The sequence below is a fragment of the Salvia miltiorrhiza genome, chromosome 1 (genome assembly GCF_028751815.1).
Source record: "Salvia miltiorrhiza cultivar Shanhuang (shh) chromosome 1, IMPLAD_Smil_shh, whole genome shotgun sequence".
NCBI lineage: Eukaryota > Viridiplantae > Streptophyta > Magnoliopsida > Lamiales > Lamiaceae > Salvia > Salvia miltiorrhiza.
Genome location: NC_080387.1, coordinates 52,486,653 through 52,628,128, shown reverse-complemented (window position 1 = coordinate 52,628,128; position 141,476 = coordinate 52,486,653). Strand labels below are relative to the sequence as shown.

At 35.0% G+C, this 141,476-nt stretch overlaps 10 protein-coding genes and 1 non-coding gene across 31 annotated transcripts; 6 read left to right on the top strand and 5 right to left on the bottom strand.

Annotated features, from left to right (window-relative positions):
* The first annotated feature begins 18,684 nt into the window (after positions 1 to 18,684).
* On the top strand, positions 18,685 to 21,712 carry LOC130992323 (trihelix transcription factor DF1-like). The gene is made up of 2 exons (XM_057916915.1): positions 18,685 to 19,225; positions 19,772 to 21,712. Exons 1-2 carry the CDS (start codon positions 18,954 to 18,956, stop codon positions 21,246 to 21,248), a joined length of 1,749 nt encoding a protein of 582 aa, XP_057772898.1. The 5' UTR covers positions 18,685 to 18,953; the 3' UTR covers positions 21,249 to 21,712.
* A 23,397-nt stretch (positions 21,713 to 45,109) lies between these two features.
* On the top strand, positions 45,110 to 48,977 carry LOC130992991 (WAT1-related protein At1g43650-like). Of its 2 annotated transcripts, XM_057917713.1 has the most exons (7): positions 45,110 to 45,479; positions 45,616 to 45,681; positions 45,774 to 45,890; positions 46,008 to 46,254; positions 47,058 to 47,216; positions 47,433 to 47,584; positions 48,775 to 48,977. In XM_057917713.1, the coding sequence occupies exons 1-7, from the start codon at positions 45,277 to 45,279 to the stop codon at positions 48,890 to 48,892; spliced, it is 1,062 nt and encodes a 353-aa protein (XP_057773696.1). In that variant the 5' UTR covers positions 45,110 to 45,276; the 3' UTR covers positions 48,893 to 48,977. The 2 variants fall into 2 exon arrangements, with proteins under 2 accessions (XP_057773696.1, XP_057773703.1); XM_057917720.1 differs by lacking the exon at positions 47,058 to 47,216 and having other exon boundaries at positions 45,169 to 45,479.
* An 11,571-nt stretch (positions 48,978 to 60,548) lies between these two features.
* Positions 60,549 to 66,102, top strand: LOC130992411 (uncharacterized). Of its 8 annotated transcripts, none has more exons than XM_057917067.1 (8): positions 60,549 to 60,825; positions 61,719 to 61,829; positions 62,539 to 62,624; positions 63,161 to 63,624; positions 63,694 to 64,120; positions 64,872 to 65,090; positions 65,314 to 65,438; positions 65,678 to 66,102. In XM_057917067.1, the coding sequence occupies exons 2-8, from the start codon at positions 61,806 to 61,808 to the stop codon at positions 65,878 to 65,880; spliced, it is 1,548 nt and encodes a 515-aa protein (XP_057773050.1). In that variant the 5' UTR covers positions 60,549 to 60,825; positions 61,719 to 61,805; the 3' UTR covers positions 65,881 to 66,102. The 8 variants fall into 8 exon arrangements, with proteins under 8 accessions (XP_057773050.1, XP_057773068.1, XP_057773034.1 ...); XM_057917085.1 differs by having other exon boundaries at positions 60,673 to 60,825; positions 65,317 to 65,438; XM_057917051.1 differs by having other exon boundaries at positions 60,760 to 60,906.
* A 15,015-nt stretch (positions 66,103 to 81,117) lies between these two features.
* On the bottom strand, positions 81,118 to 81,834 carry LOC130993237 (protein MKS1-like). The gene has a single exon (XM_057918059.1). It carries the CDS (start codon positions 81,764 to 81,766, stop codon positions 81,233 to 81,235), a length of 534 nt encoding a protein of 177 aa, XP_057774042.1. The 5' UTR covers positions 81,767 to 81,834; the 3' UTR covers positions 81,118 to 81,232.
* Positions 81,835 to 87,854: 6,020 nt separating this feature from the next.
* Positions 87,855 to 88,913, top strand: LOC130993128 (dof zinc finger protein DOF3.1-like). The gene has a single exon (XM_057917897.1). It carries the CDS (start codon positions 87,956 to 87,958, stop codon positions 88,628 to 88,630), a length of 675 nt encoding a protein of 224 aa, XP_057773880.1. The 5' UTR covers positions 87,855 to 87,955; the 3' UTR covers positions 88,631 to 88,913.
* Positions 88,914 to 95,906: 6,993 nt separating this feature from the next.
* On the bottom strand, positions 95,907 to 96,865 carry LOC131009855 (uncharacterized). Its single transcript, XM_057937262.1, has 3 exons — positions 96,503 to 96,865; positions 96,327 to 96,407; positions 95,907 to 96,266 (listed from the first exon to the last, which is right to left on the bottom strand). Exons 1-3 carry the CDS (start codon positions 96,863 to 96,865, stop codon positions 95,907 to 95,909), a joined length of 804 nt encoding a protein of 267 aa, XP_057793245.1.
* Positions 96,866 to 103,478: 6,613 nt separating this feature from the next.
* LOC130992847 (uncharacterized protein C57A10.07) lies at positions 103,479 to 106,717 on the top strand. 2 transcript variants are annotated; one of them, XM_057917607.1, is made up of 4 exons: positions 103,482 to 104,620; positions 105,852 to 105,976; positions 106,214 to 106,511; positions 106,638 to 106,717. In XM_057917607.1, exons 1-4 carry the CDS (start codon positions 104,014 to 104,016, stop codon positions 106,712 to 106,714), a joined length of 1,107 nt encoding a protein of 368 aa, XP_057773590.1. In that variant the 5' UTR covers positions 103,482 to 104,013; the 3' UTR covers positions 106,715 to 106,717. The 2 variants fall into 2 exon arrangements, with proteins under 2 accessions (XP_057773598.1, XP_057773590.1); XM_057917615.1 differs by having other exon boundaries at positions 103,479 to 104,620; positions 106,214 to 106,717.
* Positions 106,718 to 108,447: 1,730 nt separating this feature from the next.
* Positions 108,448 to 108,538, bottom strand: LOC131007402 (small nucleolar RNA Z221/R21b). The gene has a single exon (XR_009096104.1). It is a non-coding gene; the product is annotated as a small nucleolar RNA Z221/R21b (small nucleolar RNA).
* Positions 108,539 to 111,808: 3,270 nt separating this feature from the next.
* Positions 111,809 to 115,888, bottom strand: LOC130992490 (protein LAZ1 homolog 1). 11 transcript variants are annotated; one of them, XM_057917214.1, is made up of 10 exons: positions 115,481 to 115,888; positions 115,094 to 115,169; positions 114,712 to 114,993; positions 114,505 to 114,561; positions 113,839 to 113,947; positions 113,532 to 113,716; positions 113,363 to 113,451; positions 113,009 to 113,264; positions 112,619 to 112,864; positions 111,809 to 112,492 (listed from the first exon to the last, which is right to left on the bottom strand). In XM_057917214.1, exons 3-10 carry the CDS (start codon positions 114,925 to 114,927, stop codon positions 112,199 to 112,201), a joined length of 1,452 nt encoding a protein of 483 aa, XP_057773197.1. In that variant the 5' UTR covers positions 114,928 to 114,993; positions 115,094 to 115,169; positions 115,481 to 115,888; the 3' UTR covers positions 111,809 to 112,198. The 11 variants fall into 11 exon arrangements, with proteins under 11 accessions (XP_057773197.1, XP_057773173.1, XP_057773165.1 ...); XM_057917190.1 differs by having other exon boundaries at positions 114,712 to 114,996; positions 115,084 to 115,888; XM_057917182.1 differs by having other exon boundaries at positions 114,712 to 114,996; positions 115,094 to 115,888.
* A 5,578-nt stretch (positions 115,889 to 121,466) lies between these two features.
* Positions 121,467 to 123,060, top strand: LOC130993108 (uncharacterized). The gene is made up of 3 exons (XM_057917857.1): positions 121,467 to 121,861; positions 121,935 to 122,124; positions 122,448 to 123,060. The coding sequence occupies exons 1-3, from the start codon at positions 121,703 to 121,705 to the stop codon at positions 122,888 to 122,890; spliced, it is 792 nt and encodes a 263-aa protein (XP_057773840.1). The 5' UTR covers positions 121,467 to 121,702; the 3' UTR covers positions 122,891 to 123,060.
* Positions 123,061 to 133,266: 10,206 nt separating this feature from the next.
* On the bottom strand, positions 133,267 to 138,569 carry LOC130992298 (vacuolar protein sorting-associated protein 45 homolog). Of its 2 annotated transcripts, XM_057916877.1 has the most exons (13): positions 138,214 to 138,569; positions 137,571 to 137,772; positions 137,291 to 137,370; positions 136,840 to 137,067; positions 136,520 to 136,645; positions 136,352 to 136,432; positions 136,115 to 136,256; positions 135,812 to 135,990; positions 134,963 to 135,118; positions 134,394 to 134,501; positions 134,191 to 134,312; positions 133,715 to 133,846; positions 133,267 to 133,640 (listed from the first exon to the last, which is right to left on the bottom strand). In XM_057916877.1, exons 1-13 carry the CDS (start codon positions 138,301 to 138,303, stop codon positions 133,580 to 133,582), a joined length of 1,707 nt encoding a protein of 568 aa, XP_057772860.1. In that variant the 5' UTR covers positions 138,304 to 138,569; the 3' UTR covers positions 133,267 to 133,579. The 2 variants fall into 2 exon arrangements, with proteins under 2 accessions (XP_057772860.1, XP_057772853.1); XM_057916870.1 differs by having other exon boundaries at positions 133,267 to 133,846; positions 138,214 to 138,549.
* Between the last annotated feature and the right edge of the window lie 2,907 nt (positions 138,570 to 141,476).

Sequence of the window (141,476 nt, the reverse complement as noted above, 5' to 3'; positions counted from 1 at the left end):
CTTTTAAAATGAAATGGAAAAAACGACTTCGTTTCGTACCATATTCTATCGTGTTTATCCCTAATTCTAGGTTATTAGCGTGAATTTCAAACACGATAGGAGTGAATTTTAAATTTCAGATTGGATTTTTTTAATGATATGGCATGAAACGACGTTGTTTTTGCCATTGTATTTTTAAAAAATAGAATATAAATTATATTGTGCCATCCAGCGAGCCACATCACTTTTTGGTGATCGAAAAATAAATACGGGATATATTTGATAAAAACCTGATAGTTTAAAGGTTTAGAGAACATTTTGAAAATTTCAGGGTATTCTTGATAAAACGGGTATACTTTAGGAGTTTTCATGATATTTACCCATTTTTAAATACTTTAAAAATTATCCCTCAGACAATTTGTTAGTTAGTTATCAAATTATTTTAAATCATAATCACATGCAATCCTTTTCTATTTTTTTATTATTTCAGTTTCGGCGGTGAAATGCTACCTAGCTCTCACACACACACCACATATATAATACATATATATCACACACACACACACGCGCGTATATAGTGTAATTTTTGTGAGAAACATTAAAATTAATGTATTCATTGTGAAAAAAATAATAAATTTACTATTAAATTTATTATACTAAAAAAAATTGTTCCATTCATAATTTGAACCTAGGTGTTGCATTCATCAACAAAGATGATGCATCTACTGTAGATCTTAATGATAGAAGAGTTAAAAATTATTCTCCATCTTTATTTTTTACTCGTTCTTACTTGAACATCTCCAAATATATATATATATATATATATATATATATATGTATGTATGTATAGGGAGAGGTTCAAGAAAGAACCATAAATAAAAAAAGAACGGAGAACCATTTTCAGCCATTCGATCATCAAGATCTACGGTGGATGTATCATCTTGTTGGATGAATGCAGATCCTGGGTTCGAATCCTGAAGGGAGCAATTTTTTTTATTTTTTTGAGTGTATTAATTTTAACAGTGAATGCATTAGATTTGATGGTTCTCACGTTCTCACATATAATGTAGTTCTCTCTAGAACCACACCCTGTATGTATATATATATATATATATATATATATATATATATATGAAAGGTTATAGTATAAACAATTCTTAACATATAAAATACAAAGAGTTAAATTTAAAATGCCCACTTCCTTATCTTTTTTTGTAAAAATGCCCTCTCTTATTATACAAAGCATTTCATGCCCTATTCTTTAAGTACCCCTTGATTTGATGGGTTTGCTTGGTTTTATGTGAAAGTCTTACACATTTGACCGATTTGACAGCCATCGGTCATAAAAGTCAACGATTTGACAGCTATCGGTCAAGAGTATATGTGTCCAGCCGGTGGCTAGATCATGTGTCCGACCGGGCGGACACATGTTTTCACCGGCCGGACACTTGATATTATCGGTCGGACACATGTCTGACCGATAAAATTATGTGTCCGACCGGCTAGATCATGTGTCCGGCCGGTGAAAACATGTGTCCGGCCGGGCGGACACATGATCTAGCCGGTCGGACACATGATTTTATCGGTCAGACATGTGTCCGACCGATAAAATCAAGTGTCCGGCCGGTGAAAACATGTGTCCGCCCGGCCGGACACATGATCTAGCCACCAGCCGGACACATATACTCTTGACCGATAGCTGTCAAATCGTTGACTTTTATGACCGATGGCTGTCAAATCGGTCAAATGTGTAAGACTTTCACAAAAAACCAAGCAAACCCATCAACATCAAAGGGTAAATTAGGCACTTCACATATTTAGGGCATATAATGCTTTCTATGATAAGAGAGGGCATTTTTCAAAAAACACATAAGGGATAGGCCATTTTTGCCCATTAACACAAATACAAATTACTTATAATATAGAAATTTTATGTAAAACATATATGAATTCTCTGTGCAAATGTATGAATTGAATTGCGAAAAATAAATTTTTTTTTTTCTGTCTATGAGATTTGAACTCAAGACCATGAATTCATCCAACAAGGTGATGAATCAACCGTATATCTTGATGATTTAAGGGCTGAAAATAGTTTCTATATTATATTTTAAAGGGAAAAGGTGCAGATAGGCCCTCCTAGGTGTAGCCCTTATAGCGTATACCTCTCCTATCTCACTGTGTGTGCAACTAAACCCCCGAACTCAAGAAAAAGGGATCAAATACGCCCCTCACCCTAAACGGCGTCTTTTACCGTCAGTCAACCCATTTTTTTTAATTTATTGTGGGGCCCATGTTAGTTTTTAATTTATTGTGGGGACGACAATAGACATAATGGCGCCCTGTCTCTTGAGCTGTTTCAGGCGGCAATCCGATCACCAGCGCGAGACCGAGAAGGTTACGGCGGACATGACGACGGAGGAGCAGCGTGGGGACGGGCCAGTGGTGGTTGAGCTGTTGTCGTAGCAGGGGTGCGCGAGCTCGCCGGAGGCGGAGCTGCTGTTCTCGCGGCTGGGGAGGGGGGATTTTGCAGTGGATGCGCCGTTGATACTGTTGGGGTACCACGTAGACATCTGGGATTATATGGGGTGGAAAGACCCCTTCGGATCCAGCCAATGGACGGTGCGGCAGAAGGCGTACGTGGAGGCCCTGCAACTTGAGTTCACCTCTCAAATCGTGGTTCAGGGCTACGCCCAATTTTTTACTAGGGGAGTACTTGGGTTTGTACCAAAGTAGCTACTAGTTAGGATTTATTCAACAAGTCCTACTCATCCATGAAAGCAACGCAATAAAATTGAGTGATTTGTTACCAAAATATCGAGGCGTTGGAATCGCGTTTGGATGAATTGGGCGAGGGAGTGTATGTCAAGCTGATGGAATAGTACATTGGAGAGACCCGATTGGTGCAGCAGGTTGACGGCTTCGATGGCCGGTTTCTCATTTCTGGCTGTCAAAACAACGATGACGCCGACCGCCGCCAGCTGCCGGACTGGGTGGGATTACTGCATTGGTGGGTGATTGAGCTCCATAGAAGCAATTGCTTTGGATATTGAATTCTGAGTGCGGGCAAATCTGGATTGCACAGACCATCTGTTGAAAGAAGAGACCGTGCTTCATTCGATGGAGATCAGGTAGAACATGGTGGGCCCCACAGTAAATAAAAAAAAAGGATGACTAACAGTGAGAAGACGCCGTTTAGGGTGAGGGGCGTATTTGATCCATTTTTCTTAAGTTTGGGGGTTTAGTTGCACACACAGTGAGAAAGGGGATGTATACGCTATAAGGGCTACACCTAGGAGAGCCTATCTGCACATTTTCCCTATTTTAAAAGGTGTTTTTGTTTTAGCTAACCCCTATATATATAGAGGAAGTTTCCAATGAGATCACCTATATGTGGTGAGATTGATTTGTAATTGTTGATTTAATGTATCATAAGACTGATATTTATTTGGAGGGAAATTTTTTTCACTTTGGTTCGAATCATGGAGGGAGCGAAAATTTTACTAATTTTTGAATATCTTTATTCAACACAATACATACTGCCATATTCAACACTATATATTGCTTTATTCATTAGTCTCACGATCCCACGAAAAATAACAATCTCACTAGAACATAATCATATATTAGTGAGATTGTTATTTTTCGTGAGAAGTGGGTTGTTGAATTAAAAATTTATTGAAATAAAAGAAGAAAAAGAAAAACATAAAGAAACCCATTGATAGCACATAGAAGTGATAATAATGAATAAACCAGTTTATAGTGTTGAATAACGAAATTCAAAAAATTAATCAAATTTTCGCTCCATCCATGATTCGAACCTATGTAATATATACAAGAAAAAAAATCCGTAGAGAAATACAAATATTTAGAGAATTGAGAAAAAATATCGGTCATTTATATTGATTGATCCTACGATATATATTTATTCTGAATTTATTCATTTCTATATATATTTTGCGAATTTACGAAACATTGAATAGATCAATAATTTTAATGAACAAATCAATAATTTTGATGAATAGACATATTTTATTTAATATGTTAAAAATCTCGCCACTTCAGAATTCGAACTGCAAACCAAAATGTTTGTTCATCAAAATTATTGATTGTTCAGCGATTTCAAGTTTCGCAATGAGATTGCTATTTTTGTGAAATCGTGAAACTAATCAATAAGGCAATGTACATATTGTTGAATAAGATAGTACATAATTAATGTTGAATAACGATATTCAAAAAATTAGTAAAATTTTCACTCCCTCCAAGATTCGAATCCAGATAAAAAATTTCTTCCTCCAAATAAATATCAATACTTATAAATCCATCTAAGATCTTACCGGGTAAAGAAAATCTAATTGGAATACTCTTATATATATCACATACATACATTAGGTATGCAAACTAATGAAAATAATTAATTTGAAAGTGGGTTTGGGAGCGGGCACAATACCGTTAAGAAGTTTTGTCTGATGTATGGTATTTTATTAATAAAAATTGAAATTAAAAAATTGCATGTGTGACAAGAAATTGAAGAAGAGATATTAAATAAGAGAAATGAACGAGAACGTATGATTCCAGTATATATATACTTTGCAGATAATATTGTCAAAATTTTCTCTCTGGATTTGTTATTATTACAACTGACTAAGAGCATCCGCATTGGGACCTCCTTGATAGCCTCCTTGATAGCCTACTTGATAGTGTTTGTGTTATTGAGTAGGTAGTGCTGCATTGGGGTTCCTTGATAGCCTACTTGATAATATTAGTTTTGATTTTATGTTTTTCATTTAAATTTTATTGCATAATTTAAATTGCATATTCAAATACTGGATTAAACATAAAATTTAAAATTATTTAAGACATAAAAAAATACATAAAAATTTAAAAAACCTAAAACATCATTAAAATCACATAATTAAAAGCCTAGGATAGACCACGACGCCTGAGCACGTCGGCGATCATGGACGCGTGCAATGCACGTTGTGCGTCCGTCATGTTCGTCGTATCCATGTTCAGGAGCTGCATATCGAGCTCCCTCTCCCGGATATCGTTCCTCCGCTGGTACTGGGCGGTGAATGCCCTCATCTGCGCGTCGTTCCTATCCAACCTCTCCACAATTTCTAGTGGAGGATCCGAGCTCGTATGCGACGCTGCTGCCTTCCCTTTCCCTTTCTCCGCCGCCTTCGCCGCCTTCGCCGCCTTGTTGCCAATGGGCCGAGCAGAAGAGATCTCCTCGCCCGACGCCGAGGTGGTGAAGCCGCCCTCTTCCGTAGTCTTTGTCCTCTTGGAGGCATGCACGTCTCCAAGGAGGTACATCGACTTGAACTTGGGATTGTTCCGGAGAACTCTCCACGCGTTCCAGAAATTGAAGGAGGCCCTCTGTGGGCTTCGAGCCTTGAAGATGGTTTGGGCCTTTTCACGAATCATATCATCCGAATGACCGGACGGCCAATTGTTGCGCGTCTCCACCCAAACAGCTTCCCAGAGACGCACATCCGCGCTCACCCGGGACCAGTGGCCTTGAAGTTGCTTGATGCCGAGGTCGACGCCGAGGATGGGGTTCACACGTTCGCGGATCCGGCCCCAATATGACTCTCCCTTCTGATCCGTCCCACGGATCGAGTCGTTGGTCTCCTCCGCCCAAATTTGGACGATGAGATCCGTATGCTGTGGAAGGTAAGTATGACGGTAAACTTTTTGTTTGTCGTGCTTCATTTTGGTGGCCTTTTCCTTCCTCCGGCCGCCTTTTTTTGGTGGGGAGACACTCTACTGAGCACTCACCGGTTCCTCCTCGGGCGGGCTCTCCTCCAAGTTGATTCCTCCCATATCGGGATGATAATCGGAGGAGAGATCAGGGCACCAATTTGGATCGTAGAAAGGGTTGTGTGGATCCATGACGGAGAAAATTGTAGGAGAAGAAGAGGTGTGAAGAGAAGAAGGAAGAAGGAAGAAGGAGAAGAGGTGTGAAGAGAAGAAGGAAGAAGGTGGGGTATTTTAAAGAAGAGAAGAAGGAGAAAAAAAAAAATTAATGCAAACGGTCGGTCAAAGGTGCGGAGACCGAGGAGCTGCAGTCAAAAGAATGTATATAAATTCGAATTTTCGAATTTTTCATAATTTTTTTTTAATTGGGCGCGTGCATTGCACGCGCCATCTCCTCCACCCATTCGAGGATACTCGATAACTCGAGGAGTCCTCGAGGAGCTCCACGCCGCATCGCCCTCCTCGACGCACTCCCTCTCCTCGAGGACCTCCTCGAGTACCCGCGATGCGGGTGCTCTAATATTGTATATCTGTGTGATGTATCTGTCCAAATTAATCTTATGTATATTGTCCAAATTATTCGGTACTCATTTCCATTACAAATGTCTAACTTTTTATAATGAAATGTCTCATTTATTTTTTAGTAACATATTTTTTATCTATATTTATTTTTAAAATAATATTTAAATATTTTTTTTACCAATTCACTTTATCTACTAATTATACATTTTTAATCTCTATTCCCTCCGTTCCAATAATAAAGACACACTTTATTTAGACACGATAATTAAGGTGAGTTAGATTAAGGGATAAAGTGATGTGGCCCACTTGATTAGTGTATTTGATTAACTTTTATTTATTGAATTTATTTACTTTTATTTTACAGATTGATTTTTTAATTTTGAAAATTTAAATTAATTTAGTTATGTGTAGTAAACTATTGTATATGATGAATGTTTATTTGTTCATTATCAGAGTCAGTGACAAAATTTGCTAGATTATAAAACTACAAGAAAACACAAACACACACTTTGGATGTGATGCACTATCAATATAGAATTAAAAAACTACAAACATGTATCGCGTGTGATTCAAATTTGATACGTAATTTTATGGTCTAGTTTCTTCTCGAATTTGAGAATTATTAGTTTGTTGTAATGATAAATATTTTAATCTACTTGATCGACTTGAGGCATAATGTACCGAACAAATACATAGAACCTGACAATAAATTTTCATTAATGAATCTAATCGTGGCTAACATAAATTAGGTAGCATAAAATAATTAACTAACATGACAGTTACTTTTCGCTAGAACGTAAAAAGAATACTCTCTCCTGCCCACGAATCCTGAGCCACTTTTCTTTTTCGATCGTCCCACAAATCTTGAGTCATATATTTTCTTATATGACAAAAATAATTCTCTTTATTCACATTTTTACTTTTTCACCTACCACACTTAACACACTAAAGTATTTTCTTAATTCATGTGCCGAAAAGAAGCGACTCAAGATTCGTGAGACGGATGGAGTACATTTTTTTATAAAATTAGTGCAGTCGCTATTAAATTTAATACATAAAAAATGATTTTTTTTTTCGTTTTTCATGGGATTTGAACCTAAGTAATAAATGTATTTATCCATTAAGGTGACGCATTAACCATAGATTATAATTAATGATCAAACGATTAAAAATGATTCTTTATTGTCATTTTAATTAAAGGGGTTATTGCCAGAAAATACATCAACTTTGTCAATTTTCTGATTTATATCATGACCTTATAATTTGGCCAGAAAATACATCAATGTTCAATTTAATTGCAATTATAACATGACTTTATAGTTTGGCCAAAAAATACACCAAGTTTCAATTTATTCTCAATTATAACATGACCTTGTAATTAATTTAGTATAATAATATCAAGTTTAATACATTAAATATTTTTAATTTTCTTTTCATCTCACAATATACTATATATAAATACATATATATTTGATAAATATACATCTATATGTAAATAATATATAATATTATTTACTTTTAACATAGTTTCTATTATATATGTACGTAATTTTTTTAATTGGTCCTAATATTTTATAATTTCACAATTTAAATAAATAAATACTTATTATATATATAATATATTAATAGAATATTAAAATCAAATGTATATATATATATATATATATATATGCATTTGTGTGTTGAAAATGTAGATATATATATATATATATATAAGAGTTAATATATAAAACTATCCACTTTCATATTGTAAAGATAAAAATTGTCCACTAAGATAAAAACATTAAAAATTGACCAGTTTTTAAGTAAAAGTACAAAATTACCCCTTACTTTAAAATTTAAAAAAATGGCCACTAATTTCTCTTTCTCTCCTCTCTCTATTTCACGTAACTTTCTCTCTCTCTCTCTCTCCCTCTCCCTCTTCCTCTTCCTCTCCTTCTCCTTCTCATCCTCGCCGCCGCTCCACAGTTGCCGCCCACCACCACCGCTACGCTGCTGTTCTGAGACGGAGGGAGCCGCGCACGCGGCAGCGTTGCTCCTCCACTGCTGACTCGCCGGGGAAGAAGACGCGCTTCTGGCTCGGCACCTTTGACTCCGCCGCGCCGCCTCCCCCGGTCCGACGCGCCGCCTCCCTGGTTCGACGCTCCTCCGGAAGCCTCCCCCTCCGTTCGCCTACATCAATTCGTCGCGCCGCCTCCTCCCTATCTTCTTTTTATTGTTTGGAGAAGACATGAAAGTTAGGGTTTGAGTTGGAGGGAGGAAAATAGAGGATCTAAACTTAAATGTTCACCTATTTCATTATCGACACGTCAACATCTCTAAGCCGATTCAATAACTCACTTCTCTCTATCTCTCTGCTTCTTAGCTGAGTCTATTTTAGATCTCTGCGAGTAGGTGGTGATGGCGGAGCGAGAGTCGCGCCGTCGGAGGCGGCGGAGTGGGGGAGGCCGCGGCCGCGAATGCTGCTACTGCAGTTGTTGCGTGGCTATTGCTGTTGTGGTGTTTTCTTTGCTGCTCAACTCAAAGATGACTCATTGAGTTTGAGGGGAAGATGTTTGATGATTTGTCTAAATGAAAGTATAATTAGATTTTATTTTATTTTTTCTTTTTCTTTTTTATAAACATGTTTCTATATTTTTTGATTGATAAATGATTTTGAAATATAAATTATGTCTAAAACGATAATATGATAAGTAAGCATCTTTGAAAAGTGATTTTTTTGTATTTATTTTTAATGTTCTTAAATTCACAACTAAATCTATGAATTCACAATTTAATGTTCTTGAATTCACAACTAGCTCGATGAATTTACAACTTAATATTCTTGAATTCACAACCAAATCTATGAATTCACAGCTAAAACTCGAATTCACAACCAAAATAAATTACAGTTTTAATTGTGAATTCAAACTTTAAAAACTCAAATTCACAACTACTTGAATTCACAACCAAAATAAATTCTAGTTGTGAATTAAATTCAGGTTGTGAATTCGACTGATTGTGAATTCACAACCAACATAAATCTGGTTGTGAATTAAATTTTGGTTGTGAATTCGTTTGTTGTGAATTCACAACCAAAAAATTCTAGTTGTGAATTAAATTTTGGTTGTGAATTCGACTGGTTGTGAATTAAATTTTGGCTGTGAATTCGACTGGTTGTGAATTAAATTTTGGCTGTGAATTCGACTAGTTGTGAATTCACAAACAAAAAATTCTGGTTGTGAATTCGACTGGTTGTGAATTCTCAATTCACAACCAAAAAAATTTGGTTGTGAATTCACACTGGTTGTGAATTGCGGGATTTTTTAAAGGGGTGATGTAAAGTGGACATTTTTTTAATTTTTAATGTGAAGGGTATTTTGGTAACAGTGGCCATTTTTTAAGTTTTTTATTTTAGTGGACATTTTTTATCTTTACAATATGAAAGTGGCCATTTTAAAAATCCACTCTATATATAATAAGATATTATATTGATGGCTTAAAAATACATACATATATATATATACACACATATATATATACACATATATATACATATATATATATATATTATGAAATAATTAATCATCTAACTTAATTTTTATAAAAATTAATCAATCAATTAAAAATATTTTATACATAAAAAATTAATATAAATACAATAAATATTAATACATCTATGATGAAAAATAATCTAAATAAGGTCATGTTATAATTGAGAATAAATTGAAATTTGGTGTATTTTCTGGCCAGACTATAAAGTCATGTTATAATTGCAATTAAATTAAAAATTGATGTATTTTCTGGCCAAATTATAAAGTCATGATATAAACCAGAAAATTGATAAAGTATATGTATTTTCTGGCAATAACCCCTTAATTAAAGGCTAAATATGATTTAATTTTAAATATAAACTAAGAACCATATTCAGTCTTTCGATCATGAATATATCATCGATTCATTACTTTTTGAAATGAATTCATGGTCTCATCTTCAAGTCCTATATGGAGAGAAAAATTCAATATTTTTGAATTTATATATATCACAGTGAATTTACATATTGAATAGGTCATTACGTCTATTATGCTCTGAGAATACGAACAAGAAGAAAGAGATCAAATGTTGAAATCGTGTAATTAATTATCACAATTTGATCTTAAATATATGATTCTGTCGCCAAACTGGCACCTGAAGATTGAATCGGGAGAATATAAATTAAATAAATACTGAATTACTATATAATAAATTATTGTTGGTATTGGGTTTGAATTCGTTATATAAAATACTCAAATAATTAATTACGATTTATCTGACATTCTTTTAATTTACTCTAATTAATTGTGTAGGAACCCAACAAACGTGTGTACTTAATTTATTTATTTTAATGCATAGCCTCAGGAATTATTCGGGCAATCCCAATATCAAATTAATCACAATTAAGTTCATTTATAACCTGCAATTATTCTGGTAATCCGAATATATATCAAGGCCAACAAATAGCGGCTTCATAATATTGGCATTTTAAAATAAATTAAACACGTATAATTTTGGGATAATTTGCATAATTTGCAATTATATAGCTACGTCATGTAGGGATGGCAATTTATCCGCAGGTAATGGATACCCGCGAAAACCCGAACCTATTAGGGTGAGTTTGAGAGGCATTTAATATCCACGGATAATTTCGTGGTTGCAATTCACAATCCATTTAGTTCGTGGGTATGGGTTTGGATACTTACTATCCATACATGCGAAACCCGTTTACCCGCAAACAATATCCACAAAAATACCCGCCAATCACCCGTGAAATACCCGTTAAATTTGTTATAAATTTATAATTAAATTTTATTTCCTGGGTATCTAATGGATAGTGGGTGGCGGGTATCCGACGGATAGTGACTGGCGAGTATCCGATGGATAGTGGGTGGCTGGTATTCAACGGATAGCGGGTGGCGGGTACCCGACGAGTAGCGGGTTAGCGAATACCCGACGGGTAACGGGTATTCGCTGGTGGCGGGTTCGGATACCATTTGATATTCATGGATAATTTCGTGGTTAAAAATCACTATCCATTTAGTTCGTGGGTATGAATATAGATAGTCACTATCCGTACCCGTCGTACCCGATTGCCATCCCTAGCTACGTGAAGGCCATGTCGACCTATTCGCTGAATCAACTTTCAAAAATCTTTTATCTCTTTCAGCCCAAACACCACGGTGCTAGACGAGGAGGCTGTTTCGGCTATTCTGCATGTCAGGAAAGGTGATGGTATCCATAAGTATCTCGGGCTCCCGGCCTTCTCGCTTCGCCAGAAACGCTTACAATTTGACTACTTGGTAGAGAGAGTCCAAAAGAAGTTGACGGTGTGGAATCAAAAGGAGTTTTCTGGGGGATGAAAGGAGGTTTTAATTAAAGCTGTTATACAAGCCATTCCAAACTATGCCATGCAGTGTTTTCGCCTCGCGGAAGCTATTCTCAATGATATCAACAAACTCTGCGCTGGTTTTTGGTGGGGGGGACAAGGATGAGAAGAGGAAGCTTCATTGGAAAAAATGGGATTACTTGTGTCAGCCTAAAGAACGGGGTGGGTTGCGGTTTAGAGACCCCAAATGTTTCAACAATGCTTTGCTTGCTAAACAAGGATGGAGGATGATGCAACGGCCGGACTCTCTGGTATCTAAGGTTTTCAAAGTCCGCTATTTTTGAGATGGTGAATTCATGGATGCGAAAGTGAGACCGAACGCATCCTATGTGTGGAGATCTATTGCTGGCTGCCGGGGGCTGATTGCTCGAGGTTCACGATGGGCAGTGGGTGATGGGACGAAGATTGACATCTATAAAGATATGTGGACGAATGGAAAGGGCAACGACAAGGTGGTGGGGAGGGCTGAGAGCACGATAGATGATGGGAATGTAGCAGCTCTCATCACACCGACATGAGGCTGGAACGAGGAAGAGATAAGGAGGAGTTTTTGGCCCCATGAAGCGGATGACATTTTGAGAACTCCGATTAAAGAGCATGGGCAACTCGATCATCTCAGATGGTTCCATGACAGCAAAGACGTCTTCTCGATTAAATCCACGTACCTTCTGGATAAGGGTTTTTTTGAACCGAACCCGTCGTCTAGCGAAGGACAAACGATTTTTTGGAGCAAATTAGTTTGGTGCCTATCTCTACCTCCCAAAGTCAAGGTTTTCTTTTGGCGTGCGCTGAACAATGTGATCCCAACAGAGGCGAACCTTAAAGCCCATAAAGTACCAGTGGATGGCATTTGCAAAAGGTGTGGAGATCGCTGGGCTGCTACTGAACATGCACTCCTGTTCTGCCCGAAATTGCGAACCATTTGGCGGGCGTCCCGATTTTGGAAGGTACTCCGAGAAGCAAAGGGGCTGGATCTTTTGAGCATAGCTTTGGCGATGCAACAGGAATTGAATAATGAGGAGTACGAGGTGTGGGTCTTGATGGTGTGGCAGATTTGGGTTGCTTTGTGCAGAGCCTCCCATGATAATGAAAAAAAAGACGTGGAGGTAACGGAGGCCGAGTGCGTAGCCTTTTGGGAGGTGTTTCAAGCCGCAAAACCTACATTCTCGGCGGAGGCCTTGTTGGGCGTGAAGGTTGATGCAAAGAAATGGGAAGCGCCGAGGAGAGGTGTTGTGCGAGTGGATGGGGATGTCATGATGGACGTTGAGCGAGGTGCTTTTGGTGTGGGGGTCATTGCACGAGACCATGCTGGTCACATTTTGTTTGCGATGGCAAAACCAACCTCTCATTCTTCCAACGTTTTGATGGCGGAAATTATGGCAGTAGTCCATGGCATTACAACGAATGTGGAGGTAGGACTGGAGACAATTGAGCTCTTTACGGATTTGTTATTGGCGGCTAGAACAATGGCGAAACCTGAAGAAGATAGGAAATTCCTCCCAGATGATATTTGCGATATTCTCCAAGCGGCGAGAGGACCTTTGCTGAGAGGAGTGTTTCATGTGCAGCGATCCGCCAATTGTGCAGCGCATAGATTAGCACAGTTTGCTAGATCGATGACTCAAGCCACTTGGTGGTTTAAAGACTTCCCTTCTTGGCTGAAGGAAGTTGTACTGGAGGATTTGAACTGATTTCAATTTAAGGTTGTTTACTGAAAAAAAAAACTAACGAAAGTTAAATAATTTTAATAAAATATTGACGTATGATTATCTCTTTTGGAATTTTGCTAACAATATAATGCATTTTAGAGCATTGGCAACGCCTACACGATAGCAGCTTACTCATGTAAGTCTGCTATCGTGTAAGCGATGTGGGCCGAGCTTACACGAGGGCTACACGTTCTATCGTGTAGCCCTTTAAACGGTTGAAAATAGGCGCGTGTAAATATAAAAAAAAATTTGAATTTTGAATGAAATTGGCAGCTTTGACTCCTCGGTTTTCGTGCCAAATTTGACCGTTTGATTTTTTTTTCTTCTCTTTATAAATCCATCTTCCTCCTTCTTCTTCCTCACTTTCACTCCACAATTCTCCTTCTTCTTTCACTTTCATTCATTCTTCTTCCTCCTTCAAGCGTTTTCATCTTCTTTCTTTCGACAAGGGCGGAATCCGACCACGGTTCTTCGTCTGATTCATCCGACGGTGTAGCTCATGCAATCATGGAGGAGATAGAGTTGCAGAAACAACTGCTTGCTCACATCTTTGCCCAGCCGGCGCCGGAGGCGGGACGTGTGAAACATCCCCGGTCTTACGTCCACCGTGATAGAGAGGAAGCCCATCTACGTCTTATGCAAGACTACTTCAACGACAATCCGACGTACGGACCTACATTTTTCCGACGGCATTTTCGAATGCAGAAGGAGCTGTTCTTGCGCATCGTGGAGGCTGTTCAAGGTGAAGATACTTACTTCCAGATGACCACTGATGCAATAGGTCGGGACTCTCTTTTCCCGTTGCAGAAATGCACGTCGGCTATCCGCCAGTTAGCCACCGGCGTCAGTGCGGATACTTTTGACGAGTATCTCAAAGTCGCCGACTCCACCGGGCGTGTATGCCTCAAGAAGTTCTGCAAGGCGGTCATCCGGGCTTTTGGAGCCCATTATCTGCGCCGTCCAACGCCGAAGGACTTCACACGCCTTATCCAGATGCACGAGGCGCGACACGGATTTCCCGGGATACTCGGGAGTCTTGATTGTATGCATTGGGGGTGGAAGAATTGCCCTAAGGCGTGGCACGACGCATATACACGCGGTGATCAAATGGAGCCAACCTTGATCTTAGAGGCCGTTGCATCCCACGATCTGTGGATTTGGCATGCCTTTTTCGGTGTCGCTGGTTCGAACAACGACATCAACGTTCTCAACCAATCGCCTCTCTTCGCCGACGTGTTGGATGGAACTGCCCCGCCTGTGCTCTTTTAGGCGAACTATCGCTACTACCAAATGGGATACTACTTGTGCGACGGCATATATCCGGAGTGGCGTTGCTTCGTCAAGAGTCCACCGATGGCGACAAATCAGAAGGAGGCGAGGTTCAAGAAGATGCAAGAATCGGCACGAAAGGATGTCGAACGTGCATTTGGATTCCTTCAAGCACGGTGGGTAGGGCTGTAAATGAACAGAGCTACTCGCAAGCTATTCGAGATTCGGCTCGAAAAAAGCTCGTTCGGAGCTCGATTCGATAGTAAACGAGCCGAGCTCGAGCCTGATTTCGAGCTCGAAATTTTTATCGAGCCGAGCTCGAGCCTGATAGTACTCGGCTCGTTGAGCTCACGAACATGTTCGGACTCAATTGTTTGTGAACATGTTTGCGAGCCTGTTCACGAACCTTCAGTCGAGCCTTCAATCGAGCTATTGTACGAGCCTTAAACTAATCGAACTCGAGCTCGAGTAACATTAATTTAGAAGCTTTTCCCAAATTTATAAGGAATTCGAGCTCGAATATCACATATACAAACATCTAACGAGCCGAGCTCGAACTCAAGCTCGAATTCGACATTATCGAGCATCACCCGAGCAGGGTTCGAACCGAGCTCGAGCTTGGTAAGTGGATTACGAGCCGAGCTCGATCAACAAGATAAAAGCTTGAATCGAGCTCGAGCCGAGCTCGAACACCCGAATATTTAAACGAGCCGAGCTCGAGCCTGCTTGTATTCGGCTCGGCTCGGCTCGTTTACAGCCCTAACGGTGGGGAATCATTCGCAGTCCCGCGCGGAATTGGTACTTGGAGCACCTCCGGGACATCATGCTGTGTTGCATCATTCTCCACAACATGATTGTGGAGCACGAAGGTGAAGGAGCAACCAATTGGAGAGATGACGACGCGGGACATGGGGCGTCTAGCAGTGACTCGACGGAGAGTGGTCGAGCAACCCCAGTTTCATTCGAGGAATATGTCCAAAGAGATGCCCTTCTCCGAGATAGGTAGTTGCACGCCGCGCTCCAATATGATTTGATGGAGCATGTTTGGGCACGTTTCGGACCTCTAGGGCCAGAATAGTTATTTGTATGATTTGTTTTTATTTTATTAAATTTTATGTAATTTTTAGGATTTCAAAATTAATGCAATTTAAATTTGAAGTAAATTGTGTAATTTAAATTTATGAAATTAAACTTAAATGAAAAATAGAAAAATCAAAACTAATGCTATCATGTAACCCCAATGCAGCATTTTTACACCATGTAGTCCCCCCTCATAAGTAGGCTATCATGTAAGCAATTAAAATACATGCAAATAATCTATGGTATTTTAACTAATTTTTTGAATAGATATACACGCGCACAGAATATTACAACGACAATATTCTGCTCTCATTGCAATGACTGTCATCTCATATTTACCTCATATGTTACGTCATTTTACTTCTCGTATTCGCATTTAATAAGGATTTAACAAAAAAAAAAAAAAGAATTCCGAAGTATATATTTGTATGACATTAAGTCAAGAAGCTTTTTTTTTGCAATTTCATAAGTAAAAACCCGGAAAAGAAAAACAAATACTTGTAAGAATCATTGAAAGCTCAACTAAAATCAATTGGGAAATATTTGTAAACAGAAAGGCATCATAGGATAATTCTCGTAAAAATTAATTGTACACTTTTTTGTGAAAAATCCTTATCGATCATATACGCAACGTAATACATTTTATTATCATAAAATTGGCATACGAAACTTGTCCAAACTCAATCAAATATAATGAATCTCCCATTTATATACATTTGACAGTCAAGATTTGGTTATTGTAAAAAAAAAAATCCTAATTAAAAATTACGAATTTTTACGCTTTAACTTATAAAATAATTGCACATAGCCTATAAAATAAATTGCACATTTCATGAGATTCGAACTCAGGACCATAAGTTCAGTGCAGTTACTAGATTAATGGTTTGCTCTTTATCCCTATAAAAAGAGGGATAATATAATAAGGTATAAATTTATTACTTAAAGTGAGGATCATATTTTTTATATCTTATTTGGTTTACATATTAAGGGGGCGTTTACTTTGGATGATTAACCCTGATAGATAAAAATAATAAGACATCCCTTATTTATTTTGATGGATTGAAACTTTGGGATATCACAAGGCCCTTTATTATTTTTATCATTCAAATTAGTTTTGTTTGATTCTTATCCCGTGAGATTGAATAAATCATACTCTTAAGGATAAAAATACTTAATCATGCATATAATCAGTCATGCAAAGTAAACTCCCATTTAATGATACTAAATGTATCAACTTCTTACAAGATTATACGGAATTATAACAGCTTCTCTTAGGTATAAACTTATACATTGTTTAAAGGAAAAGGTATTGCCGAAATTTTATACCACATGCCTGAACTTTTTTATTACGTCAAACAAACAGAGTATAAAATGGTAAATGAAACTTATCTATTCTTTATACTTGAAAGCAAACACACGTATGTATAAACAATTCTAATTTTACCTTAAACAAAATTTGTATATTTGATCATAATCCCATTTTTATTTTTATTTTATTTTGTTTACTAATCGAAATTAAATGATCAATAGATACATAAAATGATGGACGTTGAAACCCCGTTCCATTTATTAGGGTAGGTTGAAACCTAACAAGATTGGCCACAATTTACTTGTACTCAATAAATGACTTTGCCTAATATTATGACCTTCATCTAACAAGTTTTAATTCAACCATGGATCCCACATTAAAAAATGACCTTATCATACCATTCCAATGCCAGCCCAACCAAAAATAAAAATAAGAATAAAAAATACGTGTGTATGTGAGAGAGAGGGAGATTCTTTTTCTTTGTTAATTACTTGGATAATTATGAAAATAGTTTGATAACAAAGTTTGTCAAATTGCAATAGCCCACATCAAATGTCGGCCTCCCCCCATTGGACGTGGCAATTCAATTACCATACACATAGTTTCCCGCTCCACATCGCAATAACAATTACTTTCTGAATTACATTTCCTCAAAACAAAAATCATCTTTTTTTTTCTTTTTTTTTTTTTACGTTCCCGATCAGAATAACAATACGATTCTAATCACAACTAGAATAACTACATTTCATCAATACATATAAATAATAGCTAGTCACTCAATTCAATACGAGAAAATTAAAAGCAGATCGTAGAAAATTTATTACAAGATGGGGAATTAATTACTTCCTAGTTAAGTATTTAACATGTGATTACTCCTAGTATCTTTTTGCCTTTTCACACAAGGGTATTTTAGTCAAATCAAAAGTAGCCCCAATTATCCCCTTACCAATGATAAGGTGAGATACATGATATACATCTCCTTTTTTCCTTACAATAAAAATCAAAGAATAAGAGATGAAAAGAAATCCCTCCATGATTAAAAAAGGTCAAAGGGGGTTAACATGTGAGGGGCAATTCGGTCATTTGAATCCAAAAAATGGCCACAAGTGTAAGCAAAAACAGCCACTGAAATCCAAAACGCCCCAAAAAGCAAAGATGACCTACATGGGCCGGCTTTTAACTATATTTAGCTGGACAGACAAAAACCAACTTATTATCACCATCGTCGGTATCTGGAGCCTTTGCTTCTTCAAAACACCCCCCACCCCCACCCCACCCCACCCCACCCCACCTTACCTTGTGTATAAACGTATATATACATTTATTTATCGAGTATATACTCCTAGGCCTTAGTTCGCCTAAAAATTACATTTTTCGTGAAAATGTGAAGATACTGTATTTTCGTGATATTAATTATAATAAAAAAAATTATATTCATTGTAGATATTTATGATCGATTGTAGAGAGCTAAAAATGATTCTCACGCTATTAGGCTTATATATATATATATGTATGTATATAAAAACCTAGTTTGTGTCTGCATGTAGAGATATTTTTTACTTGTAACTGAGTTTGATGGGAATTAGTGACCCTTTTGGAAAAAGAATGGTTTTTCCTCTTTACCACAGAGAGCGGGCGAGAAAAATATGCTAAAGATTCCTCAGCTCAAAAGGCAAATAAATAAAAAATAATTCACTTGAAAAAACGAGTATTTATTTATTTGTATACATATATATATATATATATTTTTCAGAAGTGTGAGATTGACAGGCAGATCCCCACCGGAAATAAATTAAATATATTTCACCCCACCTTCAAAATCCTTTCATAAAACCCCCCACAAAAATTTCACCCGTCCCTTTGCAAATATAAATTTTAATATTTTTCTGGTAATTTGCCTTAATTCGGAAAGAGACTTGTGTGTTACATGATGCTTGGCGTCTCAGGCCTCATGGGGAGCTCCGGAGACGGCGCGGCCGCGGCCCCCGCAGAGGGACACGAGAGCGGCGGCGCGAGCGGAGGCAGCAGCGAGGTCGGCGGCGCATCCAGCTCCGTCCCCCCGGAGGAGATTGGCGGCGGCGGCGGCGGAAACCGGTGGCCGAGGCAGGAGACTTTGGCTTTGCTCAGAATTCGCTCAGATATGGATGCTGCTTTTAGGGATTCAAGCCTTAAAGGTCCGTTATGGGAAGAAATTTCCAGGTAATGAATCAATCATTTCATTTCTTCTACTTGTTCATTTATTTATTTAAAAAAAAAAATCAAAAGAGCTTGAATTTCATGTGAAAATGGCGTTTCTGGATCGCAATTCAGCTGAATTATTGCTTTTTTGGTGAATTACAGCAGCTTTCATGGCTTTCAGTTTTGGCTTGCTTTTGTCACTCTCTTCTTTGCTAATTATAGCAAAAATTGAAGTCTGCAAGAGTAATCAATCAATCTTCATTTCCGATCATCATCTTCTTCACCTCACTAATCTCGATCACCATCGTCTGATCTAAATCAACCTTTTTCCAGCTCATTCAAATCAGTTCCTTTTGCTTCAAGTTTTTCCAAAATGCCTTCCCGATTTGAATATTGTAATCAGCTTTGTTTTTATCATTATTGTTGGTTTAGATGGCTGCGGCTAGTTGTTGAATCCTAGCAGTTTATCCTTATTGAAGAATTCAAGTCCAACGAGTAAATTATTGGAGAAGGTATTCGATCGATTTTATTTAATTTTTAATTAAATTTGCCGACTGTTATTATCAGGAAAATGGCGGAGCTTGGATTTCAACGAAGCGCCAAGAAATGCAAAGAGAAATTCGAGAACGTGTACAAGTACCACAAGCGGACAAAAGACGGCCGCGCCTCGAAATCCGACGGCAAAACATATCGATTCTTCGATCAGCTGGAGGCGTTGGAGAACGCTCCGCCGCCTCCCTTCACCCCTCCGCCGCCGCGCCCTCTCCCTCCCTCAATCACCGCGCAGCCAATGCCGGCGAGCGCCCCAATGCCATCACATATTACAACTACTGTTTCATCAACTAGCCCTACGCCTTTGAGCGTGCTGCCCCCAATCCAAACCCCCAATATTAATCCCATCAACAATTCCTCTCCTTTTCAATCCCCGCCACCGCAGGCGCCGCCGCCGCAGTTTAATCCCGCGGGATTGCGCTCGGATTCGACGTCGAGCTCGTCCACCTCCTCCGACGAGGATATACATCGGCGGAGAGGGAAGAAGCGGAAATGGAAGGATTTCTTCCAGAGGTTAATGAAGGATGTGATTCACAAGCAGGAGGATTTGCAGAAGAAGTTCCTCGACGCGCTCGAGCGGCGAGAGCGCGATCGCGTGGCGCGGGAGGAGGCGTGGCGGCTGCAGGAGATGGCGCGGATGAGCCGCGAGCACGAGTTCCTAGTCCAGGAGAGGTCGATCGCCGCCGCCAAGGACGCGGCGGTGATCGCGTTTCTGCAGAAGGTCACCGACCAAAACAACCTCCAAATCCCAATCCCAATCACCACCACTAACATACCTCAATCCCTAGCGGCAATGCAGCCGCAGCCGCAACCGCCACCGCCACCGCCACCACAGCCCAAAAATCAAAATCCAAATCCAAATCCACCTCCGCCGCCGCCGCAAATTCAGCCGCCGCCTCCGCCGCCACTGCAACTTCCCGCGACGGTGCCGGTGACACCTCCGTCAAAAGGCACGGAGGCGGCAAAAATTGATAACGGGGGCGGGGATAATTCGATGACGTCGGCGAGTTCGTCGCGGTGGCCGAAGGCGGAGGTGCAGGCGCTGATCAATTTGAGGACGAGTCTGGATCTCAAGTATCAGGAGAACGGGCCGAAGGGCCCGCTGTGGGAGGAGATCTCCGGCGCGATGGGGAAGATGGGGTATAATCGGAGCTCGAAGAGGTGCAAAGAGAAATGGGAAAACATCAACAAATACTTCAAGAAGGTGAAGGAGAGCAGCAAGAAGCGGCCCGAGGATTCCAAAACGTGCCCGTATTTCCACCAGCTCGACGCGATATACCGAGAGCGGGCCAAAAATGACGCCGCTCCGTTATACGCGGAGCCCATCATGGCCCGGCCCGAGCAGCAGTGGCCGCTGCCGCCTCAGCGGAATCCGGCATTGCCCGAAAACGAGAGCGAGAACAACGATGACGAAGACGACGATGACGATGAAGACGAGGGAGGGGGGTACGAGATGGTCGCCAACAAGCTGCCGTCTTCCGCGGCGGAGTGAGCTGAGAGAAGGAAGAGAGAGAAAACTCAGAAAAGAGTAGGCGGAGGTGTGTTTAAAATGGAGGCAAGAAATGGTGGGGGCGAGATGTCAGAGGCGGGGGCGTCGAGGAGGGGTCGGAAAAACGGTGAAAAACGATTCATTCACATGGGGCGGCGCGGCAGAGGTGGCGGCGGCGGCGGCGGCGGCGGTGGATGTTTTTGTAAGATTATTATATAAATTTAGTTTTTTTTGTTTTAAAAATGTTTTTCTTTACGATTTATTTATTATTTTGAAAATTAATAAATAGAGGATCGGGTGAATAGGAAATTGGTGAAATCTGGATATGGAATAATAAGGGGGGACAGTATTTAAAATTTGTATTTCTTTTACTTTTCTTCTTTCTTGGGGTTTTATTTTTTGTTCATGGAGTGTAAATGTCAAAGATTATTGATTTTGATAATGTTGGTTACCTTTTTAATTTTCAACTTTAGACACAATTTTTGTTTTCGGCTTGGAAATATCTTTTTTGCTTCATCATGTTAAGCTTGTGGGGATAACAGAAAAATTGACTTGACAAGACATAAACCCTAATTCTAAGCAACTTGTTTCAAATCAAGTTTAATACGTAAATTATGTCTATCTTTTTGTGTTGTACTAATACATGACACAGGTATGTTAATAATTATTACCGTGTATATATGTAGTATAGTATTTATTTATATTAATTTATATTAGTGTAAATGAAAGATTGAATATTAATTAATTTATGAGAGAGGATGTGAATGATATTCAGAGTGGTATTGCCATGTGTTGAGCTAGGAAAAAGAATTATTTTCTTTGTCGTATTTATATTAGACCCTTTATATAAGTATTATACTATGTAAAATAGTTCTGTAGATATATACTTAAAATTTATATACAAAGAGATATATGAACAAGTGAAGAGAGGGATATCAAAGCCCCTTAACATTATATATATGTGATTTATTTATTGATTAATGAAGAGAACAAAGCTAATCAATATTTGGCTATTCACACTATTGTTATGGTAATGAAAATCAAAACAATTGGATTAATTATTAGTATTATCTAAATTACAGCTAATTAACTTCAATTGATCCTGTAAAGAAAAAAAAAACTAAGAAATATTTCAAGGGTGTTGTGAATTGTACTCGTTGTGGAGAAATTAATAAACTCAGTTTATTCTTATGATTTCCCATTTCACACAAATAATTATATATATATATATATATATATATAGGGCAAATAGCGTCAAAATCCCCATACTTTCCCCGTTTTCGCATATTTCCCCTGACTTTTAAATTTCGCGATCCTTGAACTTAAATTCCGTTCGCGTTTCTCCCTTAAAATTGACCGGCGGTTTAAGTAACGCTGACATGGATCCCGGAAATCCATGTAGGATTAAATTTCGGCGTAGCAAGCGACGTAGTTTTAGTTAATACCGTGAAACGTCGTCGTTTTATCCTTTTTTAGGGATTTAAATGTAATCCAACATAGAAAATTAGGGGAAAATTGATTTGTTACTCTAATTAGGGTTATTCTTCTTGGGTTCTTCTTCTTCAGCCAAATCCATGTCTTTCTCGTCATCATCCCGGCGGAATTTCAGCCACGAGGGCTGAGTTATGTGCAGCCATGGACTCCAAGCTTCAATACCTTGAAGCTTCGAATGAGGAACGAGAGGGAGCTGCGAGCGGCTAGAGTTCGGCTGCGCGTCGGGCAGCAGCTAGGGCGCGAGCTTGTGCGGCGTCGGCAGCGGTTGACGGCGACTCGGCTGACCGGGGTGTGCGGAGAGAAGGCGGCAACCGGTGGTGCAGTCCGGCGGCGACGGTAGTGCAACGCTAGAGGGAGAGAGACAGCGCCAGATGGAGGAGAGAAAAGAGAAGAGGGTGGTTTGTATGTGAGTGAGAGAGCTAGATGGATGGGAGCTTTGCTGGCGGTTGGCGGTCTTCGGCGGCGGAGGGAGACGGAGGCAGTAGGCTGCCAGAGGAGGAGGGAGGTGGCTGGGCGTGGAGAGGGTGTTCGACAAGTTAATTAATTGGATAGGAAAACGACGACGTTTTCGTTTCATTTAAGTGACTCAGCAATCTTACTTAAATGACTCAGCAAAATAATGCCACATAGGTGACACGTCATTGTAGTAAGTCGCCGGAAACTTCATTAAGGGAAATTACGAATTTTATCAACGGTTAAGGATTCTATCGCGAAATTTAAAAGTCAGGGGAAAGTATGGGGATTTTGACGCTATTTGCCCATATATATATATATATATATATATATATATATATATATGCCTTATGGTTCTCTATTTAATATTATATTTTTGTTTTTTGAGAATAATATTATCTTTTTGTTAAAATATTACTTCGTAGCCACCAAAATATGTGAAATTATTAAAGTACAACAAAAATAGGAAATTACATTTGTACAAGTATAAATTTGTCCTAATTGGAATTAATATTAATTATACTTCAGAATCTCTCAGGATAGTGAGGATAGTGAAGTGTTGGGTTAGTTTATGATCAGTATGTGTCTAGCTAACTTTATTTTTATTCTATTCGGGAATTGTGAGAAATAATACATACCCCACTATAATATACATGCGCCGTACATATATAAATTTTATTTAGTATTGATAACAGTGAGCATAATTTAATTATAAGATAATAATTTTTATTAGATTATAAATATATAGTTATAATTAACTAACTCAAATTAAGTGAACATGAATTTTAAATAATCATTTAAGTAAAATTAACATTTAATTATTGTCAAACTTGTACATGTAATCCTCAATTGAATTAATTAACAATTTTCAATTGTATTGGCAATTTGGCATTATATAACTAGTGTGTGTGTATATATATATTGTAAAATTAATTCCCTATATATATATATATTAATGAAATTGAGATGCAACTAAGAGAGAGAAAGAAATTTTATGTCCTAAGTAAATACACAAATGAAAAATAATCTTACATGTAGATGATATATATTAATAATAGTGTTAATATTTGATTTGATGATACGTACTAGACATATTTATAAATGAATGCACCTGTTGTCAGCAACTTAGGATATAGCAGTAATTAGGGGTGCAATAATATTGATGATGAGATAAGTTATGAGCAATTTACAGTTGTAAGATTATTGCTTCTAATGTAAGTGAACACAATAAATATAACAATACAAGCAGATATATACAGAACGTAACAGAATAAAACATTTGTCATGTGAAGTGTCTGAGATCGCACTCTGCATTTATAGTTTTATCTAAGTTTCAAGGACTATATATTTATTAAATAAGTACACTTTATATATATATATATATATATATATATATATATATTATCTACGTCACACTTTAATAATCTCATATATATATATTTTTTTTTGGGGGGGGGGGGGATGTTCCAATATAAATTAATCTACTTAATTTCTAAATTTAAATCATATTAAAATCTTCTTTTACTGAAATGATCTTAATTTGTGAAGATAATGTATGAAATACTAATAAATAAGGGCAAAATAAAATAATTACATCTAAAGTACATTTTTCAAATAATATTAATCATCCATTAAAAAGAATAACATTAATTATATTTTATTCTTTTCTTAATTTTATTTGCTTGTGTTTTAGTTCAATTAATTTACAAATATTTAGTAGGGTTCATTATATCGAAATAGAGTTAAATAAATTTAACATTTATGTATCATTAATAATTAATCTAGGGTTGGTTATTCCATATATAGAGTGTATAATTTTCTTAAACTTTACTTTTTGTAAGAAATTTTAATTAGGATTCATTATGTTAAAATAGTTTTTTTATACTAGTAAATATGATCAAAATAGTGAATTCAATAATGGGACGCGAGTAGATAGTAGGGATGTAAATGAATCGAATCGAATCGAATATCATTTGATTCGATTCATATTCGTAAAAACAATTGCATATTCGAATCGGTATTCGAATATCTTTCGAATCATATTTTACTATTCGTATACTGATTCGCGAATACTTGAACCAAATCGAATAATCATTTTATTTTTTTTACAAGTGTATGTTATACAATATAAATCGAATATTCGATTCAAAAATTCCTACTATTTAGTTTAATTCGAATATATTTAATTTAAGGTTTTAATTAAAAAATTCTAAAATAATATATTTCAAATGATTATATGGAGATCAAACACATTACATTTACTTAAAAATCAATAATCTATGCTAAAAACATATTCTTTGTTTCAAAATCCAACTCCCAAATATTCAAAAGTTTTAGATAGCATAAATAATCATTTGAATAAAACTAGCATCAATAAAAACTCCTTTACACTTCAATAAATAGAAGTACGTTATAGCACTTCAATTCACTAGAATTATTTAAATAAATAAAGCAAGCATTCAAATGCTATCAACAACGCAGTTATTGTAATTCACTTTTATTTGAATAAATATTAAATTGTTTTTTTTTTACTTTTTTTACTTTAAATCTATTTTATTATTTATTTTTTAGTATTATATACATATTATTTATTTATCGAATATTTTTGAATACCGAATTGAATATCGTAATTCTTGAATCATATTCGATAACTAAACGAATCACAAAAGGTATTTGTATTCGTATTCGTATTTGAATCATAAAATTTTGCATTCAAATATCAAAAATTCGAATCGAATACCGAACCGAACCAAAATTATTGCATTCATTTACATCGCTAGTAGATAGGACATAAGATTCAAACGCATGAGCACGAGATGATTTTGTACTGTGTATAAGTTTAGATTCTATCGAGAATTTGATTTTTCATGAAAAATGAACATAATTAATAAAATCAATAAAATTTTATGAATAAATCAATATAACTGATGAACAGACGTATCTATATATTTAATATGTTGAAAATCTCACCCCTCTGGGATTCAAATCGCAGACGTATATCAAAAAACAGAATTTTTTCTATATGCGAATTTATATATATATGCATGATAGACTACAAGAGAAATTTTAAAACTATATTTCAAAAATTCAAAGTGTAATGGTTTTGAGATATTTCAGTATAATGTACTTCTTCCTATACTTGCATAAGATTCTACATTTGGGAAAAGGCCAAAAAAATCTTAATCTATAACGCGTAATTAATCGCAGATTTGTACGCGTAATCATTTTCTTCTTTTTTTGTTTTTCTTGATCTGGACCCATTTTAGATTCTTCGTGATATGATGGTATACTATTGCTAGCAAATAATAATAATAATAATAAAGATTTTTAGAAACAATGATAAATAATAAATGCTATGAAAATGCTTTTGTTTAATCAAAATACATTAAGTAATCTAAGAGCATCCGCAATGGTGCCTACTTGATAGTCTACTTGATAGCTTACTTGATAGGAGGGGACCACATTGAGTAAGGAGGCTGCATTGGGATTACTTGATAGCCTACTTATTTTTTTAGTTTTCATTTTTATGCTTTTCATTTAATTTTAATTGCTCAAATATAAATAAAATAATTTACTAATAATTAAAATTGCATTAAATAAAGATCCTAAATATTACATCAAAAAACACCTAAAGACATACATTAAAAATGACTTAAATCCTAAAAAATATATTTAAAACTAACATTAAAATATCTAATTTCAAAGAAAAAAAAGGGGTGATTCTCGGATATACTCGAACAAACGAGTAACCCTCGAGTAGGCAAGCTCTGCAATAGGGCTACTCGAGTAAGGGCATCGAGTAACCCGTTACCGATGCTCTAAGTCTATAGCATTGAAAAATGGTTCCGTTTAATTAATATCCTCAAAAGAAATGATAAAAATAACTTTGACTACTTTAATTATATGTTGAAATGGGTAAAAAGTTGTGTGCATTTGAACATACGATACATCCTTTTTAATTTAATTAGGGTTTATTAAATTTTATTAATCTTAAATTAAAATATGATTAGAATTTAAGTAGATTGTAGCTATTTGAAAAAAATTGAGTGATTCGTTCAAAGAAAAAGAGTGAAAATGGTTACGTGTAATTAAATATAAATAATTAATGGGTATTAACGATGAAAATGAAAGGACTATTTAATTAGTTACATAAAATAGAAAATTGATTTTTTACTGTAGTTTATAATGATAGGTAGTGAATATACTCGATCTGGATAAGACGTGTACGGTTTGATTGAACTTCGAAGCATAGGGATTTGGGCAGATAAATTTAGGGCAGATATTTATTGGAACAGTTTTTAGGTATGCAACAAATTACATGATTAAATAATGTGATTCAACATTAAATTTTATGACGATGTAAATTAATCTACTAGATATGTTCTACGTGTAACGATGTTTTTAAGAAATATACTTATTTTTTGAGAGATTTAGAAATAAATACCCTCTCCAGTTTCACGAAGCTCGAGCAATTTTTTTCTGCACGGATTTTAAGAAATTGATATTTTATGTGCTAAGTGTGCATAAAAGGTATTTTTTTTTCGTCATATAAAAAAACTGCTCAAGCTCCACAGGACAAATCAAAAATAAAAATTGGTCAAATTTCGCGAGACGGAGGGAGTATCTGAAAGCTGCGAGTGTGTAGTGTAGGAATTAATTGGATTTTGCTAGAAAATGAAGTTGATCAAGGTGAAGATATATATTATTTCATTAAATTAATTTACATACAGTGTATTTAATTTGTTAGCAACAATCTTTTACTTCGTTTTATAAAGGGTGGAGTGTCTCAAATACATGAATTTTGAGCCATTTTTATTTTGTATATGATCTATAAAATATTGTTTTCAAAATATATTAATTATTTTGCACCTGAACTGTTATATTTTTCATAGAATATACGCTTTGCTCTTCTTCATTTCATCACAAATTTCAAATTCTAAACATAAACTAACAAGACAACTACGTGGAAAATCAAGATAGTCATCTGAAATTTCAAATTCCAAATAAAAACTAAACATTTCAAATCCCAAATAGAAACTAACAAGACAACTACGTGGAAAATCAGGATTACGAAACAAAATAAATAAATAAATAAATAATCAAAGTTCATATGCTGAATAAAAAAAATATTACATTCATATATTTTGTTATTTTTTAAATTCATGTGTGAAATAAAAAAATAATCCAATGTCAGCATATTTTTAAATAATCAAAGTTCATATGTTGAATAAAAAAAAATAAATTGCATGTAAATACACAAACTTTGCTCAAAAGCCATATTTGATGTGAAGTTAAAATTTTACAATTAAATACACCAACTTTGTAAGTTGTTCAATTTTGACGCGTCGATTACATTTTCAATGATCGAAAAAAATGATGTGAAGTTAGGATTTCATTTCATTTTGTTATTTGTCCGGCAAACTAAAAGGCGTGTGCCGGCGAGCCACGTAGGAGCTAAGTCATTTTAAAATTTGGGAAAAATGAAATCGGCGTCAAAATTAAACAACTTATAAAATTGGTGTATTTAATTATAAAATCCTAACTTCACGTTAAATATAAATTTTGAACAAAGTTTGCGTATTTACATGCAATTTTCCCTAAAAAAATATTACGTTCATATATTAACCTTTTATATATATCAAATTAATATTTTACTTTTTTTATCGATATAGTATTGTTGATGTTGTTTGTATACAAATTATTTATTTTCTCTCTTTTATTTTTTTATAGATATATATATATAATATCAATACTATCAACTAGCATGTGTTGTCACAATCTATAAATGACCCTACCATGCACTCATGAACTAAAATTTCTAATGACCAATATATACTCATATATACCCATCAGGTTTAATAATACTAACTTATAAAATCTGTGCACTCTAGGATAATTTATACATATATATATATATATATATATATATATCCATTATGATAGATATGTAAAAAGAAATTAACAATTATTTCATGGATTTAAGTGTGATTAGCGAAGATTTCAGATATGTGTTATACTGGTTCATTTAATTTGACTTTATGAATGCCACATTATGCTTTCTCATGCATCTTATTTGATGATGTCCACCCATTTATCCGTGGGCCACAACATTGGGTGGTCAAGATGTGTTGGAGAAATAGAGATTAAATATTCCATGTTAAATCAAGTATTGTGTCAAAGAAATATAAAAATTAAATTACTGTTTTATAATTGTGACGTGTAATGTCAAGTTACTATCGCATTCAAGCAGTTCATACTTCATAATATAACAAATAAAAAGGTATTTGAATTTAATAATTTTGTACTTCCCTAAGAAAAAGGGAAATCCTTTTGTACGTAGTTGACAAATTTCAAATTATTCATACAAGCATAAATTTGTTCTTTTACCCTTTATTATCAAATAGATGAATAAATCTTATAATTATGTTATAATTATGAAATTTAAGAGAAAAAAAGAAAAGAAAAAAGAAACTTTCTAATATTGACTACTAATCTACTATACATGTCAGCGATGTACATGATAATTGCTCATAAATGATGCATTGCATTTCACTCTTCTGTTTACATGCATGAATGTAAATACATATAATATAGATAAGGTAAAATTTTCGGAACCAATTTGAACAATTTTCTAGAGTTTAGATTAGAAGAAGAAGAAGAAAAAAACATTGAAATCGAATGAAGAAAAATTGGATACTATATGATCCAATTGAAACTTTTACTATTCAGTTCAAGTCCATTACAGCTCATAAAAAGGTGACGCTATGCTGAATTGTGGGCCTTTATGTATAAATTAAATATTACTGCGAAGTCATATACTGTCCGCAATTAATTTAAACTTGCGTGTTCAATTAGCACGCATTATACTCCGTAAAAAAAAATAATAAATAAATAAAAAAACCTCGTTCTTTTACAAGAACGTGCATCACTTTTGATAGAAATGTCTATACTCCGTAAGAATAAAAAATAAAAATAAAATAAAAAAACCTCGTTCTTTTACAAGAACGTGCATCACTTTTAATAGAACAATGACATGATTATTAATAATATTATATAAGTATATTATGATTCATGAATGAAAGAATAGATCCACTTTTATCGTGAATAAATTGATAAAGTGAGAATAAAAAATAAATGATTTATGATACACTAATATCTAAAAATAAGAAATGCACGCTTTTGTAAGACATATCAAAATGACAAAAAATGCACACTTTATGGGATGGATGAAATAGTAGTGAAGAACACAATTTATTAATAATTTATTGTGAGTAGGGTTGTTAATTTAGTTCTAAATTGATAGATTGAATAGATCAAAGAAAAAAACGAGGTTTAGGGTTCAAACAAAATTAGCCAAAAATAAAAAAGCCCGAATGGTCCGACCTGAAAATAGTTAGTAATTGAGTGAACTTGCACAATTGATATTCCTATTTGTGAGAATTATATTTTTCGTTATAACGTGAGAACGTTGCACTAGACATATCATTCATCGTGAAATTAATTGTATTAAAAAAATACTATAAAATTTTCACCTTTATGAATTTGTATCCAAATAATGTATTCATATATTAAAGTGATGCATTAATCATAAAATTTTACCATCGAATGACTGAAAATGAATCATGTTCCCAATTTGACCTCCTCCTATATGTAAAAAGATATAGTACAATGAAAAGGGAATCCAAATAAGTGGAAGCTTTGGAGAATTTTTAATTGCCACTTGTTAGAAGATTAATAGTTTGGTCCAAATAAATAATGGGTCATTGTCATGAATTCTGATGATTGTGTATTGATGGGTAAGAAATGGTGAGGGCATTAAAATGGCTGCAACTACTTGACTTCAAGTTAACTGAATTCATATGCTTTTCCTCTTTTTCTTCTTTTTTCTTATCTGACATTTCCTTTGAGAAGTGGATAATATATAACTGTACACATTCAATTTGGAAGTACTTGTTTACAGCCTATACCTGCACCAAACTCACCTTAATTCACAGGGCATCTTCATTGATTTTTGTAAATTTTCAAGGAACAACATACTATATAATAGCCCAATAAATTATTAATACATTGATCAACTTCTTAATAAATCGATTTTGTGATAATATTAGTTCGAAAATAATTTGTAGCATATTGGAAAACACACCGAGTATAAGAGATAACACGTGGCTGCTAATGCCAACGGAACAATGTTGTTTTGCATTCGAGGTAAAAATAGGTACTTAGCCTAATAAAGGAATAATACTCATTCCGTCTCATTATAAATGTCCTATTACTTTTAGCTACAGAGATTAAAGAGTGTGTAATTACTATTTTTAGATAAAATGAGTTGGTGAAGAGAAAGAAACACATTTAGATTTGTAAAGGAGAACGGTGGATGAGCCCACTAGCTAGTTAATGAATTTAATTAATTCCTTAATTATTTGTCAAAAAAGGATTATGAGATTTATAATGGGACGGGGAGAGTGTGATTTAGTGAGTTTGTTGTGAAATTTTATTTTATTGGGCTAAAACTGTCATGTCATCCAACTATGCTTGTCGATACTGAAAGTCAATTTCCGGCTAAAATTATAAATCTATTAATTTATTGGGCTTCGGTAAGCACTTATTAATGACATATTGGGCTATAGTAAATCTGTCATATTGAAAAAAATTCATGGGTCAAAATATTCTTATCCAAGAAAAGGTAAAGTTCGCATATAAAACATAACTAGTACGATCGACCATTTGTGCGATGCACGATAAATATGGAAATCAAACGATATATTTAAATAAATACTAAATAAATATAAATATATTTATTTTAAAAATAAAATAAACTAAAATAATTCACATCAATTACTCAATAAAATCTCCAATTTAGAATATAAATTTTCAATTTTGTAAAAAGTGCAATGATAATTATAGTTATTAAATAATTTAAAACCATTTGATAATGAATATTTAACATAACGCATTATCATTATAGAGTATTACATATCATAATATATTAATAAATAAAAAGTTGTAAACTTTTAACAAAGAGAGAGAAAATAAAATATTTTAAAGTATTCAATTATCGTTTTAAATTTGATGATTTTTATACAATATTAAATCTTTTGTCACGTACTTAAATTTAAGATGCATATTAAACATTTATTCATTAATCAAATTTAATGGTGTTTAGAAAAGAATTAAATTATATAACAAAATAGGATTAAAAAATAGTAGAAAAAATTGTTGGGAAAAGAGGGAGAAAAAAAGGAGGGAAAAATTGGAGGGAAAAAACTCCTCTTTAATATATTATATAGATAGATTATATGTAATAGTATTTTTTTTTCAAATATATAGTTTTTTTTTCTAACAGAGATAACACATAAGCGTCCAATAATAAATTAGTTCGATTAGTTTAATTTAAAACAATAATAATAATCTGTTTTACGAATTTTGTGCACATTAACGTATTATATCTACAATACCAATATTGTTATTTTTGGGTCCACTCAATTGAAATTTGGATGATTTACTCCTATCGTGAACAGGAGAATCTCAAGAACATTTTGACATTTTGTTTAAATCCGAACGAAAAATATGTAATTTCTTAATAATTCTACATCAAAAAATTCAATACTCATCAAAGTGGAGAAAATAAATTATTAAAGCGGAACCCATTTCTGTATATACACAAAGGCCCAGATAAATGCAGGCCGAAAAATATGTCAATTGGGCCCAATTTGCAGCTCGGATTTCAATTAAAGCTACATGATTTTTAAATTTCCATTATAGTTGAAAGAGATCATTAACTTATATTACAAAATGCAACGCCGATTTGCTTTTACAAAAAATTAATAAATTGTAAATAATAAATTATAATTTGTAGGTATTTTTTTCATGTATATATGGAGGCTAGCTATGGGTGTTAGTGAACACACACACACACATATATATATATATAGAGAATCCGTGAAACAAAAACGAACAAATCTATAATTTTGATAAACAAATCAATGTATCGTATGAACAACATTTTGGCTTGGGTTTGAATTCTGATGGTGGCGAGTTTTTCTCTTTTTTTTACTAAATACGTCTGTTCATTAGTTATGTTGATATGTTCGTAAAATATATAGATTTGTTCATTCTCTTGAAAAAGATAATTCTCTATGAAACTCAGCCATATATATATATATATATATATATATATATATATATGTGTGTGTGTGTGTGTGTGTGTGTGTGTGTGTGTGTGTGTGTGAGCGCTCCAATGAGACCCCTATTTTTAATGAGATCTTAGACACGATCTTGTGCGTTTATTTTATCAATCCTATGACTGATATTGTACCTAAAGGACGAATTTTTTATCTCAGTGTTCGAATCCTGGAGGGAGCGAAATATTTTATATTTCGTTATTCATCAGTAGATAGGCCTTGTTCATCAGTATATATGTCTTATTCATTACCAATTTTTTAAATTTAGTTATTTATCAGTACATACTGCATTGTTCACTAATATATAATTCATTAAAAAATAAGGGTCTCAGTGTCTCACGAAAAATAAGGATCTCATTAAAAATAAGGGTCTCATTAATTATGTCTCCACTTGCTGAGTTAATTGAATCACTTTGCATAATCGACTGAGTTAATTGAATAGTTTGTATCACTTGCATGATCGACTAACGAATAAGTGAGCACAGATAACAACAAATTAAATAGTAGCTCCCTCCATCCACCAATTTGTGTTCTAGGGAAAATATTATTTATCACTTTCCCTAGAACACGAATTGGTGAACGGAGTGAATATAAGATACAATTATATAATTAGAAACAAATGATTATAATATATATTGGACAATACAATTGGAAGACATTATTTAGTGGGATAGCTAAATAATCCCACTTACATAACCAAAATTTGCTAATAATGTTGTAATATTGTACTTTTTTTTCCCATTAAATATGACTCCACTTTTGCGCACGATTATTAGAAAGAAGAGTGATTATGATATAAAAGTTATAGAGAATGGTGGAGTGTATAATTTTTTGTGAGAGAAAATATACTACTAGTATTTTTTAAAAATGAACTTTTGTGAGAGAAAATAAAGAATTTTTAAAAAATGAACTTCTATTGGTAAACGGTGAATGGGACAGAGAGAATATTATCTTTTCACTTATTTGGTATCAAATTTGACTTCAGAGTGCAAAAGTTGTATCAATAGATACTTTCACTAAACTCCAATACCATCATATTGAAATTTGCCAAATACATCGTGTCACATATATTCACACTATCTTCAGGCCAAGCATATTCATTAATCTATGTGATCATTTAATCAACAATCACATTTTTATAAAAGATCATCTCAAATATCAAAATTCATCAGATTAATATTCTTTAAAATCAGAAATATCACGTATATTGAAGCATGATCGGTATATAGACCTACATTTCATGAACTCGAGTCAGTCAAATGGTTTTGCAAGGGAGAGCGTTTAATTGGACGATAAATTAGACCGATAATATATAAGCTTGAGTATTTGAACTTATAAAATTCTTATATATATGTATATGTATATATATATATATAGAGAAGGGTTCAACAGAGAAGCTAAATATTGTGGAGAATAGAGAATTCGTATAATAAAAACGAACAGATTTATAATTTTAATGAACAGATCAATGTACCACATGAACAGCAATTTGCCAAGGGTTCGAATCCTGCTGGTGGCGAGTTTTTATTTATTTTTACTAAATACGATTGTTCATTACTTATGTTGATCTGTTCGAAAAATGAATAGATTTGTTCATAATGAATAAAAAGATAATTCTCTGCAAATTGTAATATAAAAAAATAGTTTATAATATGTTTGAGAGTGTATAAATTCTTTAATGATTTTTGAAAATAATACAATTTTAAGTGATCCAAGGAATATCATGATGAGCTCCCACCAAATAGGAAAGCTTGTTCAGTTATTCGAATTTTAATGATTAATATCATGAATACTCGAACAGAAACATAGGATTTCCACAACACCATTTTGATTAATTTTCCTCCAATAGTATGCTCAAATATTTGCTGCAAATTGCAAAAACCAGCATGTTGTGTACAGGGTATGTCACTTTAAAATATTATTAATATGATTGATATAAGGAAGATAACAAATCTAGATTTCAATTCATAATTATGAAAACACAATTATTACGGAGGCGGTACTCTAGCTATATATACTAGTCAAAGGCATATAATAATAAAAAACTGTAGCCATGTTATTTATATTGTACTCACTCCGTCCCCAAAATAAGTTCCTCTTTGGGGACGGCACGAGTTTTAAGGAAAAGTAGTAAAGTGTATTGATAGTGGAGAAAAATATGTTATAATTAGTATTGGGAGTGGTGAAAAGGTGAAAAAGTGCTATAATTAGTATTGGGAACGGTGAAAAATGAAAGTAAGAATAAATAAAATATTATTAGTGGTGGGGTAGTTTAGATCCTGGTTTGGAGCCACCCGTGTTGAGGATTAGTTTTGATTTGGCCTTCTCGCTCCTGCTGATGAAGGCTTTCTTTCCTTTTGTCTTTCTTGGTTTTTTGGTGACCTTGTTTTGACTTCTTTTGACATCCTTGGTGCCTGTTGCTTTTTTATTAATTCACTTTCCTTTTCCTGATAAAAAAAAAAAATTAGTGGTGGGGTAATTGTCAAAAAATGGAAAGAAAGAAAGATGGACTTATTTGGGGGACATCCCAAAAAGGAAAAAGAGGAACTTATTTCAGGGACGGATGGAGTATATGAATTATATTGAAAATTTTTGTGTAATCATCAATTTTTTTGTGCAAGGATATTAAAAATAAAAAATGATTACTCCTTCCTTTCCATTGTAAATGTCTCATTTTTTTGGCAACATATTCTCTCTTTCTATATCTAATATTTATATAATTTTTACCAATCCACTTTATCTACTAATTACGCATTTTTTAATCTTCGTGCCGAAAAATAATGTGATATTTATAATAGAACGGAGGGAGTGTTATTTTTATATTTTTATTTACATGGATAGAATTTCCTTCTACGTACTATATACCTAAGGTATATATGGGCTAGAATGACCAATTAATAGTTAGTGGATTATAGCCCATGCCATTGAGTAAAAAACATACTAATCTAGATATGTAATTGAAAGAATGACTAATCCATAAAATATGTGGTGAGATGTATTGTAACAATGAATGTGAATACAAAAAATAATACACAGAGAATGATCATCCAGTTCGGTTAAATAACCTACATCTGGGGGGCCTTGCCCAGAGAAAATTATCAACTATATGAAGTTAAGATGTACAAAGGACTTACACAATAAGACATCCTCTTACTTAGCCTCTACATCTTCCCAAAACTCCATCAACGGTGAATAACTGAAAGCTAAACAACGACTAACTTCCTAGACGCACCTAATTCCTTGAGAAACAAGAACCAACAATAAAGAAAAGTAAATAACTCTTTTACAACGTATGCATCAAGTATATAACTCACAAACACTCTTCTGCTAGGAGAAATAAAAGTACTATATCAATGAATGTACTACAGACTGTAACAAGTCCGGGGGGACACCTAGTAGGAACAGAATTCTCGACTACATTGCGAGAGATATTAAGCACGAAATTCCCCAGCCATTATGAACGAAATTAGCCTCCTTTTATAGGTTTCAAGCCTTCTTATTGCTCAAGTTAATCATTTCCTAGTCGTAGAAGGAAACACGAGTTCTAGTCTGATGAGGACTCTGCTTGGATGATCTTGATCTATATGTAATCATGCTCCAATAAGGCTTCATTAAAACTGTAAAATCGTGGTCATGTATATCCAAAAAGATCGCATAAGATAGCTCAAAGATATCTACTAAATTCGCAAGTATGAAGACACTGAATGTCTCAACTGCAACTTAGAACATCCGAAGAGACTGACATAGATACTTAGAGAAGAACATCTGAGGCAACTATTACATGTCTACATAATGACAATATAATAGAATACAAATTTTACTCTAACACTAATAAAAATATGAAAACAATAGCCTATATTACTATTTTACACGATTTATACAAATTTTTCGTGTAACAAATATTCACATAATAGGATAAATAACAATATTACATGAAATATATATAATTATAAATATGTGTATATCAATTTAGTTTACATTGTTACGTGAATTACATGATTTGTATAATCTCATAAAGACATGCAAATCGTTATAATTTGTATATGCATGAAATCTTTTATGTAATCATCGAATTTTTCATATAAGAGCATTAAAGTACTATTTCTATACTTTTATCCATGTAACTAGATTTTTTTTTTATTATTATATGGTATTACCTTCGTCCCAATTTAATAAACCACAAAGCTTAGACACGGATGTGAAGAAACGAAAAATTTATAATAAAATAGGAGATAGAAAATAATTTTTATTGAGAATATATGTGTCCAAAAGTAGGAGAGATAAATAAGGGAAATATAATTATTTGTGAAGTACAATATCATTTAATGTAAATAATGAGTTATGTGAGATATTTGTTATGCATTGACTTTTCATTTTTGAAAGTGATTGATTCAGTTGAGATGCCCAAATAAAGAAATATGGCCTATTGAATTGGAATAGAGGGAGTATTGGTTACTATAAAATGTCAGTGAACCAGTAAATTTTATCGTGGAACACTTAGTAACAAACTTTTTTCAATAGTGGAATACTAACAGCATACGATCTAAGCAGATTATCCACAATAAGTTGGCACAAATCTCTTGGAACTCATCTGACCGCACATTTCTAATTTCTTCAAAGCAACATACTAAGATATTTTAGATTATCATTGCTTTTCAACTCTAAAACATTTAATGTTATAGCAAGTGAACTTTTCTGGAATTTTTAACTAGGGTTAATAGTCAGAAAATACACAAAGTTTGCCCGAATTTGCAAATTGCACATGACCTTCAAAAATAGCCTCAGAATACATTAACTTTTGATTTTATCGTAAATTGCACATGCGTTGACCAAAACATTAATCGGTGTTGACGTGGCTCCCAGAATTTGCCGACGTGGACGCTCCGGCCTTCAAATAATACGACGTCGTTTTGTAGTTATATTCTACACTCAAAACGACGTCGTTTTGACTGAGACTAATTATTAAAAAAAAAAGAGAGGAAAACATCTCCAGCACCTCCCTTATCACTCCCAGCCGCCGCACCCTGCACACCATCACCGGGTTCCGCCACCACCGCTCAGGCCAGCTGCCAAAGCGTGGCCTTTTTTTCTTCCCTGGCCCATTGCGCCCCAGATCCGCCGCCATCCTCCATCTCCACCACACTGCACAGAGCGGCCTCGTCTCCAACCGCCGCCTTCCACCACCACGCCACAACACAAACACCACACAACGCGACGACACGACACAAGCACTACACCATGCCACGAATTTCTCAGTAGCGAAGAGCCGACAATCCCCAAATTTGCAAAACCCTCAAATCCCCCACAATCCTCCTCCGCCTCCAACCTTCCAAAATCGAAGTCGAGCCGGATAAAATTGAAGGAGTGGTGAGGGAAAATCAGAGTCAAATGGGAAGAAATCCCCAGATCTGAAGCCACAATCCTCCTCTGCCTCCAACCTTCCAAAATCGGAGTCGAGCGGATGAAATCGAAGGAGTGATGAGGAAAAATCGGAGTCAAATGGGAAGAAATCCCCAGATCTGAAGCCACAATCCTTCTCCCCATGCACGTGGAGTTCATCAGCTTCGTCACCGGCGAGGCCTCCGACAAGTGCCACCAGGAAAAACGGAAGACGTCCGCCGTGCCCGACGCCGGACAAGTAGAGGATTACTTAGGCAATTTTGTCAACTTATCTCTCTCTCTCTCTCTCTCTCTTATGCCACATGTATAAAAAAATTACATTGTTTTTAATTTTGATGTCACGCGTATTGCCACAGCATTAAAAATGCCACGCGTATTGCCACGTCATTGCCGGTCAACTTTAATTATAGCCGGAATTCTCGCCGTGTGCAATTTACGATAAAATCAAAAGTCGATGTATTCTGAGGCTATTTTTGAAGGTCATGTGCAATTTGCAAATTCGGGCAAACCTCGTGTATTTTTCGGCTATTAACCCTTTTTAACTATTGGCATGTGTTTGCATCCTACTTTGTATACGTTGTAAATACGAATGCAGTAATTGGTGATTAATATTGTACTCTTTGAGATTTTTAAACTGATCACGGTATGATATTTGGTATTTTTTTCATTCCTATTTTGTATACGTTGTGTGGTGATTACTATTGTATATATATGAATTTTTTAAACTAGTATGTCATGATATTCGGTGCATGCATGTTTTTCATATTATTTTTTATACGTTGTAAGTATATGATCAGTGCTGTAATTGGTAATCAGTTTTTTTTTTTTAACCAGAGAAGCACGTATATATTAATTACTATCTGAGCTCAGCTTGCGCCTTGTATTTACAAGGTCGCGGATTTGAAACTTAGGGGGTGTATTCGTTCAGAAATTTTGTAGATTTTGAAAATCTCTGAATTTTAAAAATCTATAGATTTCACATAGATTCTTCATGTATTTTGAAATTTTAAACAGAATCTGTACATATTTTGAACGGATTTTAACAAGAATTTGACATGATTTTTACGAATTTGAAATCTACCATCCCAGCGATCGTTGGCGTTGGGACAGCTCCCAGCGATCACTGGGTTTCAGAAATTATGAACGTCCACACACACACACACACACAAAATTATACTATACATGTATTAATTCAGATAACATATTTTTAATAAGCATCACACAATTAACTCTTTCACAAACCTTTAAAGAGAAATATAGAACCCTCGAAAACGAGGTTCATTCTATCCAATGAATAAGAACTTTGCTATAGTACATAACAATTTACATAGACCATACCATATACGAGAAGATAGTCAAAGAATTCTCAACCATTGCTCTCAGCGATCGCTGCTTCATCTATGAATCAATAATGTTAACAATAAATGCATGAAGAATTCTCAACCATTGCTCCCAGCGATCGCTGCTTTATCTATGAATCCCCAACGATCCCTGATGACTAAGAATTTAAAGTGCCCCAGTGATCGCTGGGTGCCAGCAGTCGCTGGCTTCTTCGAGCCACGACCGCTGGAACCCAGCCGGCGCTGAAATATGAAATCTTTCAAATTCTCGTGGTCGGAGGTCGGATTTGTTCATGTGTATTTTTTGAATGAAATCAATGAAAATCAGTCCAAATTTAAAATCCACAGATTTTTAAATACCTCTAGATTTTCATAGATTTTTAAAAATCTGAAACGAATACCTCTGAATTTTTATAGAATTTTAAAAGTCTTGAACGAATACCTCTAGATTTTCATAGACTTTTAAAAGTCTTGAACGAACACACCCAGATTTTAAAAGTCTGCAGAAATCTATTAAAATCCTGAACGAATACACCCCCTTAATTAGAAGCCCCATGTTTTTTCATGCCTTTAGTCTAGTCTGCTTTGGTCCGGTTCGTCTATTTCGATTGAATTGCACTGATTTTTATTAATTTTTAATTTTTTACCCTGATTTTTTTTGCCCATTCGAAATATTTTTTGTAAATATTAAAATATCATTTGTAGTGTATCATTTATTTTCATAAAAACAAATGGTATTTTTTCATCAACGAAAATGATAATTTTGGACCAACGAAATGCTAATTTTACTAACAACAAGTGATAATTTTAGTATTTAATACAAATGACGATACTTCGTCAATGATATTTTTTATAAAAGTAAATGATACATTACAAATGATATTTTTAATAACAGAAAATGATATTATTAATATATGCAAATGATACTTCCTCCATCCACATAAGTGTAGTCTTTTTGTCATTTTTGTTTGTCCACAATAAGTGTGGTCTTCCATTTTAGGACATACCCTTATATTTTTACTCCTATTCACACACAATATTCACAATATTTACAAAAAACTCACATCACAAACCATTTTTTAATTATTAACAAATCAATTTTGGTGGAGCCCTTTCTTCACTTTATATACATCTCTCAATATTTTTTCTGAAAACTTGTGATCTTCCATTTGCACCAATTTATTGTGGATGAAGGAAGTATTTTTTATAAAGGTTAATAGTGTTTTATGTTCCAAACTTAGCATTTTTCATAAAATGTCCCGAACTTTCAGTTTTTTTCATAAAATGTCCCGCTATATAAAATTCGATGACAAAAAGATGATTTATCTCGCCGACTGAAATATTTTGGGAACCATCATTGTTGAAAAATCATATTAGAAACCACCATTGTTGGACAATATTGAAAGTTCAAAGTTCTTCGTCATCTTTTCGTCATTGAATTTTGTATAGCAGAGTTCGGAACATAAAACATTATATATTAACCCTTTTTATAAAATCAAATGATATTTTGTATACAGATAAATGATACTCCCTCCGTCCCGTTATTCATGGCACGTGCCTTTTCGGCACGGAGCTTAAGGAGAATAAAATTAAGATAAAGGTGTGTATTAGTAGTGTGTTTAAGGAATTTATTATTATTCTTAATTTCTCAAAGGAATTCACATTCTGATCCACAACCAAAATTAACATCAGATCTACGACACAACCAGCATAACAATTAGATCTACAATAGAACCAACATCTGATCCTCCAAAATTTACATCAAATCTACACAACAATTAGCTTTAATTCGAAGAAAAATAAATACATTGCATCAACAAGGAGCTTGACGTGCAGGGAAGGTAAGATGGAGGAGAGAGAGAGAGGCGGTGGAGTAGGTTTGCCTCCGGCGACTGGCGCTGCCATCAGCCACCACCTTTCGACCTCACTTATTCCTCATAAAAAATTCTTCACTCTCTGGCTCCACCTCCCGGGCAACAAATGGGTCTTCGCCAATCGGAACCTTAAATCCCCAAACTCACCACCTCTGCTACCCTAGCCCCAAATCCAGCCACCACCACGATGCACGCCCTCTTCTCCCACGGTCTGACCTAGGGTTTTGCAGCGGTGGAGGAGAGAGAGAGATAGGTGGAGAGGGTTTCAATGAGGTGGATTCTGGTTGGTGGAGGGTGGGTGGAGGCGGCGGTGGCGCCGGCGGCTGGAGATGGTTTTGGTAGGTGGAGGCAATAGCGAGTGGAGGTGAGTTCTAGTCTGCAGAGGCGGCGACGGCTGGAGGTGGGTTCTGGTGGGTGGAGGCAGCAGCGGGTGGAGATGAGTTCTGGTGGGTAGAGGTAGCGACGGCTGGAGGTGGGTTCTGGTGGCGGCAGGCGGAGGCGGGGTCCGGTGAGTGAGATAGGCTAGAGAAAGATAAAAGAAAGTGAGATAATTAAAAGGATGATTAAAAACTTAAACTAAGCCCTAATTCTAGCTCAAAAAGAAAATAAACCATGTTATGGGACGACTCAAAAAGGAATACATGCCATAAATAATGGGACGGAGGGAGTATATCATAGATGACACTTTTAATGCATGCAAATGATACTTTTGAATGAGCCGATAAATGTCAATTGACCGATTTGTTCGTCTGGTCCGATCGAACCAAACCGATTTTTTTTATTAAGTTATGTTGGAAGACTGTTGATCGTTGTACTTTTTCGTGATTTCTCCCTAATACACGATGACCTTTTTGATCAGCTATCTTGATGGCATTGAGCGTCGCCTCGGCCCACAGTAAGCAAATAAGTTCGGTCTTTGCCAGGAGTAGCCACTGTGTTACTTGATTGTCTTCAAAAAGAAATGAATTTCCGTCACTTCATCATCTTGAACAAGTTGAGGTTTGTTCAAGACCCGTCAGAATGAAGGAGTTGGGTTCTTGGAAAAATGGCAAAAGGCGCTAGGAGAAGAATTTGGGATCTTTGGCAAAGGCGCTTGGTTCCACCAATTATTTCAATCACGATCCATTTTTGGAGATGTAAAAGAAATGAAAAATTTATACAAATAAGAAGAAGAAAAAGAATAGATTGAGAGAGAAATGAGTGAAGTGTGGTGTAAAATGAATGAAGATGAAGAGGTATTTATAGGAACAAATAGGAAATAAAGAAAAAAAAAATGGAAGAATACCATTGGGTGCAACGGACCTTTTAATAAAGAAAAGAAAAATAGCCTTTGAACCCACTTTTCAGATTTTCATTTTTTTTCAATGGATTGTGCATTGCACGCGTCCGACATCACTTTTCCCGCACCCAACTTCTATGTTAACGCAAGACGCGATGTTGATGCTCTAAGTTTTTTTTTAACAAACAATACCCATGAGGTTGAGGGGTTAGACAGACCCCCAACCTATAGATAAATCATCAACCAGTGTCCCAAACAAAATGTTGCCCAAAAATACAACGCCCTGCGTAAGTAACAAGGAGAAACAGAAAACAGATCAAACAAAAACATACAAAGACGTAACCCAAAAATGGCTACATCCACAAGAACAAAGAAACGAAATCAGAAAGGAAATAAGCCAAACTAAGCAAACTAGCTATCCACATGCATGAAGACTAAATCTAAAATTAGGATAGCCAAGTTGATCCATCCTAACCAGAGCAAGAAATTGTCGAGGAGCAGAAGAGTAGTCAAAAGTAGTCCACGTCTGAACCTGTTGCCCTCTCCTCTCCATAAAATCAGTAGGTCGATTTCCCTCGCAGGGAATGTTGATGCTCTAAGTTAGTAGAGTTTTCTTTACTTATTCAAATACTCAAAAGTCTCTTTTTTCTTCGGCAATCTTAATTGTAGTTAAGGCTCCCTCTCATATGTACTAAAATTGATGAATATAAAGTAGAATTACCGTCTCCAATAGCTCTTGAAATTTACTTTCTTCGCACTAATCTCAAATCTCTCAGTTCTATTCATTCACCGTTTTAACATCTTTGAAGAAACTTGAACTCTATGATTAGAAATCGTTTTGCAAGTGCAAATCTATTCATCATATCATAAATGATGGGCATGGGCTGATGGGCACCTCCTTCAAATAAAAACAAAAATTGTTGTGACAGTGACGAATTGTTGTAACTGTCACTTGACAAGTGCCTTCAATTACTTTGAAGAAAGGCATGATTGGACAATCAGTTCATATTTATTTACGAACTAATATAATTTAGGAAAATAAATAAAAATGTATTGTACCTTTTTTTTTAGTTTTTCGGTTTGGGTGCTTTATAATTGTTCTAATAATATTTAAATGAAAACATATAATTATTATAAGAACAAAGAACTATTTCAGTTATTTGTAATTTCGCAATGCATGTACATTATGTACTAGTTTTATATGATCGATGTGGTGTTTTCATGTTCACGAAAAAATTGTAATTTTCACGATAACCAACTCATATTTCGAGTGGCCGGGATCCAACAAAAATTACACATGAATAAACCCATAAACAAATCAATGAAATTCATGAACAAATTATAAATGTAACACATGAATAATCACATTAACTTAATGCGGTTGTTCATATGTTAGATTGATTTGTCCATGTTTTTATTGATTTATTCACATATTATCATTTTTTCACAAAAGATATTCTCATTGGATCCAACTATTAACTTTATTATTTTAATATTACTTATTACGAAAATTAAAAATATTAATTATAATAAACTATATATATATATATATATATATATATCATTTTATCGAAAATTAAAGTTTAATCATATTATAAGTATGGATATATCAATTCAAATATATAATCAATTATCACCTAAGAAATATGAACTTGATGATTAGGATATAATAATTTCTAAACTGAAATTGAGGAAAATAAAAGTGGAAGAAAAATTAAAAGAAAACATTGAAAAAGTGATGCATAGTGGAATACCAAAAGATGAGATATTGGACCCGAGTGATATTTTTCAAATCTACATTTTTTTTTCTTTGTACTTTTATTTAAAAAATTCCTAATATTCCCTTGCCCTCAAACTCAAACTCAAATTATATCAATGAATGAACCCTCTTTTGATTTACATATGTCTTATCACTGATCTATATAAACTATAACTTGGAAGAGCTTGCCATTTTATATTTCCACATTATTTAAACTCAAGATCGTTTTTTCTTTTCTTAGAGAGAGTAAGATGGGAAAATCATTTAATATGGTGAAAATATTGGAGAAAAAAAAGGCCTATATAGTAATGATATTAGTGCAGTTAGCATATGCAGGGATGTCTCTCTTCTCTAAAACATCAATAAATAAAGGAATGAATCCATTTGTCTTTGTTGCCTATCGCCAAGCATTTGCTACTCTTGCTTTGCTCCCTTTTGCTCTATTTCTCGACAGGTTAATTAATTCGCATTTATTCATTTTATTTTATTATGCTTATAAGTTCTTGATTTGATCATTTTTTTTTACTAGCTAGTATTGAAACAAGTTATTTGGTTTTTTTTTTTTTTTTTTTTGAAAAATTATTTCTCAGGAAAAAAGGACGTGATTCATTGACATACAGCCTATTATGGAAAATTTTTTTGGTTTCTTTATTTGGGTAAGGTTATTATATATACAACAATATATATTACTACATGAAAAGAATTAATTATTTATTTACATTTCAATTTTGAATTCTTTTAATTTCAGGATTACTCTTAGTCTGAATCTCTACATATATGCAATAAACTACGTTTCAGCAACCTTTGCTTCCGCTAGCAACAACAGCATTCCCGCCTTCACCTTCGCCATCGCCGTTGGCCTTCGGTACGACCAAATACTGTATATTTTAATTATTGTATCAGACTATCTGACAAGTCAAAAGATAATTAGTCAAAAGATAGTGATTAATTAATTTGATTTCTTGACCCATGTGATGATCAGGATTGAGAGGTTTTCCATTAGGGATTTGTCTGGAATTGTGAAGCTTGTGGGGGCTGTGGTGAGTTTCTCAGGGGCAATGGTGTTTGCCTTTGTGAAAGGGCCTCAATTTAGTATTTTGAATTTGTGTGAAGCAACAAGAAGCATGAGAAATCCCAGTACAGATTTTAGCAGCGAAGAGAAGTGGATACAAGGTTGTTTGCTCATGCTATTGGCCAACATTATTTGGGCTTCATGGCTTGTCATGCAGGTGACTATCAATATCTTTTTTTATCTTTATTTAATGCTTTTACATTTATGATGACAAATGATTATAAGCACATATTCATGGAGTACTTATTACTTTTCCAGCAAAAAAAAATTGATACCAGAAAGATAAATTATGTGTGGTGATATTATTGGGGATAATTAACATATATAAATCACATGCTTATAGATACACACCCAAAGCTATGCTCATTTTTCAAGTTCCTAACATGTTTTTTACTTTGACATGATCAGTATCTAGGAAAGAGTTGATTTATAAAAATAGTTGATATTGTAAAAATGAAAATAGCCGTAAAGATAAAAAAAAAAAAAAATAGTGACTTTTTGACTTAAAGTATTATTTCGCCTTTGATTGACAAATTCATGACCAAATGTATTATTGGTTATGAATTAATTGCCCTTTCAACTCACAACTAAACCTAATGTTGGTCGTGAATTAATAGGAATGACTAGTTATAATCTTTTATTCATGTCAATGGCTAAATTTTATCTTACTATATATTCAACTAATCTAAAAAATTTATTATGTGTTCAAATCCAGAATGATTTGATATATATACAAAAATTGAGACGATATCCTAAATTCCATGCGTACATCAGACCTAAACAATCCACATAAAAGTCAGATGGAGGTTTCTATCTAGATTTGAGAACGGAATGCATTAATCATTAGTCGATCGAAAGTGTTTTCTGAATCTAAAAAACTGGTTGGAACATTAGACATTAATTAATTATACTCCATCTCCATGTATGAATTGATTAGTAGTGCCATTTGATTATATATAGGCCCCTCTAGTGAAGCAGTATCCAGCAAAGTTTGGATTGACAATGCTACAATGCTTATTTAGCTGCCTACAATCAACAGTTTGGGGCATAGCCATGCAAAGGGACATTTCTTGGTGGAAATTGACGTGGGATTTCAATCTCTTATCTGTCGCATATTGCGTATGTCTTCACATCCCACTTTTATGCTCTTACTTTTTGGCCTCGTATTAGGGTGTTTGTATACCAATTACCATATAGTATATGAGTTTGTGTGTGAGAGAGAGAGAGTACTACAGTAATAAATGTGTGTTTCTAGTCAATATATAGCAAATGATGGAACAAAATAAAATCTAGCTGCAATGCATAATTCTTTTATATTTTGATAACAAATGACAGGGTGTAGTAGTAACTGGAATAAGTTACTGGTTGTTTCTGTGGGCTGTGGAGAGCAAAGGTCCCCTTTTTACTGCCTCATTCACTCCTTTGCAACTTATTTTTACTGCTACCTTCTCCGCTTTTCTGTGGAACGAGATGCTCCATATTGGAAGGTCGGTAATTAATTACTAGTATTTCTTAGCCTCTCTTTATCCTTGTCTTTCTTTCGTGATTTAATTTCGTATTTTATTTCACGCTGTTTTAATCTCACATTTCATTTCACTATACGTACAATAAAAATCTTTATTTTTAATCATTAAATCATTATATATATATATAGAAAATGTTCAAGTAAGAACCACTAACAAAATATTTATTAAGAGGAGCCAAATGAGAGCTTAAGTCCGCACCAAAACAAAATACTTATTAAACATTCTTTGAAAATAGTCAATTTATCATTATTTTGTATGAATTATTGTACAATAATACTCATTTTCAAATTAAACAGTAAGAAAATTGCTCCTGTAATTTATCAAATTCAAAATATAAAAATATTCTCCCTAAAAAAAAACTATAAAAAATATAGCTCCCACTTTAAATTTTTTCTAAGTCTTCCATATATATATATATATATATATATATTGAATGACATCATTAAAATAAATAATGAGATATAAAAACTGTTTGAGTTATCAACTTAGGTGACGTTACGTTTGGTTTAAGTGATAAGGCATGATTGATAAAATAATCTACCTTAATATCAAGTTTTTGGTTTGTATGATGGAGCCCGTGATTGATAACTCGGCCCGCATCTAATCACTTAAATGAGTTATTTATTTATCACCCTAAAATTGAGCGAATTATTTAATCACACCTCCAATCCTATCACTATCCAACAAACCAATCACCTGATGTAATGTGATCAGGAGTAAAGAGATCATGGTTAAAAGCGCAAACAAAGTGGCTGAATTGCGTGCGAGTCTATCCTCGTGTTATCTCGTCGTTATTCTAGCATTATTTGTGTTGGATTATTTAATTGGTCAAAATACGTTGCGCGGTACTTATATTTAGACAGTTCTATTAATTCTCTCGAATCTGATTTTTAATTTGCCCGACTGATTTTGACCAATCAAACAAATTAAATAATCTGGTACATGATTTACCAAAACCAAAATTAAATTTATAGAGAATTATATATATATAAAAAAATCCCATATCACGCGTACCATGTGTGATACCAAACCTTGTCATGTCATTTGTATTTATAATTAACTTGTATTTAATTAATGATTATTTTCATATTATGATGCATGCATTGTGTGTGAGCCCTGATGATGAGGGAGGCCTCTTTCCCTTTGTGCAGTATATGCGGCGGGATGTTGCTTGTTGGGGGTTTGTATTGTGTGCTGTGGGGAAAGAAAAGAGAAGAAGAAGTAGAAAAGGAAGCCGATAAAGGCACAATGGACGAAACTCATGTGTAGTGCTGCATTTTTTTTATATGGTTAATTAACTAATAAATGCACTGTTAACGTTTATAATAATAAAAAAAATCAGTCTTTAATGTTACATTTTGTGTAATTATGTCACTAACGTTTACAAATTAGGGTATATATAGGTCCTTAACGTTCATAAATTGAGATAAATAAATCACTTTGTTCAACGGCTGTGAATGTTAGGTACCTATTTGTCTCAATTTGTGAACGTTAGGGATTTTATTGCTTCTCAATGTAAACGTTAGGTGTATGTTTTTGTTACTTAATCATTCTTTAAAAAAAAATTAATTTATGTCTTTTAATTTATACCTATTTGTATCGATCTAAATAAACACTGAAGTTACACAATTTTTCCTAACATATAGTAATTTATAATTTTCTTAATCAAGATTTTTATTTAAATATATCTAAAATATAAAAAAATTAAATTGAGAATTTAGATAAATAAGAACAAAAAAATATGGCGACGTTATGTAGGATAGAGGATTAAATTACATTTTTATATTATTTGTAATATATATTACTTTCTTCGTCCCGATTTTTAGTATCCAACTTTCCTTTTTTGGTCGTCTCACATTTTGGTATCAATTTCTATTTGTAAATAAAGGTTTTTTTTAGAAGTATTTGTAAATAAAGGTGAAGTACCAATTCCCCCTCCCCCCGACATTGGCACCCCTATCGCCTATAGAACCCTATACTCAAGGTCAACGTTGTTTACTATCTCAACGTGACAAAACGGGATCAAATACCCCCTGCCACTTAACGTTGTTTACTATATATATATATATATATATATATATATATATATATATAATATAGGGTGTGGTTCTAGAGAGAACTACATTATTTGTGAGAACGTGAGAACCATCAAATCTAATGCATTCACTGTAAAACTTAATACATTCACTGTTAAAATTAATGCACTCAAAAAAATAAAAAAAATTGCTCCCTTTAGGATTCGAACCCAGGATCTGCATTCATCCAACAAGATGATACATCCACCGTAGATCTTGATAATCGAATGGCTGAAGGTTCTCCGTTCTTTTTTTATTTATGGTTCTTTCTTGAACCTCTCCCTATATATATATATATATTGTTTTTAATTAAGCTTGTACTCAATCATCTTCCCTTATCTTCTTTTTTCATCTCTTTCCTGGAGGCGAGCAGGAAGTCGCCGCCGAAGCGGCCTTCTACCAAGGACAGGCACAACAAGGTCGACGATCGCAGCTGGGGGATCCGGATGCCGGCGACCTGCGCCGCCTGCGTCTTCCAGCTGACGCGCGCGGGAATTAGGGCACAAATCCGACGGCGAGACGATCGAGTGGCTGTTGCACCAGGCAGAGCCGGCTATGGTCGTCGCCACCGGCACCGACACCATCCCCTCGAATTTTGCCTCTCTCCGGAGCTCCAGCTCATTGCTCTCCGCGTCGTCGCATTTCAGGAGCCTCGGCTACTTCAACCAGGGTTTTGCGGCGGCGCCGCCGCTCAATTGAGTTTCAGCGAAAGTAATATGCTATTAGGTTTTTTGAATTCGAGCGTCGTGATGCATCGTGCCAAGAAGGAGCTTCGCGAGTCAGAGGCGGCGAGCGGAAGGAGATCTGGCTGAAAACTACATGCTGCAGTCGAGTTTGAGTTCGATTCCGGCGTCGCAGGGGCAGATTTCTACGACCAGTTTTATCGTGGTGAATGCGATTAATCCTAGCGGCAATCATTTAACGAATGGTAAATCATTGTGGCAATTTCCGTCAATGGGGAATTCCGGCGTGCACAGAGGGCGTTTCGCAAATCTTTCGACGATGCCGATGGCTTTGTTTCCGTCAATGGTGCTCTCAGTTGTGGCTTTGTTTCCACCTTAATTAAAACAAAAACAAAAAATAAAATTTAGTTCAGATGGTGTTAAGCACTGTTAAGTGGCGGGGTATTTGGGCGAGGGAGGGGGGGAATTGGTACGTACTTAAACCTTTAGTAAAAGTAGGTGGGATCTTACTTCACTTTAATTATTTTAACATACTCACATAAAAGGTGAGAGGCCATTATTTCACTCACAAGTCACAACAAACCCAACAACTTTATTAAAACACGTGTCACTCTCAAATGGATACTAAAAGTTGGGATGACTGGAGTATTATATAGGATCTTTAGGCGGTGATGACCACTAAAAATTTGATGTGGTTAATATTTTTAAAAAATATATTAATTGAAAATGCACAATATGAGAAATTTTAAATAAATATGAATAGAGGATATAGGAGATGCCTCGTAAGATCTTAAATAAAAGAGAGAACCTGAATCACTAATCATATTATATAATTATATGATATTGTAATATAATCACTTATACATAAATTATCTTGAATAAATGCACACATTAACAATTTAATCATAAAATTATAGAAAAAATATAATATGAAATTAAGAATTTAGAAAAAGAAAAAATAATGATTAAGTAAAAAAACCCGCATCCCTAACGTTTACACTGAAAATTAAATTAATTGGTTCCTAATGTTCATAAATTGGGGCAAATAGGTCTCTAACATTCATAGCCGTTAGAGTCACACAGAGAGACTTATTGAAACTTATTTGATCCAATTTGTGAATGTTAAGGACTTATTAGTCCCAATTTGTAAACGTTAGGGACCTAATTGAACAAAACATAACTTTAAAAAACCTATTAGCTTTTTGCTATAAACGTTAGGGTTGTATTTGCTACTTAACCCTCTTTTATATACATTTACATACGTAAATTTAATGATCATTACGATGGATTCAGACTCAAAATCTTTAAACCTAATGTATTAATCACTTTACCGTTAAGTCAACATACACACATTGTAGTGGTGTATCTTGGTCATTGTCCATGGATGAATAAGGTTGATAAATTGAGTTCGATTTTTCAGTTATAATTGTGATCGAACCAAAATTTTGGTTAATAAATTAACCGATAGTTGTAATTTACAGGTTCGGTTTGGTTATCGATTATAAATTTAACTGAAATTCGATCAATCAGTTTAACCGGTAATCGATCGATTAATACCGATTAACTGAATAATAATTTAAAATACATAAAAATATTATTTTATTTTAAAACATATTAAATTGCCTATAAAATTTTAAGTTTCTATAAATTAATTTTATATTATGCTTCCTCTGTCCCAGCTTTTAGTATCCATTTGAGAGTGGCGCTGGTTTCAATAAAGTGGTTGGATGTGTTGTGAGTGGAATAAGTGTTCCACCTTTTATGTGAGTGTTAAAATAATTAAAGTGGAGTAAAGGCTCCATCTACTTTTACTAAAAATAAAAATGGATATCAAAATATGAGAAGATAAAAAAAAATATGAATACTAAAACTGGGACACATGAAATATTAAATATAAAAGATGGGTTGGTGCAGGGGATAAGTGTTGTTGGCTCTCTTCCAAGCGTCTAGTGTTACAAATGGTTAAGTGATATTTTGATTCAATTAACCCGTAATCTAATCATTTATTACTCCATGAATGAATGATAGTACTATTTTTTGCTACTAAATATATTGCAATACATAGATTTGAATGTGTTGTTGTCCCTAAATGGATACCAAGCGGTGCGAACTTCTATCGACGAACAGTGGGGTTCAGGGATCAACCCCCGGCCACCGCTCTCCCTCCCCCCAAAAAAAAGATTTGAGTGTGTTGCTTCTAAATTGATGTTTTCTCATATTGTATATAAATTTAAGCAATTGTCTCCAAAATAAAACAACACCAAGAGACGCATTTTCGATCTCTCTTTGAAAATATACTATTGCTCTAAAATTGTATACATGATTTACACATTTGTGTTTTAGATATAACGTTACCGAGTTATTATGCTATCAACATCTTCAAAATTTTAAGGTTTCTAAACTCCTAGCGACCACTGGATGCATGTAAAATGTTGCTTTGAAAAATCAATTAATGCGACAATTGCAACGTACATAAACAGACATGGAAACAATATTTTAATGGACGAATATAATATATTAAAAATATGATTTTAAATTTAAAATTAATTTCAAAATTGAGTGACTTTTGTGATGATAGTAAAATTGAAAGTTATCTGTATAATATATTTTTCTTTTTATTTCCTTTTTCTTTATTTATTTTATTTATATATATATATATATATATATATATATATATTTTAAATTGTGAAATTTTGTCAATTATAAAATATTTGATATATATATCAAATTAATGATTACCACAAGAGCTTTAATTCGATATATTTTATGTAAATAATAGATATAAAATATAAAAGTTATACCCCGTCCCATAAAAAAATATCACATATGAGATGACACGATGTTTCGAGAAAAGATTGGTAGATAATGTGTTAATTGAAAATGACTGCTTGTAGTTGAATTGATTGTGAGGTTATGTAAAATTGGGTGATTGTGATTAAAAAGAAAAGTGGAGTCATGTCCCAAAATGAAAGTGATACTTTCTTATGGAACAGACGAAAATAGAAAATGTGATAGTACTTTTTTATTTGTTGAAGAGAGTATTTGTTTAAAGATTAAAATTTAAACAATTCTCTCGCCTCTTTCATTTTCTATTAAGTCCATTTAATGTAGCATCCTGATTTCTTAAAATAAGTAGATTATTTTCTATAATATTTAGTGAAATTTGAAGAAATTTAAGATTTACTTTTTAACATGAGATCGACAATCCAAAAGATACCTTATTTTCGGTAAAAATATAGAATTTTATTTATCATGGTTTCCATCTTTTTGATCGTTATAGTTAGGACCGTCTAAACAGACATCATGTATTGGATAATCTGATAATCGAATTGAACCACTCGAATTTGGTTATACAATAATCAATTTTTTCGGTTATCGGAATCGGTTTCAGTTATTAAATTTTCAAAAATTTCGGGTATTGGTTAACCCAATAACCAATTCGAATTAACCAAATAACCGATTTTATTTAATTAATAATTCAATATATATATATATATATATATATATTAATTATAATTATTACTCCCTCAGTCCACAATATATTTGTCATATTTTGGATGACACGAATTTTAATAAAATGTGAGGAAAGTTGTTAGTGGAGTGACGGTCCCACTTTAAATGTGAGTGAAAATGTGTGCATGTGTTGACCAAGCGATAAGGATTAATGCCTAAGACCAAAGGCCTTTAAATTTCTTTATTTAATACTGTTAATTTATAAAAAAAATGCTAAATTTTTTTGTGAACGGACCAAAACAAAAATTGTGACAAATTTATTGTGAACGAGATTTTTTGGATATCAAATTAACATAAAATTATGTTGCATTAAAAAAACAAGAATGAGTTTTGGTTTAGCGGATAAGTTGCTTTGTGTATTTGTTGAAGACTTAAGTTCAATTCCTCCATTAAGTTATTTATGTGATTTTTTTTTAAATGGGTGTTAGGTTACCCAGGTAATCAAATCGATTATTTGGTAACCGAACATTTAAATAAGTTCGAGAACGGATTGAAAATAGGCAAAAAACGATTTCGGGTAATCGAAATTTTCGATTTGGGTAATCGAATTCGAACTAATCAACATGCCTTATATATATATATATATATATATATATATATATATATAGGGTGTGGTTCTAGAGAGAACTACATTATTTGTGAGAACGGGAGAACCATCAAATCTAATGCATCCACTGTAAAAATTAATGCATTCGCTGTTAAAATTAATGCACTAAAAAAATTTAAAAAAAATGCTTTCTTCAGGATTCGAACCCAGGATCTGCATTCATCCATCAAGATCTACGGTGGATACATCATCTTGTTGGATGAATGCAGATCCTGGGTTCGAATCCTGAAGGGAGCAATTTTTTTTTATTTTTTTGAGTGCATTAATTTTAACAGCGAATGCATTAATTTTTACAGTGAATGCATTAGATTTGATGGATCTCCCGTTCTCACAAATAATGTAGTTCTCTCTAGAACCACACCATATATATATATATATATATATATATATATATATATATATATATATATTATATTCATATTTTATAACAACCTCACATTTAAAATTATTCTTTTAAATTTCAAGAGTCTACAACCTCACATTTAAAAATTATTTATATATATATATATATTAAGCTATAATAAAAAATATATATATATATATATATATATATATATAAAATGCAAACATATATCTACAAACCTATAGGCTACGTGTAGAAATTATAAAACATGACTAGTGAAGCCTATACCTAAAAGTGTGTTGGGAAAAGTGGTGAATAAAATATTCACGAGTGTCAAAATAAATGACACTTGCACAGCGGAACCAGGATAATTCTTTTCCATCTTGCTGGATTACAAAATGGGATTCAAACCAAGAAAAATATTTGGTGCAAAATATAAGAAAATATGAGACAAGAATTTTACGTGGAAAACCTAAATTGGGAAAAACCACGAGACCGTAGTCTAGAAAACTTCCACTATGTATATAGTAGGCTTACAAAAAATTCTCCCTACACAAAATAGGGGAAACACAAATCTCAAGTTTAATAACTTGGAAAACACAAGAGGACTGAGCTACTATTTTAAGAGAGATGAAAAAAAATCCTATGATTTTTCCTCACAATTTTCTTCTCTCAAAAAAGCACTCACCAAACTCTCTCTTGTTGCCTCACTTTTCTTTTCTCTTCTGCACATCTTTCCTTCTGCAGAATGAGCTCAATTTATAGGCAAAATTGAGCTGCCGATTGTTGAAAAATGAGCAGCAGCAATTGTTGAAGCTGCAATTGTTGAACTTCAATTAATCTGCACAACTAATAGTCAAAAAGTTGTGGCTCAAATGTCAAAAGGTTTGGGGCCCACATCAAAGTGGAAGACAAACTCAACAATTCTCCCCCTCCACTTGATGTGGGGATTCAACTAGACCTGCTTCACGTTTGCAGATCTCAAACTTATCTCGGGGTAAGGACTTGGTAAACATATCTGCACCATTCTCATCGGTGTGGATATTCTCGAGCTGCATTAGTTTTCTTTCACGTACATCTCGAATCCAGTGATATCTCACATCAATATGTTTCGTTCTCGAGTGAAAACTCGAATTCTTACTCAAGTGAATTGCACTTTGACTGTCGCAGTAAAGCACATACTTCTCTTGCTTCAAGCCCAACTCTTGTAGAAACTTCTTCAACCACAACACCTCTTTGCAAGCTTCCGTCACAGCAATGTACTCAGCTTCCGTTGTGGATAATGCCACGCATTTTTGAAGTTTCGATTGTCACGAGATAGCTCCCCCTGCAAGTCTCATCAGGTATCCAGATGTGGATTTCCTGGAATCTATGTCACCAGCCATGTCTGCATCCACATATCCTTCAAGTAGAATATGGTTATCACCAAACTTCAGACAAAGTTTAGAAGTACCTCTCAGGTACCGAAATATCCATTTCACTGCTGTCCAATGCTCTTTTCCTGGGTTTGAGAGAAATCGACTAACCACACCAACTGCGTGAGCGACGTCAGGTCTAGTGCATATCATAGCATACATTAGACTCCCCACCGCAGAAGCATATGGAATCTTTTGCAGTTCTTCCTTTTCTGTCTCACTTGTCGGGCATTGTGCTGAACTTAGCTTCATATGACCCGCAAGTGGAGTGGCGACTGGCTTCGACTTGCTCATTCTAAATCTTTCAAGAACTTTCTCAATATATTGTTCTTGAGATAACCAGAGCTCCTTGCTCTTCCTATCCCTGAAGATCTTCATTCCAAGGATCTGCTTAGCCGCGCCTAAGTCTTTCATCGCAAAAGACTTGCTTAGCTCTTTCTTCAGCTTATCAATCTTGCTGGCATCATGGCCTACAATTAACATATCGTCAACGTAGACTGACAATATGATAAATTCACCTCCTGTGAACTTCTTGAAGAAAACACAGTGATCTGAGGTGGTCTTGTTGTAGCCATGGGTTGACATGAAGGACTCAAACTTCATGTACCATAGTCTGGGAGCTTGTTTCAGGCCGTACAAGCTCTTCTTCAACCTGCATACAAGGTTATCTTTTCCTTTGACTTTGAAACCTTCAGGCTGGTCCATGTAGATTTCTTTGTCTAAATCTCCATGCAGAAATGCAGTCTTCACATCAAGTTGCTCGATCTCCAGGTCCAAACTGGTAGCAATCGCGAGCACCACTCTGATTGAAGACATCTTCACCACTGGTGAGAAAATCTCTTCAAAATCAACACCCTTTTTCTGACTGAAACCCTTCACAACCAGTCTCGCCTTGTACCTTGGTTGTGAGCTATTCTCCTCAGCCTTTAATCTGTAGACCCACTTCTTTTTCAGCGATCTCTTGCCGGCTGGCAACTTCACTAAGTCATAGGTGTGATTTTCAACTAAGGAGTTCATCTCCTCCTTCATGGCTTCTAACCACTTCTCCTTTTGGTCATGCGCCATGGCTTCTACAAAACTCTGTGGCTCTCCTCCATCAGTGAGCATTACATACTCATGTGGGCTATATCTGGTAGAAGGTTGTCTTTCTCTGGTAGACCTTCTGACTGGAGGGACATCATCTTGTACAGGTGGAGTCTGATCGTCACCTGCTTCATCATCAACCGGATCACCATGCTCCGATTGGGTATCTCCCCCGTAATTCTGGAGTGTTGGTGAAGGAACTGGATCTAAGTTGACAGGAACTTCTGAATTAGATTCAGGCTTTTCCTTCGCATCATCAGGAACTTGATCTTCAAGGAATACAACATCCCTGCTTCTGATGACTTTCCTGTTAACTGGGTCCCATAATCTATAACCAAACTCTTCATGAGCGTATCCCAAGAAGATACATGGTTTGGTTTTATCATCAAGCTTGGATCTCTCATCTTTTGGAATGTGAACAAAAGCCCTGCAGCCAAACACTCTCAAGTGTTTGTAAGACACGTCTTTCCCTGACCAAACTCTATCTGGAATGTCACCACCTAGAGGAGTTGATGGAGAAAGGTTGATCAAGTCAACTGCGGTCCTCATAGCTTCACCCCAAAAGGATTTTGGCAGTTTGGAGTGCGACAGCATGCATTTGATTCTCTCACAAATTGTTCTGTTCATCCTTTCTGCCACGCCATTATGTTGTGGGGTCTTTGGGACGCTTTTCTCAAGCTTGATACCATGGTTCCTGCAGTGTTGCTCAAACGGGCCTTGGTACTCACCGCCGTTATCTGCACGAACACACTTCAGTTTCCTTCCTGTTTGTCTCTCGACTTTTGCTTGAAAATTCTTAAAGACCTCCAACGTTTGGTCTTTGGTTTTCAAAGCAAAACGCCAGACTTTCCTCGAAAAATCGTCAATGAAAGTGACGAAATATAGTGCGCCACCAAGAGTTCTGTCTTTCATGTAGCACAAATCTGTGTGCACCAAATCAAGAGGTTGAGCTCTTCTTGAGGGAGAGAAGCTCTTGAATGCAACTCTGTGTTGTTTTTCGGCCAAACAATCAACACAGGTTTTCAAGTGCATTCCTTTTACCTCAGGGATGAGGCTTCTTCTAGCCAAGATCTCCAGACCTTTCTGGCTCAGATGCCCAAGCCTCTTATGCCATATCTCAATGGAGGAATTTTTGACGACTGCATTCACCTCTCCATTGGACAACGTTGCATGCATCATGTAGAGAGAATTTTGCTTTCTACCATTTGCTGCAATTAGAGAGCCTTTGATTAGCTTCCATTTTCCTTCGCCGAAATGGTTGATGTAACCATCATCGTCGAGCTTGCCAGTGGAAATAATATTGAGTCTGATATCAGGAACATGTCGGACATCTTTTAAGATAAGCTTACATCCAGTGTTAGTAAGCAGGACAATGTCTCCTATACCAGCAACTTCTGTCACACCGTGATTGGCCATTCTGACTTTGCCAAAGCTGCCACCGGTGTAGGATGCAAACATATCACGATGTGGTGTAATGTGATATGATGCACCCGAATCAACGATCTAGTCTGTTTGTTGGCATGACGAACTCACAAGAGCATCATCGCAAACTACGACAACATCGCCATCAGTTGCAACTGCTGTTGTGTCATTCTCAGCTTTTTCATTATTTCCACGCGCTTGATCTCTTTTCTTCTTTCTGCAGTCTCTCTCATAGTGGTTTGGACCACCGCAATAATGGCATTTGAAGTCTTTTCTGGGTTTAGACTTCCCCCTGGATTTATCTCTCGAGTATTGAGAGCCTTTACTTTTACTTCTCCCTCGATCTCCGTTTTCAGCAATCATCGCCTTTGTCTCAGAAGAACGTTCTTGATCTTTTCTTCTGGATTCTTCATTAAGAAGACAATCTTTGACCATCTGCAAGGTCAGTGCTCCACCTGGAGCCGAGTTGCTGATTGACACTACAAGAGTGTCCCAACTGTCCGGCAACGAACTAAGTAGCAATAAAGCTACGACTTCATCATCAAGAGAAATCTTCATGTTGGTGGATTGGTTGATAAGACCCTGGTATGCATTGAGGTGCTCCGTCATGTTGGCACCCTCCGCATATCGCAAGCGAACGATTTTTCTGATGATGGAAGCTTTGTTTAAAGCATTTTTCCTTTCAAACATAGCTTCCATTTTCTTCCAAAGAACGTCAGCTTTTTCCTCATTAGCAAAATGATGAAAAATACTGTGTTCAATGAAGCGCCGGACGTAACCAACTGTTTTTCTGTGCATGATGAGCCATTCATCATCACTCATATCCTTTGGTTTGGCATCATCTCCATGTAAGGGCAAATAGAGATCCTTACAATAGAGAAGATCCAACATGCTTGGCTTCCAAATTGAGTAATTTGATCCGTTCAATTTGAACATACCACCAAGCGACGACGATTCCTCCATTTTTAATCCGCCTCAGATCCAAGGTGGCTCTGATACCACTTGTTGGGAAAAGTGGTGAATAAAATATTCACGAGTGTCAAAATAAATGACACTTGCACAGCGGAACCAGGATAATTCTTTTCCTTCTTGCTGGATTACAAAATGGGATCCAAACCAAGAAAAATATTTGGTGCAAAATATAAGAAAATATGAGACAAGAATTTTACGTGGAAAACCCAAATTGGGAAAAACCACGAGACCGTAGTCTAGAAAACTTCCACTATGTATATAGTAGGCTTACAAAAAGTTCTCCCTACACAAAATAGGGAAAACACAAATCTCAAGTTTAATAACTTGGAAAACACAAGAGGACTGAGCTACTATTTTAAGAGAGATGAAAAAAAATCCTATGATTTTTCCTCACAATTTTCTTCTCTCAAAAAAGCACTCACCAAACTCTCTCTTGTTGCCTCACTTTTCTTTTCTCTTCTGCACATCTTTCCTTCTGCAGAATGAGCTCAATTTATAGGCAAAATTGAGCTGCCGATTGTTGAAAAATGAGCAGCAGCAATTGTTGAAGTTGCAATTGTTGAACTTCAATTAATCTGCACAACTAATAGTCAAAAAGTTGTGGCTCAAATGTCAAAAGGTTTGGGGCCCACATCAAAGTGGAAGACAAACTCAACAAAGTGAACCTAGTAAGTAGTGAGTCGTGACTAATGAAAGCTAGAAACAACACACCCATACTATGAAATTTACTTAGAAAATTCAAAGTCTGTGAAGAGCAAAAGTTTGTTGTACACTCTTAAGTATATCAATTTTGCAATATAAGGTCACTTAGAGCTAGATTATATTATCCCCTTATTAATATAAGGGTGTCTCGATCGATCATCGTCATTAAGTGTAGTACAACCCTTCTACTCATTAATTACTGCTATTATATATATTTAGGCAATTATTATTATTACGTCTTGGAGTAACATTTTTTTTTGTCTTTTTTTCTTTTTTTAGTTTTATTTATTAACAAAAATGAAAATGTTTTAATTTTGGGACGGAGCCACACCTGTTGTTCAAAATGGCAACAGTGAAAAGCTGGAAATCGCGCGCAGAGGTTTAATGGTAGAGATTTTCTGCAATAAATTCCAGCTGCCCGTATTTCTTCTTCTGTGATGACGTTGCGAAGCTTGAGTTTTCCGTTTTGTTCGTCTCCTTCCCCATAATTCTTTCCCATCAAACTCTGCAAAAACCTTGTCTTTTTGTAATACACTACGCGACAGTGACAAGAGCTGCTTTCTGCATTCGCCCTTTTCGATTTCAAGTTTCAGTTCAGCATTCGAACTGTTATCACGATAGTTAATTCCTTCATGTTTTTCGTGTTCCCCTTTTGTGTGTGATGAAATTCAAATTTCTTACTATTTTCTGCCTCCATATTTTTAGGGATTTTGTGAAATGTAAATGTGTTATGCTTCTGGTTATCTCTGTAGTTTTATTATTTAAACCAAACACATTATTGGTTTTGTTTTGGGGATACAAATTTCTACTGGGCAACATTCAATTCTAGTGGCAATTGGACTTTACAAACTAGAGAGGCTATCTCTCGACTCACTTTTATCACTCGTGTTTAACTTCCACACTGAAGTTTTCTCTCACTATATTTTCTCACTCTCTAACACTTCTTTCACAATGCACATATTTATAGCCTCCATTTGTTGATTCCACCTCACATTCCAACTTTCTCAAAGTTATTCCACCTCACATCCCAACTTTCTCAAAGTTAATGGGGCTGCACTTTCCTCTTTGGTGGTGGCAAAGTTGTGGTGGTGGCAAACAACTTTCTCAAAGTTGTGGTGGTGGAGCCTCCATGTTTTGGCTAACATTTGATTGGATATTTCTTGACAAATAGTTGACATAAGCTACCACTTGTGATTGCAATTATAATTCATGTGCTTCTGTGATTACCTATGCCTAATGCTAGATGATTAAGCTTTTGCATTTGTTTTACCTTTCTTCAGATTGAAAGAAATGTCAATGAGTGAGGTACTGTCGAGGATGCAACCATAGTTGATGTAGACCGCTGTTGATACCCTTCGTATGGAAACATGATTATACGTTCCTCTACCCCGGTATGGATGTGTTGCTCGTGTACATTGTCGTGTCTCTGTTATGTAATCCATGTCTTACTTGGAGTTTTTAAGTTAGTTTATCTGCAAATGATCTTATAGATTGATAATTCAATTGTTGTGAACGGATCTTTTCTTTGCATTATTTACCTCGTAAGCTTGAATTCCACATTGATTGTTAACCTGAATTCTGGCTGACATTTACTGCAAATTGAGTATCCATATGTGTTTTGAAACTTTTTGAAGACAATTAGCAGATGAAACATTGATGCTGCAGTGTAATGCTTATTGAGTGAATGTGTAGACTCGAAAGATGACATTTGCGTTAAGGTGAAATGAAAATCACTAGACATAACACCACACAAACAGCCGAAAAGAAATCTGTGCATGGTTTCTGATATATTTTATCGATATAATTGATACTTGAACTCCTATACAGAATTTCTCAAATCTGATTTGAGTTAGTCTGCTTGTCTATTGTTATTTGCTAGAAGATCCTAACTGACTATGTGAATCCTGGCTATGTAGAAAAGAGCAATTATTGTTAGAGGGCCGGTTATGAATCAACTGATTTTGATTTCTATAAATATCAGCCAGCTCAGTTTTCCAATTTCTAACTGCAATTAGGATGTGCTAGAAAAACTTAATTAACAACAAAACTATATGAACCAGCTTCTGTTATAACGGACTTGTGCATAAATTCCTTATGCAGGAGATAGTATGTTTGCAGTGTGGTGACGTAGGATTCAGTAATGCATTTGTGTTCTGTGTCAAATGCCTCAAATTTGCTGTGCATCGGTAAGTTGCATAATGAAGTTTTTCCTTTTTTCCCACTATTTCCTTATTGAAACTTTCACCCTCTCCATGAACCAAAGAAAAAAATGAATTATTGAAGAATGCTCTGTACACTACTTTCTTATGTCAAGCTCTAATATAGCTATCAGTATTTAGAGCAAAATTCTCCCTCTCGACCATGTTTAAACTTGTCCTCCACTTTGATCGTTAATATATTTTCCTTGGTTGTTGGAATGTGTCAATATGTGGTGCACATGTACATGTCTGTTGGAACTATGTTCGCTCAATTTCCCAGTAAAACATCAGAAATGGAAGCCAATACTCTTTCTCGTTTCTTGGTTTTTTGTTATTCCCAAACAAGTTCTGTATTAAAGCACAAATCGTGTTGCTTTGATCATCCATTAATTTATCATTTCTAATCTTGGTGCTTGTCTACTTCTGTTGTGTTTTAGCTGGAACTTCTTGGAATCCACATTATCATGGTTTGGGGGCCTGTATGCGATTATTGTTAAATTTACTTTAGTTTTCTTGTTTGCCAGCTATTGCCTTAATGTCATACCGAAGTCACTCGATGAATTTGTTCGATGGCTTTGTGATGATTGTGAAGCTGAGGAGCAAAACCAACGGCCCCTCCTAAAAAATGATGCCATTCGCCACAAAAAAAGAGATTTCACAACTTCAGAGCATATTCAAGGTGACACTGGAACGGGAACGAAGAAAAATGGTACAGTGGCACTTACGAGAGAGGAGCCTGCTCCTCAATCTTATGATCCGTGTGCAAAGATCGACTTGGTTGAACGTTCTGTACCTGACAGTGACTGTCACGCTGTGGGCTTGGGGATGATAGATGAGGAGGCTATCGTTCTTTCAGCAGCAGATGCAAGCAAAAGACGTGAACAGAGCTCTTCCTGTAACTTATCAGCTGATACATCTCAGAGAGACATTGCGAATGCAGCAACTGGCATGAGAAAGGACCAGCATACACCTTGTGATAACTCCTCAGGTAGGCCTTATGCTGAATGCACTAATATTGGCTTCAACGAGCGTGCTAAATTGGCTAGTGATTCTACAGCAACCAAGGAAATGAAGGCAAGTAAGGCCTCTTTGAAGAGAGGTCATGTCCTGCATCATCATGGATCGGATCCTGAGACTACTGCAGCACCGCCTCGTTTCTCATCATACAGTGGATCTTTTGGAATTTCAAAGAAGATGAAACCCGACATGCCTTCTCCAGCTAATCTCAAGGACCAAGAGTGTAAACCTCTCTTTGCTCAACATCTCAAGAAACACGAAGGGATCGGCGTAGGAACTCCGCGTTCTGACACGACTACTGAGAGAAGGAGCATCAACCTAAGCAGAGAATCCGGAGTTACTAAAGATAGGAGAAGCCCCGCGTCCAACCATAGTTATTCTCGCAATGGGTTTTCAAAGGATTCAACAATCTCACCAGTGATTGGTTGCAGTATTCGTTCTGAACCAGTCATGCAACCAATTTGGAGGTGAGAAAATTAATAAGCATGCATGGTGAAGTTACATATAAGTTACTGGGTTAATCATAGTTTGTGTCCTAACTTTTAGCGTTTTTTAAGAAAAGTGTCCCTAACTTATGTTTTCACCTAAAAAACCATCGACTCCGGAGGAACTTTGATTTATGTCCGGCCTCTCACCTACTTGGAATCTATCTGTATTATTTAATTTAGGGTTAATTGCATGTAAATACACCGATTTTGGTCAAAATTCATTTTCGACGCGTACTTAGAAAAGTTCAATAAAATACACGAACTTTATTAGTTGTTCAATTTTGACTTTAGTTAGCCACATAAGATGCCATGCAGACGCCACATAATTTTCAGCGAGCCACGTAGACGCTATGTCATTTTTTGTCTTGGGGAAGATGAAATCGGAGTCAAAATTGAATAACTAATAAAGTTCGTATTTTTTATTGAACTTTTTTAAGTACGCATCAAAAATGGATTTTCATCAAAGTTGGTGTATTAACATGCAATTATCCCTTTAATTTAACATTACATATAAAAACCTAAATCTTAAGAACCCGGTGACGTCACTCATCATTTCGTCCCCGGATTTTGTAAGGCGGGACATAATTCAAATTTTTTCGAAGCTGAGGGTTTTTCAAGTGAAATCGTGAGTTGACATTGTTTAAAAAACGCTGAAAACTGGGGGCATAAACTATGATTACCCTCAAGTTATTTTATGTGTTTATTAGAATTAACTTCTTCATAATCACAGGGGAAGTTTCAATATATCCAACCACGAAGGCGATATGCTTGAGGACGTCATGGCTCACATGTCTATTGAGGCATGCCAGAAAGTAAACGACGAGACATGCCAGTTCAAGCCGGTGCTTCAATTGGAAATGCTGCCCAGGTCACATGTTTGGCCAAAAAGTTTCGGAGATTCAGAATCGAGTGCTGGAAACATCGCACTCTATTTCTTTCCATCCGAGAGGTTTGATTTTTTAAAAATTGTTATTACCAAAGTAATAAAATCACATTCACACACTGAACCTTCTAGATAACTCGAACCTCCAATCTATTGGGTTGAAGGGGAAGGGTCTTATCAATATACTGCGCTTCATTTGATAGGTTTGAAATCGTTTCCTTTGTTATTAAATATGTTACTGCACTACCTTTATGTAAGAGTAACGGAATTCTACTCTCTTTTCCTTTAGAAGTGAGCGGTTTTATGATGACCTCGTCAATGAAATGATGGAAGAGGAACTCGCTTTGAAAGCCATTGTTAAGAATGCTGAGCTTTTGGTGTTTCCTTCAACGAAACTGCCACTATCACACTGGAGTAAGTAATAGGGTTGTTCTTAAGTTATAGCACGAACTTTTGACCTTATGGAGTGACTTGTACTTATCTTTGTTGTTTATTTAATAGCTCAAGTCACAATTTCCAACTTAGTCTGATATATCTTCGAGAAACAATCATAAAACCAATGATATTAAGTGAACAACGAAGATGAGTATAACTATATTTGTGATATTGTATTTCATAGATTTTGACATGTTTGTTTCTGTGTGTGTGAGTAGGATTTCACGGCAAATATTATCTGTGGGGGGTATTTAGGGAAAAGCAGGCTCCGGCGTTGCGCACTTGGTCGAGGCAGAACCCGGTGATGCATAGAGATCGTGTAGATGATAATGGCGCCATTGCATCAATGAATAGATTTGGTCGTCAGAGGCCCCTTAGTCCATTGCGCAACTGCAGTAGATATGGTTCACGCATTTCTTAAACCATAGTGAATATCTAGGTCAATATATTTTGTCTCTTCAAATGTGTAAAATCTCTGCTTTTCTTTTTACTTCTGTTAGGGCGGTTGTATGGTGTATCTAGAAAAGCAATTTTTACACTGCCTCATCAAATGAAACTTTTTTGTACCTATCTCTATAATGATAAATCAACTAGTATTGCACCAATCGCTGTTAATATTTTATTCCCTCTTTTCCATCATAAATGTCTTATTGCTCTTTCGCACGAAGATTAAAAAATGTGTAATTAGTAGATAAAATAATTAGGTGAATAGAGAAAATTAATAATCCATTGTTTTTCCATATACTATTTTTATTTATAATTATTTTCTATTTAATTAATTAAATTCAATTATATATTTCATTTCATTTATGAGTATTTGCAATTTAATAAAGAGTTGAGCATCAAATAAGCCCCTAACATAGAGGCCCTTATCACGTATAGATCCCTATAGTCGAGGTTGGTCCAACTAAACCCCCGAAGTACTTCATTTCCTCCAATTAACCCCTCCGACTTAACGGGGAGTTAACTCTGTTAACTATTTTATTTTTTTATTTTGTTGGTTGTGGGACCCACACCTTCTTCTTCCTCAAGCTCACCGGATACTCGCCGGAAAATACGCCGCTCTGCCCCTGAGCTTGACGGCATCCCAATCTCCTCCGCCCACAACTAACAACACATCCCTCACCACCGCCCCTGAATGCTCTCCCCGGTGAGGCAAAACAGTAAAAAAATTCCCACACTAGAGCTGGTCGTCATCTCAAATATGGCTGCCGCAGCAGCTTTCACCACTCCTTTCAAATGCAGCTTTTCCAGTTCCTATAATGTTCTCGGGTCGACGCGGGGCCTCCAATGCCGGAAGAATGAGGTGGGTGCTTCCTTACTTTGCAATTTCAGGCTGATGGCTTAAACGCGGACCAAGTGTTTGATTAAATGAGACAATGGGGTTGTGGCAAACTAGCTTCTATTTTAACTACTTTATTGTGCTGAATTGATGTTGCTTGATTTCCTCGGTGTAGAGAAGCGTCAAGAGAGCTTATCGTGGTGTCATAACGGAGTGGATTGGGATGTCTCTGCTTCATTCAAACCGGATCAATGTATATTCAACATTAACCATAATGCTCCGATCAATTCTCTCATCTCCCTGCCGCCGGAATCTCTCTCTGTCTACTGTCCGCCGCGTTTCTACCACGCCGCATCTCAGCTTCTCATGGATGGACAAGGTCAAAGGAGTTCTTCTTTATCTACAGGATTTGCGGAGGAGATGAGGAAGGCAAGGAAATTGGGGGCTTTGAAGCAGTTCGTAGTTGGGCGGAGCAGCGAGGCGACTTTTGGTGAAACATTATTTTATGAAAATCCACGTCGATTGGGATGTGTTGTTAGTTGTGGTGAGGGATGTGTGCGGAGGCGATTGGGATGCCGTCGAGCTCATGGGCAGAGCGGCGTGTTTTCCAACGAGTTTTCTGCGAGCTTGAGGAAGAAGAAAATGTGGGTCCCACCACCAAAAAAAAAAAAGTTAACGGAGTTAACTTCCCGTTAAGTCGGAGGGGTTAATTGGAGGAAATTAAGTACTTCAGGGGTTTAGTTGGACCAACCTCGACTATAGGGATCTATACGTGATAAGGGCCTCTATGTTAGGGGCTTATTTGATACTTAACCCTTTAATAAATAATACACACTTTATTAATAAATATACATAATTAAATATACTTAACATATTTTGTATTACAGTTTTTTTAAATTGTTTCCAGTTATGACTTTCTACTAAAAAAAGCCCTCATATGGTGAATTGACTTTTTATTTTAAAAAATGTTGGAGGTTAGAGGTTTTGAATAGAAAATAGAAGTTGCGGATATTTTTTAGAAGATATGCAGTAATATGGTCATTTTTGAACATGCAAACATAAATTTTGGTCACTGATTTGAAAAACACAAAATCGGGCAGTATTATACGCGTGATGCCTCTATATTTATAATTAATCATTATATACTGCATCTACGAATTCAACTGGGTGACTTGCAATATTTCATTGTACAAAACCACGCACAGTTTTGAACCAGTATGAGTCACCTATGCGCTATAATTCATTATTTCAATTTTCATCAGCTGACTTTGTCACAAAATATGACTAATTAAATTTAAGTCAGCGCTTAGACTTTAGATACTTTTAGTAGAAGCTAAATAAAGTATCTATCAAATTCTTGTCCGAAATTCTCATAATTAAACTCTGTTTCCCTTCAACTGAGATCGATCATGGCTGCTTATGCAGCCTTGGTTTCTCTAATGCATATCATACACAACATTAACGCCATCATTCCCCTCCGATTTCTCTCGACAAACAACAACTTCAATCTCACACTGAAAATATTTTGTTCTTGCAGGAATTTCTTGAAGGTTATAAGTCCCCTGTTTCTGACGGCGATGAAGCCTATCCATTGGAGATGCGTATTGCAGATGCAGCTTATGCGGCTGAAGATGCTATCGAATCGCATATTGTGGCCAATATTCAGCTCAGCAGATCCAAAAAAACCATTTTCAACCGCTTCGTCAACTTCTTTCGAGGTCCAAAGGATCCGAAAAATGTCTCATCAAATCATGATGATGAACAGATGAACTTGTTTCAAGATGTACAAATTGTGATAGAAGAAATGGATGAGATCAAGAGAATCACGAGAAAGACCAATACAGAGAAGGTGCGTAGTTTCGTCTCTACCTCTGTTTCTTCCTCCATTGAGAACAACATTAGTGGCGTGGTGATGTGGTCTGAGGATGTCTTACGTGGCAGTGGCGGAGCCACATTGGTGCAAGGGGGTACAACTGTACCCCAAAATTTCTTATATTTCTTATATTTCTTATTATATATATATATATATATATATATAATACAAGAAAAAAATATAATATATCATTTTAATAATTATAATATTCATGTTAATTATTTAATATTTTATAGTGATTTGTTATATTAGTTTGTTAAATTTGTATTATTTTTGACTTATTTTCATTTCTTAGATAATTTTTAGTATTGAATTTGAGTCAATGATCGAATCAATGTAAAATTATGAACTATTAATAATGAATTAGTTTATTTTTTAGAATATGAAATATATATATTTTTAAATGCGTAACAGTAGGTCTTTATATGCTTTCAATGTACTTGTACGTCGTTGGATGAATAGAAGTGCGAACAACTATTTATTATATTAAGTGATTGATTCTAATTATAAGTTCATTAAAATTCTACTTGAATATAAAAATGAATTGTACGGAATGTTTAAAATAATTAGCTCGGGAGTTCTCGCCCCCGAACTCTCATACAAATATTTTCAGACATCGTATAAATTTAGTACCCCCAAATCACAAATCCTGGATCCGCCACTGTTACGTGGAATCCTTGAAAGGCTCGTTGCAGACCAACCCCATCACAGGCAAGGCCGGGATAGGTAAGACCACTCTTGCCAAAACTCTTTACTCCAACCCAATTATGAAAGAGCGTTTTGATGTTTGTGCTTGGGCTACTATTTCTCAACAATACAACACAAGAGAAATTCTTTGTCAACTTGTTTCTCAAGCCACTAACAAAACCAAGCAACAACTAAGTGAAAGCCTGAAAGGAGTGAAGATGAAGTAGGATTAGAGCTCTACCAATATTTGTCAGGTAGAAGGTTTCTAATTGTAATTGATGATATGTGGAGTATCGATGCATGGGATAGGATACAACGTTACTTTCCTAATAATGAGAATTGTAGTCGGGTGTTAGTGACGACTAGGCTATCACACTTGAGTTCCCAATTGAACAAGCCTTCAAATGGAATTTTTAGATGAGGTTCGAAGCTGGGATCTGTTCTCAAAAAGTGTGTTCGGGGTGGGAAGTTGCCCTCGTGAATTAGAGAAAATTGGAAAGAAAATTGTGCAGAATTGCCGAGGACTTCCTTTATCAATTGTTGTAGTTTGGGGTGTTTTGAAAAATATGGAACACACTCAAGCATTGTTTGAAATTGTTGAAAATGAGCTATAATCATTTGCCAGTTTATTTAAAGCCATGTTTTTTGTATATGGGAGTGTTTGAGGAGGATGATTCAGTTAGAGTCTCAACACTGGTGAAGCTATGGATTTCGGAAGGATTTCTAAAACCAATAAATGGAAAAAGTTTGGAAACTATTGCCAAAGAGTTCTTAAAGGAGTTGGTTGATAGAAATCTCATTCTAGTTGATGAGTTGGGGTCTACTAGAAACATAAAATTAGTCAAAATTCATGATTTGTTGAGGGATTTATGCATGAAGGAGGGCAAGAGAGATGGGTTGTATCATGTGACAGGGCAATCAAGTCCTCGAGGCATATATAGTCAACGCCGCATTGTTATCCCGAGGAACACTTGGAAGTTTACTGTGCCTATTGACATTTGGAGAATGAGGCATATTGAGATGGCCGAAGGAAGGTTGCTTTTCCCATATCCTTCTAATGAGGATGTTACCATGCAGAATCTAGTGGTACTAAAGGGAGCACATAATTTCAAGTGCGATGAAGAGGTGGTTAAGAAAATTCCCAATATCGAGAAGTTGGTAATAAAGTATTCAGGGAGGGAGGGAATCAAGCATGATGATTATTATTGTCTGAGCAATATTAAATGTCTGTGTAAATTGGAATCCCTCTATGTCATCTGTGAGAATGATTTTCACTACAAGAAAATGCGGCTCTAACGACCGAAATTTCGGTCGTTAAAACCCAAAAATCGGTCGTTAATATTTTTAACGACCGATTTAACGACTGTTTTTTTTCGGTCGTTGTTTGCATCGTCGCCCGAGTTTTAACGACCATTTTTTCGGTTGTTAAATTTAACGACCGATTTTTTATTTTTAACGACCGAAATTTCGGTCGTTAAAAAGAGAAAAAAAAATAAAAAAAATAAATAAAAAAAATATTTTTTTTTATTTTTTTTAAATAACGGTCGTTAAAAATTAATAAAAAAAAAAAAAAATTTCGATTTTTTTTTTTTATATCTTTGTATCCCACAAGTATTTTTAGTGTATTTCTAATGTATTTTGACCTTAATTGCATACCATTTGACGAACTTCCCAGTAGGTCACCCATCTTACTTGTGCTCTAAGTCAAGCACGCTTAACCTTGAAGTTCCTTTCGAGTAGTCACCAATAGAGAACACTCGTATTATTGATATATATAGTACCTATTAATTCATTTAAACTCTAATTCAATATAAAATATCATTAATCATTCATAACCTTATAATATGTCGAGATAATAACTAAGATTTGTGGTGTCGGCGAAACATTGACGATAAATATACGATCGAATTTAAAATAATAAAAAAATAATATTATCGTAATTAAAAAAAGAAAAGAAAATATGAGTATGAAAAATAACAATCAAATATACAACACAATCAATATTAAATCAAATAATCAATATTAATAAAATTAATATTTGAAAAATCATTTTATTATTTTAAAATAATAAAATTATTAATATTTTGAAAATAATGAATCTAATAATTTAGAAAATCTAATAAGTCTAATAATTTATTATAATAAGTCTAATAATTTATTATAATAAATCTAATAATTTATTATTATTTGCAAATAATATCACATTTTTATTAATAATCAATATTATCTATTTTTATAGAATAATATTATGAAAATAACAATCATTTTCAAAATATTCTCTATAATTTGAAAAAAATAATTAAATAGAAAATTAATAAAAAATAATTAAATATTTATATATAATCAAAAAATAAAAATAAATAAAAATAAAAATAAAAATAAAAACGAAATTGAAAATTTTTAAAATTGAAAAAATAAAATTAATGACCGATTATTCGGTCGTTAATAAATAAAATAAATAAATAAATAAATACATAAAAATAAATAAAAAAAATAAAAAAAAATAAAAAATAAATAAAAATAATTTTAACGACCGAAAAATTCGGTCTTTAAAAAAAATAATTAAAAAAAATATTTTTTTATTTAAAAAATATTAAAAAAATAAAAAAAAATAAAAAAAATAATATTAACGACCGAATAATTCGGTCGTTAAAAAAAAGTAATTTTTTAATTTTTTTTTTAAAAATTAATTTTTTAATAAAAAAAATAAAAAATATATATTAACGACCGAATTTTCGGTCATTAAAATTAAAAAAATAATTTTTACGACCGAAAATTCGGTCGTTAAAAAAAATAATTAGCGACCGAATTTTCGGTCGTTAAAAAATAAAAATAAATAAAAAGTAAAATCAGTCGTTAAACGGTTGTAAATCGGTCGTTAAGGCCGCAAAATTAACGACCGAAAATTTCGGTCGTTAATTTCGGTCGTTAAACGCGTGTTTTCTTGTAGTGTTTAGAGGGAATGCTTCTATGCATAAGCTCACCTTCCCCCAAACCCTCAAGAGTCTTTGGATGAAATATGACTTTGAATGGGAAGGATTGTTGGACAAGATAGGTGCATTGCCCCTTCTCGAGAAGTTCAAATTATGGTGTGGGAAATGGTTGAAGGCCAATTCCCTTGCCTCAAATACTTGGAATTGGAGGAGTGTGGGTTAGTAGAGTTGAAGGAGATCCCATCTCAGATTAGAGACATACCGACCCTACAAGAGATATGTTTGAGAGACTGCAGTGAATCAGCAGCGATGTATGTGAAAGAGGAACAAGTGGAAGATCTTCCATTTCATGTTCAAGTTTTGCTCTGCCGTAAAAACGAAGCAGTGCAGAGCTTGGCAGCTCCTAACTTTGAAGTTATGTACTTAATAACTAGCTAGGTTTTACTCCATCACCATACTCTCCTTTTTATGCGTTTGATTATTTTTTATTATCATCTTCAAAGGAGCATGCTTGCATTTCTACAAATTCTGTATAAGGTTCTCCAAGATATTTGCATTTATGTTTAATTAAGACAGGAATCTTCATCAAAGAGAGGCAGTCATCTGTTCGCTATTTTCTTTAACACGCCGCAAGTGTACGGGTGCAATTGTGTACAGTAGCAAGCAAGGTCGTATTCCACAGAGACTGAATTATTATCAATGCCTATCCTAAATTATTCTACTCTATCTGGACAAACGAAAATGAGAGTTTTGTTTTTAAAACTAAATAAATAAATAAACACTGGAAAGAAAATAAATCAAGCTGTGAAACAGAGAAACGGATAAGAGAAGATTTCCCAAGACAAAGGTTTCAACAGATTCTCCTAGCTAACATGTCAATTCAATTAATAAGATGATTCCTAAAGCAATCTCTAAGCTAGTTCATACCCACTCCCGTGACATACAAACCGTTGATTACATGCAAAGCTACCGTCCCCGGATCGCACTTCTAACATGTAACTCCTAAAAGTTCCTAGGATTAACGCCCTCACAAATATCAATTCCCTTTAGAATTAAATATATGTGTTTTATGTTCTTAGTTCAGGTAATAATTATCATCTCCCGATCTCAAATTAAAACCTATGATTATGCTAAATTGGTGGCCAATCAATAAAGCAAACAATTATAACAAGAACATAAAAAGGAAAAACAATCTCAATTAATTGAATCAAACAGTCAGAAATTCAAATCATGTCTACTCCCTAAACCCTGGGAAAAAGGATTCTAGCCACACATAGACATATGACTAAAAATCAATATCTCAATAAAACTGTAAAACATTCAACAATAAAACCGGATTGAAATCGAGAATCTTCAGCTCTTGCTCTCGCTCCGTTCTCCGTCTCTCTCAGCTCTCAGGAAAAGTAAAATATGATAAAAGATGATAAAAGCTTCAGAGAATAAGTTATTGGGGAGTATTTATATGCCCTAGGTCTTGTAGCTCTCAAAAATACCCAAAATCGCTAAAAAACGAATTTTGGGCGGAAATACGGCGACTCGCGCGGCCACGTCGCGCGGCCGCATGGCTGGCCCGCGTGACGAAACATAACTCCTGATAGCTTTGCGCAGCAATTTTGTTTTGGCTCGTTCTCCCTCGTCCGAACTCCGATTTATGATCCGTTTGCGCTCACGAACTCCTATCGAGACGAACTACAACTTGTATTTCAGCCAATTCTTCCAAATTCTGCTTCATTATTTCTGAAAATTCGTTCAAACACAAGCAAGTAACAAGTTCTTGACCATAAACGAATATAAGCTCAAATAGACCATCAAACACACAAAATCCTCACAACTAAGCATAAAAAATGACACACCAAGAGGTAAAAATGCATGTTTATCAACCCCCAAACTTGAACTATTGTCCGTCCTCGGACAAAATAAAGATGAACCAAGAATGAATCAACAAGAGTGTAGAGAACAGTGGATAACATTGTGGCTTCAGATTTGTCAACAAAAATACCAACATGCATTTGTATCTCCTATTATCAAGATATCACACTCATGACGAACTTCAAATTATGATCTCAATGAATTGCAATCCTCACCAAAAAGATAAAGAATATATGAACTCTCAACTCTCAAGTGTATCAATTCAAAAAGGACGTGTATACGCTCAGTTCAAACTAAACAAGTACTCATCCATAAGCTTGTCAATCGTCTCACCTCTCCACCACTAAATGTGTGCTCCTATAACCAAGATCAAAAAGGTCTTTATTGAGGGTTGTAATGTAGGCTCTTTGGTATGGTAGGATACATTTGGCTAAGTGACTAAAAGATACAGCTTAATGTAGCACACTCACCAACCTTATAGCATTCTTACTCAATTCTATCATCCACCTTCCACAAAACCAAATTTTTTCAATGTATAATCCACCACAACACAACAAGTATTTCTCATGACATTATAACTTTCTAATGCATCCTATGTACCCATTTTTTTTCAATTTTTTTTTTTTTTTCAAACAAGTCAGGGTACTAGGATTTTTTCCAATCAAGAACAAAATTCATAATTCAAAATCACACATCTCCACAACGCCAACTACCCCACATCAACAATCTCCAAGTTCTCACCCATGGCTAAATCAAATAAAATAGAAAATAAGGCTCAAAGGGGGCGAACTAGGATCATATATAGTATAAGGACAAATATGGGATATATAGGCTTCTATCATCTCAAAGTTATTAAGCACACTATGTGACCTTGAGGGAGAAACCAAGACAAGTTCTAGTGAGAAACATGCATGCTTGAACAATCACTCAAGAATAAGAAATAAGACTGTAAAATAATGACAGTCAAGGCTCAAATCCTCACAGCTTATTTCATTGATTGCAACCACATAGAGACCAAGCTTATCATTCATCACTCATGCTCAATCTCAACAATATCAACACAAACGCATGCAATTTCACAAGATTTACACAGAAATCATCATGAACCAGTTATCCAACCAATCTATACACTACTCATATCATCATCAAGGTAACATCACAGAGAAACTACGAAAGCAAGACTGAAACAAACTCAACGACAAAACAAACAAGAACAACCAAAGCAAACAGTGCACCCACAAAGACACATCCCCCCAAACTTATTCACCACCAAGGAGAATAAGTTTGAAAAGGATTTGTGGGGCACGAAAACAAACAAACAAACAAACGAAAAGGAACAAACTAACCAGAAATTGGGTTGCCTCCCAATAAGCGCTATTTTTAACGTCGTTAGCTCGACAGAACAGCAAACTCATTAAGGAGGCTGGTACAAGCAGTGCTGCGAACAGCTGCTCCCTGCTCCACTCTTGCCAGCCATGCTCCATTCCTGCGAATTCTGATCACCTGGGTCCTGCCAAGAAAACTGATCCTCATCAAATATATTAAAAACATCAACACTTACCTTGCCCGGATCTTTAGTTTGCTTGGGCACTTCGTCCTTGTGGATGTGGCATGGTTCGTAGACATAGAAGGTTTGGCTTTCATCATGAACTCGCAGCGTGAGCTCTCCTTTCTCCACATCAATTAAAGCTCTTCCCGTTGCCAGGAACGGGCGCCCCAAAATCAGCGGGATTTTGTTGTCATCCTCAATGTCTAAAACCACAAAATCGGCAGGGAAAATCAAATCCCCCACATTCACTAGCACGTTCTCCACAACTCCACGAGGATAAGTGACCGACCTGTCTGCCATCTGCAGCCTCATAGATGTCGGCTTTAACTCCCCAATCGTCAGCTGCTTGAAAACAGATAACGGCATGAGATTGATGCTCGCCCCCAGGTCGTAAAGTGACCTTCCGAAATGCTGGCCTCCAATAATGCAGGAAAGTGTGAAGCTGCCCGGATCTTTGACCTTCGCCGGCAGCTTCCTCTGCAAGATTGCGCTGCATTCTTCATTGAGATTCACCGTCTCAAACTCCACCAACTTCTTCTTCCTCGAGATAATGTCCTTCAGGAATCTAGCATATTGTGGCATCTCCTGCAGTGCTTCCACCAACGGAATATTAATTTGCACTTTCCTGAAGATCTCTAAGAACTTGGAGAACTGCTCCTGCACCCTCTCTTTCTTATAGCGCTGAGGGAAAGGTATAGTCACAGTTGTTGGCGAAGTAGCTGTCTGCTTTTCATCTTTCTTTCTGCCAGAAACCTCAACAGTGACCTCCTCAGCTTTTTCCTCAATTAGCCGTGCGCTCTCCTCTTTTGCCGTCATAGCTCCTTCCTTTGTAATCCCGCTCGGCAGATCAACCATCTTAAAATGACGTTGGGGAAACGGCAACCACCCCGGAGGACGTAGATGAGGTGGAAGTCGTCGGCCTTCCTCATGGACTCTCCACGAGAGCTCTTCTTTCTCCATCTCATGAGATCCATGGCTACCTTCAGAGGTAGCTTCACTCTTCAATCCGATGGCCATGCACTGCTCCTTTGCATTCACCTTGGCATTGTTTATGAGATTGCCCGACTGTTGGAGTTTGTTGACGGCGGTGGCTATTTGACCCAATTGGGTCTCGAACATCTTCATTTGAGTCCCCACAGCAACAGCATTGGACTCTAGCCTTTCCATCCTCTCGTCGGACTTGGAGATAAATTTCATCAGCAGCTCTTCCAAATTAGGCTTCTTCTCCTCATTGATGACTCCATTGGTAACAGAGAAGCCTGGTGGCGGTTGAATTGCATTTTTGGGATTCTCATACGCCAAATTTGGGTGTGGACGCCCTCCATGATGAAGCTGTTGTCCATTATTATACCCGCTCTGTTGCCCGTGCTGAAAGTTCCCGTAGTTTCTGCCATTAATGTAGTTGACGTCTTCTACGCCTGTCGGGATCTCTACAGCTGGCTCAGAATTGCCAACAGTCATAGCATTGATTTTTGAGTTCATCTCTGTCAGCTGAGTCAAAATCAACGCCATAGGGTCTGAACTGGAGGTAGCAGCAACTTTCTTCAAGTGAACTCTCTCGGATGGCCATTGATAGCTCGTGGTGGCCATGCTCTCAATGATCTCCATAGCTTCAGAACTCCCTTTCTTGAGCAATGAGCCCCTGCAGCTGTATCCATGAACATCCTGGTGCGCTCCCCACAAGCGTTATAAAACATGACCACCAGAGTCCCCTCATCAAAGCCATGGGACGGGCACTTCCTCAACTTCTCCTGGTATCTCTCCCATGTCTCTGCTAGTGTCTCTCCATCGAACTGTTGGAATTGGAGAATCTCCATCTTTAACTTCAATGTGAGCCCGGGAGGATGGAACTTCCGCAGGAAAAGATCTGCCAGGTCCCCCCATACTGGATTGGCTCCCAGCTGTAGAGTTTGATACCACGACTTTGCCTTATCCCTGAGTGAGAATGGGAAAAGGTGGAGTCGTATAATGTCATCAGGGACTCCATTCATCTTAACAGTGCTGCACAACTCCAGGAATTGCGCCAGATGCGCATTGGGATCTTCCACAGCTTTGCCTCTATACTGGTTTTGCTGCACCATTGTGATCAAACCAGTCTTAAGCTCGAAATTATTCGCGTTGACTCTTGGAGGCTCGTAGTACTGATACTGCGGAGTGAACGCCTCATTGATCGGATGCTGCTTCTGAACCTCGCGATTTTCCTGCGCCTCAATCAAACGCTGCAGTTGCTCCTTGAGAGCACGAACTTCTTCTACGGTAGCCATAGAACTACCTAGCAAACTTCAGAACCAAAAATCAGGACCACAGGAAAAAATAAAGAACAGAATTTAAATAAACAGAAAAAAGTCCAGATTAGTGTCAAATAATTAACAGATAGTACTGATAAAAATCAGTCCCCGACAACGGCGCCAAAAACTTGTTCGCTATTTTCTTTAACACGCCGCAAGTGTACGGGTGCAATTGTGTACAGTAGCAAGCAAGGTCGTATTCCACAGAGACTGAATTATTATCAATGCCTATCCTAAATTATTCTACTCTATCTGGACAAACGAAAATGAGAGTTTTGTTTTTAAAACTAAATAAATAAATAAACACTGGAAAGAAAATAAATCAAGCTGTGAAACAGAGAAACGGATAAGAGAAGATTTCCCAAGACAAAGGTTTCAACAGATTCTCCTAGCTAACATGTCAATTCAATTAATAAGATGATTCCTAAAGCAATCTCTAAGCTAGTTCATACCCACTCCCGTGACATACAAACCGTTGATTACATGCAAAGCTACCGTCCCCGGATCGCACTTCTAACATGTAACTCCTAAAAGTTCCTAGGATTAACGCCCTCACAAATATCAATTCCCTTTAGAATTAAATATATGTGTTTTATGTTCTTAGTTCAGGTAATAATTATCATCTCCCGATCTCAAATTAAAACCTATGATTATGCTAAATTGGTGGCCAATCAATAAAGCAAACAATTATAACAAGAACATAAAAAGGAAAACAATCTCAATTAATTGAATCAAACAGTCAGAAATTCAAATCATGTCTACTCCCTAAACCCTGGGAAAAAGGATTCTAGCCACACATAGACATATGACTAAAAATCAATATCTCAATAAAACTGTAAAACATTCAACAATAAAACCGTATTGAAATCGAGAATCTTCAGCTCTTGCTCTCGCTCCGTTCTCCGTCTCTCTCAGCTCTCAGGAAAAGTAAAATATGATAAAAGATGATAAAAGCTTCAGAGAATAAGTTATTGTGGAGTATTTATATGCCCTAGGTCTTGTAGCTCTCAAAAATACCCATGGCTGGCCCGCGTGACGAAACATAACTCCTGACAGCTTTGCGCAGCGATGTTGTTTTGGCTCGTTCTCCCTCGTCCGAACTCCGATTTATGATCCGTTTGCGCTCACGAACTCCTATCGAGACGAACTACAACTTGTATTTCAGCCAATTCTTCCAAATTCTGCTTCATTATTTCTACAAATTCGTTCAAACACAAGCAAGTAACAAGTTCTTGACCATAAACGAATATAAGCTCAAATAGACCATCAAACACACAAAATCCTCACAACTAAGCATAAAAAATGACACACCAAGAGGTAAAAATGCATGTTTATCATCATCGTAAGCCCACTCTTGCTAAGTATTTTTATGCATTTTATAGAGTTCGAGGGTTTTTTATGACAATAACTTAGATTGGCCAGTTTGCAAAATTAGGAGAAAAATTTTCAAGCTTGCAAAAATAGGACATTAATTAATAATCCTGAAAAATTTTATCATAATTTCTAAACCAATCTTAGTTATTGTCCTAAAAGATCCTCTATTTCCACATTATACGGAGTTTTTACATATTTATGGGTAGGTTGCAATTTATCAACAATACAAAGAAATGGTTCGCATGGATGGGAATGTACGTAGTAAATCAGAGGCAGTTGCATATTATTAAAATCAAATTAAGTATGCCTTTTTCGGTTCGAGCAATTCGAACTGTTTTTTCATTTCATGCTTAAGAATTTCGACTGTAATCCTCCATTTTTCTCGATTTATTCGGATCGAGTCATCAATTTTGGGCTAAATTAAATGGTATATTATTGTTGTTGCTGCCTGCCTCCATTCACGCGGTAATACTAATATGGTGTATCCAGAAATGTACTCCCTCCGTCCCATTATTGAAGACCTACTTTCCTTATTGGGGTGTCCCAATAATAAAGACTCATTTCCAAATAAGGAAAGAATTAGCCTTTAAAATACACTAATTAATTGTATCTTAATTAAGGTATAAAGAAGAAATAAAGCAAACCCTACATCTATTTTCTACTCTCACTCGGCCTCTCCGCCTCCCTCACGCCACTCTCTCTGTCTCTCTGCCTTCTCCGGTCGACGGCGCCGCCGGCGCCGACGCCGCGCCGCGACCGCCCCTGTCCGACCCCTCTCTCTTTCCCTCTCGGTTCTCCTTCATATGTCTCGCTCTAGACCTCTATTTCTGCCGCTGCCGCCGCCGCCCCCTTCCTTCCGCCGCCTTCTCCGGCCGAACAGCCGCCATCCATCATCTCTCTTCTTCGGCGGATCTGGTTCTAGTGGCCGGGTTTAACTTTTTGTTTTTTGGCTTCAATTTCATTGTGTTGCCCTTTCTGATTTTCGTGTAATACACTTGGAATTTGAATTTTTAAATCTGGATTTGAATGCACTTGGAATTTTTGGTTTGATTATGCAATTTGCTTGTGTGAGTTCATGGTTATGGTGATAATGGTGGTTGGCGGTGTTGTCGGCAGTGCAGTGGTGGTCGGCGGTGGTGTTCGGCAGTGATGGTGGGCGGTGGCAACACTTAAAATACAGTAAAAACAATCACTAATCAAATACACTAAGAAGGTGGGGCACCCTACTTTACTCTCTAATCTACCTCTCCTTAATCTCCGTGCCCAAAAGACCTATGTCTTTATTAATGGGACGGAGGGAGTAATTTTTACACTGCCTCATCAAAAGGATCCTGCACCAACTTTTTGTATCTATATCTATAAGACTATAATGATAAAATCCATTATTTTTCCATATACTATTTTTATTTAATTAATTTGAGATTCAATTATATATTTCATTTCATTTATGAATAACATACGCTTTCTAAATAAGTATACATAATTAAAAATACATAACATATTTTGAGTTACTACAATTTTTAAAGCTTTTTAAAAATGTTTCCAATTATGGTTTTATATTAAAAAATCCCTCAACTTTCAGTATTTTTTAAAACATACCCCATTATACAAAATTCGACGACGTAATAATGAATGATCACCTCGTCAGATTTTAGATAGAATGCCATTGTTTTCCAAGATGAGGTGGAAAAAGAATTCACTTAATTATTTTGAAGAACGCTGAAGATTGGGAATTTTGAATAGAAAACGAAAGTCGGCGGACATTTTCTAAAATATGTTGAAAAGTGGAGATACAAAATATGATTAAGCAAAAATAAAATTAGATTAATAATAAAAAAGAATTGACTAAAATTTGAAACAGCTCCTAAAAGTTTCGTTTGACATTTTTTACAGTACTATATTTATCATTAATCATTAATTAAATGTCAAACAAATAATTGAAAGCGTCGAAACCACTTGAAGAAGGCATGTTCATCATCAAATTATTCTCCAGCAAATTATTCTGATTTATGTTTCCATGCAAACCGGTATTCATCAAATGAGTGTTATCGGTTGCATTCCACAATAAATTTTGTGACGTTTCAACGCAGCCGTCAGAAAACTGCGTATTTGAAACAGGCTGCGCCGCCGGGAACACTCCGCCGCCATTTTCTCGTAAAGCCGAAGATGACGGCGGCGGCGGAGTGTTCCCGGTCAAACGTTGGACGATGGTCATGAACTCGCTAGGGTCGACGTGGATTTTCTTGGGAGAGACGGTGTAGATTATGACGGGCGGCGGCGGAGGGTGGCGGCGGTGAGATTTAGGTTCTGCGGCTGCTGCTGGCGGCGGCGGTGGCGCAGCCTTTTGTTTGCTTATCTTGCGGGATTGTTTACTTAAGCTTAGCGGCGGCGGGCGGGGGCCACCTAGGTGGAGCTCCTGCCGTGGGAAGTGGCGCAAAGGGGCGTCGGACATGGCGGCGGCGACGGCGGAGATTGGTGTGGGGTTGGAGCCGGAAACGAGAGTTTTGGAAAAATGATGGGTTCTTTTATGGATAATAGCACGAGGTTTATATAAGTAGGAAAAAGTATTTGAATAAAGTGGAAATTAATGTGGAAGTATTGGCTAGTTCAACTCGTCTGCATTGACCGTATCTAGTTCGAGAATTGGGGGCTGCTTTCTTAGTGTAATAAATATTTGAAATTGTCGCATTTTTTTTAGGTTGGAAACGGACAATGAAATTGTACGTGTGGGTAGACAAGATCTTACTATAAATTTTGATCTTCTATTACTGTACTGATATATATTAGAGGCAAAATTATTAATAATTATTTTGGATAGCGACAGCAAAATAGTATTAACTTAATAACTTATACTAGTAAATATTAGTGATTCTTATATACTCCTTTCGTCCGCCAAAAGTAGACCATTTTTATTATATTGGGCGTCCGCAAAGAGTAGACCACTTTCCTCTTATGGAAATGGTCCCACCACCCACTTTAATCATTTATCCTTACAAACACTCTTTATTTACAAAAAAAAAACTCACCCCAAATTCAATCTCAACCACACATCTCATAAAGTGGTGAGACCCTTTCTTCACTACATCAAAATCATCACCAATTTTATTAAATCTTGTGCCCAACTAAAATGGTCTGCTTTTGGCGGACGAAGGGAGTATATAAGAAGAAAAAAAAAAACCTTTTCAATGTTTTCATATTAAAACGGGGTCACGGACGAAGTTAGAATTTTTGTAGTGATTGAGCAAATTTATATTTTTATAATTGAAAATAAATTGGATAGGCGTAATTATAATTTCATATTGAAAATACAAAATACAACTATTTATTGGGAAGATCGCCTGGTCATGCCCGAGGCCCCTTCCACTATGGGAGAGCCAACACTCTCAATTCTTAAATTTTGATTTTTATTTTGTATTTAATTTTAATATATTTTTTAATTAAAATTGACATTAAATTTAACAACTTAAATTTTATTAAAATAAAAATCAAACATTACAATTAAAAAAAAACTTAAAAATAAAGAAACATTACAATAAAAAAAAACTGAAACATTGCAATCTGCTGCTGGGGCCGAAGGTAAGTTTATAATTTTTTTTTTAATTTCTCGTCAATTCGCTGATTGGGCGGTGAAGACACGTGCCCAACCAATTTTCCTTCTGCACCGGGCACGGACAAGGAAGGCTGCTGCGAAATCCAGGGGGGCAGGGAGGAGGAGGGGGGGGGGGAAGGGGTGCGCACCGGCTTTCGCACAACCTATAGTGGATGTCTTTAGTGTTTTTTATATTCGTGCACATTCAAGCATTAATATAAAGTAAGGAGATTAACTCGTGACTTCTTTTGTAGCTGGTTTAATTGGTGAAATTAGCAATCTTTCGATTAAAAATTACTCCTCTCGTCCAGATACGTTTCTTTTGAACGCAAGTGTTTAAGAGATTAAAATTACGTAGTTTTTAATTATTATTAAATCCTTGTTAGTGTAGTAAAATAATTAAATGAGAAATTAGCAATATTACATGGAATAACCAAAAAAGAAGTCACGCCATAAATAATGGGACAAGAGAATACAGATTTAGAACCCAATAACTCTTTCTAATGCTACATATCGATCCCTCCGACTGGAAATATTTGTCTTGGAATTAAGCCAAACAATTGAACAAACTTAGCAAAAATTAATTACTGATTGATTATAATATAAATATATAATTGGAGTAATTAAAGACACTAGAGGGAGTATGAGTTGTATGACTGCATAATGTCTACATTTGGTATAAATTCTCTATTTCAACAAAGATTTGACAGTGTTGATGAAGAAACTGAATTAACTCAACCACTTGAATGAGTAGACCCGATCAAATTGACTCGATCCATTTCACTACATATTATTGTAAATTCGTTTTGAAAAGAGTAAGATATTGACTCTACTTTGACTAGCTTGGGAGGTTGTTTTGGGTATTTAGGTATATATCATCACAAATATTTTCTTTATTAGATTTTTTCAAATAATATATTTTGTTTGATTGTGAAGCCCAGAACTAGTTGGTCCACTTATCAGTGAAGGCCCAATCTGTCCCTAATATATATGCAAACTATGCAAGTATGCATAAAGATAATGAAAATGAAAACGATCGCCCACTCCAAAATAGTTGGGCGTCGCACCTATATATATATATATATATATATATATATATATATATATATTTTTTTTTTTTTTTAAAAAAAACTTTATTTTATGATTAAAATATAACTCTTCAATTTATTTTATCACGATGCTTCGAAGAATCTGATTTAATTTGTTGTACGTATCGTGTAATCTTTAATTTCTATTTTCACGTTAATTTTGTGATAGATTATATATCTCACAGATCAAGATCTAGAAGATAAAATATTAATCAAACAACTAAACATCAATAAAATTTAAAAAAATATTCTACATAATATAGGTTAGGGGGTGGCAAGGGTATTCAATATTTTTAATACTTATAAAATCGTTATATTGTGAATATTTTATGCGAATCGTATTCCAAAAGCTCTCACCACAAAACAAATTAAATCGCAAGAGAAGTGGTTTATCAAAATCTGGAACTCGAAATTTATTAGATCTACCGCTACCAATATTTTTTTATTTCCACAAGGCGTGTAGGGCTAAAATCTCTTGTTTGTATTCAGATATAAATATGGCCTTTATGAATCTTGAATAGTGTGGTCACTGGTCTCGCACAAAATTTCCTCTGCCACTCTTAATAATTTGATCTAAAAGGCAAACTCGTAATTTTTCGACCACATTCTAAATCCTGAAAACTCTCATTTAAGTTATTTGGTTGAGTCATGAATGACTTTGATGAACCGATCCCATCTAATTGGTAACTAATTACACTCGCCTCATTAAATCCTCTTAAATTCTCTCTCCATCCAAGCACTATTGTCCAATTAAAATGTAATTTGATTGCAATTTTATATTTTGGGAATCTTTAATTAACTAGTGAGACTATGCACACGAAATGTCTTGCCCTACGTGTCAAAGGAATTTCGCACATGACCCTTATAACAAACATCTTTCTAATATAATACACCACTCACGTCACATCGAATTTTGGGCCTTCTTTGCATGCCCATTTCTAGCTAAGAACCAACCACATGCAACACTTAAGTCTAAGTAGCTATAAGAAAAAAATATTTGTATAAGAAAAAAAAAACAGAGAAATCATTTAATTTAAATTGGATTCTATGACATGTCACACTATTTTCAATATGCACAATCCCTTTCTACAACTAGTGAAGTGATGAGAAATCAAATATAGGTTGGCTCGCATTTGTGAAATTTCCTTGTCCACAAACAAATGCTCGCGTTATCGAGTCGCATTACTTGGTCGTGGTTTCACGAATGCATATGATCGTATTTTTATTGAAGTGATATGATAATAGATATATAGTGAGAATTTATGAACGAATTAAATAATTAAAGAGAAAAAAAATATCGAAGTGAAGTAGAAAAATCCAAATTGAATCTAGGGCTCTAGCTATTTGCATGTGCCATGTATACACGAAAATGACTAAAAACACCCCACATGAATTGTGCAGTCCTCATGAATTCCCATTCCTTACTAAAAAGCAACAACTGTTAATTGACTACAACTTGATTTCTTGTGGTTCTTTGCTAGAGAGTATTATATATATATGTAAAGATATTACTATTATATTACGAAATTTTGTATATTCAAATATTATTGTGTACCAAATAGAGTGGAGAAAAATCATATCATCACGATATTTATATCTGGTTGTCAGAAAATTTAAGGTGTGTTGTTTTGCTGCACAATCAAAAAGTTAGGTTAATATTGCTAGATTTTTAAAACATGTTTAAAAGCAAATAGGCATGAGGTTTTTTTTTTCAAGTCACCTATGATCTTCCCTTGCGAGGGATGGTCAAAACTTTATTTCTTATTAATGATTTTTTTCTACAACTACAATTCACACTAGAATAGGTTGATGTCAAATCAGATGAGAAAGCATTCAAATAAAAATTCTTAGTATTTTTATGTTAGAAATATATATATTGATATCACTTTCAAGTGTATAAAAAAGATGGTCCCAAAATTAATTAGAAGTGGCAATATTAAGGGATAGGGATGGGAGAGTTTCGAGTTTGAACATCCACATCAACAAAAGGGGCAATTCAAGGGATAATTAAATAACTATATACTATATATCAACAACTATGTATATATATATACATAGCTATGGGGGTATGTTATAGTCACATAATTAAATTATAATATGTGCAATATATTTATTGATGCTTATTCTTCTCTATAATTACTTACTGATTTAAGTATGGAATGTCTGCGTCGAACTTGCCTAATATGTTGCAAATTAAATAGTATTGCTGCCACGTTAGTTGATTTGTAATTCGTTGATGTGCTAAAATCCAAACATATATATATACCAGATTTCATCATCATATATGATCCATAAAAGTTTGTTCTAGAAAACTAATATTAATTTTATTAATTAATGAACTATATATTGTGCATTCTCACCTTCTTTTTTTTTTTTTTAGAATTACACCTTTTGAGTATCTCACATGCAGATTTTCTGATTTTCATGCACCGCCTCTAAAAGTACTTAATCGTTGCTCAATAAAATGGAATTTTGATTTGCATTAATTAATTCTTTCTTAAACCCCCATACTTGGTCCATACATACATTACATCCCATCAGAATTTGGATTTTCTATTATTTATTTCTGTATTTTATATCATTCATGTACGTGTATCAATTTTATCTTATCATATACATAATTATATAGACATATATGATTTATGGGATGGGCTAAAATAAAATTTTATTTTAAAATATAAACTAGAAGTCATTCTTAATTAAGCCTTAAATCATAAAATTTACAATCGATAGGAAGCGAATTCATATATTTTACAATGAATTGTTTCACATATAATTCATGGGTTCATATATAGTTTGTATTTTAAAAGAGATTGTAACCCTTCCCAGTAATTTATGATATCTAATTATCTTACTTTATAATAAATGTAGAGTATAAATTATCAAATCATTATTGTACGTGCATGTGGCATATATGTCCCCAACAATTAATTGAAATGTATAAATGAGAAGCAGAGTACGTTGGAACATATCTGAACGAATATGCATATGCTTGCAAGTTTCACATTCCTTATCACTACATATTTTATGAATCTAACAAAGAACTTTTTTACAGCTTCAATTAAATTTTCGTACACAAATTCAACATCTTCACAAAATTATTGTACTTTATAAACTGAATTGTATCTAATCACATTTGAATTTCGCCACCCACATCATCAATTTCACCCAAACTCAGTACCTTTTAGGACAAAAGAGTATTAAATATTGCATTGGGACTCTACCTTATTAAAACAAGATATGGTCACATAAGGAGGATAATAATAATTTTCTTTCAGTAATACGCTTTCAGTGGCGGACATAACTAAATTAAGATTTTCTACATTATTATTATTATTATTATTATTATTATTATTATTATTATTATTATTATTATTATTATTATTATTATTATTATTATTATTATTATTATTATTATTATTATTATTATTATTATTATTATTATTATTATTATTATCTTGTGTTAATTATTGTGCAATAACCTCCATTACCAAATCAAATAATAAGAAAACTTTCTTTTCGAAGTCTCAAGCTTAAAATATAGAATTTTTTTCTACATCCGACCTTGCATGTAGAAACCAATAAATTAGATCATTGATATTTATAAGATGACGAAGTACTCGAATTCCATGTCTTTGCAAAAACATTGGCCTTCCAAAATCTCACAAGACCCAAATCATTACACTAAAATTTCACTTTGCAAACTCCATTTAATTAACCCTATAGTTAGATATTCAACTATACAAACAATATTTAACCCTAGCTAGACCTATAATATCACAAAATATTTGTTCTCATATGCATATTTATACACACACTACCCTACCACACCAACCCTCTATATATATCAACTCACATTCCCCCTCTCAAAAATATATAGCAACCCCACACCCCACAAATTCCAAAATCACAAACCTTCCTCCATCCATCATCTTCTTCTTCCACAAACTCATCTTACAACAACATGTCATCATCAAGTAACAACCACCCATTTCTTGATCATCAATTCCCCCAAATCAAGCCCTCATTGCTAATGATGGGAAGCTGCAAAACCCTAAAATGGAAGCCCTACTCCGCCATTGAAGCAGCTCCGAGCTGCCCTCGATGCCTCTCCTCCAACACCAAATTCTGCTACTACAACAACTACAGCGTCTCCCAGCCTCGCTACTTCTGCAAGGCCTGCCGCCGCTACTGGACCAAGGGCGGCTCCCTCCGCAACGTCCCCGTCGGCGGCGGCTGCCGCAAGACCCGCCGCTCCTCCCGCGCCCTCAGCCGCCGGCCGCCCCCCTCGGAGAGCCTCGCCAACGCCGCCGCTCCTCCGAAACATGATGATTATGAGGGATCTAACTTTGCGGCGGCGGAGATGTTTGAGTGTGGAGGAGATGTGGGTGTGATCAACGGCGGCCAAGTGCATGGGAGTTTTGACGGCGGAGATTTCGTGTGCGAGAATTTTGGGGTTTTTGAGGTTGAAGGGATTGGTATTGAGAGTGAGATGTTTCCGAATTTGGAGGGGTTTGGATGCGGGCAGCCGCCATTGATGGAAATGCAAGAATTTGAGGTGTTTTCGAGTGGTGATGATCACAGTTTGATGACTGACAATTGGGGCTCCTTTGATCTGTCGGCGTATGAGAATTTTTAGTTTTTTGTATGTAGTTATTTTTTCGGTATATTGTGAAACTTAATTGCCTAAATTCTTGAATTTTTTTTAACCTTTATATTGATGTTTGCCTAAATTCTCGATTTGTCTCTGGTGAACTTAATTCTATGGTATGGTTTAATATTAGACATATACCTTTTAAGGTCTATATCCTAGTTATATTTAGAGAGCAATCGTTTGTTTTTTGTTTTTGAAGAAATACTCGTGAAATGTACAAGTTTAACTAGGGATGGGGGTTTAAAAAAATGTTTCATTAATATTTTCATTATATTCTCTCTTTTAATTACATTTTTTGTTCTATAGTGCAATGGCGTAGCATCATTGAACATGCATACTATCCCAATCAAAATGAGATACAATTACATGAAGATTAAATCAAATTTTGTAATTCAAAATTAATTATGATGTTTTCTTTTTTGTGCTAATTCCGTAAACTAAATCAATATTATCTCAATAATTAATTAATCATAGGATTGGAAAGAATTTTATAATACTCTCTCTGTCTCCGAATAAATGATTTATTTGGAGTTGAATTTTGTTTTCGAATAAGTATATATTTTTATTAATTTTTCTATTTTACTCTTGTTTTAATGAAAAATCTTTATTTTTCTTTTCAAAATTTAATAAAAATAATTAGATATAATAATTAAAAAAATCACTCAATTTTTTAGTATATAAATTTTGACGAGAATAAATAATTCCTTCACACGATTGTGACAGTATGTTAATTTGGTGATGGTGGGGTAGATTGCCTTTCTTTTACATTCTGTTACTGAACTGGAAACCATATAGTATTCCATAATATTATCGTGTCAGATGAGGATTAATGATTGCTATTTATTTCAAGCCAACTTAATGTCTAGTACAACAAGTATGAATATTCACGTTAGGGTAAAACTTATCTTATATATGACCTTTTATGATAATCATATGATCATAATGATTTTCGTTGATACAAAAGTAACTAAGTGTTGAGAAATTATGAATATCGGTAATTAAGTACTCTTTCCGTCTCACGAATCTTGATGCATTTTTAAATATAATAACAATTAGCTAAACACTTCTATTTTATCACTTTTCTACTTTATTACCTACACACTTAAAACACATTAATCTACAACTCTTTAATTTTCGTATTAAAAACAAATGCATCAAAATTCGTGGGACGGATGGAATAGTTACCAATTTTTTACTTGATATTTTTTACTACAAAAGAATTGTATCTTGTTTTTTTGTACTTGTACTATTATCATACTAGTATTTATTTATATTGTCAGTAGCCCATAACCATCAATTTTAAGTACAAGTGGGTGGTATGCATAAACGAAAGAAATATGCTCTTTAATTTGTCGCAATGAGATGGTACCTAATTATTTTATATCTATTTGAGTTTAATATATTATAAGTTGCATGTAATTATGTACATATAATTTTTGTTTTTATTTTTACTTTGGTAAAAGGAGCACTGAGGTTTGAACTGTAGATCTCGTCATCTTGTTGTTTATAGACAGAATTTTGCACTACTTAAATCCTTAATTTTGAGTATATATCTTTTTTCCAAATAAACCCTAGGTACTATTTTTCACTCATGAATCATGGTTCTATATCATACTATGTAAGTAAAGTTTTTTTAAGAAAAAAACAATAGAACAAAATTTGGTACGGATAGAATAGATACAGTGTTGGGCTCCCTAAATAGTAAATACCCATTGGATCAAATTAATTTTCATAGGGTGATTATATTCATAGTCCCCGTTTTACTCACCAATCTAAAATAATAATAATAAATATTTGTAAATTTACTAATTTATCCTATAGACCCATAGCCTTCAAATTAAACATAAGAATCGAAAGAGCTTGTTTTGTTCTCGTCGTGTTCCATCTCCCGAGCCTTTTTATCTATAGATTGCTGGGAATCATTAGCGAGAAATTGGCCAAAATCAATGGGTTTGGGCACCTAGGGCGGCGCTCCACTTATGACTAGATCCCAATTGATGCCTTCAAAGAAAAGGTGCAATCCTCTTTTATGCAATCCCTCTTGTATGCAATTCTCTTGTGCGGTTCCTTCACCAAGAGCCCTTTTATGATATCCTTTGTTATAGTACTTGCCTGCAAATTATCCGAAAATTTGAAGGGCTATACGCCATCATAACGTAGCGCGATTCCCATCTTCCTTGAAAGGAACTGTCATACGCCATAGGCCCATAACAAGCATTTTAGCTCCACCTTTGGATGCACAAAATGGATTTGTGGGAGAAGCTGCGACGCCTCATGGTTGTCTACCACAACATTTTCATCTGTTTCATGGATTCGTGCCGATAATCTGATTTGTGAAGTGCAGAATTTCAACCGAAAACGATAGAGTATTTAATTTAGGGGGCTATATATGGGCTATAGGATATTTAATTTGGGGGTTATGGGCTATAGGATAAATTAGTAAATTTACAAATATTTATTATTATTATTTTAGATCGAGGGCTACACTGAGTAAAACGCGGGCTGTGAATAGAATATTCACCCATTTCCATAATTACATAGCCAAGAATTTATAAATTCTGATGGGGCCATTACTTCTTGCATAAATATGCATGGACTTCATGTACATACTATAGTATTAGGACTTATGAAAGTATAATATACTACTCCCACTGTCCCTCAAACTTAAAATTTATCCTAAAGGGAACAACACAAATTTTAATAAAAATTAATAAAAAAAATATTTAATATATGATGAGATCATTTATAAAAATAGTGTTTAAAGAGTCATAATTGTAAGTTGACGAAAATTAATCATGATAAATAAATAAATAAATAAATAAATAAATAAATAAATAAATAAATAAATAAGTGAATTAAAATGTCAATGAAAACAACTTTTGCATATATATATATATGTACGTAACATATGCACAATAATTGTATTGAAGACAAGAAGGTGAAATGTTTATAGTTGTTTGGTGGAAAGAATCAAGAATCCCATTACTCATAATCTTAAGTGGGGATAAATTTATGTCTCGTCAAAAACAATATTTAAGCGATGAAAATTTTCTGTGTAATAGAAAAGTCCAGTATCCAATCCTCATGATTCTCCTTTCTCCAATTCAAAAAATCAATTAAAGTGGGGCTAAATTTATTGTTCATTTATTATTTGCAAGGGCAACATTTATTATTTATCACAAGCCTTCAAATTATTGTACGATATTATTTAAATTATTCGATGCAAACGGTGGAGTGGACAAATATATAACCGAAAGATTATGAATTACTAGAATTTTTTTTAAGATTATTGGGATAGAGCTACTCAGAAAGTTTTTTCCTTTTTTAATTAGAATTACACAAGAGATATCTGAATATAATTAATTATGCAACCCACATGCAGGCGAGACATCAACACCACACAATGGTGGAAAAATTACACTGCACGCAGGCGGGAATACAACAGTACAAGGTGGGAAAATATCACCGTACGCAAGCGGGATTAAACACCCAAAACTTCTCATAAAGAAGAATCTTTGAGTGCCTCAACTTTTCCACTAGAGCAAGGCCTCAAAAAATTAAAATATATGGCTCATGTACTCATGTGAATGATTTAAAGAACTATTTAAAATAATGAATAATCTATATATAATATAAAAGACCACTTTCAACGGTCATATTTTTCCTCAATTTTTTAACAGTTATTTTTTTCCCCCAAAGTTTTAGGTATATTTGAAAAAATGTGAATAAGCAAAAATTCAGGTTTTTTCCTAAATTTTGAATCATCAATAATTCAGTTTTTATCAAAAATTTCAAACAAATTTGAAAAAACACGAATCACATAAACATGAATTTCAACAATAATTCAGCAACCACACCAACAAAATTAATTCAAAATCTTTATCATTAAAAAAATGACAAATTCTTAAGCAATTGAACAAATATATCTTACATAGGGGTGTTAAAACGGTTCCGGTTAATCGGTTTTAACCGTAACCGAACCGGAAAAATCGGTTTTCGGTTAACCGATAATCGGTTTTTACCGGTTCGGTTCGGTTATTGATTAGTGTGTTCATCACTAATCGGTTCATCGGTTTAACCGGTCGGTTAACCGGTTAAACCGATTAACCGGTTTATTTTATATTAAATTAATTAATTTATATTTTTATATTTTAATTTAAATAATATACATTAATATTTCAAGTATTTATAAAAAAAAATTTGTTCTAAATTATCATAAGTTATGAATTGGTGCAGTGGATAAGACTTTATTCTTTCTTTCAAAGGTCAAGAGTTCAAATCCTATTGCACACATTCTACATATTTGAATTTTTTTAAATAAAAATCGGTTAATTCGGTTAACCGGTTAACCGATTAACCGAATTAACCGGTTAAATTTGGACAAATTGAGAAATCGTGGATTAATCGGTTTGGCCGGTTAACCGATTAACCGGTCCGGTTAACCGGTCTAAAAATCGGTTCGGTTATCGGTTAGGGAAATGACCCTTAACCGGTTCCGGTTAACCGGTAAACCCGAACCGTCCGGTTTACCAGCCCTAATCTTACATAAGAAATTTAATTTCAAAATCTTGAATTTGTTTTTTTCTTAATTAAGGAGAAGATGAAATTTTGAATAGAAATTATTTTCGATCTACTTAAGCACTCGAATGAACTTGTCTTACATAAAGAAGTTTCTTGAATCTTCTTGGATAGAAGATAACTCTTGTAAAACAACTTGAATAATAACCACGCTGAAAGAAAAGGAGAAGAAGTTGTGCTACATCTCTTACGCCACTACAATTGTATTTTAAGAAATTTGAAATAACAATTATATAAGGAGTATATATTTTTTTCAGTCTTACTTTTTTGTCCTTTTTTATTAATGATTAAATATGTTTGTTGGGAATTTAACTTTATTCATTGTTTAATTTTTATGTATTTATGTATCATATTTTCAAATCAATTTGTTTTTTTAGATTATCAATTAAACCATGTTTTTTATAATTTAGTATTATTTGTTCAAAATGAGATTGACTTAACTTATTTACTTTACGATTTATAAATTTAATTATTATTAAACGATGCTCATTAAATTTAATATTATACTCATTCGATTGATAATAATTTACTATACACTATTTTAAATCATATACTCCATATTTACATTAACGATTTTTTTTTGTTATTAAATAATTTAGCTCATAAATGATGATATTTTGGTATTTTTATATAATTTAACTTTTTACAAATTATAAATATATTGGCATGTGCATCGCACGGGAGGACGTACTAGTAACGTTAAAACACAAGAACTTTTAAATATTTTTGATTTTGCAAATAAACTTAAAATCTCGCTTCCAAATACACGATTTTTCACTTCTTTTCGGTTCTGCACATGATAGAATATATTTGATAAATAATTCATTGATGCATTTTTGGATTCTTGTAGGAATCTACTCAATTACATCATTTAAACAGACTTTCGTTTAAAGTTTAAACCATGTAGGCGATTCTGACTTCTACCTCAATATTCATTTATCGAAAATATTTATCGTGTTCAAAATCAAAAACAGAAGAAGAAGAAGAAGAAAAAGAAGAAGAAGAAGAAGGAGAAAATTCATGCATTTAAAAGCAAGATTTTAAGTTTATGTACATAACCAAAAATGTGGGAAAGTTCGTATAATTTGGCGTGATTACCCTTAAAATAATTTATAAAATTCTTGAAGTTTATAGCTTGTTTGAAGAGACCGGCTGAAACCTATATGATGTTCCAAAATTTTATACACATACTTGTATACTATAATGCACGGATTCGCCTAAAATCAACACCGTGCAGTATCCGATTCGCGCGGGGGCGGGTGCGGGCGCGATTCGCGTGGGATTCGCACGGGATTCGCCACCTGCCGAATCCCCCCAAAAATAAAAAAAAATCGGATTCGCGAATCGGGTGCGCCAATCTCACGAATCCGGCTGTGGCGAGGGAGATATAGAGGAATGAGGGGATGTTTCCGGCGAGGGAGAGGGCCGACTGTCGGTTCTTTGTCAGAGGAGGTGCCGCGGCGGCGAATTTTGTGTGAATTGCGGGCGGATTATGGCGTGAAACCGAGAGAGCGAGAGAGAGAGAGAGAGATCTGTGATGTGGGCGAATTTTGTGTGAATTGTGGCCTTCAAACGACGGCGGCGGTGGCGGTTAGAGATAAGAGAGGTTAGAGAGAAGAGAGAGCAGCCTTGAGAGGGTGAGTGTGCGGTGTGGGTGTGCGACAGAGGGAAAGAGAGAGAGATAGAGAGGTTAGAGAGAAGAGAGAGCAGCCTTGGTGTGCGTGTGAGTGTGTGAGTGAGTGTGTTTTAGTGTGTGTGTATTAGGTTAAAAGAAATTGTGCTTGGGCTTGGGCTTCTAATTAATTAATTGCTTTGGGCCTTTAACAAATTTTAATTCTTTAAATAGTCATATATAATAACAATATATATATATATATATAGCAGACGTATCCTTCACGAATAGCACCCTATAATTTTTAAAAATCTGTATCCCCGCACCTGAATCGTATCGCTCCCGCACCCGCCCCCTCGCACCTATGCAACATAGCTTGTATATCAACAAATATTTGTAGGTTTTTCTACTAAAGAAAAACTGTTTTTTCTTTTTCTCAATAGTAATTACGAGAGAGAGGGCCGGCCCATAATTTTTGGAGATGGACTTTGAAGCCTAACCTATTAGAGCATCTCCAATGCATTGGTACTTAGGGGGTGTCTTAGAAGGTGGTCCCCACCTAAGACACACATCTCTCCAATGCATTGCGTCTTAGATGCGTGCTTAGATCCTCATTTCCACAAAATTCACATTTCTACACTTTTATTTTTAAAATTCATATTTTATTAAAATTAAAATTCTACATTACAATAATTTAAAGACATAATTTAAATACAATAAAAAAATAAAAATTACAATAATTTCCTAGGGCTCAATCGGACCAAAACGAGACCAAATGTGTTCCTTCAAGTCCAAAGTGAGACGAGCATGCATCTCCGCGTCTCGCATGGATGCTTGTCGTGCAACAAATGCACGAAAATACGGCGGAGCACCGGCACGAGATTGAGATGCGGCGCTACTCGAAGCTTCGTCGGCGTCTTTTTCCCACTGTGTTGCGTGCTCGCCTTCATCTTCGATGATCATGTTGTGCAAAATGATGCACGTGAACATGATGTCGCTCATCTCCTCCTTGCTCCAAAGATGCGATGGGCCTTTGACGATTGCCCAACGAGCTTGAAGGACACCGAAGGCTCATTCAATATCCTTGCGAGCCGCTTCCTGCATCACTTTGAACCTCTTCCCCTTCGAATCCGTCGGATGTGTAGGACTCTTCACGAATACAGGCCAATTGGGGTAGATGCCGTCAGTCAAGTAGTACTCACTTGTGTAGTAGGCGTTGTTGACTTGATATGTGACCGGCACCCCCATTCCTTGCAGCCGATCATTGAACAACGTCGAGTTGTTGAGCACGTTGATATCGTTGTTTGAACCAGGAGTCCCAAAAAAAGCATGCCAGATCCATAGATCTTGCGATGCGACGGCTTCGAGGATGATGGTCGGTTCCCCCTGATCGCCGCGAGTGTATGCGTCTTGCCATGCCGTTGGACAATTCTTTCACGGCCAATGCATGCAATCGAGGCTCCCTAGCATTCCCGGGAAGCCGTGCTTTGCCTCGTGCATTGCTAGAAGCCGTTGGTAGTCGGCCTCCTCAAGTATTCTGCACCGAAGAGGTGAATAATGGCTCGACAGAATCTGCGCAAGCACTCCAACGAGGTGAACTCTGCAATCCGGATTTACTCGTCGTACTGGTCCGCTGCCCCACCATTAGCTAGCATACGAATAGCAACCGTGCATTTTTGCAACGGCATGAAGCCGGGTCTTCCAAGTGCATCCGTGCGTTGTTGGAAGTATGGATCGGATGCGACGGCATTAACGATACGCAAAAACAACGCACGACGCATGCAAAATCGGCGGCGGAAGACATTGTCGGGGTAGACCGAATTTTCAGCAAAGTAATCCGCGTGCAAACGTAGAGCGCCGGCTTCACGGTCCCGATGAATGTAGGCCTTCTTTGCCACTCTTCGTCGCCACCGACGAGGTTGCGCATCCGGATCGCCAATAGCTTGAACAATTTGATTAAATTCTTGCACAAGATTGGAAAATTCTTGAGCACGTCGCTCATCATCGTGGCTTGGTGAAGAGAAAGACATTTCTTATAGAGAATTTTTGATGTGGAGATGATTTGTAGGTAATAAAATAATTGGAATTAAGTTGGGATATATATAGGTAAGGTGAAAAAAAAATTATTAAAATCTCACAATACCGTTGGAAGCCAACGGTCGAATTTAAAAAAAAAATCAAACGGCTCAATATTTCAAAAAAATCGAATTTCGATTTTTTTTTTAAATAGGGCGCGTCCTAGCCATCCATTTTCTCTCTTCGCCCCGGGTCTCCACCAAGACACGGCTTCGAATCAGGGCGCCACTCCAGCGCGGCCACCACCTTAGCGACCCGGATCGACCCCCCCCCCCCCCCCCTTCGCCCCCCGCCGTGGAGATGCTCTTAAGAATTTCATTCGGTCTGAAATTGATGGATAAGCCTAAATAGATCGTAAGAAAAGGTCAATTAAGCTCGAATTTTTTAGTCATAAATAATATTGAAAGAAATTGAATGGCTTGAACCAAAAATAGTTTAAAAATCGAATTTATTGAATTGATTAACCAAATATTCTTTTATTGTTTAGTTGTCGAACTTCGTTACCTTAATTTTAAATTTGATAATAATTTTTTAATACTTATGAAATTATGTTTTTGTTTCAATATAAAATAAAAACTTTCATACATGAACATTAAAGAAATGCTATCAATTAAGTTAAACGTGCATCAAATATTAATCCCTCGTATAAATTTTATTAATTTTTATGTAACTCGATGTTAAAATGATATTCATTTTTGTTTCTAATACAAGGTTAATTATCTTAATTGATAGTAAAATATAACTTTATAAAAAAATATGATTATAAAAAAATTAGTGTGTTTCAAAAACTTGAGAATTAGGATTAAGGTCGAATTTTTTAATCTAAAATAAAAAATATATTTAAATGGTTTGAATTGAAAATAACTCAAAATTAAATGGGTCGGCCCTAATTTAAATGGACCGAGGTCAATTGACATTCCTATTAACTAAATAAAATTTTATTATGTTCCACTAATTTATGCTATCGTATTTCTTGAAAAGTGATTGGGCATATAAAATCAGTAAATGATATTCACTAAATTAACTACTAATAAACAAAAGTGCCTAAAAAAGCTAATAAAAATAAAATAAAATCTTCAACTTATTACGTTGTTTTATCCATTTCATTAACGCAAAATCTCCTAGACACCCGGATGTATCGTACACTCGAATTGATCCGTACTCAAATCCTGACCCGCATGCTAATCAAAACTCGCATCTTGACTCAAATTGTGTAAATAACACTATTCAGTTATACAAATGTCACTACTTATAACTGACACTATTCAATTATATAAATGTCACTGTAACATTTTAAAATGTTAGTGTCATTTTAAATCTTATAGTGTTATTTAAAATATTATAGTATTATTTACAATCTTATAGTGTCAATTACATGAAGTGTCATTTTATATTTTCGAATAGTATCAATTATACACATTGTCATTTACAATGTTATAGTGTCATTTATACGCAGTGTCATTTGTATAATAGAATAGTGTCAATTACAGGCAGCGTCATTTTTATAACTGAATAATGTCATTTACACGATTTGAGTCAGGATGCGAATTTGAAGCAGAATGTGGATCAGGATTTGGGTACGAGTCAATTCGAGTGTACGATGCATCCGACTGTACTCAAGACCACCTCTTCCTCTTCCATTAATAATATCTTAATTTTCTTTTTGAATTATTCTATTTATAATGTATCAATCAATTAAAAAAAAGATCTAATTATACTAAAAGAAATACGTGGATCCCTCTCACTTTTTGATTAAAATATTTTTAACTTTCTCCTTCCTTATTAAACAAGTGAATTACCACCATTTTATGCCATAAATATTTCTTTATTAAATTTAGAGTTAATAGTGTTTTATGTTCAGAACTTTTAGCATTTTTCATAAAATGTTCGAACTTTCATTTTTCTTTAGAAAATCCTGAATTTTCAGTTTTTTCCATAAAGTGTCATGCTATATAAAATTCGGCGATAAAAATATGATTTATTTCGTCGAATGAAATATATTGGGGTTTGTTATTGTTGGAAAATTATATTAGAAATCACCATTGTTGAAAAATGTTGAAAATTCGAGTTTTTTTGTCATTTTTTCGTCATCAAATTTTGTATAAATGAATATTTTGTGAAAAAAACTAAAAGTTCAAGATTTTTAAGGAGAAAATAAAAATATGAGATATTTTATGAAAAACTAAAACTCATGACATAAAACAATATTAATCCTGTTGTAAATATATCTATAAGATATATCTTATGTGTGTTGACCAAGAAACCTCCCTAAAACCCTAGCTTCCTACTTGTATAAATAGAGGCCTTTGGCCCTCATATTGAATACACTTCATTCGTATTCTCTTCTCTATTCTCTCGCTTCTCTCTAGTTTATAACACGTTATCAGCACGATAGTTCTAGTTCTCTAATCTCATCTAGTTCTCTCATCATCTCCTTTCGATCGTACAAGAAAATCAAATGGAATCTTGTGATATTTGTCTTGCCGATAGTGCCACCACACACACTATTCTTCAAAAGAAGAAGTATTTCCTTAAGTTGACATTAGCCGAGGATAATGTCAACACAATATCAGGTGCATCAAACATCATTGAAGGCTCCGGAAGAGCTTGTATCATTTTACCAAATGATACTAAATTAGTTATTGAAAATGCCCTGTACTCTAGTAAGTCCAAAAGGAACTTACTAAGTTTCAAGGATATCCGCAATAATGGATATCACATCGAGACAATTGCAGAAGGTAGCAATGAATATCTTTACATAATTCTTTTGTTTCAGGCTATAAGCTGACAAAAGAAAAATTAGCAACACTACCTTCTGGAATGTATTACACATTCATAAAAGCAATTGAGACAAACCATGTCATGAACATAAAGTTCAATGATACAAAAAGCTTTAAGCTTTGGCATGATAGGTTTGGACATCCTGGAGCGACTATGATGCGCCGAATAATCAATAATTCATATGGGCACAACATAAAGAATCAAAAGATTCTTTCTACAAATGAATTCCCATGTGATGCTTGTGCGCAAGGCAAGTTAGTCATTAGACCTTCATATACGAAGGTTAATACTGAATCTCCATCTTTCTTAGAAAGAATTCAAGGAGACATTTGTGGACCTATACATCCACCTTGTGGACCTTTTCGATACTTTATGGTATTGATTGATGCTTCTTCTAGATGGTCACATGTATGCTTGCTTTCTACTAGAAATGCAGCATTTGCTAGACTACTTGCTCAAATCATAAAATTAAGAGCTCAATTCCCAGACAATTCAATTAAAAGAATTCGTCTTGATAATGCTGGTGAGTTTACATCTCAAGCATTTGATAACTATTGTATGGCTATTGGAATTGAGATTGAACATCCAGTAGCTCATGTCCATACTCAAAATGGTTTAGCGGAATCATTTATTAAACGTCTTCAAATTATTGCTAGACCATTACTTATGAAATCAAAACTCCCAACTACTGCTTGGGGTCATGCCATATTACATGCTGCAACATTAATTCGACTAAGGCCATCAGCCAATCATGAATACTCCCCAATGCAGATTATTTTTGGCCGAGAACCTGATGTTTCTCACTTACGAATTTTTGGTTGCGCGGTTCAAGTCTCAATTGCACCCCCACAACGAACAAAAATGGGTCCCCAACGAAGACTTGGGATATATGTTGGATTTGATTCACCATCGATTATAAGGTATCTAGAACCTTTAACGGGTGATTTATTTACTGCACGTTTTGCAGACTGTCATTTTGATGAAATGACATTTCCAACATTAGGAGGAATAAATCTACATCCAGAAAAGCACAAGGAAATCTCTTGGAATGAGAAAAACTTATCACATTTTGATTCTAGAACAAATCAATGTGAACAAGAAATTGAAAAGATCATTCATTTGCAAAAGATTGCAAATCAAATTCCTGATGCTTTTGTAGATACAAGAAAAGTGACACAATCTCACATACATGCTGCAAATACTCCAGCTAAAATTGATGTCCCTGAAGGACAAATAGCTTTGGCAGCAAATGAGTCCAAAATTCGTCAAAAACGTGGTCGACCAGTTGGTTCCAAAGATTCTATGCCTAGAAAAAAGAAAGGGGCAAGATATAAACCAAACAATGACGAAAACGACTAATCAATCAAATGAAAGTGATGTAATTCCTGAAGAATTACAAGTATCTGAAAATCATGAGATCTCAATAAATTATTTACATTCAAATCAGATACTAGAGAGAGAAAATATCATCGTTGATGATATATTTGCCTTTCATATAGCTCTTGAAGTTTTAAATATCAGGATCCTGAACATACATCTGTTGCTAAATGCAAACAGAGACTTGATTGGCCAAAGTGAAAAGAAGCTATAGAAAGGGAATTAAATTCCTGTGATAACCGGAAAGTATTTGGGCCTATAGCCTTAACTCCGGAATCTAAAATCCCTGTTGGATATAGATGGATTTTTGTTAGAAAGAGAAACGAGAAAAATGAAGTTACGAGATATAGAGCAAGACTCGTAGCACAAGGTTTCTCACAAAAACCAGGAATTGATTATGAGGAAACATACTCTCCAGTAATGGACGCTATTACTTTTAGATTTTTGATTAGTCTGGCTGTGTCACAAAGGCTTGATATGCGCCTTATGGATGTAGTGACTGCTTATCTATATGGGTCATTAGATACTGACATATATATGAAAATTCCTGAAGGATTTAAAATGCCTGAAGGATTTCAGTCACAACCCAAAAGCATGTATTTAATTAAACTGCAAAAATCGTTGTATGGGTTGAAACAGTCTGGTCGTATGTGGTACAATAGACTGAGCAAGTATCTTTTGAAAGAAGGATACAAGAATGATGAAATATGCCCTTGTGTTTTCATTAAGAAACCGAAAGTGGATTTGCAATCATAGCAGTTTATGTTGATGATTTAAATTTAATTGGGACTCCTGAAGAGCTCAATAAAACTGCTGAATATTTGAAAAAAGAATTTGAGATGAAAGATTTGGGAAAGACAAAGTTTTGTCTTGGTTTGCAAATGGAACGTATCCGTGGAGGTACGTTTATCCATCAATCCACATATACAGAAAAAGTGTTAAAACGCTTCTATATGGATAATGCACATCCATTAGCATCACCAATGGTCGTTAGATCTCTTGATACTAAGAAAGATCCATTTCGACCAATTGAAGAGGGTGAAACGATACTTGGTCCTGAAGTACCATATCTAAGTGCAATTGGAGCGTTGACTTATCTGGCTAATAATACTAGACCGGATATAGCTTTTTCCGTTAATCTTCTGGCAAGATTTAGCTCTGCACCCACTTTGAGACATTGGAATGGTGTTAAGCACATTCTACGTTATCTAAAGGGTACCATTGACCTTGGACTATATTATCAAGAAAATTCTGATAATACTCTAGTGGGGTATTCGGATGCAGGATTTTTATCCGATCCACATGAAGCTAAGTCACAAACTGGATATATTTTCACATGTGGTGGAACTGCTATATCATGGAAGTCTGTGAAGCAAACCTTGACTGCAACATCCTCAAATCATTCTGAAATCATTGCAATCCACGAAACAAGTCGAGAATGTGTATGGTTGAGAAATGTGATGAGTCATATCCAAGAGTCGTGCGGGTTAGCTTCATCAAAGGCCAAACCAACTGTTTTATATGAAGACAATGCTGCTTGCATCGCGCAACTCAAGGAATGATACATCAAAGGTGATAGGACGAAACATATTTCTCCCAAGCTCTTCTACACACACGACCTTCAAAAGGGTGGCGATATCGACGTGCAACAAATTCGCTCAAGTGAAAATCTGGCGGACTTATTCACCAAGGCATTACCAACATCGACATTCAGAAAGTTGGTACACGAGATCGGCATGCGTCGACTCAAAGATATTCAATGATCTCAAGTTCAGGGAAAGCAGTTGTACTCTTTTTCCTTCGACTAGGTTTTGTCCCATTGGGTTTTCCTAGCAAGGTTTTAATGAGGCAACATCTTTTGTTTTAGGGATTGGTCAATCAAGGGGAAGTGTTGTAAATATATCTATAAGATATATCTTATGTGTGTTGACCAAGAAACCTCCCTAAAACCCTAGCTTCCTACTTGTATAAATAGAGGCCTTTGGCCCTCATATTGAATACACTTCATTCGTATTCTCTTCTCTATTCTCTCGCTTCTCTCTAGTTTATAACAAATCCTTAAATTTATGTGCTTCAACTTTTGGAGATATTATTAATATTACGGAGGCAGTATTAGAGCATCCACAATGGTTACACGATAGCCATTACACGATAGGGCTATCGTGTAAATGAGCTATCGTGTAACCGTTGCGGGAGAGGTTTACACGAGGGCTACACGTTCTATCGTGTAGCCCATTTGTTCATTGCGTGTTTCACACGCGCCATTTCATGTAAGTTATCGTGTAAGCTATCGTGTAAGCTATCGTGTAACCCCACTGCAGCATCTTTACACCATGTGGTTCCCCATCATAAAGTAGGCTATCATGTAAGCTATCATGTAACCCCATTGCGGATGCTCTTAATCACTTACAAAAAAAAGAAGATTGCAAACTATTATTTCATCAATCTATAGAAAAGGTTGAGCTTTCTCGATACATTCATGTAAGGATGAAAGCAACTAATTCATCATCATCTAATGAAAATTAGATTAGTTGACCATTCCTGGCGAGATCCCAACAATTTACAGATCACCCTAAAAATTTTAGGAAAATCATAGTGATTTGTTTAATTCCCTTATTTCTTCATCCGAATTCAACACTACTGCCTTTTTTATTGAAGCTCAGAAACGCAGATTCTGAATTCAGTGCCAAAACAGATTCATAATCACTTCGAATTTCACTGCAGTCTTCACTCCATTCGACCAAATTCCCAAACGGGCTTCGTCAAATCCCCAACTTTTTCAGTCCCAGCATTGTAAATTTCTTGATTTTTTTCATTCCTCATTTCTTTATTCCCTTATTCTGGAAAAGGGCATGCTTGAAATTCCATGGTGCCGCTATTGTTTCTCTTGATTTGTTGTACAAAATTGCAGTAGTTTTGATTGGATTTTACCTTCATCTAATCTATGAAGCCAAGTTATTCATTTGGATCTAGTAGTAGTAACAGTCCCAAGTCATTCCAAGCATATCCAAGGAGGGATTTTGACTTAGAATCTGGGATTGCTAAGAGATCACGAAAGCCTAAAAATAATCTGCTGAGAATGATCAAATCACTAGGAAATAGGGTACATCATTATGTTAAGCTCCACCCCCTTTTGCTGTTCTTGATTTGCTTGTCAATTGGCGTTTGTGCCCTAATTTTATTCTCTGTTTATGATGGAGGTGTGAGAATGATGTCTACTTATAGGGCAGTAGAGGGGAATGCAGATAGAGATAGAGATAGATATCCTTTTGCTAGCTTAAGAAATCTTGTAATGGTAGCCGGGCATTCGGTTTACACGAGTAGTAGTTGCGAGAAGGTGGATAAGGAGAATGCTTGGTATTTGGAGGCGTATCAGAAGCATCCGGGGCAGGCTGCAACGTTTGTCACTCATATTGAAAAGGGCGTGGAGATTGCAGCCAGGGATGATGCGACATTGCTCTTGTTTAGTGGGGGTGAGACTCGGAAGGATGCTGGCCCGAGGAGCGAAGCTCAGAGTTATTGGATCGTGGCAGAGTCCAAGCAATGGTTTGGTGAGCTGTCGTCTTGCTTTTATATATAGCTTTTGCAAGTTGTGTGGAATGTGGTTAGTTTTTTGGTGAGATGAAGATATATGTTATTGATCAACCTTATAGGATTTTGATGTTTGAGTATAATAGCTAAGGATAGATTCATGAATGGGATGGATTGATAGTTCTTTAAGTCACTTACCGTTTGTTTAGTTGATGCGTATGAGTTTTCAAGCCGTGATCTTTTTGTTTAAGTAACATTTTTGCAAATTTTGAAAATAATGTATATAACTTGTTGATTGAGAAAATTATGCCTTTCGTATTCTGAAATACCCTAAGTTGCAACCTTCTGCCTTTGTGTTTTGTTTGTTTCTTGGACTCGGCATTAGTCTTTGACAGTATGCAATGACATCATATATGTCATAAAATCTTTGTAGTATTGTCTTAGAGTGCAAATGTCAATTTGATCAAGTGTAACAGCAATTAAGTGACATAATTCGATGTCATCTCTACTAGAAAATCTTGGTATACATTGGGGATCTATGTTGAATAACGTTGATGTGTTTAAGTACAATCATGGTCTGTGTGAATTTGGAATATTCCCTTTGGGAAGTGCTATGAATGGATATAGTGAGTTTAATGAAACCAAAGATTCTTTGAAACTTGTGTTCTCATGAGATTATAATTGTCTCAAAAAACTTTAGAGTTGTTTACTCGTAGCACCATAAATGTTCCTTGAGATAATACTTTTATTTCTTATCTTTGTGAGTTTCTCATATCTGGTTGTCTTGCCTTCGCACCTTCCATGCATTCATCACTCAGAAATGGTTTTTGATTGTAAAGATTTATAGAGATTTTAGGTGTGAAGGGTGGTGTCGCCAAAACCATCTTAATGATTTTTTTTTTATTTTTTTGGTAATGAATAAACACCTTAGAGAGTGCTTCGCTTCGTGATAGATTTCTAATCATCTACAGTTCTACTTGCTTGATCTCACTTTATTTTAGATGCGTAGAGTGACATTTGAAATGAGTATTCACTTTGATTTCTCCTCGGATGGTTTCTTTTTAGCAATCTTTTGCTTTCGCGTTGATTTTATAATTTATCGTGGACACGTTTCAGGTACTCAATCTGATGGTTACATTAGTAACAAAGATAATGTATTTTTTGATGTTGGATTGCAAATTTATTTTCTAGATTTTGTATATCTTGTGGTTATGTCCTGACTGTCTATTTCCGTGTGGAAAATATGTGAAGGCAACCGAGACAGCGTGAGAAGTAGAGCACTCACTGAAGAGCACGCTCGAGATAGCTTCGAGAATCTGCTCTTTAGCGTGTGTCGTTTCCGAGAGCTTACCGGCACATATCCACACAACATAACTGTAAGTTCATGGTCTCAAGCTTATTGAGTTTGGTAGTTAAGATTTGTAATCGAGTTCTTGAGTAATATATTTGAGTCCCCGTTTCTTGAATGAGCTAACTATGCACGTCAATTATCCTGATCCAAGCTCATATTCAATGGCACAATCATAATTTTGCTAGTATCTTGACCTATCAGTCCGTCTTGCACGAGACTTACCCTTTAAACTTATGATGAAGCCGTTCGCCTTGTTACTCAGGTTGTAGGTTACGACTTTAAGGAGGAGAGGTTCGTCCATCTACACCGTTCGGCAATTAGGTTTCCGGAGTTCCGGTTCCTCTACTCAGGCACGCCGTCCTCCCAAGACTCAAGGGAAGCTGCGCTGAAAGGCGAAGCACTGGTGAGGGCTCAATTTCAAGAAGATCCTTACGGTTGTTTAGGCGCGTTGAGTCGCAAAAAGCTCGGCCGCGACCCGTTCCATCGGTCGATCCCGTACCCTAATGGATGCCCAGAGATCAAAGGTTTGTTCACATATTGTGGAACTGCACCATATCCAGGTTGGCTGCCTTGGGCTTAATAAGTTAATAACTTCTTCCTAATTATTTTTTTCTTTTTTGGAAGTTTTATACAACATAAGCTTGCATAGTTGATGATCATTCATTTCCCTCCTGTAATTATTGTAGAGAAAGAAGAAGCAGGAATTTTTGTGTATGCTAGAGAGACTTTGACTGTTAAACTTACTTGCTCCTTTTACTTTTAACAACTACTCGTGTCAGAAACCCATCAAACGGTCCTATTCCGATCCAAACCCACATTTGGTGTTATATTTGTAATTCTGCTAGTATTTGGATTCAAATATCAGAGCTGTAAATAAATTAAGTTATTTACAACCTATTTGGAGTTTTACTTGGAAAAGTTCATTTAGTGAAGCTCGATGAATAAACAAACTAAGTTTGAATTTGATCTATCTGGAGTTTGATTTGGAAAAGTTCATTTAGTGAAGCTCGATGAATAAACAAACTAAGCTTGAATTTGATCTATTTGGGGTTTGACTGGGAAAAGTTCATTTAATGAAACTCGATGAATAAACAAACTAAGGTTGAATTTGATAGCATTCAATTTATTAACTTGTGAACAAATTTGTCAACTGATTGAATTTGAAAATATAAATTATTTATTAGATATAACTTATATTCATATATTATAATTAGTCCTAATTGTATTGAATTTTTTATTAACTCCATTTATTATTAAAAAAAAGTAATGATAATTTATTATTTTGAATATAAATATAAATTCAAAATGTTCATTTAAATTCAATTAAATTCATGGACTTTGAAGTATTCAGTAAATAAAGTTTAAAATTTTAATTCAATAATAAATAAATTAAACTTAAGTCTAATAATGATATTCAACTTTGCACGATTATGATATAAGTACTCACTTAATACAAAAGCTCTTTTAAATTATTTTGTTTCTTTTATTTGTACAAAATAATTAATTGCTTATTATAAACACATAAAGTATACTCAATTTTTAACTTAGAGAACCCACATTGATCGACCTATCCGCTAGACTCAAGTCGATTTGAGTCGACCAATGCAAGGTGGGGCGACTCGAGCTCAACTCATATGGATGAATTGGGCTCATCCGTTATTTTGTGCACACCATCACACCAATATGGGACATTGACTCATAACCGACTCATCCGTGGTTGGAGACAACAAATGTAGATGCTCTAATACTTCCTATGTCGCTGTCTCATCGATAATGACTCATTTCTTTTCAGCACGAATTAGAAATTCTAAATTCTTTTGAATTCATGTCAAAATTAGGAGTGTCAATTCTTCTACTATAAATGTATAATCCACATTGCACATTCCTTCATCCCGCAAGGCCACAACTCAAAAAAAATTATTGACATTGTCTTAAAACTTGGAGAAAATTAATTTTAATTTTCGGATTTATCCACATTTAGCAATTTCTTTAGTAAGGACCGATTCACACATGTAACCATAGATTGCCGAATTATTATATCAATTATTGATATCACAGCGGAAAATAAATTTTTTATAATGCTAAATAAATATTTGATTTAATCCAAAGATAGAAAACAACTTAATTTCTCGATAATATCAGTAACCAATTAAGATATGTAAAGCAACCGAAAAAACTTTTTGGGCATTAGGTCAGATAATTATTTGGCGATTTCAATATCTAAGACGGTTTCAAAAATATTTCCAGAAATTCTCAAGAAAAAAAAAATAATTTGAAGAACCATCAGAGACCAAAAGTTATCCCCAGAAGCAATAAGATGCTGTTCGGTCCGCATCATGGTTTGAACTTTCATAAGAAAGATCGCATCACTTGGTTCATCGCTCATACAAATCGAAACATATGTAGTGTAATAATTCATATAATAAATATAAATAACTTACAAAAAAGCTTAGACACTTGAAGAAAAACCTTTCAAAATATAAAATGAGAGATCTAGGGCTCAGAAATTGTTTGGGTATGAGAAATTATCGTCACACGAAGATCGTCGGAGTGGTGCATGACATTCTCTAAATTCTCATCACCGCCCTTCAAAATCAAGCTAGTTTCAATTTTCAAAATTACGTAATTTGAATGTTTCTTGTAAAAAACAAAACAAAAAATGAAAGGGGCAAAAATACAAAGAGAGAGACTAGTGACGAAAGCTGCATTCAGCTGAGAATATGGAATGATATAAAATTGCGAGGTTCCCAATTTATAAGAGGGCGAAAATTGAAAACCCTAATCGTTGGGGTTGAATCATGGTTTTACCCTTGGGCTATTTGGAATATTAAGGCCTACAACATTACAGCAAAAAGCCTGGGCCCAAATTGCAAAAGCTTAGAAGGTTCATTTGATGTAGGGAGTTGAGCGAATACTAACACATTCGAGCTTGGTTCGTCTAAATATTATGTTATTTGAATTCGAATCAAATTTGACTCAAGCTTATGTTTTGTTGATTAAGCTCAACTCGTCACCTACTTACCAAGATCAGCTCGTGTAATACTCGATAATGTTACTCGATAATATTCCAAATATTCTCTTGATCTTAATTAAGATGTTACTCGAGCTCCAAATTAATTCGTTTAAAGCTCGCGCACTAATTCGATTAAAAACTCGATTGAAAGTTCGTGAACATGCTCGCGAACATGTTTGGAACAAACGAATCTAAACATAATTGTTCGGAACATATCTCGCGAACGTGCAAGATAAAATTATCATGCTCGTATACTATCAAATCAAGTTTCAATCCAACTATTTTTAAGTCGAATTTCGAATAACTTATGAGTAGGGTTGTAATCGAATCGAATCGAAGCGAATATCACCATATTCGATTCGTATTCGTGAAATTATACTAATATTCGATTCGTGATTCGATTCGATTTCGAATATTAAATACGATTCGATATTCGATTCGTTGTTATGTACGAATTATTCGATTCGATTCGAGTATTCGATTCGTTTTATGAATTTTTCTTAATTTTCTTACGAATATTCGATTTGAATATTCGATTCGAGTATTCGACTTGTATTCAATATCATTCGATTCGAAAATATTCGATTCGAAATTCTGAAGAAAAAAAAATAGTAGATGAGGCGTGTGATGGCGACTGGCGGCAGGCGACGAGCCTAGTAGACGGAGACGGTAGCAACAGTCGGAGAGGGCGACGCCGCGGCGAGGTGCTGGCGACTGGCGAAGAGGGCGACGAGCGACGCTAGCAGATGGAGACAGCAGCAGCACTGCAGCAGACGGAGAGGGATACGCAGCTGCGCGGCGACGCGGCGTGAGTGGAGAAGAGAAGAGGAAGTGCGTGGAGAAGAGAAGAGGAAGCTCAGGCAGGCCGCTAGAGGAAGGATGTTTCAGATCTGGAAATATGGAGGCGCGCCTAGTTAGAAATGAATTAGGGTTAGAATTGTTTATACTATTTTTTGGAATCTAGTGTTCTAGTTGTCACAACTTTTTTGCAATAACAGTCATATGCGTGTGTGTATAAATCTATTAATATATGAAAACACAGTTTCTAAAAACTGTTTTTTGGCGCCAATTTTGGAAGTTATTTCTACCGAATAAATTGACCAATTTTTTCGGTGATAATGGCGACACGCGATGAAGTGAGCAGTTTTTCTTTGTTACAGTTTTATATGTTTATCTATTATGGTAATTTCAATATTTATTAGCCTTATTTATCTGCACGTCTTTCACCGGAAAAAAATTGCCCACCTCTCTACCAAAACTGAAGCCCTAAAGCTTTTCCTCTCTCATTTTTGGGAAAAACAACTTCGTCGCTTATGTCTCAATCTTTCGTGGAATGTTTTCAGCAAGAATTTTATTTCTTCTAAAGTCTCTCTCTCCGCACATCTCCGATGACAATCGCTTTCACTTTCTACGGTGGATTCTACATGAGAACAAGTCTAATAAGTCGCTTCTTGTAAATAAATATATATCACTAATTTTCTTAATGCTGGTGTCATGGACTAGTTTCGAAATCTTGAGATATATATACATCTATAAATTGTAGCGTGAAGAAATCAATGAGCTTGCTATAATTTTTTTTTATTATGTGAATCGAATTTAATTAAGTAATGGAAGGTTAAAAAATTAGATATTACAAAAATTATAATTAAAATGTTAATATTCTATATATATATATATATATATATATATATATATAATTAGGGTTAGAATTAGATATTATAAAATTACAATTAAATATTAAATATATTATATATTATATATCGAATCGAATATCTACGAATATCGAATCGAATATCACAATTTCATATACGTATTTGAATAATAATCGAATCGAATCGAATATTTGTTATCGAATACGAATCGAATAATTTCGAATACGAATAGGGCAATTTCGAATCGAATCTCGAATCGAGCAAAAATATTCGATTCATTTACAACCCTACTTATGAGTAGTCTTATTTATTTATAATTATAATTTTATGTTTTTGTTAAATTAGAAGTGCGTATAGGATATTATATTACTTTTGATCTTGTAGTTTTGAATTAAAATTAATATATTTATTGCAAAGCAATTTTGAAGCTGCTCCCTCCATACTTTTTTTTTTTTTTTTTGATCGGGCAAAGTCATGTTAGATGTTAGTAGTTAGTTTCTCATCCACTCCAAGAACCACCTTATCTCTCCATTCGCCAAAATTCACCTTATATCTCCCAATCTCCAATTCGCTCCCAAGAGGGATCGAACCCGGGTCACTTCACTTAAGTGAGGACCCGGTGGCCAGTATAATCATAACTTTGACCCTATAATATCTTTTTAACTCGAATTTATATAAATATAAATACAACTTAAACTGCATCAAATCTTTCGATCAACTAAAGCTATCGTGAATTGGAATTTATCAAAATTTGAATAAGAAATCGTGAAAATTTAAAATTTCGAGAGGAAAATCCGACTACAAACTCGATCTATCTTTGACCAATTCTTCTAAATTTTTCATTTCAAAATCCTCGCACAAACACTATATCTTAGACGGTGTCATCTGTGGCATTTAAAATTACAAATCAACAGACTCTCAGTCTCACATAGATCAAGTTTTTTTTTTTTCATTTTTTTCTAAAAGTCCCCCCACGATATCATACATTAGTACCACAAAGAACCAAGATTGCATTATTCTACTTCCATCGGACTTCACTAAGCAGTGCATCCACCATTCACAAACACGCACATGAACACAAACACGACCAATGTGTAGTGATAAAAAAATATACTATTCACACAACTATCCAAGCATCTACGCGATCAAGAAACAAATTCAATCGAGCACGAAATGATTTCACAACATTAGCTTGTAGACCACAAAACTGCATTAGATGTCATATTATGTTACATACATATGTTCTTCAATTGATGAATAGCAAAAGCAAGTCCAATTCTAGATACTCTAAGTTTGTAATTCCTTAGATAGCCAATCCCTTCACCCATATCCTAGAGGGGGCTATAATTCTTCTTGCGACTAGCACCATAAAAACAATGCCTCGTCGCAGTTAGAAACCTAAAGTTCACTCAGATTTACAAATTGTATCTTCCTGCATAGTTACGCCTAACCTAAAAAGTAGATACCTGAATGGAATGCCCGCTAGAACTCAAGAAAGTCGTGAAGAGGATAAATTCACAATGTGCAAGTGCAGTTAGAGATAGTCACCTGTGGCCCATTTCGGAAGCAGGTTAAACATAAGTTATCTGTGTTTCAACCAAGACGAAGAAGTTCTAGATTTGTACTGAGGTCTCTTCCCATCAGAAACACCGCTGTCACTCAAACTGCCTTCAGGAAGGTTCTCACGCACATCGGAGAATTCTTTCGTTCCTGAGATCAATGGGACAAGATGGGTATCATCTTTGGACTTCCTACGCTCCTCATCATACCGTTTCACATTTTCAGATATCTGATGGAAAGTTTTGTTGATTTTAGCAAGTCCTCTTTCAACCGGTTCTACAACGTGTGACACTGTGAACCTCATGTCATCAACAATCTAAGAAAAAATATCAAATATTAACAGTTGTTTATGGTGACGGCAGAAAGCTCATGCAGTGCATTAATAGAGAAAATAGAATTATGTATAAAATTGAATAAATAGAAGAAAGGATGATGATCTCACAATTTCACCACTACCAATGACCACATCACGAACGCTCTGATGGAGTTTTGGAGTTTGCACTCTGTCTTCCTGCCGAGAAAAGCGAACTCTGGTGGATCGTTCACAATCTTGAACCTCATCTGGATCTGGTGGAGTTCCTAGTGATGCATAATCTGCCAGCACAGCTACGTTTCTTACACATCTCTCTCCACGTTTGTAAGGTACAGCTGGAAAAACATAAAGATGTACCACAGCAGCAACACCCATCTGAATAACAAGGATAACATCAGAAATTTGAGAAGAAGGATACTAAAACTTATTCAAAGGCCTTTACTACTTCAGTGGATCAGCATAATTTAGAAGCTTTTTTTTATCTAAATTGCAAGTTTGCTATTGAAATACTTCCCACACCTCAATACAGATAATATAGTCTTGTATACGTGTTTTCAGAACCAGTGCCAGTGACCCTTGCAAAGCTCCAAAAGAGAAAAGAAATGCAACGGCAACACCTTGCCACCATGTCAGGAACACAATCGACTTAAATGTCAGAAACTTGGCCAAAGGTTTAATAGGTTCCAACTTATTCTTGGTAACAGAATAGAATTGCACAAGGCAATACAAGGCCCAAGTCTGGCTGAAATTGAGAACAACTGCCAAATATGGATAACTGCAGGCAAATTACAAGCTGATCAGCAAAAAAAAATTCAATCTTCAAAAAGTACACACAAAAACGCTACACTGAAGAGCCTCAAAGCAATAACTTACGCATAACCCCATTCAAACTTTCCTTCTCCATATACACCTAAAGACTGAAAGAGCATTGCTAGTGCCGCACATATCAACTTCAGTATCATCTGCAGATATAGAGATTTAGATTACAGCCAATACATATAGATAACATTATATTCCGCTTAATGAAAAATAGCATGCATACATATTGGACGATGCCAATTTTCACGCCTTGATAGAAATCAGAGCCGAGTTTCCAATCTTTTAGACAACAATTCAATGGAAAAGGGTGCTCAACGACTCCATAAGCATACGTTTCATCTATAATAGGTAGACTAGAAGTGATCCAGTTCTGGTTTTCCATAAATTCAATGGTACTTTCCTCCCCACCTGCAGGATGTGATATCAGAAGAAGGGTCATAAAAGAAGGTATCAATTGTAACAAGTTCAAGAAAAAAATAGCACCACATAAAGATATTATTATAATACAAGTTTTGCACCAGAGGACATACCTAAGCAGGCTATGAGATACCTCTCAAAGCAATACAAAGCAAAAGCTTCATAACAGTCCCGAACAACTTCACAGTTAAAAGCAGCCTCAGCATTCAATAACGACAAGAACTGTTCACAAAATGTAAGGACATCAATTAGAAAATAACAACTTTATCCCATCCTGATTAGAGAAAATAAAACATATAGAGCATGGATAATTGACAACCAAATTTCGGTGAAGTACACCTAAGGATTACTTTTTTTTTTTTTTTGATAAGGAAAGTAAATACACCTAAGGATTACTAAAACATCTTAAATCTTATATCCATCAAAATAGTTGTATGATATTTATGATGGTATTTCCAAGACAAAAGCAACATACTGAGAGACAGGTTTCTTATTAAGAAGTAGAGTGAACAAATCAAGTAACTACATAACATCAACTTGATGAAGTTATTTTAACATACACAAAATAAGAATCTAGTTTATCAGTATAACTGTATAATGCAGTGAACAGTGCAGAAACAATAAGAAAGAAAGAAATCAGGGAAACAATTCCTCCATCAACATGTTATTAATCTATTTCCGTTCAACGGAGATAACTCTCATCTCTTGAATGCAATGATGCTCTAACATTGAGAGGAAATATGAAATAGATTAGATAAGGAATGATAAGCTATCATTACCGATTCCACTGCATAAACAGGAACCATTAGAATCAGCCCAACCAGGAATTTCTGCTCCTGAAACAAAATAAAGGAATACCGATGAAGATTGGAAATGGAAATTAAACAGAACTAAAACAAATTTATCAGCAAAGAAAATGCGCAACATATAACACTACTTTAAAACTATTGGACATGTTTTAAGACAGCATAAAACCTATAACGAACCTCCGGCTTATTGTATGCAGCTAAGTGCTCAAAGATAAGAAACGTCGACAGAAGAAGAGCCACTGCCACAAATATGCCCGCGCTGGCAACCGTCCATTTGTAGAGGGACGACGTCTCAGCACCCAAATTGATAGACAAAAATCTAGAGAACCTGTCTGTTGATTCACCTAAAGTGGCAAAACAGAGTAACAATACTAAAACCCCCCTCCACCACATTGCAGATCATCCAAGCTTCTCAGCACATCAAAACAAATTGAGCTCCATCAACAAGAACCTAATATCCTGCTAAACAACCCCATCCCACCTGCCAATTAGTTTAGGCTACATTTCAGGTAGAAAAATGGAACAAAACAAAAGGAAAAAAGTACACACTCTCACACACTTGCATTTCGAAAATGTGAGCTACTTAGAAAAACCAGCTGAAGAAACTACCGATAGCAATACATTCACCGATTCCCCTACCACAAAAAACTGGCGTGCAATCAAATAATGGATGAAATATCCAAATATACGAATTTCCTAGTACACAATTATCATCAAACAATAAAAATAAGTAAGAAGCAGCATATGCCTAAATATTATAATGCACATCTTCACCAATACAACTATTTCATTCGTCCAACAACGAGAAAGTTGACCAACACACTTGTGAAAAAAATACCAAAAATATCATTTAAAAAATCCGAGCAAAACCCTAACGCAAGTTCGTCAAATTAATCAAATATAATCAAAACGAAGTGTAAACTGTTTTTTCAGGCCAGAGCTAAACCTGTTCTCCTTTACAGAAACTGATGGCCAAAAACCTCCTAAAATAACCAACTAAGTTTTTCTTCTTCCCTATTTTCGAGGCGATAGTCAATCAAGTGCACGCAATTATTAAGATTCAGTCCAGATTAAACAATAAGTCTCGAATCTCAACGCACGAGCTCCGAGTGTGTATATCTGTATGTGTGTGTGTGTGTGTGTGTGTGTGTGAGGGGGGCAGAGAGAGAGAGAGAGAGATCGTCTCTATCGACCTTTGCTTCGACGGTTGGGAACTGAGGAAAACCCATCATGTTAGTGTCACCGTGACGGCACACAAGTAGCTCACAGTCTCAATACGTGGCGAGTTATTTGTGTGCGCTGTCGCCCCTGGCTTGTTGGAGAGGCCGTCGTTTTAGCCTTTCTTTAGCTGTTTTTCTTGTTAATGGATTTAATTCTCGTGTTTAATGGGGAAAAAAGGTACTGCAAAATATAATTTTGAGGGACAAAATGGGCATTAAGTATAGTAAATTTGGAAAATTTTAAGAGGGACTAAGCTTTTTTAAAGAAAAACGAGTTTTACTAGATTGTTACTATATCAAAGTTAATCTAGAAAATGAAGATTTGGAGAAAGAAAATCTGAAAATTGAAAAGAAAAGAAGAACTGAGAATTTTCTTAGGAAACATAAAAGTTAAGGTGAAAATTGGAAATAAATGTTGGATTTTGCATGTCTCGTGATTAGATAGCGCCACATAATAATATAAGTTCACATTATCTTAATTTTTTTTAAGTTTAAATAAGAGTTATGTTTTCGACATAACCGAAAGTAATGTAACGAATTAGTTAATACTAATATAGAGGGTTAGTCAACAAATTATTTTTAATTACAAATTGTGAAATTATAAATTTTGTGAATTCATCTAATAAGTGATAAGGTCATCATAAATCTTCATGATTTAAAAAATGATTCTTAATTTATATTTTTAAATAATTTTTTATTTTAACTCATTCCGTGCATAACAAGAAGCTGAATCTATTAAATTATCATAGAGTTTATAAGTATGTATATAGAAATTAAATGTTGGATTTTGTAAATTAAAGATTTTTGTTATGGGCCTTACCCATTTTGATAAATATATATATATATATATATATAAAGGATTTGGGCCGGATTGTGATAAGAGAAAAGGATGGACTATTGATCATTTAAATACAGGCATTTTAATTTATATTTTAAAATCATCGCACGTTCAATTCTATGGTACTATCTTGCCCGTACAGAGAGGGAGGAATATCATTTTACGTTGTAATTTATTTATAAATATAATTTTCTTTTTTTATTATTTAAATAAAAAATATATACTCACACTTTAATCTTATAGATGATTCGAATGTTCGAATTTGTTAATTGAAGGAGAAACATCTTTATCAAGAGAATGCGCATTATCGTCTTATTCATTGATAAACACATATAAAATTTTAATATTCTTTTTCGTATCTCAAGAGTCGAGATCCAATTTATTAAGGTATTTTAAGCTACTAGAAAAAATAGGAAGGTATATAATTTTTTCTCCTTTCCTGACCAAAAAAAAAAAAGAAAAAATAGGAAGGTATATGAAATTTCATTTGCCCATCACAGAATAATAGTCTAGTCATACAAAAGGAAAACACAGCATCTATTAATAAAGCTTCTATTGAAATAAAATTAGAACAAGTAAAAGATGAAAACGAAAGCACTAAGGATATTAACACGCAACTACGTCTAGCACACAAAATTAATGAAAAATAGAAATAAAAAGGACGACTCGAATCATCAAATAATTTAATATCAAACTTAAACTTTAATAATTAAAATTAGTACGTGATTTATATAACAAGTCTAAGGTTTCTGGGACTTTTTTCTTTATCAAGGGAGGGGGAATAAGGATTGAACATTTATCACTTACTAATATATAGATAGTTTATTTAAATAAATTTTATTGCACGCTTGTCTCCGTACATGATGTCAAAGTGTATGACGGATAAAATCATGAAAGACACGAATTATATTTAGAACATTCAAAATAAATCTTAGTATTTTTTTTTCAAAAGGATAAATAATTATATCAAATTAATGTTGTAATGAACTTATTTTCAAAATAAGAATAAATTTGTAAATCCTTCAAAATATATGTAATTTTTTTTTTTTGGAATCCACGAAATATATGTAATTAAGTTGAAGTGGATAAGAGTTAAGAACAAGTGAGTGGGAGGAAATTGTGTAGAAATTTTCACCAACTTGCACACGCTTTCATTCAATGACCATAAAAGTCTTGGAAGCATAAATTGAAGCATAAGATAAGCAATTAAAGATGCCATATTTTCCCATCCAAAGGGAAATGCTTAACTAATAAATAATTTATACCTAATCGGTGAAGTAGCTTAATTTATCGATCAAGAATTATGATCGCATCAACATTCTTTAGTAAGAATGTACTCCGGCAGTCTCATTTAACATGGTCTCTTTGCTATTTTCAATTATTTTTATTATAAATGGTCCATTCAAAAAAAATTCCTTTATCTTAAAAAAAAAAAACTTCTTTATTCTTTAATTATTTTTCTTCTTAATAACTGTGCCCAAAAATAAGGAATCATACTTAATGGAACAGAGGGAATAATTTGTAAACACCTATATGAGCATCGCTAAGTACATCAACGTACCTTTTTTTTTCTTCCTTTTTTTATACCTTAGAGATTTTGATCATAGGCATAAACATCAAATTTACAAACTGGAGTATATGATTAATTTCCATCTTAATATCAACTAAAGGAACAACAACAACAACAATAACAATAACACTAAGGACCAGTTTGATAGCTAGTTGAAATAAAGATGGATAAATAAAACCTAATTAAAATATTATAAATTCGGCAATATTAGTAATGTATTTTAGTGTTTGATAGATCAAGATTAAAATCTTGATAACATGAATGAGTTGTTTGATAGTTTAAATTAAATTTTAGATTAAATAGTAAAATTACTATTTTAACCTTATATTAAATTAATTAAAATTTTAAATTAAAAAATGAAACACTGTTTTGTTGGGTCTTCATCTCCAACCTCCCCCTCCACCTAATCGGCGCCGCTTCCCTCTCTCCAACGCGGCTCGCCCCACCGCCAAAAGAATCGACACAACGCTGCCTCCCTTCTTCCAGTGCATAGCGCCGCCTCCCCCCAACCCCCTTCGAAAAAATCACGTTTCCTGTCTAATGCCTCCCATCCCCAACAATCCACCTAATCGGCGCCGCCTCCCTCTCTCCAGAGCCGCCCGCCCCACCGCCAAAAGAATCTGCACAACGCCGTCTCCCTCCCTCCAGCGCGTAGCGCCGCCTCTCCCCCAACCCCCTTCAAAAAATTTACGTTTCCCGTCTAACGCCTCCCATCCCCAACAACCCCACCGGCTCAGCGCCACCTACCTCTTTCCCTCCAACGCCGCCTCACCCCTCTCCATCCCCAAATTCATGTCTCCCGTCTTCACAAGAAAACCACCATCACTGCCCCAATTATCGATCTCAATATGACGAGAATCAATTCTATCAATCAACTCCCCACAAACCAAATTCATGAAACCAATTCACAAATTTTCATGAATTTTTTGTTATTTGGGTAGTGTAGAAAATAGGATGACGATAAAAGAATAATGCAGAACCGAGGCGAGATTAAATCTCTCTCCGTAAGGCAAAATTACTTCCGCTCTTGTGCTTGCGGATCTATAGTAATTGCCCCCAAGATACAACGGTATAGGGTCGATAGACGATTCCTTAGCACTAGGAGATCGTTATCCGGTCGAACGGCTCGATACTCGGGACTTGAGTATGAACACTAACTAGTATGATAGGAGAGGATGTGAATGGAATGATTTTAACCACATCCTGGAGGGCCTATTTATAGTATGTAGAGGGGTGCGGTGGAAGGGTGCGTCTGTTGGGAGAAGGCCTTGACCGAACCATCACAGCCATTCGGTCAAGGGGTGCCATGACCGAACCATTGCAATGGTTCGGCCCAAGCAGCCGCCCAGCCCTGCCACGTCACCCGGACCTTATCCGCCATGTCATGGAACCGCCTGTACCACGTCAGCATCCGCCCACCCTGCCACGTCACCGAACCGCCGAGCCATGTTGCCACGTCACCCGTGCCACCGTTTCATTTGTCAAAACTAAAGGCTCCTCAATGCTCCTCGCGACGACGCGAAGTGCAAAGTGCGCCTACAAAGCGCCCATTGCGACAAGTGCGACGTGCTCGTGCTCGGCCTCGGCCTCGGACTCGGAAGGTGCTTCGCACCTTCCTCGTAGGAATTGAGTTTTAGCCTTAAAAGGCTAAGTCAAAACCCACTTGGGTGCACCATAGGTCCACCATAGAGGAGCACACTTGATTGTTCCTTTATGGTGGAGAGCACTTTATAAATAGCTTTCAACTTCTTTATTTTTCCAATGTGGGATGACACTCCACATTTCCATCTTCAATGGCTATTTTTGGGCATTAATTACTCATTCAATTCTTAATAGATTTGAACAAGTAAATATACCAAATTAATCTACTCAAAATGTAGATTCCAAATATACCATTTAATTCCATTAATTACAAAGTAATTATGGACTAATAAAGCCATTTATTCCAACATTTTTTTTAATCAATTCACGAATATTCACAAAACCAATTCTTGATTTCTTTGTGGGCATTTTTGCGGTGGGGGTGGAGGTTTGTGGCAGCGACGACGACTCTACTTTAATTTCCAGCGAAATCTGTGGCTGGTATCACCGCCTTCTCGAATCCCAACGAAGGCGGTCGTGATTCTGATAAGCAAAGAGTCGCCGCCTCACTTCTAGTACCTTACCTTCAAGATTTATGTTGGGTTACTGGTGTAGGAGGCCATGGTTATTTTTGTCTTTCAAAATTTAATCTATAACACTATTGAAGTATATAAACGGTAACTGGGGGTGGGGGAGAGTTGTATTTTCTAAGGTGAATAGTATTTTTGGAACGGGCTTGGCCTTTAATACGGGCCTGGAATATTATTTGTCAAGCCTATCAAACATAGAGAAATTGGGAGAAATATAATGTATCTCACTTAATAATCCCAATCAAACATTGCCTAACAATAACAATAACATCAACAATAATAATAATAAATTATTATGATAATCATTATTATTATTTAATTTGTATATTATAATAATGATCACAACTTCTAATGTATTGTAGAAAAATGATGATATAGACGACATGATGTTCAGTAATACAACACATTAATTTATTTGTATATTCGATTATACTATAATTGTTTGAATTCAAGATAAGTACTAGTATATGTGGAGAAATCTACTCGCTAAAGTAAATTGGTGATTGTACCTACAGTCTACAGAGAGAGTAATGACCCTGGCCAATCAGATCGCGATAAAATCAATCATTCTATATACCAAATGTAGAAATATATTTTGATCATTACTGAAGCTGACATGAATCATCTTTTTATATTTTAAAATAAAAGATAAATACAATTAATTATCATATATTCTCTCCGTACCATTTCAAACGACCTAATTTTTATTTTGAATTGTCCCACTTCAAATGACTCAACCCAAATTTAAAAATAAAATTAAGTATTTAATACTACTTTTTTGATTGTTCTATCACCACTTTATACTCTTATCACACATTTCTTAATCTCTGTGTCCAATTTTTTTGGGTTATTTAAAGCGGGACGAAGGGAGTAATAAATTCATTTCTTCACTCACAATATATTCAACTATTTTTATTAAAACTCGTGTCATCACCTATTAAGAGGACTATTTTTATGGACATAAGGATTGTTATGTTATAATGAATGAATTAAATTATTAAATTTACAATCAAATTTTATAAATTAAATTAAATAGTAATAAGATAAATAAAAATATAACTCACGACATCGGTGATATTTAAACCAACAAACTCTTATAAAAGAAAGATACAGTACATCGTTACATCACAATAATTTTATTTACATTTTCAGATTCTTTTCCTGGAAACATTCATACTTTTTATGCCTTGATTATCTATATATTTTATTCAATTCTAAATTAATTTATCCGTTTGCGTGTGCTACCACTGCAAAAATAAAAAACAAGATTTGAGAATGCTATCTATATATACACACACATCAGACACTTTAGCTGTTGTCCGAATCTCCAAACATCTAAAAAGAAAAAAAAATTGAAAATAAGAAAAAGATGAGCTACATGAGTATCTCAGAAGATGAGAAACTTTCCCAGATCACCAAAGATTTTGGGTCAGATTCTTGCTTTTTCCATCTTGAGTTGGGCTCAGATTCTTGCCTTCCATCACAGCCTCTTCAACTTTATGATAATCCCACACATTTCTCTCTCCAAGTATACTCTCTCTCTGTGTTTTCATATACAATTAATAATCTTAATTTAGCTGACTGTGTATTTAATTTTGCAGGAGATCATGGAAGAAACCCCAGAAGCGGAGGCTGAGATTTATGGCAAAATCTTGTTCTACTTGAGATCAATGAAATCCATGGAGAAATTTAACACACTTAAGAAATGGATTGTTTACAAGTTGAACATGGATAACTATGAAGCCCATCTTTGCCAAACATCATGGTCTACCCCTTTTGGTCCACCTTCAGGTGCACAAAACACACACACTTATATATATATATATATGTGTAAATATCTCACACACACACTTTTATATATATATATATATGGGGGCAGACACAGAAAAAACACAATTTTTTTCTTGATTTTGGAGCATTCATATTTTAAAATGACTTTTTTCATTATTTGATTTGATGATAGTGAGCTATTTTAAAGCGAATTTAATGATAAACAAAATCTTTTTGTTTGGTGGTAAGCCCCTAGCCTTCTTAATTGTAGATGTCAATTTTTCTTGAAATTTTTTGTATGTATATTTTGTACAATTTCTTGAAATGAGCTTCTCTATTTTCAGGGCTACGTGAGTTTAGGGGTGAATATGACTTTGTAGAGGTGATGATGAGAGAGAAAGAAGGAGATGATGAGAGAGATAGGAAGACGAAGAAGATGAGAGTGATAGTTGACATAGACTTCAGGACTCAGTTTGAGCTGGCAAGGCCAACACCAAACTATCAAGAGCTGACAAATGCACTGCCATTGATATTTGTGGGGAGTGAGGAGAAGTTGGAGAAGCTGATTCCTTTGATTTGCTCTGCTGCCAAACTCTCCCTTAGAGAGAGAGGGCTCCACATCCCTCCTTGGAGGAAGGCTACCTACATCCATTCCAAATGGCTCTCTTCCAACTGCAAAAGAGTTTCATTTTCTCATAAGGTGCTGTTTGGCCACCAGCATTCAGTAACTGGGAATATTGGGTGTTTTCAAAATTTTGTTGCAGCTCAGAAAATGGGGCAGTTTTGATTGATCAAGAATATTAATTAATTAATTATATGAAGTTTTTTGTTTTGTAGAGGTTTTTGATGAGGATCAACTGAGTTTTTAGTTTAGGTTGATTTCTTCTATGTTTGGAGTTGGTTTAGTTTTTGGAGGTTTCTTGTTGAATTAATGGACTTCTACTTACAAAGGCTCAATGAAGTTTCTTTCAGATGGTAATGTAATTAATATTATATATATGTCTTAATTTGATTTAATCTTAATGTATTTTTTTTATATTTTCGTGATGGGAAATATTGAACCATAATGTTTAGGTATCAAGGTCATCTACACCAAGACTAGTATCGATGTGAAGTGTGTGTGCGTGTTTATGTGCACATTATAGGATGAATATGTGCACATTATTCTGATTTGATATTATTTTTCATTTTGATACTTATTAGAAGAATTATCAAATTTATACATGGAATTAATTAATGTTCATTGTAGTCATAAAAGATGGCCACAAATGATATTGAAAGACATTCAAGTGATAAGCCTCTCTGTAGAAAGAGTGAAATTGGGTTCACTAATGCGTAGTTATTACCTATCTGGTTCGGAGTTGAGTTTTTGCAATAGCCAATTTTCTATATATATAATTGAGTTAAATTTAATTTCGTACCTATTTAATTAAAATAGTAAAAAAAAATATTTTTAGAATATTATATTTAGAAAATAAAATTCAATAAATTACTTATATTTTTATATAAAATAGCTCTAATAAGGATAGTAGCATTAAAATGAAGATGAAACCATCTGATAGTTTGAGGCTTATCAAATAAATGACTAAGATCTTGACAAAACATTTTTATCTAATGATTATTATTATCTATTTAAAATTTCCACCAAAATATATAGATATTTTTCTTTCAAATTTTCTATTAGTCTTGAAAGGGTTTTTGGAACTTTTAATTATTTCTTACTGATTTGGATTTCACAACATATTTTTTTGAGGCGTTAATTGACCGTAAATCCACAAATTATTAGTGAATTTTGGTATTTTTTCAACTATATAAAGTTGTGATATAAATATACTGAATTTTAATTTCGTCCAAATCAAAACCATACATGACAAAATTAAAGATGACGTTATATTAAAAATAACTTATACAAAATTTATACTGAAATATATATAGTACTGCTGAAATAAAAAACTTATTAAAAAAAGGAGAAAAAAAAAACATGAACAAAAAATCCATGAGAGAACAGGCGCAAACAAGGGGACGGGTCGCGAAGGATCCGTGTAAAAAACAAAATCATACGAAAAATACCCGTAAGAGAACACGGGTAACCGAAAAACGAACGAAACCAAGACTATGAGGAAAAATCTAAAGGGTCGTCCTCATCCAAAGAGTCTTCGTCGTCCAACATATCACCCCATCTTTTCTTAGGTCGAGCAACAACGGGAAAAGAATTAATCACAAAATTCTACAGAATTGCACCTCCAACCTGAGCCTGGTGCACTTTATTCAAAAACTCCACCGGCAAAGTGTCGGTAACTGCGCCCTGCAAAGCAGCCCCAGCAGCACGCGTAGTTTTTTGGATCTTACAATCCGAAGACATCTTGATCATATTCCGGAGACGGTGTTTAATAGTGGAATCAGAAATCCTCCCCTTCTTTGTAGTACCCTTCGGACGCCCTCGACCGCGAGCAGGAGGATCCACCGCATTTTCTAGCGTCACACCAGAACTGCTATTAGCCTAACTATCAATCTCTGCCGAGACCGAAGCTGGGAACAACCCATCCGATGACTTTCGATCAACCGATTGCGGATCATGCTCTGGTTCAATTCTCTCCACCATATCGGCCTTCTCCTTCACCTCTTCTTTTGTGATGTGAACCTCTTCGTTCACTTTAGAATTCTTGTCAAGAAGGTCCGGCCCTGTGAGGCCGTCCTTTTCTGAATATCCATTCCCCGCCCTTGGGCTCCTCTCACGTGGGCTTTCACTCGGAGGGTTGCTCTGCGTAGTATTAACCTCAACAGCGTCATCCTCCTGCAGCTGGGCATCCTCCCTCTCGTCAACTCCAAGGCCTGTGAAAGTGTTTTGATAATTACATATCTAATAAGCATCAAAATGACTTATTGGAAAATCATTAATCGGAGAACCATTATCGATTTTTCTTTAAAAATAAAAAATAAAAGTAAATTGAAGAGTTTAATTATGTATTAGCACAACATTTAAATTTACTGAAATTGAATACATTTTATTTTGAAAAAACTATGAAAATGTGATAAATTATATCAATAGAAAAAATTATAACAAACAAATATCTGTATAATCTAGAGTAAACGAAATGAATAAAAAAAATTAGAAATAGAAAATTATATCCATAAATAGTAAGGTGACTTTTGGTGGAAAAATATAACTTACTATTTTTGAAAGTGGTTGTGCTTCTATATATATATATATATATATATAATATAGAAAATTATCTATATAGTTTCTAAATATTACAATAAAAAAATATTTTTAAAAATAGTAAAATGATTTTGACGGAAAAATATAACTTACTATTTATATTAATGATTGAACTTATATATATATATATAGATGTCACATATTAATGTGGTATGCATGGTCGCATAACGTAGTTAAAGATTGAGATGTAATCGTCCTTTTGTATGACTTCTCCAAATAAAAAATACACAAACTAGTAATTAAGACTTTTAGCATTGTCCTTTTGCACGATTAATTCTCCGAATAAAAGTACTGTATACTATTTATTTCGATATACGATTAATTAATTCAAGTAATATACTCCCTCCGTTTTACAAAACATGACACAGTTTCCTTTTTGGTCTGTCCTACGAAGCATGACACGTTTCTAAAAATAGCAAAAATTTTACCATTTGTTCATATTTTCACTTTTCCACCTACCACACTTAACATACAAAATATCAATTTCTTAATTCTCGTGCCGAAAAAAAGTGTGTCATTCTTCATGTGACGGAGGGAGTATTCAAATCATCAATTTCAATTGCGAGCGATTCTTAAACTCTGATATCGTAACGTTTAAAACATTAAAAAAATGTTGAAACTGCTACAAATCAAAATATAAAATTATGAACGAAACATTCGTAAGTGAACTAATCAGAAATTACGATATATTCCGAAACTAACCCTAGATTTATCCAATAAACGAGTTACTTGGAAGTCAAGATAGAATATCCAATAAGTTTATATTTGTCTATAGTTGTGTGCAAGCAAAAGTCACTTTGCAGGGTTTTTCCAACACTCAAATTTTTTTTGAAAAAAAAAAGTAATTGTGAAAGCTTGCACATTGTGATTAGCTTGTCGTATTATTTTTCGTTAATTTAATAGTTTTCTTTTAATTTCTTACGTTATTTATTTATATAATAGCACGTCATGGACTCATGGTTAGTACAAAGTTACTTTTTTATAGTTTTTAGATAGATGAAATTTTAATTTTTAAGAATCCAATATATTATAATCTCCAAAGATACTTTGTAAAATATAAAGTATTTAAATAACCAGTTTAGCATAATTAATACTCCATGATTGGCTTTTTTCTAAAAAAAAATTCAACAAACTGACTGGGATAAATTATTCATCTCAATCTTAGTCAAAAAAAATTTGAGGCGCAATTGTTTTGTTTTTTATTAATTGAGAATTTCAGATAGTTGTAGTGTGTGTGCTGAGTCATCTAATGTCTAATGATAGTGAGTTGGTGAGTTTTGGATATCACAATCAAATTTTTATATTGCCAAATTACAATTTGAAATTTTGAATATATTTGACGTGCCCTATAAAATATTGTATTAATCAAATCTATTTCTACCAATAGCTATTTGCGAAAATTGAAAGTAGATACATATGTATAGTATAGTAAGGCATATACGTATAATTTTCTTATATTTTAAATACAGATTACAAAAAATTAAAATTGAAAGGTTATACAAAAAAAAAAAAAAAAAAGAAAAAAACGGTAACAGATACTCCTCCTATTCATTTTATTAGTAGTTGTAGGCTTTTTAATTGTTTACATTTTATAAGTCGTTTTGACTTTGTAAACCAAATTTGCCCCTATTTATTTAACTCTTTCATTAATTGTTCAATGTAAATTGATTTCTATATTATCCTTTATTTTCATTAACTGAGGTTAATTTGGGTATATTTTTTATTTATAATATTTGTGCCCAAACTTAGGAAGACTTATAATTTGAATAGGAGGGAGTACTTCTTGCACAACACGACTATTTAGTGAGATATATAGCTAGGGACAAAAGACTTTGACAATCTGAACACGAAATTAAGACTACTATTGAAAATTAATAGTATCACTTAATCATTCCCAACTTATAGTTGTAAAAAAAAAACATTCTCAACTTATATATTTATTATCTTCTATTTTGGCCTTATCTAATTAGGGACCACTACAATTGAAAATTAATAGTATAACTTAATCACTCCCAGCTTATATATTTATTATCATCTACTTTGGCTTTATCTAATTAGGGACCACAACAAAAGTCCAACATTTTCGTTGTTAGCTTTTGGTTGTTAACTTTGTATGATTTTAGACTGCGTTTATTTTTATGGATAAATTTATTCATGAAAAATAATGAATGATAAAAATTTATTCCTTTAAATGTCTTCTTTCTTTTTCAACATCTGATACAAAAGAGATGCTCATAATTTTTTCTTCCTTATTTTCACTTCAAGGATGTATAATATTATCACACCAAAAATGGAGGGATAATATTATCCATCCTTGAAGTGAAAATAAAGAAGGAAAAATAATGAGCATCTCTTTTGTGTCAAATGTTGGAAAAGGAAGAAGATATTTAAAGGTATAAATTTTTATCATCCATTATTTTCCATGGATAAATTTATCCATCAAAGTAAACGCAACTTTAAAAGATAATTGCAATAAACAAAAAGATAAAACGTTGGATTAAAGGTGGCACTTTCGTCGCATCACTCTGAGTTACTACTCCCTCCGTTCTCTTCAACTGGCCATATTACTTGTCCCACACTTGCCATTTTACTTGTCCCACTTCAATTGGCACTTTCGTCGCACACTTGCCATTTTACTTGTCCCACTTCAATTGGCATATTCCCAAAATAGTCTTTTATTTTATTTTGAGATGTTCTAAAAAGATAATCTATTTTTTTAATTAATGTTATATAAAAATATTATTTTACTATATAAACCTTATTTAATTTCATTTAAATGTGAAAATAATGTGTAAACATAATAAATAAGAGCATAAAAAATAAAAACACAATTTATGAGTTGATTAATAAAGAAGATTAAATACATTTTCTTAATATGTGTGAAAATGGAAAGCAGACTAAATTGGCGGGACGAAAGGAGTATCAAACTTGAATTTAATTTTATTTATTTTGCATTTAATATTTCCTCAATCTATTAAAAGCGGGGTGTGATTTAAAGGGATCAAATCTATATATCTATATATATACTCTCTCCGTCCCACTATTGAAGACACACTTATTGGGTTGTCCCAATAATAAAGACACACGTTCAAATAATAAAATAATTAGGATTTAAGATACACTAATTAAATACACCTTAATTAAAGTATAAATAAGAAACAAAAAAACCCTAAAGGTCTTTTCTATCTCTCAACCTCTCCGCCTCTCTCACTCTCTCGAAAGTTCTCTCTACTCTCTTGGCCTCTCCGCCTCTCTCACTCTCTGAATCGATCGTCTCCGGAACCCTGAAAATTCGCCGCCCTCAGCCAATTATACAGCTACACCTCTCCATCCGTGCCGCCCTCCTCCGAGACCCTAAGATTCCACCGCCCTCAGCCTCCAACCCTAATTCCCCTTTTCCCTCTCTCTGGAACCCTAGATCTACGCGTTTATGGCCGATAAATTGGGTTGGTCGGCGTATTTGAACTCCGAATTCGTCCCCGATTCAGAGGACGAAGAATTCTTTGATACCTTACCTCTGTTGCCGTCGCCGCCGTCTGGTTATTTCTATGAGGGGAGCGGCGGATTTCAGGGTTCCGAGAAGTTCGTCGGTGGTGCTTTCATGGAGGATTCGAGGGTTCCAAGGAGTCCGACCTGCCGGCCCATCTATCGCCGCCCCTCTACCGCGATGAAGGCGGAAGAGTCGGAGCTAGACTCTCTCCTATGCACGAAGAGCTGGGACGACGTCGTGCGCGAGCGGGAAGAGGTTGTCGGCGACGACTGGTGGCTCCGGTGCTCCCCTTTGTTGCGAAGGATGGTAGAGACCATGTTTCCGGCTCTAAAAGGGTGAGATTGTTCTTATTGTTGCGATATCTGTGTTCCTCTGTGTCTAGCATCAGTACAGTGTGGTAGATGGAATTTGATATGCTGAAATGATGAATAAATGCTCGTTTGTTTAATTTGATGTGTCCCTTAAATTTGGCTTGATGGTTGTGAATTGGTTCTTTCTTGTGACTAATTGTGTGTGATTGAATATGGTGTGTGTCATGTTGGTATGAGGGGTGTGGCCCTCTATGCTCTTGATACTTCTATTAAATTGTTGTTGGTATGAGGGGTGTGTCCCTCTGTGAACTGTTTGTTTTTTTAAACTTGGAAATTTCCAGGATGTGTTCTTTTCTAAATAAGGAGCTTTCAAATCCATAAAATGAAAAAGATTTACATTAACACTTTACAAAATGTGAGCATTTAACAAAAACTAGCCTCTTTCAGTTGGTGTCTCCAACCAAAACAAAAAAGAATTCTAAAAACAGCCAACTAAATGGAGGCATCCTCAATCAACAGTCTTCATTGCTGCAAATGCATTAGGCTCTAATCCCAACTGCATTTTCAGTTGGTCTATGCCTCATTTTTCAAGCAAATATCCAATGCACTCTTCCACAAGGTCTTTTGACACTTCTAATGCCATTGGAAGTGCACCCAGTCTTGCAAGCATTCCCTTCTTCATGTGTGGGAGCTTGTAACAATTATGCTCTCTTACTTTCAAAATTTCAGTTAAACACTCATGTAGGCTTAAGAATACACAGCTTAAAGTACTAGGACTTAGCTCTTCATACGATTTCTGAACTGTCTTCACTAGCTCCCATTCATTTGTGCAAACTGATTGTACTTGCAAGCCTTGAATAGACCTAAACCAACCCAAGTTATTGATGTTGGTGTCTGGGCTATTTGGAGGTTGATGAAGAATCTTGATATCAAAACCATTTGCTGTTGTTGCAGCTCTGAAATCTGGATCACTGTCTTTTATATGTGGCCTAGCATTATCTTGCTGTATGTATATAGTTTTGCTTGCAAATTGGGGCCATTTGGCCATAATTGCTGGAATTAGTTGTTTATATAGCCAAGAAACTGAAATTAAACATTCTTACATGTGAAATTAAGCTTCATATGAGCTCAACAAAATAAAACCAACTAAATTAGAAGTACAATGCATACATAGCTCGTCTGTTTTTCATACCTTGTAGATAAAACAGTCCTTCATCACTTGTTTAGTGATGGACTGAATTAGTTTCTCTTCCATTGTTCCAGCCTCCTTGTTCTTGCTTGTTCTTTTGGCTGGTACCATCTCAGTGAAAGGGAAAATCCCATCTTCATTAAATAAAGGCCTACACGCTGCACATAGGAACATAACCTTTTTAATGAACTTCTTACTTTTGCATGTGCGATGTGGATCTATTTATGCTGGAGTCAAGTAAAATTTGTAGTTTGATTTGGTGATGTAGAACTACTTCTCATCAATATGCACTACATTGTGCATATTCTTGAACTTTAGGACATTGCATATCCTATCATACACAATGTGTTCGAGAGAGAACCGAAGCCTCAATAACTTGTTGGGAGTTGTCAAATCTGGTCGGATGGCACTTGAATGAGCTCTGATCAGCCCCTTTGAGATCCATCTACCCACTGTACACTTTGAGCAGTTTATGCCGGTTGCTAGCCTTATGGTCCATCTTTTGTGCAACTCCAAACTTGATATGAGTTCTAAATCAATGTGCACTCTTTTTCTTCTAACCTTGTTGATTTTTTTTTCTTTGAACTGTTATTAATTGACCTTGTGCTTGTTCCTCTTTTGCAGCCTTCCATAAACGTGCAATGGAGCTCCTACAACATCCCCATTTTGCCATGGCAGCCTTATGCGTCCCATAATGGAGTTTCCCATCAGTAGAGTTTTTAAGAAGAAACAAGGCAATAGCTTGTCTTTCTTCACTAGTTAGATCTTTCCTTCTAGTCATCTTTTTTTTTTCCTTTTTTTTTGGTGGGAAGAGTTTTTTGAGCTCTGAAAATGTGTGAAATTGTTGCAGAAATTTTTGTGAAAGTAGTGTGGCAAATACCCCTTTTATAGGGTTGTAAACAGAATTTCAAATGGGAAGTGAAACTGATGCAGCGCCATTTTTTTTGTGGGAAATGAAATTTGTTTATTTCAATTCAGTTTTGAGTGGAATGGGAAATTTTGATGCATCACCAATTTTTTTGAGTTTTGATGAAATTTTGATGCAGCGCCAATTTTGAATGGAATAGGAATTCTGAAATTTTGAGTTTTAGTTTGCATTGATAATAGTGAGAACGAAAAAAAGGATTAAATGGGAATTCAGAAAAAAAAAAATTAAAATTCCAAAATTTAATTATTTAAAATTTTAAATTTGAAGTCAAAACTTAAAATAAAGGTCAACACATTCATTAAACTTCAACTAATCAAATACACGAATAGGGGTGAACCACAATACTTTAACACCTAAACTACCTCTCCTTAATCTCTGTGCCCAAATGAAGTGTGTCTTTATTATTGGGACGGAGGGAGTATATAAAAGCTCAACCACTTACATAAATGGTAAGTTATGTTCTCCCGCCAAAATAACTTTACTATTTTTAGAAATAATTTTTGTTATCTATTCTTAATTTCGTCTACTTCAAATTATATAAATATTTTTTTGTTGTAATTTTTCATATTACCCAATTAAAGTATTAGTTATTTTTTTCTTTTAAATATTTTATATTTGTTAGTCATACGGATAAAATGTAAATAATCTGTTCAATAAATATTTATAATATTATTAAAATATTTATATTAATACGATTTTTATGATTAAAAATATACTCTAAGATATTTTTTTTGAATGAAATATATAATACACATTTTTGTATAAAATAATAACACATGTTATGTAAATATAAATAATATATTTAGTAAATGTTGGTATTAGAGATGCAACAAATAGTGGTGATAATGATGGTTATGCATCTATCGATCTTCTTAGTGATATATTATTATCATCCGATGTTCTAATAAAAGACATCATTTCAAATACTTACTCATCCTACTCTAACAACGTCAACAAATTTTTTTATTTAAAAGAACGAGTAATGATTGTTCATACTCATATATTGCACAACATGAAATTTTTAACATTCATATAATATTATTAAATAATTAAATTTTAAATATAAAAAAACTGTAAAATAATTTATTATTAAAAAAATAATATTTCTCGTAGATCGCACGGGAGCAAAACTAGTTTTAATAAAAGTTGAGATATGTGAATAAAATAGAGAGAGACCCATAAAAAATAATTTTTGTTAACTAATAATTAATTTATGAAGTAATTTTTTTATAAATACTCCATCCGTCCACGAAAGAACTTCATATCTTTTCTTTTCGGGACGTCCACAAAAAAACTTCCTACTTATTTTTTGATTATACCCCACTACTTATAATTATTCTTACTTTTCACTTTTCACTTTTCACAACTCTCAATATTAATTATAACACATTTTCACAACTCTCAATACACTCAACAATATTTTTTCTTAAAACTCGTAACATTCCCTCTTAGAAAGTTCTTTCATGGACGAAGAGAGTATTAAATATAAATAAAGTTGAAAATAACAACGATGTAGAAGAAAAAAGAAAATGAAGCCAACGACGTCGTTCAAAATCTGAAAATAACTTGGAACTGTCAAATACTTAAAAAGTAACTGCAAAGTAAATTTGGCATGATGAGGAGGAAGATAATCATCTGTACTGACAAAATTGTCCATTAAAGGAAATACGAATATTACTATAAATTGCATGTCGTAGGCTCGTAGCATTCTACATAAGATTTATTGTCAGTAATATTCAGCTGCATTCATTTTTTTCGAAATAATCAATCAAATACTAGTCAATTTCACCGCTTGTCACTGTTAAATCACGATGACTTATGACATTTTTGTTTTTTTTTTTCCGAATTATTATTACTATTTTTTACGACAATACCAAAGTTTAAATGTTGAAACATTTCTTAGAATATGATTAAACATTGATATTTTCTCAATTAAAAACTGGTGATACTTTCTAAAGCATACCACCACACAAGAGTCGCAGGCGCAGCTTCACAAATACTCATTTCACTACAAATGAATTCCTATTGCATCAAAAAAACTTTGTTGTATAAACAAGAAGCAATTAGTTGTACAATTACAAATAAGTACATAAGCAGCGTTGTACAGGACAACAAAAATTACTCCAATCTTCCTCTTTGTGTAGCAGCGTTTTCTTCCACAACAAACTCAGTATTTTTTTCTTCATAATTCAAAAAATTCTAAGTCGCCAAAATTGGTTGGCTACTGCCATCTTCAATCATCAAAGCTTCAGATCAAGAAAAATCACCAGTTGATGAAGAATGGAGAAATCCTACATACAGGTAATTTACATCCCCTCGTGTGAGGCATCACAACATTTCATATCAAATTTGTGCTTGTCCTGATGATCCTTTGCGCTTCTTCAAGGTCTCTCAGAAACCTATGTAGCAGTCGCGATGATTTAGGCAGTCCTTGAAGTGGAAATATTTGGATTTTAAATGTAGCCAAACATACCTCTTTGAATTGAGGATTGCAGAACCACCAAGGATGAAACGAATTCCAGAATTCGTAGCGTTTTGGAGGGAAACCACACGTGCCTCCTCATAAGTAGACCCGCCCACAATGAAAATGATCACATCCTGTGGCCTGTCAAAGAGACATATGCGAAGATGAACGACAGATAGACGCTGTAAATCCAATGATGTGGCACTTATCGGTACGAATGAGATCTCGTGCAATGGCTCCACAAACAAGAAGCCAAATTACTAGTTGAATTCCTACTAACAACTGAGTAGTTTTAAACAGAGGTGTGTGAAATAAATGCATACTGTTAACTGTCATTTTGCCAAGAGGAAATTATACGGTTAACTGTGGCTGATTGAAGTTTCTCGCATCTGAGTAGTTTTAAACAGAGGTATGTGAAATAAATGTATAAGCAAAACCAAGTAAGCGCAGATCTAATTCTAATAAGAAACACTTCAAAATCCTACCTAGCTTGTTGGAAATGATTTCCAATATAAGGGTAGTCCACATCTCTCATACGCCCTTTAATTATGCTCTCCATCGTTTGAGATAGAAGGGGCTGATGCTGAGTGTACACATTCTCCACTCCCTGAGAAAGCGCGGATATTCATTTTCAAAATCTAGTGACTTGGTGGTTTAATCAAAATTAGATGCAAGTTTATGGGCATACTTTGAGGCCACGAGCCATGTTAAGAGCGTAATTGAGCAGATCTCTGTTCCCATAAAGATCCCCAGTTCGCCTATCAACCCCAGCTTGCTTCAGTAGGAACTGCACAAGCTGTCAATCGAAGATTGCAAATGTCATACATACTGTAGCATCATTGGGCAGAAAGGAGCCCCTGAGAGGTGATAGATTCACAAATAGGAAAAAAAAAGATAGGAAACTTCCATAAGTAAAAACAAGGTAAAATGCTATCCTCTTTGGGTTTTATGTTCAGTCCTGAGACTATGATAGAGTAGATATGCAAATTGGATACGACGAAGCAGCATCAGGGCATCTTAAAGAAATGCTTTCCACAGAATAAAATCAATAACTAATACTGACATGTGAAATGCATATGTGGGGCCATAGGAAATCTCACCACAATAAACATATCGTCTACCGTAACAACGACTTCAGTATTACAAAGTCCAAAATATCATGCCCGTGAGAAGCAGAGGTGGAATAATAGTTTAATAAATTGAGCAGACAATTAGTTACAAATGTGAAACACAATTCCGGGGTTGGAAAAGACATACCCCTGGTTTATACTTTGGAGAATGGGATGCCAATTTATTGAATAATTGCATCAGCTGGACAGGACTTTCTTTCTCATACCGCAAGGCATACAGCATGACTAAGCGCAGTCGGTCAATATCTGAGACATTTTCATTATTTAACAGGTTTGTAACAGCCTGCATAGGAGCACACAGTATAAGAGAGATAAACGACACTTCTTTAATTGAAACAGATTAAAAGAAATCCAACGATATCCAAGGGATGGTATCTCAAGCATCTTAATGCAGAACTTCAGATCTAGACTCGCGAAAAAAATAACTTCATGAAGAAAAACATTCATGCTTTGGCTAGTTTTGTGTGACTTCTAATTATAACTTTATAATTCCTAAGCTTTATAAGAAATATAGATTTTGATATCACTTGAACTAAAGCAATACTGATCTTTCTTGTGTTCCATTGTCCAACTTATAAAAAAGGGGCAGGCTAATAGAATCAATACCAAAGTTACAAATGACTCCAACCGATACCATTATTTCTTAATGCAGTAATCCAAATACTCATCCATCACCAAATAATAACATCAAAACATGTCCATTACAGATTACTACTCCAAAATTAGTGAGCTGCAGCATCTCTACAAATTAGTGACTTAATTCTATTTAAATACTCTTTACTCACCCACCTTCCATTCTAATTTTTATGCCTATATCGGGCATGCTTAGTCACCTATAAGATTATGTCCTTTCATTAAACATGTACCGATGAAAAACAGGAGAAGAGCTATTGAAACAAGCATCTCAAATTTCAGGACCACTGGGAAATTACTTAGAAGAAAATCTATACTGAATACTTGAAAAACACCAAGGTACCTCAAATGCTGCCCCTTGACCACCATTGCAAGCTAAATCTTGTTCTGTTTGTGAGACTAACATTAGTTTCCGCTCTTCAACAATCCTACTCATTTCGGTAACCAATGTCACATGCTTGGAAACATTGCCATGCATTTTTCTGTATTCTGGGTAGTTGTCAACAAATTTAGCCATGTCCTCTGCAAAATAAATATTTTGTCAACATGTCTGGGATCATCATCTGTGGCACAAAACGTTGCAGATACAGAAAGGAGAAGATATTCTAGAGTATCGTCTAAAAAAGACACATGACTGAAGACGAACCTATAGTTTGTATATTCTGATTACTTTTTGCAATTTGTTGGAAATCATCCACCAATTTTTTTATATTCATCCCAATATCTCCAAAATTCTCGTGCATGTTGGATTTGAAAAAGGGGTCTTGCTCAGAAGACAGTACAACCTCCTGAGAGCGTGAAAAGTAAATTGGAGCTATAAATTTCCTCATGCAAATGGAAATGACAAAGCAAAGAGTAATGTTACATTGAAAAGAATAACAACCTTGTGGTCCTTTGATGCCTTGCCAATGTTTCTGAGATCTACAGTATTGTCTTGAATACCTATCAATTCATGAACCATTGCCTACAGATAACAATAGCAAATTAATTGTCGTATTCAGCAAGTATATATGTAAAACAACACCAATCTCCATTTTGAGAAGCCAATAACCTGATATGTCCATTGATTAAGAAGGGGAGTCACAGGGTCATCTCGCCTATCAAGAATAAGCAACAATGGAGAAACCTCTGAACGTCGAAAATCAAAAAGACCACTCTCCTGCTGATACATCAGCTTCTGCAGAAACAACAGTTAAGCTAACATCAGTGCTATAGTACCTTCCTTAAGCATTCAGAACAACAGAGTAAGTGACTCCAGTGAGCATGCTTTTTTACTCTAGGAATCTTTTGATCATCAGAGTTAGGTTTTGTTGAAGGAACACAGCAACAGTTATAAATTTTATTGAATAAGCCCAATAGCAGGTATCTCACCAGTGCTTCTTGTGCTATCCTTTTAGCTATATCAGATGTCCGTGAATAACGAATAACCGGTCTACGTTTTAGAGCCAGGAAGATGGCAGCAATCCCATCAATAACTTGGTCACAGAAGTGCTGTAAACCTGATGGATCCACCACGGCTGGAAGCATATACATATGATTTGATGGGATATTTAGGGAGAAGTGATGGGAATCAAGTGCAACAAAGTCTGCATAGAACTCCTGCATACCAAAGAAATAGACATAGGCCAGTGTTCAACTTCATGAATCAAACCAAATGGATTGACCAGTTACGATTAAAAGTAAAGTTCTAAAAATTTCCAGTTTACTTGGCAATGTAGACCAATTGAAAACACTAAGTTTCTAAACAACGATAATATAAACAAAATTAGTTAACCCTCAAAAGGTAAATGTGAAAGAGCCACTTCTACAAAATTTGAAGTACCTGCACTTGTTGAACTATTTCATGCTCATCTGCATCTGCTAAATTGTGCAGCTGAGTGTCTTTCAACATATTCGAGAAAACTGTAACAACATGACCAGGCAGTACGGACTTCAGTCACTCATTCACAAATCACAATACATTCTACTAAAAATAAGATCCCACCAACTACTCATAAGCAGCTTGTGGAGTAAAATCTGAATAAAATTCTGACAGCAAATTAACAAATCTTTTCCTACTCCTTGGTGATGACTAATGTGCGATGCAGATAAATGATACTCACAGAGGTGATACTCTCCAAACCGAGGATGATTCAGCTGACGTCTCACAAGAACAACATTCTCAGATGTTGGACGGAGAAAATAAACAGCTTTCAGGTGCGACATGGGTTCTTTCGACATCGAAATGGAATCTACAAGTTCCACCAAAAATACTTCTTTCTGAAGCAGCTCCGATTGTGAATATACAACACTCACGACACTAACCTGCAGCCAATTTCAAGATTCAGCTTGAAAGAATAAGTGGACATTCTAAGACTCCAAAATTGTTCCACTTTTTGGAATATACATTGGCACAACGAACCTTCAACCCAAAATTTAACTATCACACTGAATTCTGATAAACCCTCCCTATTTTTACTCTATTTATAATTATTGTTAAACAACTTGAGCTCATTTAGCCCACTATTCATGACATTATAGTTTAGTGATCTCGTTCCCATTCATACAACGATAGAAATCCATATGTTCAGTTCGAATCATGACAATACGTACTTACTAAGTTACCGAAATTTACTTCCAACATCAAAAGTTCCATAATAAAGACGCTCAATCAATTAAGAACCACAACAGAAAAATGAAATAAAAAATACCTAATCGTGATTGAAAATTCAACAACAAAAATTACAAAAGAGCATGAGAAATCACCGTTTGAGAGTCGAGGATGAGAACTTTCATGCCGGAAATGTCATGTAACATTCGATTTATGTAATCCCGTACGACCGTAATCAGAACCATTTTTCTTTTTTTTTTTCTTTTCCAGCAATACAGTTGGGATTATCGATCTGATCAGTTTGTTTGCCCAATCTTTGATTGGGGTTTAAGAATTGCAGAAGAAGAAAAATTAAGAGAGGTAGTCGAAGGAGGTAGATCAAGGCGAAGAGAAACGGGGAGGAAATTGTCGTGTACGCCGTCGTTTGGTCAGCTGGTAGCTCGGACCGGGTTCTTATGATTAAAAACCAAGTGGCCAAAATTGAAAGATAATTCTTGATATCTAATTCTTTGAGATAAAAAGACCAAATACAACTCCAAGGTTGTCTTTTATGGAGGCAAAAATAATTCTATGATAATGTTCGTATTTATAATTCTAAGGTGTCGATTAGCGTGTAAATAAATCCAGCTACACAACGGAGATCAATATTTCGTTCAATTTTTTTTTGTGGGGCCTACTCAACGTCTTCTGTCTTCATTTCTCTTATCCGATAGATCACAGCGCCCCTTGCTGTCGTCATGCCTCCCTCATCTCATTCCGCGACCACCGACACGAGCATGCTCAAGTCAGCTGCCACCGTTCGTGTATCAAGTGACGACGTCGCCTCTGAAAACCCTAGTTATCCAATTCCCTCGCACTCCTCTTCGAATTGCACAACACTAGCCATGGCTGTCGGCCTCATCAATACTTTCATTCTCCGTGTGACAGATAGACAACAGCCGCAAGCTATAGCCGACGATAACAACCACAACTTTCTTGTCGCCTCTTTCTTCCCCAATGCAGTCGTCCCCGCTCTGAGCACCACCACTGGCAACGACCTTCACTCCCTCTTATCTCGAAACAGGACGCACACACACAAACATAGACCTTGTGCCGCCCACACTCACGATGAACACCTATTCCGGCGCTTTCTCCTTCCTTGGCAACGGCAGCCGCTGCGACATCCCTGATCTCTAAATTAGACAGCGACGACAAGATCTCCCCCAACCGCCTCTGCTTTCTTATCTCTCGCGCCTCTCACATTCTCCCCCTCATTACCTTTAAATCTCTAGATCCCTAAATTTCGGCCTCCACCTCTCCTCGATTTTCGACGAGCAACAATGACCAACAGGTCGCCGTCGTCAACGCTCGGCTTCACCTCTCCTCTAACTCAGTCAAACGGCAGCAACAAGGCCACCGCCGATGTCTGTCAATTCATAGTCCTCGAGGCACCCTCTTTCTCTTGCTTCAACCTATAGCAGCAACTGCTTGCTGCTACCATCAGCTCAGACTCAACCCAAGGTTAAAAGGACATCAACAACCCACTCAAACACACAACAAGTTCAAATTTACAAAAAACATCTGAATGATGTTAACGTCCGTTAAATAGCTGGATGAATTGCAAACTAATCGACATCCTAGGGTGTTAAATGCGACAAACATTGTCGTATGGTATTTTTTGCCCTAAAGTATTTTTTGCCCTAAAGTATTTTTTGCCCTAAAGGAGACAACCTTCAATTTTTGTCATAACGGAGACAACCTTGGGGTTGTATATGGTATTTAACCTAAAAATAATTATGTCATGTTTATTCATGTTACTTGGCACATATATACTTACCACTTACCACTCACCAATAGCACCATTAATCAAATATTTTTTTTATTAAAATTGAAACCCAACTAAATAACGAAACATTATTATTCAATATTATAAAATTAAACTTAATCAATTGGGCAATTAATATTTATGAAAACAAGTCCTACGCTTTTTTTTGGCAAATCGGGTTTTGAAAACTTTATTTGTAAAATTTGAATTTACACAAAATGATTGGATAAATATTATTTAAATATGCACTCAATAAATATATTAAACTATATGCAAATAGATGATTTTGTACATTGTTGACTTGAGTTTTATGTTGAACTACAAATTTATGAAAAGTGAGAAGAAATTAGGTTAAGAACTAAGAAATTGTATGTGGATGAAACTAGCTAGGAGAGAAAGATAACATTTCTTTGTGCAATTTCTTATTGTGAGATGATGTGTTTAAATTTGATTTTATGGGACTATTTATAACCTATTGTTAAAATACAAGACCAAGGCCCATTTAGTTTATATATTGGCATAAATAGAAGCCCAATGATTAGGAAATTAGCATTAGCAACAAAAAATTTAATTTATTGTTAAGATTGTAAATGAATCAAATTATGCTAGATAAAGAGACGGAAAAACCCAACCACGAAAAAAGTAGCATTAGGAAACCACAATTTTATTTGTCGTTATGACTTTAAATTAACTAAGCTAAGCTAGTTACTAAAATAATCAAGCTTGAGCTTGCTTGAGCTTGACGGTTGTTGCCTCGTATTGTTTTTTTTTTAATCTTTCGTTAGCTTGTGACGAGTTGAATTATTGATTCAATTTAAAAATATAAAATTATTATTTAAATATAATTTTTATCTTAATACTATATTTAATAATAATTGTATTAAATACTTAACTAACTTTATTTGTATGAGAAAAATAATATATTATGTTATTCTAAGGATAAATATCATATTAAACCTCAAACTGTACCCACGACTTTATCAAAAATATCCTGAATTATAAGAAATATTTTTAAACCCCCCAAATTATTATGTTTGTATATAAAATGTCCTATATCCATTTTTCGTTGTCAACAGATGACGTTTGAGATAGTCCACGCTGCGCGTGCGGGGGGTGTATTGAAGTGTCCCACATTGGATTGGAGATAGTGGCATGAGCCACTTTATATGGTGAGACAACCCTCTCCCTTATAAAGCCTTTTAAGGGAGGAATGGGCCCAATATCCATTTCTAACATGGCATAAAATGTCGTCGTTTTTTGTCATATCATTTAAAAAAAACTTAAATTCACGCTCGAAAAGCTGACTTTCAACACGATTTGAATCAACTAACGTGACACAAAACAACGTCATTTTGCGCCATGTCATTTAAAACAATAAAATATAAATTATATGGTGACATTCGGAGAGTCACATCATGATTATGGGGACCGAAAAATAGACGCACGATATTTTTGATATATATATAATAGTTTGGGGGTTTTAAAAATATTTCTTATAATTTAGGAGATCATTGATAAAGCGAATATAGTTTGGGGTTTAATATGATATACCCTATTATTAATAAAATAATACTATATTTATAAAAAAATAATTAATATTTTAAAGATAAATAG

Coding starts and splice junctions, on each gene's coding strand:
- LOC130992847 (XM_057917607.1), top strand. CDS start 104,014: ATGAAGCCAAGTTATTCATTTGGATCTAGTAGTAGTAACAGTCCCAAG. Junction 105,977..106,213: donor CATATCCACACAACATAACT/GTAAGTTCATGG, acceptor CTTGTTACTCAG/GTTGTAGGTTACGACTTTAA. Junction 106,512..106,637: donor TGGAACTGCACCATATCCAG/GTTGGCTGCCTT, acceptor TAATTATTGTAG/AGAAAGAAGAAGCAGGAATT.
- LOC130992490 (XM_057917190.1), bottom strand. CDS start 114,927: ATGTGGTGGAGGGGGGTTTTAGTATTGTTACTCTGTTTTGCCACTTTA. Junction 113,717..113,838: donor GTATCTCATAGCCTGCTTAG/GTATGTCCTCTG, acceptor CACATCCTGCAG/GTGGGGAGGAAAGTACCATT. Junction 112,493..112,618: donor TCATTGGTAGTGGTGAAATT/GTGAGATCATCA, acceptor ATTTTTTCTTAG/ATTGTTGATGACATGAGGTT.
- LOC130992991 (XM_057917713.1), top strand. CDS start 45,277: ATGGGAAAATCATTTAATATGGTGAAAATATTGGAGAAAAAAAAGGCC. Junction 45,682..45,773: donor TTTTTGGTTTCTTTATTTGG/GTAAGGTTATTA, acceptor TTTTAATTTCAG/GATTACTCTTAGTCTGAATC. Junction 46,255..47,057: donor CTTCATGGCTTGTCATGCAG/GTGACTATCAAT, acceptor GATTATATATAG/GCCCCTCTAGTGAAGCAGTA.
- LOC130992298 (XM_057916870.1), bottom strand. CDS start 138,303: ATGGTTCTGATTACGGTCGTACGGGATTACATAAATCGAATGTTACAT. Junction 136,433..136,519: donor TTAATCAATGGACATATCAG/GTTATTGGCTTC, acceptor TGTTATCTGTAG/GCAATGGTTCATGAATTGAT. Junction 133,847..134,190: donor AATCATTTCCAACAAGCTAG/GTAGGATTTTGA, acceptor TCTCTTTGACAG/GCCACAGGATGTGATCATTT.
- LOC130993237 (XM_057918059.1), bottom strand. CDS start 81,766: ATGTCCGACGCCCCTTTGCGCCACTTCCCACGGCAGGAGCTCCACCTA.
- LOC130993128 (XM_057917897.1), top strand. CDS start 87,956: ATGTCATCATCAAGTAACAACCACCCATTTCTTGATCATCAATTCCCC.
- LOC130992411 (XM_057917067.1), top strand. CDS start 61,806: ATGATTATACGTTCCTCTACCCCG. Junction 64,121..64,871: donor GTCATGCAACCAATTTGGAG/GTGAGAAAATTA, acceptor TCATAATCACAG/GGGAAGTTTCAATATATCCA. Junction 65,091..65,313: donor TATTTCTTTCCATCCGAGAG/GTTTGATTTTTT, acceptor CTTTTCCTTTAG/AAGTGAGCGGTTTTATGATG.
- LOC131009855 (XM_057937262.1), bottom strand. CDS start 96,865: ATGTCTTTCTCTTCACCAAGCCACGATGATGAGCGACGTGCTCAAGAA. Junction 96,408..96,502: donor TGCCGTTGCAAAAATGCACG/GTTGCTATTCGT, acceptor GTGCTTGCGCAG/ATTCTGTCGAGCCATTATTC. Junction 96,267..96,326: donor GGCTTCTAGCAATGCACGAG/GCAAAGCACGGC, acceptor TGGCCGTGAAAG/AATTGTCCAACGGCATGGCA.
- LOC130992323 (XM_057916915.1), top strand. CDS start 18,954: ATGATGCTTGGCGTCTCAGGCCTCATGGGGAGCTCCGGAGACGGCGCG. Junction 19,226..19,771: donor TTATGGGAAGAAATTTCCAG/GTAATGAATCAA, acceptor TGTTATTATCAG/GAAAATGGCGGAGCTTGGAT.
- LOC130993108 (XM_057917857.1), top strand. CDS start 121,703: ATGAGCTACATGAGTATCTCAGAAGATGAGAAACTTTCCCAGATCACC. Junction 121,862..121,934: donor CCACACATTTCTCTCTCCAA/GTATACTCTCTC, acceptor TTAATTTTGCAG/GAGATCATGGAAGAAACCCC. Junction 122,125..122,447: donor CCCTTTTGGTCCACCTTCAG/GTGCACAAAACA, acceptor CTCTATTTTCAG/GGCTACGTGAGTTTAGGGGT.